The following is a 124816-nucleotide window of genomic DNA, read 5'->3' on the forward strand; positions in this document are numbered from 1 at the left end:
TTCTATTTTAAATCAGTGTAGCCAACATCGGTGCAAGATGTTGGCTGACATTTGTAGCCGAGTGTAAGAATAGCTTATTTTGGGTTGCCATAAACACATCCCAAGTTGACATAAACTAAACTAAGAGCCTTTACAAAGTGTTTATACCAGTTTCACTGGGCTGGTTGAAACCTCTGTGGGAGATTAACCAGTGGGACCTTTGTGTTTGGATAAACACCGAGCCTGAAATACACTAATTTAGCTCCGAATGGGAAAGAAAAACTCCGGTTTATCTTCAGAAGTAAACGGTGCACTGTATTCAGCTACACAGAAAGTCCTTGAAGAAGAGACTCCTCATCTGTATTTGATTGTTTCTTTTTTTTTTAATATTTAGCATTCATTTTTGTTGTTGTTTCTGCTTCCAGACAATTTCTTATCACTGGGGCATTCTGTGAACGCAGCCACACGTCAGGACAGGGGAGAAAAGATGTCCCAGCACTTGGCTGCTTGAGAACTTTGTGTTTAAAGCAAAATCCGTAGCTGAAAAATGTACCGAGGGTTTGTTTCAGGGATGGTGCTGAGGTTGGTTTGCTCGGATGCAGGAGGGGAGATCACTGTTTGGAGTGGTTCAGTTTGAAATGGTTGGATCTGTACAATATCTTCTGAATATTTTTCCCATCCCTTGCTTCTCTCAGTTAAGATCACCCCGTTCCTCCCTTTCATACACTTCCTCCTGGGCTTTGTAATCTCCGTTGCCCCAAGGAAATGCAGCTGTCATGATGGTTCACAGATCAAAATTCAGCCTTTAATGTAGCTAAGGCTTGATCCATTAACCACTTTGAAGATTATGACCAAAGCCTGTAACTGGCATCTGAAATATGAGACTTGAGCAGGGCTTGATGAGGCCCAGGAAGGCTGCACAGCAGCTCTGCTGTCCTGTGCAGGGAAATCAGGGAGACAAAAGCAGCCAGAGCTGCAGCAGGAGCGGGCAGCGGGGCCAGGGACAGCCTCAGACATCACCAGCAAGGTTAAAAATCAGTAAACTTAGAAGAAAGAAGGGAAATTTTTGGCTGCAATATTAAACAGACGTAGAAAGGAGCAAAGTCTGGAGACAAGAGCGACATGAGTGTGCTGAGATTGCCAAGTCAGGCAGCAGCACCGGTGTGATCAGGAGTTACTGAGAGCAGTGAAAACACAGGGAGGGGCTGTCCTGCAAGCAGAAGGATGCACGGTGAGATTCCCAGGATGCACAGGAGCCAGAGGAAGGCTCTGGTGATGTAAACAGCAATAATGCAATTTATACACCCTTGGTCCTGTCAGCTGAGAGGGAAGGCAGGGAAATAACCACGCTGGGCTGGGATGGAGCGCCTGTGCTCAGGCCTGGGAGCTTCTTTGGAGTAAAGAGGGAGCTCCAGTACTCAAAACTCCTGTTAAAAGTAAGCTGTACCTTCATGTTGACCAGCACAGCCCTGGAGAGCCAGAGGTGAACCTACTGTTCTCTTGAGCTGCAGAAAATGAGTGAGAAGGAGCCATCCACAGCATCAGTTAATGAGGATACATTTCACATCAGCCTAGAAAGAGTTGCTAAGATCAAGGATCCACCAGAAATAGTCAATAAGTTTCCACTGAATCAACATTTTCTGGTGGAACACTCCAAATATTCGGTGATTCTGTCCTGTCTGGAAAAGTTGCAGTATCCCAAATCGTTACATTGAAAGTACCAGCTATCATTTCTCTGTAACCAAATGCTCACAATTGGGGCCTTTTTGAGTTTATTATCATTCTAAATATGATCCTGCTGTGACTCATTGGAACAGAGCAAATGGCAGAAAATGTAAATTGACGAAACTTGGAGATTTAGGCATTAGAATGATTCCATTCAGTGTGTAATTCAGGCTCCCATTACAAAAATAACTTAAAATTTTGTTTTCAAATCCTCACCTCTACTTGTACAAGGCAAAGTCAAACCACTACAACTTGGTTGTGCTTTTCTGTTTCACACATCACCAGCTGAATGAACATATTTCCATCTGAATATTAAAGAAAACAGCCTGAAAAGGAAAATAATTAGTCAAAGTTTTGCATTTTCAGTTGGGTAATATATTCCTGAGCAACCAAATTTTTACCAGCTGACTCAGTGAAAATGGAGATGGTCTTGTTCATACAACTAATCCTAAATTATTCTTCAGCCTTCCCCAGCTGAGTCAGGCAGGGTTCAAAAAGCAGCGTATTTGAGGTGGCATGTCCTCGCTTCGCTCGTAACGAGCCATTTTTTGTGATAGGGAGAGCACAGAGCCTGAATTTCAACGAATTTCTTTCCAGCTCTATTCCCTAATCTGGGCAACCCTAGAGATGAACTCAGTGCCTCAGTTCTGATGAATGAACTCAGTCCCAGCAGGTTGTCAGTGCCAGAACAATTACATCACATCCAGGCCCTCTGTAACCTTCTGTGCAGGGGACAGCTCCCACATCACTTCCAAGAAAGGAAACTCCACTTTAGAATTGGATATTAACTGCTTGCTGCTGGTACTTTTGGTTTGAGCAGGTATTAATTTGGTTTCATTGTTTGGAGCTCCCTGCTAGGTCAGCTTTGGCTGGGAAGCAAAATGTGAAACGCAGCTCGATTTGGCATAGTGACTTTTGGGCTTTTTTTACTTCTTTAGTGGCTGAGGTTTAGGTGAGAGGTGTAAATGCTTGTGTTGTTTCCCCATTACAAAATCCCTTTGGTCATGGACTCGACAGCTCAAGGTGCACAAGTGCCTTTGGGCAGCATCTGCTCAGCACAGCCACCCGTGCTGGCTCAGTCCCACAGGCTCCAAAACCATCCCAAGATGTGGAGTCCCCGTTCCATGAGAGCTGTGCTCACTAATGAGCTGCAGCACCTCACATCCTCCCCAGCCCAGATGCAGACTGTGGTTTATGCATTGCAAGCACTTGGCTGCAGGAGCTCCCACATGTTCTTTATGTCCTTGCAGTTGGAATTTTTTAGTCTAGAGCCACGACATGCCAGCTCCAGCACTCCCTTTTCCACCAGTGAGCTCAGCACTGGGACTGGGATTGCTTTGCTTTTGTTTGCTTAATCGAGCCTTTGTGATGTAGGATTTAGATAAAGGAGAGAAGGAGCCACTGACAGAGTGACTGAAGGAGTGACTTCAGATCCTGAACCCCTGAACCTGTCTGTCCCACCGTGCCACAGCCATTATTGGCTTCACACACAGCCAGCAGAGGAATTTGCTGCTGCTTGTCTGCAGCTGCACAGAGCTTCTCAGATGCCCCCGTGCTCCTCTACCTCTGCAGGTATTTGTTTCTAGCTGCCTGCAGATATTTTGCGGGAGAATTCCCTGCAGGACAGCAGGGACATGATTGTTAACTCTTCCCAGACCAGTCTGTAATCTGGGAGCCAGCCAGAAATCTTGGATTAATACCAGAATGTCAATGTTTTGTTCAGGATCTCTGACAACCAAACCCTCTAGAGCATCAAAAGCAAGGTCCTTGGTATTCTGGATGCTCCCTGTGAGAGCACTTGGGAAGTGGGCACTTGCAGCATTTACTCTCCCTGGTGCCCCCTTTGAGCTCAAATTTGAAACTTTACCATTTCTAATCAACTTCCAGGCATGTTTTCCAAGTCTGCTTGGACTGGGGGAAAGCAGCTCTCGGTGACTCTTGCTCCACCAGGACTGGTTGAGGTTGCTTTGGGAGACGTCCCAGCTTTACTGGGGTCAGTGCTGTGGTGACACAAAGCCCTGGGGGTCGGATGTCACCGTTTCCCAAGGTTAGCTCTCCTGTTCTGCTTGTCTGCACAGACCAGAGCCTGCCCTTAAAAACCAAATATCTCTTCCCTCGAGGTGGTGCAGAAGCTCTCCCCTCTCGGTGTCTCTGCAGGGGTGTGAGGAGGGGGCATGGGAGAAAGAGGAATGACCCCAAACCCCACGGGCTGAGTGTGCAGAAATCAGTGGCTTTGTGAAGGTCACGTTGGCACTGGCTGTGAGCATTTCCCTCTGCAAGGTAAGCCTCAGCTGTTGCTGGTGTTTGCTCTTTGCATACACCATAAAGTATCCAGGATATGGAAGGTGGAGCACGCAGAGATGCAGGAGCACCTCTCACTGAAGGACTTTTCTGATTTAACACTGCACAAAGGTGAAAGCTTCACACTGGTGTGGTGGTTGCCCTCAATACTTCACCAAGGAATGACCCTGCATCTCTTCTGGACCCTGAATGCCCAGAACTCCCCCAGAGTGCTGTGGCTGGTCAGACAGCCTGGCTGGAGAGCAGGAAAATATGCAAAGCAGATCAGCACCTTGCCATGTCTGCAAGCCCTCTTTATATAAAAAGCCTTAGGGACAAGTGTCATTTGGAATGGTGTGGACCCAGAACGACCAGAGGCTTTTTATACCATAAATTGGTTTTCTACTCTGTTCTTCGAGCTTGGGGAAATCTCATTTTAATTCGTATTTCTTTCATTCTTTTCCGGATCTTCTCTTTTCTGTATCACAAACAGCAAGGAATGAGTGAAAAATGTTCCGTCTGTTGCACATTTGAACTCAAAAACTAAAAGAAGTTCCTATTCTCACCCCTTGTACTGCTCTTACAGTGCTGTACAACCTTCCTGACCCACAACTGGCTTCACTTCCCACCTTTGCCTTTGAGGAAAGCACTGAGCCAGAGACATGACCCCCCTACAGTCACACTAAAAACTCAAGACTCTGTGGCTTTGTGTGGAATTCTCTGGCTCTGAATCTGTGCAAGGAGCACCGTGCTGAGGTGTCAGGGGTGGCTCAGAGGTGATTGCACAGTTAGAATATCTGACTCCAAAAAATAAAGTTCTTATTGTGACTAAGTGGGTAAATTCTTAGATCTGAAACCTGACTGCTATTTTAATTCTGATTAGCGTTTCAGAGCCCTGAACAAAGCAAAGCTCCTCAGCTTTTGGAGGATTGAGTCCCATCAGGAGTCGGCTCCAGCGAAATCGAGCACTCGCTGCCAGCCGATAACAGGAGATGGAGCCCGGGCACTCCTCCTACCCTGCCACATAAAACCAGCTCCAAGGATCCAGTTTCGACCACAGAGCACCGGGTCCTTATCAGCACCAAGGAGTGCCTTTGTTCTGTGCTGGCTCCTGACCTGTGCCAGGAGGCCAAACACGCTGCAGAGCCGCCTTTCCTGTGTCTGAGGCACGAAGGGACAGCTGGGCGAGCCTGAAGTCCTTCTTCCAGCAGCACAAATGTCTCAAAATCCCAGTTATCTGTATCTTTCCTGCTGCCCCGTGCACTCGGGATGCCCTGCTTGCCACGCTGGTCAGTGTAACATCCAATTCTCTGTTATTTGATGAATAAGGGCATCGCAGAGAATTCATCCATGGGCATGTGCTGGTAGAGAGACCAAAGCCCAGACTTCTTGCCTACAAATCCTCATTTTAAACCTGGTGTAATTATTGACTGGGAGGACTCTGGGATCCTCTCTTGGTTTTGCCTCTCCTGAGCTGCTAAACTCCCCACAGGGCAGTTTATAAATCCAACAGCTCAATATTTCTTGCTGCACTCCTGAACTCCTGACACCCCAGCTCACCCCAAACTATCAGAATCATCAGAATTATTCAGGTCATCAGTTTTATGAGGTAAGGAAAAAAATGGAAAGAGTTCTTTTTTCTCCAAAATGATATTACTTCTGCATCGTTTTCAGGCTCAGCCCTGTCCCAGACGTACAAAAAAATTTCCAGTTTTCTGTTTAGCAGTATGGTGTGATTGCTCTCTTCTGAAAAAGAGAGAGGCTGGTGATACTCCTCAGTGATGTAATGGTCATAGGGGAGTTCACTCCCCTGCTCACATTTGGCTCCTGCTTTCCAGTGTCTCCTCTATAAAACAATTTATGTTACACAGAGGCTTCAAGGGCGTGGGAGCCTGCGTGAGAAAGGCAAACAAAATGTTAACTATTGCATCATCCTCCAATATCCAAGTGACCAGGTACAGCAATTGCTGTAAGAAATCCAGGATTTGGTTATTTTACATTTAATTTTGTTGAGTATTAAGCTACAAGAATGAGGGCATAGGGCATATTTTAATCAATAGGGTTTGCAGTTAAGTCGATCAGAAGGTAAGAGGTGTAAAAAGAGACCAGGTGGGGTGGCTTACTTTGATTCTGATATGAAATATTCTTTAAGCACTATAATAAATCATGCAAAATGAATTTATTTGCTTATTTTAGTAGAGACATCCTTAACTGCAGGCAATATTCTGGTTTGCTGCAGACATCCAGGCTGGTACCTGCACTTCTGAAAGCACTGGTCTTCCTCTGAGCTGCAGAAATCAGACCCCAAAACAGAAAGAAACCAAGTAAAGACTTTGGAACAACACTCAAAAAGCAAGTCCAAGTCAGTAACAGAGTAGTATTGGTAGGAACCTGAGCTCCTTGAAAATATTCTTTATATAAAGAATGCTTTATCATCAATTAACTAATTCAGGTAATTTCCCTGCACACACAAAAAATGGGTCAAAGATAGTACAAAGTGCATATTATTAATGAATGTTCAGTTTATGGATATGTCCAGACCACAATTCATAAAAAATGAGGGGTGCACTTCTTTCCCTGTTTTAGGAAGCACTTTGGAAAGTAGATATTTAAGCATTTTGGCCAATGGCACAAGTGACAGGCACACTCTGTCAGCTGAGATCTGGAACTGCATGTAAAAAATGTCATTGAAAACTATGGATTGAGCAAAGCAGCTCAGAGAACTGATCTGGACAACATTTGACAGAGAAGCAACTTTTCTCTCCCAGTGAAACAAGAGAGGAGATCACACACAGCCTCCCCAGTCTGAAGTGAAATCCTCATATTGAAGGAATTAATGTAAAATGGTTTGGCTCTGCTTATCCTGGCACACTCTGTGCTCAACAGAAAATGAGAGACAAGATCTTCCATAAAGTAACTTAAATAAAAGATGAGTCCACTTCTTTCCTGAGAGACCCCAAATGCAGATACTGCAAATCAGACTGTGTGGATACTCTCATCCCTGCTGAAAAACATAATTAAAATTGCTCTCTCCAGAATAACAGGACTGAATAAAAAACTTTGGATTTGAACTTGCATTGTCCACGCCTTCCACAATTACCTCAGTGCAGTTTGGTTTAACCCCTGCCTTCTGCCCAGTGCAGATTCCCAGATTAACGGTTTTTACTATGTCCAAAAAAAGAAACAATAAATCAACAGAGCAAAGAGCAAGGTGCCTGCAAGGACATGTCAGGGCAGGTAGGAAACAATCTCTTTGTAGAGACTGGCTGTAAATAAGCTGGTTTTTGGTGGCAGCTACACAGATGAGGGCTTGAATAAAATACCCTTGTGTTGGAGAACAGAGCAGAATTTCTGTTTACCCTGATGCACAGGACTCACTGTCTGCTGTACAAATATTTACATGGCAGGAGCTTAAGGCTTCTTGTGTGTCCTGCACTCAGGGGCTCCTTCATCCATATTTCTTGCTGAGAGAAATGCAAAAAGTGGATGAATGAATGATGACAGAAGTGGTAACTCTGTGTTCCATCACCAGCACCCCCTTTTCTCTCCATGGGTGCCTGAGGCTGCCCTGTGCACATCCTGGAACATCTGCCTGCTTTCCCTGCCCAGCACAAACACTTCTGCACCATCCGTCACCCAAAAAGCACTGCCCTGCACGTGCAGAGCTCTGTATGAACACAGGACACACTCAACATCCCTTTTAGCAAGGAAAATTATTAAATAGGTTGTTATATATCCCTCTCCCCTCCATCACTCCTTGGCTCTCAGCATTTAAAGGGATTGTATTGTGGCTGTCCATGGAAATTCTCATGGAATGTTCTGATGGAATATTCTTCCCAAGCAAGACAGCTTGGTGTCCCGTATTTTCTATTCTGCTGCTCAGATCTGCTTTGGGGCCAGTCCAGAGGAGGCCACTAAGTTGATCAGAGAGCTGGAGCAGCTCTGCTGTGAACAAATGCTGAGGGAGTTGGGATTGTCCAGCCTGGAGAAGAGAAGTTTTTGGGGTGACCTTACTGGGGTGTTCCAGGGCCTGAAGGGAGGATGGGGCAGGATTATTTACCAGGCCCAGGAGGGACAGGACAAAGGGGAATGGGTTTAAATGGAAAGGGAGTAGATTGAGATTGGATATTAGGAAAAAAGCTCTTGACTGTCAAGGTGCTGAGGCCGTGGCACAGGGTGTCAGAGAAGCTGTGGCTGCCCCTGGATCCCAGCAAGTGTCCAAGGGTGGTGTCCAGGTGTCCATTCTGGATGGGGCTGTGCTCACCTCAGGGGGCTCCTTGGGGCTGGATAGTCCAGAGCTGCTCCCACTTGCCCAGGGACCAGCCCAGTCTCATCATTCACTGGATTTCCTGCCTTGATCCCCTTCTCCAAGCCCTGCAGAGCAAGGCGAGAGATTTCTGAGACAGTTGTAACATTCCAGAGCTCCCTGCCAGCTGTGTCAGCTCACACTCCCTGGCACAGTCTGCGCATCCAGAACGTCAGAAACCAGAAAAATTAAAGAGCAGATCAGAAATTCCCTTAGCAAATCACCACTGCTCTTCCAGCAGCAGGAAGAGAAAGTGAGGCTTGGGATCACTTCAGGAAAAATCTGGATGAGAAGAAAAAATTCTGTGGAAAATATGCATCAACATGAAAGACTAGTAAGTTTTTCACTTCAGGTGTGCTTGATGTGATGAGGCACGGCAGCATCACAGTGGCCACAGCAGCTCCTGAACTCTGATTTGCAGCACTGACAGTAAATAACGTCACTTTTCTTCTGGTTCCTTTTAGGAGTTTGCTAATTTGGACAAAGAAAATGAAGGGTTCATCAGGAATGAGCAGGACCAAGGAGAACCAAGAGGAGATGAGATCCAAAGAGTATCTGAAAAGGGAGAGGAAGAGGACACAGGAGGGTGCATGAGGTGTGTTTTTCCAGTCTCTTCCCAGTCGGTGCCACAGCAGAGCAGTGGAGGCAGAACACCTCCTGCTTCTGTGAGGGGTGGCACTAGGGACAGCTGGCAGAACTGCTGCCAGTTAGGTGAGCAAATATGAAATAATGCCATCTTTGCCAAGGAAACATGCTCGGTTACTTCGTTTACCCAAGCAGTTTTAAACACGCCAGGAATTCAAAAACCCAAACCTGTAAACTTTATGCAGTGGAGAAAACTGACAGGTCACAGTTGCTCTGTTAAGATCTCTGATTTCAACTTGTTTTTCTCTGCATTTGTTACTTATGAAAGGACAGAGAAGCTGACTTGTAAAAAGTTAATTTTCAGGCAATGTCAGTGTCACACACATTCTGGACAGCCAGGAAATATACCCAGGCAGGCCAGCATTCCTGCCTCCCCACGTGGAGCTCGGTGCTGTCCCTTGTTCCACGGCAAGCCCAGTGCTTTCTGTTTTCCTTGATTTCCCCTCTTTCCTGGCAGCAAACACCGAGCCCTGGCAGAACTCAGCCGAGCAGCCAGGTGAGTGCCAGGGCAGGAGTGGAGCATTCCCAGCTTTTGGAGCTGTATTCGCTGGGGGCTGCAGCAGGAGCAGTGAGCTGTGCTCAGGATGGACAGGCTGAACACTCCTCTCCAAGCCAGGCTCTGCTGGACTCATCCTGTCACCTTTGGGGAGTAAAATGCCTCCATACACCCATGGTTTTCTTCCTCGGAGCAATCCCACTGTGTTGTAGACACGTTGCCATGGCTACAGATCCTAGAATAGTAGGGATGAACAATTTCTCAATCAGATCAATTGGCAATCCTTCACTTGGTTCTCTGATGCAGGGCCAGAACAGAAAACTAAAAAGGAAGTTCAGGTAAGGTGATTCAGCCAGATTTATCCCAGTTGTACAGTGTGGAAGGGAAAGGTAAAAACCTGACAGCAGAGTAGGAGATGTGGCCTTTATTTATCTGGAACAGACCTGGGGGCTGCAGTTCTGTGTGCATGGAAGGAGCCATCATAACCTGGGAAATGTGCCCTGGGAGGTGGCTGTCAGCAGTGACCCGCTGCCCTATTCTCATTTATCCACCCTTGCTGGCAGCAGCCCTTTCTAAAGGCAGCCCGCTCTGTGCATGCCTGGCCTGTTTCTAGGTTACTGAAGTGAAGTATCTTGGCTTTTTTTGTAAACTCCTGCTTTTGGAAGTCAGCTTGCACAGATCTGTTGCGGGCCAGACCTCTTTGCATCTTTGATTTTTATTTGCTTACCCCAAACCCTTCCCAGCTCTTCTCTCCGTTCTGATGAAGCCCCCCTGCCAGCTTTCCCAAGGCAGGAGATGAATTCAGGATTCAGACTCCCAGGTTTTGCCCAGTGCCAGGGTTTGTGCTGCTCCTGGCTGCAATTTCTGGCTCGCATGGACTCGGCATCCAGTTACATTTGCTGGCGTCAAGCAGGCTCTGCAGACCGCTGCAAAATGCTGCAGCTAAAAATAAAAGAATCAAAAAGCACAAACCCCGAAGAGAGCGGGATGTTAAAATTCCAGGAAAGCTGTAGGAAAAGCTGGAAGAGGCTCACGAGCAGCCCCAGGGCGGGGGGAAACACCAACATTTTGGGGCAGTTTAAATTAAGCCTCTGTGTTTGCCTTTTTTTAGCCCTGTCACCCATGTGACCCTGCAGGGTTCAGCCTGTGGGCCCAGGTATTTGTGCTCGCACACAGAAGGCACTGGAGACTTTTGGCAAGCAGAACCATCCCTGGTGTCCCAGCTCTCCCTGAGAACTCCTAGCCCCAGGCACACCGGGCTGGGCAGTCCCAGCCAGGTCTCCTTTGGATTTTCCTTGGATCCAGACCTGTCGGACGGTGCTGGCTGGGTGTGGGAACACGGTTCTGGTGAGTCCTGAGGGGTTGGATGGGGGGAATTTTCACAGCTTTCGCAGCACTTTTAATTGGCTAGAAGGTTAATAATGGATCTGTGAATCCAGGCTAAAGGGTCAGGATTAAATACTTACCCAACCTGCTTCCAAAGGTTAAATTAATTAGTCTGCAATCAGATAGAAAAGCCCCAGTGCTATTTCTAAGGGGAGGTTTATGAATTTTGTATGAAGGATTTGGTGGAAATTTCCACCTTTTCTGAGCAAAAATCATAATCTAATAATCTTTGAAATCGTTGTTTTCTATTTAAATATTAAATAGGTACAGAGATTAATGTTTACCAGGTACAAAGTTGAATTTTGAAGCGCGAGTGCCCTTTCCTGCAGCAGCACAGATCCATTTCAGGCTTCCAGACTGCTTGCCTTTGACCTGTCTGCAGAAACCCTTTCTAGATTTAAGCGAAGCCTCTTTGCAGGAGGCTTTATTTCTGCCTCTTTTTTGGACCCTTTGAAACTAAACCCGCCAGGAGTGTGCAAGTGAGGTTTAAAAGCAGCTGTGTGTTTGCATAACAATGAATTATAACCACACAATCCTGGGGCTCCGAGAGTCCATCTGCCCCGGGAGTTGCTTGCATGTGGGTCAGGAGTTTCCAAATGGTGGCTGAGATTAGCGTGCATAAAGGCCTGGGTTTTCCAAGTGTGCCACAGTTTAATCCTGCCTCTCGTTAGGGTTTTGTGAGCGCTGGGAGTCACAGAATCACAGAATGAATTAGGTTGGGAAAGACTTTTGAGATGATCTGGTTGTGCCTCGGCCTGGCTCAGCCAGGGCTGCAGCAGGGGCCTGTGGTGGCCAGGCCGGGCCCATTGTCTGACCCGGAGTCCCACAGGAGAGGTCTTTGGGGGCTCTGGCAATCCCTGGCCACCAGGTAACCTCAGCAAGGGGCAGCCTGTGGCTGCAAGTCATTTCAGCTCAGTAATTCCAGCTCAGTTAATTCAGCTCCGTGATTCCAGTTCTGTTTGTGAGGTTATCCCAGGCTGACCCAGAGACAGAGAGACAGGAGCGTCGTGTGGCGATTGCACAGAGACAGCCTTTATTGTCCAGCAGCTCCCTCCTGAACTGGGCAGGAGCTGGGGTTTTTATGGGTTTTTTATGGGTGAAACCAGGGTGGTGCCAGGGGGAAAACCAATGGGTTACAAAGGATCAGCACAGTCACCAAGCGTGGTGGGACAGCTCACCATGATGAGAATGGATGGTCTCATCTAAGGGGTATGTCTCCAGGAGAGGGTTGAGATAAGCTTATCACAGCTCCCTCAGGGCACATTCCTCTGAGGGAAAGCCTTGGCAGCTCACCTGCCTCCACAGAGGCTCTTGCAGGGCATGGAGCAATGGGGCCCAGCACCTCGCTCTCTTGTGCAATTTTGAGATTTGCTTTGGTTCTCCACCTTAAGAACAGCAGCTTCTTCTGAAGGAAGCTGGAGGTGATCTCCTGCTGACGTTAGATGGGTGTTTGAAACTGCACAGGTGTTTTTAATGGGATCACAGGATATCTGAGGCAGGAGGGACCCCCAGGAGCATCCAGCCCAACCCTTGGCCCTGCAGAGACACCCCAAATCCCACCCCGTGCATCCCTTGGGCATGGTGTTTAATGTGGGTCACGTTCTCAGGCAGCTCCCGAACCTGGCTGTTTTTATGTGCTTCGTGCAACTCCACTCCTTATTCAGGACTTTTCCTCTTGCTCCAAGCTCTGCTTCACAGAAACCAGCTCAGTTTTTGTTAAAAGACCTGCCTGATACAAGTCAGGTGTCTCCACATTCATTTTGTAGCAGCAGGTGCTGGGAGCAGCTTCAAGGGCAGTCAGAGCTACCAATATCCTCTGGTTATTGGATAGAAAAACCCCACTATTAACTGAAAGTCTTCAATGTTTACTGACCTTAAGATCAGCCCTGTACTGATGTATTTTAGGCTCACCTCACCTCTCCAGCAAAATTAGAATTAGCCCTTCAAAGGCCTGCATCAGACTCACTTTTACTGCTTCCTGAAGTCATTAATTAAGATAGCAGCTAATTTTGTATGGGATCCTTTATTTTTTTCTGTATTTTACAGAATGATTGCTGGAGCAAGTTGGATGTGTTGCATCTTGAGTGTTACTGGGGCTGGAAAGCAGCCAGAACAACCAAGGAGCAAAACTTCCAGGCAGTTTTCCATATCTGCAGTAAAACTCAAGTCTGCAGCAAAGTCATCTTGAGGATTTCAGACTGTGAACAACAAATGGTAAAGGGAATGACACAGTTTTGAGGAGAAAAAAAAAAAAAAGAAGTGAGGTATTTTATGATTTTGGACAGCTTCCTGCAGTTATATCACTGCATTGCTATTATTCCTCAGCAAAATTAGGGTCAACAGATTGCACTCGAGCAGCTCCACTCCCGTTCTCATTCTCTGGCAACCTGGGGAAGCCCAAGTGAGCTGAGAGAGGTGGATCAGAGGTGATTCCCCACCCTTTCCCATTCATTCCAGAGTGAAACAGCCAAGGACCAGAATGTGGTGGATATTTCCCAGTATTTTAGTTACTTTGTGCCTCATCTTTGGCACAGTTTGTTGAGCATTCCATGTGTTTTTTAAGAACAAGGAGACTGAGCTTACTGTGTTCTGAATGTCCGAGCACATTTCAAGGCGAAAAAAACAAACCCATTGCTCCACAAACAACAGGTTTCCCCACAGATTTATGTGGTCTCATCCCAAAGCACCTCAGCTGTGATAAATAAGGATATCTTAACTGTGGTTCTCATTTCAGAGGACAAACCCCTCATGTGTTGGGGCTAATTCGGCCTCAGGTGCATGGGCACCGGCCAGCCTGCTGTATAAACAGGAATATTTGGTGCCTGACTTCTTTCTTTCCTTCAGCTGAGGAATGAACATGGTTCCTTTTTCTGTCTTCAGTTGCTGACTTCCAAGAAACTTTAGAAAATTTATTCTTCTTGACTCATGTGTCAAATATGTATGAAATTTGGAGCAAGAGATAGACTGAGCCATTACATAAGCTTCCTCTCCTTAGGAAAGCAACCTAATCAAGCTTGTTCCATAAAAACTCCCCACCCAAATGACTGGAAATGGAGTTTTTTTACAAACACAGACCTGTGCCAAACAACAGCCATCAGAACTCCTTTGCCCAGTGTCCTTTTTCTTGGCAGAGATACCTGCTTGTGTTGGACAACAGAGCACATTTTGTCCTCTGTTTTGAAAGAGGAGTTTACAAGTGAAATCCAATGTCAAGTTAGATTCCCAATCCAAATCCTTAACAAACTACCATTAGTCAGGCTGGGGGAGAAAGAATAGAAAAAATGGAACTGCATTATGTTTTTTCAGCAAATGTGATATTGCTGTATTTTTCCCTCCAAGGCCACACTGCATTTCCCTTCACTGACAGGTATCCCATACTTCCTCAAAATCTGAAGCAAAAAGGTTGGGATGAGAATTTTGGGCATTGTAAGTTGGATTACTGTAGTTAATTAATGGAGTTAGTTAACGTAGGCTCCCTACTCTGCACACCGTGGTGAAGCCAGCCCTCCCTCAGCTCCTGCTGAGTCTGGGCTCTCTTGGAGTTGATGTGGTCACTGCCTCCTTCATTTCTGAAGCCCAAATGTGACATTTTTCCCCATTCACACATTCCTCTGGTTTGGATTGTGCTGTGTGCTGGATGCTCCGTGCTCCTTCCTCTGTCTGGGGGAACAGGAGAATATTGCTGTGCTTTTCTTCCTGAGCTCAGAGACACCACATCACTCCTGGGGAAGCCCAGTGGGGTGGTGGTGCCAGAGAAAGCCCCAAAGAGGAGCAGAGCTGCCAGCAAAGCCCAAGGATGGAACAGCATTCTCTCCAGGATTCCCTCTGCCCCTGCACTCACTGATCCTTCAGTAGTTCTCCCATAAAAGATGTGTTTGGTCTTATTTCATCGTTAATCAGAGCGCCCTGGAAGTTTAATTAAATCCTTGTTCATTTGGATACTCAGGATGCTATCAAATTTTGCAATCAATTGAATCCTAGCAGATTCAGTTTGACACTCAGGTTTAAGACTTTGATCCCAGTTTGATCCCACAAGGTGTCCAGGAATCCCTGCTTAAAGAACCTCGTGTCTGAGGGTCCTAAGCTTGTCCCCTCCTCTGAGTATTTCCAGCCAGGAATCAGCACTCTTTCTCCTTGCCTCAAATATTTTGTTACCCTGGTAGCAGGAAGTGTATCAGGGGGTCAGGAGAGAAACCTTTTTGCTTTGGAGGCTGCAGAGAAAGAGTCCAGAATTCTGTCACAAGGTTTTATTCTATTCTATTGTGCCCCCTTAGCAAGAGGAAAGTAGAATAGTTCCATAAAGAATGTGGACTTTTATACAGAATATGTCTCTGTGGTGCCCAAACACTCTGGTATGTGAAATGATTGTTTGCTTAATAAAAGGAAAACAAAAAATGCAAAGTTTTGGCAAGCCCTGGCTTTGCGTGCCCCAAACGCCAGGTAGGCACCTGCACAAATATTGTTTGCATACAAATAAATCTGTGTACACAGAGGTGGAGAAGGAAAAAAAAAATCTAAAAGCTGAACCACTCAATAGGAGCCAAGCCCCAGCTCCCCAACTCTTACAGTATGTAATTACTAAAATAATTACTGAAGGAACTGTATTAAAGGAAAAAGAGAATAAACATTTTTAATGAATGTTGGCAGGTTCACACTCTGGGACTTCACTGGCATTTTTAACTCATTGAGTGAATTTGAAGCATAGTATTTTTAGCTGCACCTGTAGGTTGTTTTTGCTTTTCTAAAATGTCTCCACACATCCCCCCCAGCCTCTCCACCCACTGTCTCCAGTGCTGATGGAAGCACCACACACACACAGACACCCCACAGACTGGCTTATTTTTTCTCACTTTCACTTCTTAGCACATGGGAATAATTTCACTGGTTTCACTTGAATTTATAATCTATTTGTCCTCCAATTCACCAATACCTAAACCTGCTGGCCAAAGCTTGAGTATTCTCCTAGAACTTCCACACAGAAAAATATTTCATCTTTTTTTGTTAGGAAATCTGTAGTGGATTTGAAATGAACTTTGTAGTTTTGAGGACTAGAAGGGAAGAGTTTTAGATATGGAAGCTTGACTGTTAAGGCAGAGAAAGCAGTGCTGCTGTCTGGATAAAGATTATCCCAGCCTTTGTTACAAATCCTGTCCTTCCTGTGCATTCCAAAAGCCAAACTCCAGGTGCTTGGGATTGATTATTTCCCTGATGTCACACATGGAACAAGGCAGAGGCCACAATGAAAGAAGGGGCTTGAAACCAGGATGGCAGCAGGGAGAAGAGTTTCTCAAAGTGAGGAAGAGGAGAGGAGTTGGTATTTTCATATTTCAGTCCAATCTCTTTTCTTGGTTGCCATAGACTCACTGTCACTCCATACTGATCCTGTGTTTAATCCTGCAGCCTCCTCCCCACTTTTCCATGGCATTGGCCTTGAGCATCTCCTTATGAACAGCAAATCTTTTCAAACTGAGGCAGTGGAGGATTCATGGGAATGCCTTTGCCGAAGTGCAAAGTGCCCAAAGCGAGAACAGCCCTGATTTTGTGAAAGGGAGAACAAAATAGTGTCAGGCTGAGGGTGCTGAATTGCTCAGCAGCAGCAGCAGCAACTGCAATCGCTCTCTGAGGCTCTTCTTGCCTTATTAAATCAAGTCAATACTTGCTCAATGATCAGAATCTCTCCCAGTTTCAGTCTTGTGCTGGAGCTCAGAGGAGGAGGCTTCACGGAGGCTTTGCTGTTCCTCTCCTCAGAGCTCATAAACAGTGCAAAAATGGAAGCAGGAGCGATCTCTCCTGCCCGGGGATATTATTGAAACGTGGCTACGTGGAAATTCATTCCTCCTTGGTGATGGCAACTCCCAATCTGGAGTCACCTGTAGCAGATGAGGAATTCCTTGGGTGTACCAGATACTTCATTTACCTTTGGGCAGATAGCAGGAGAAATTACAGGTTAGTGAGCCAGTTCAAAAGGGAAAAATCCCAGGGCAATTAGAGAGCCCTTCATAAGCAGGAGATGAATTCCTGCCAGGCTGCATTCTGGGATGCTGGGATCAGCTCCCAGTGCCAGCAGATGACATCCAGAAGAAGTGCCAGGCTTTGATTTTGAAATTGTACACATAAATATATACACACACATATATATATTTTATCTGAGGGAAGATTGTAATCGTTGTTTGATCAAAGGTGAAATTTTCAAGGTGCAGAAGGAACTCTGCTCTTCAGATTATATATCAGAGATGGGCATACATTTCTAAATCTTGTTTTGTTGTTTCAAAATGTGGACATGGTTTTACTTACAGTATATAATACATTGGTGAGTACAAAAATATATGGTTGCTGTCCTGAGAAAGCCATTTAATGCATGATGAATTTGGGTTGTGTTAAGTTGTGAAAAGCATTTAAATACCACATGGACTGGAGACAGCTCTAGTTTCTTGTGTGGAAACACAAGATAGGCAAGAGACCCTTGGGACAGTTTTGTGTCCCTTTTGAAGACATTCAGCTCACAGAATAAATAAATAAATAGTGCTTAGAACTAAGCAGACACTGAAGCCTATGCTGAGCAGCCAGAACGGGGGAGTTTACCCAGCCCCTGCAGTGAACTCACACACCGGGGGATGTGCAGTCTCACTGGCTATTTCAGCTCTTCCTCTGCCCAAATTAACTCCTTCCATCAAAGTTTCCACCCTGCTCTGATGGCTGGGTGATGCTATGGGAGTGTATGGGCACATGGAAGAGGGGATTCTTGCAGCTGTTTTATTCCTGAGAAAATGCTGCCAGATTGCATTACAGGAGTCGATGTTCCTATGTACTGAGAGTAAAGAAAAACAACAAAACATTTGATAATTGTTCCTTTCTCCTAATGCAACTGAAGGAACCAGTGTCTGAGAGGCTACTAAAAATGATGAAATTCATTATATACTACTTTATTATTAATTTATTATTCTTGGGTTTTCACAAGACTCAGTTCTCTCAGAGGAGTGCAAATCAGTCTAGAACCAGATCAGTGCAGTTTTTGCATGTGAGTGAATGAAGGAAAATAGTTTCTCTATTCTATTGAATATATAATCCATAGTGAATGAAGGAAAATCATATTCTCTCTTCTATGGGCTCTGAGATCCCATTTGGGCAGTTACAAGTGTCCTGCTCCTGAGTTATTTCCTCAAGGCTGCTCCCTTCTCCTGTACATCAGAAGCTGCAGCCAAGGGATGTAGGAGTGACTTGAGCATCTGCTGGGGGAAGTGGCTTTAATCTGAAGCGTTTCCCCTGGCTACCAAAGCCAGGCTGGTAACAGCCCCCAAGGTCAAAATCGAATTTAGAGTACCCTGCCTTGCTGGTTAGTGCCATGCCCACTTGCCAGGACCAAGCTGTAAGAACCAGCTCAGTGTGGAGCTGTGAAAAACAGCCCCAAACCCAACTGAATTCCCCCCTCAGCCTTCCTGCCAGCTTCCTGGGCTTAATCACCCTCCCATCTTGACAGCCAGTGTCTCCCACTGTTTTCCAGCACCTTTGTGAATCTGGTTTCTCTCACAGGTTTTGCATTTGGATTCCTTCACCCGTTGCCAAAATCCCGCAGTCCTTTCCTCAAATCCTCAAAATTCCAGAAGAATGCTTTGCTTACCTTTTCCTGATTCCTTCTTTGACCCAAGTCTACAAACACAGAGCTGAAAGAATGCAGGGACAGCCTCAGCTCTGCCAGGAGAATTCCACCAATTAATATTGGTTCAGGAGCTGATGAAAGTGAGGATGAGCAGATGCCACTTCAATTCAAAATAGATGCACTGACAAGGGCTTGGGGGAAATTTATTTTTTCACCAAATAATTACTCCAATTCTTGACTGCAGGCTAATGAAGAACTACTGGGACACAAAGGTTTAGACATTTAGCTCTTAATCAGAAACTTGTGCAATGTTGTTTATAGAATTGTCCAGATTCAGATGTGGCTGTTGTACCACTTTTGTTAAGACTAAATAGATGCCATGACACAGAATAAACACTGATATCTGGTCAGGATCACTGGAAATGAAGTGATTACTGACTAAAGTGTTTATTTATGGACAAAGATATCAGGGATGAGCCATGGAGTCAGCAGGACCATCATTCTTTGATACAGTTGAAGTGAATCCTTTGTGTGAAAATTCACACTAATACTTCTTATCCAGTGCTTGCCTCTCTTCCTATTTTCCACACCTTTATATCATCAACTATCAATTAGTATGAAAAATGTCCCTTAATGTGGTGCTCTGTGCTCCTTTGACTGCTCCAAATCCCACCTTTCTGCATCCTGCACCTCCAAATGCGAGTGGATGCACACTCAGCAGAGACATTCTGTCATCAAAAGGCAGTTTTTTATTCTCCTGGTTTCAATTACACACTAAATACTGAGATTATAAAAAGACATGATCTCATTGCTGAAGTGTCTCCAACCACCAGTGGACTGAAATTGTTTTTCTTATTCAACAAGTAAAATGCAGCATTTCACAGCTCTTTGGAACATGGTTGAGGAGCCCTTAATTCAAGATTAGTATCTTGTACAGCCCTATTTACAGTGCTGGATTTTAAAAAGTCTGGAGGGGAGATGAAAATATATTGGCCATGTTAGCAGAGGTGTGGTGGTGCCTCTTCTCTGCTCTAGGAAGAAGACACAGGATGCTCAAGTCAGGAGGGAAAATGATTGAAAAACTGGGAATTTCTGGTGCTTGTGTTGTCCACAGTCACTTTTGTGCAAATGGTGACCAGGAAACATCCAAGAAAAATGTATTTCCCAAATCTTAGGGCCAGTGCCTGTGCCCAGAGACTGAACTAAGCAGTAAATTCCATTAGCAGTAATTCCTGAACTGTTCCTGCATCACCAGCATCAAACCTCTCCAGATGCTGCCCTGGAGTTGCACATGGAGGGTGTTCCAAGACTCCCAGCAAGGCCTCCCGGTGCAGAGGCACCTCTGCTTTGATCCTGCTCCATCTAGAAGTCACTAAAACTCACTGGAGTCATCTCAAATATGTGGAGTTTTAGGGAACATGTATATATTATATACATTAAAGCTGCTTTCTAGGTTGACATTCATGATAACTGTTGCTTTAACTTGATCTCCCTGTACAAACCTGGCAGGACCATTTTGTGATCACATCTCCTCTTGCAGTGGAGCAGAAATTGTGAGCATTCAACTGCAAGAAGCCTCTTTATGTATCTGGTTTGAAGTGAGCACAAAGATAATACAAAACATTCAGATTCTCTTGTGTTCCTCCAATTTCAGTGCTCAGAGTCTCATAAATTATCACTTGATGGGCCTTTAAGATTCTGCTTCAGTGGGATTTATTGGGCAATATCAAAAGCAAGCAAACAAGTTGAGAATGAAATCCAGCTTCCAATCTAAGGGTAGTGTTCCATGCTGAATTGTCCACAGAAACTGTAATTGCTTTCTAGCAGGAAGCAAAAGATGTTAAATCTCTTTCAGAAGTAGAAATTAGTCAGGCACAGATCAAAATCTATTCATATGCAAAGACCACTCATCAATAAATTGCAGCTGCCTGAAAATAACTGCAAGCCAGTGGAGAATGCTTCTGTGTATTTGTCAAGTGAATTACTCACATAAAATTGCATCTGTTGGATGACACTGATGAAGCTCATGATTTTCAAATATCTCCTTGGCCTACAGAGTGATTACTCAAAAAGTATTTTTTCAGAAAAAGAACTCATCAAGGATCTTTTTGACAAAACGCTTTTTCATTGGAAAATGAGATTCACACCCGGTTTTGCATGGAAAGTTCAAAGTTTTGCATGGAAACCAGTTTATTTTGGTGCAGCTTTTGTCAGGGAAGGTCTCAGAGTTCTAATGCAAAGTTTCTGGTTTAGATGAGGCGTCCCTTCATTCCAAATTACCACGTAGTCTAGGCCAATTGCTCGGAACAAAGAAGTTCCAGGATTTTGCTCCTATTTTTGTGTATTTATACAAAGTAAACCAGTTCCATTGGGAGACACTTAAAGACAAAAGATAAAAAAAAAAATTAAAAAAATAAAAAAATAATAAAAAAAAGAAAAACCAGCCACCAGAGGTGTGGGAGGTGCCCTGAGTGGCTGTTCCAGACCCCTCACACAAAGCCCAGATCCAGGGACACGTGGAAAACTCAGAGCAGAACTGGAGCTTCCACCTCAGCCTTTCTAGCCCAGTGTCACCAAGTCCTGTGACATCCTTGGGTCATGTGAGGATAGGCATTGGTCTTTTGAGGATTTGAGAAGTTCCAGCTCCTCAGGACAGGACAGGACCCCTGTGAAATGCTGATTTCCTCCTTGCTGTGCACTGCAAGCAGCAGCAAGGCAGGGGCAGAACAGAATTACTCAGAGTGAAATCGGCAGTAAAAGCTCTTGAACTTGAACTTGAGTGGTGGTCATAATCTGAGATATCCCCTTATCTTCTGGGCTCAGAGGGGGAACAGCAAGCAGGACTGGACAGGATTATCTACTTTTATTTTAGTGTGATCTCCCAGCTCTGATTTGATGCTCTGGAAGCTCCAGGTGTACAATACAATAGATAGTGCCTGGTTTTATTCCTTGCTACTTCACACTTTATCCCAACTGGTTCCCACAATCACTAACAAAGTCATTTGGCCATTCTTGTAAATCTCTTATTGCTTTTAACTTAATCTCAGAGCCAGTAAAACATTTAAGATGCACTAATTTCAATTACTCCCTTGAGAGACTTGGCTAAGCAGTTTCTGGTAGAGCCACAATTTGAGCCCTTCACTGCTATAAATCCAAAGCCTTTGCAGTTGTTGCTCATTATCATCTAAAATTTGCCATGATATTGCTGTGTATATTTTTATTGTGCATCCTATCTTAAAACCACATGATTTCCTTATTAACACATAGCTCTATGAAGAGAATTAAGTGGCATAAAGCATCACACTTGAATATTCAGGTAGTCTAGAAAAGTAACCTGGAATTAATGGAGCTGGATAATGAGAGTAACTTCAACAAGCAGGAGCTGTGACAGGTTCCACAGCTAAACTCCTCACTGCTGTCATGATGTGGGAGAAATGCAGAACCAATTTATGGGCTGCTTTAAATTCAAGACCAGTTCTAAAAGATGGACCTGGCAAGTCGTGTTCAGCTCATCTCAGAGCCACTTTGTTGTTTGTTTTTTTCATAAAGGACATTCTAAAACTGTTTTCCCCCCCCCTTTCTGGCCATATTCCATGCTGGAAGGAGCAATACTTCTCTCATGTGGTTAGAAATACCCACTTGGCCAATGATCTCATGCAGCAGGGCTATGGAATGATGCACTTTGCTGCCATCAGTGATTAACACACTGCATCCAGCTACTAATTATCTTTAACCAGCTCAGCACTCTGGTCTTTTCCAGTGTATTCCAATGGAAATATCAGAAGTTGCTGTATATATTTTTTTTATCATCTTTAACCAGTCACAGCTCAGCACTCTGTTTTTTTCCAGTGTGTATTCTAATGGAAGCTTCAAAAGCTGTTATATTTTCTTTCTGGCTCACTTAGAAATGGTTTAGGATTATATTTTTAATAAAGGCTCTTAGAAATACTTCAGATTTTGAAAACCCTTGTCCTGGAGCATGTTACTGTGGGAGTGCAGGCTGGCCAGACTGAAATGCCATCACTGCCCTTGTTTCTGGGTACCTTTATTTCCAACAAATGATAAAAAAGCAAAACTCCTCTGTATTTGAGAAGCCATGAAGTGCCTTCCTGAGGTCAGAACCTCAGAGTGGGGTTGCTGGATACTCCATATCCATTCCCTCCAGGAACAGAAGGAATTGAGAGGCTTTGTGATGATGCATTTAATCAGAAATAAAGGTGTAACCATCACTTCCATGCAGTGATTTCACTGTTCTGCCATAGGACACTGGTGGAGCATCAGGAGGGCACAGCTGAACTCCCCTGACCTGGGCCACTGCCCTTTATGTTGCTTTGTGCTTTTTCTTAGAGTTTGGCTGAATATAATTTTTTCAGTTTAAAAAAAGCAAGGATTTATTCCATGTTCACATGACATCACTCCATGTGACTCCTTGGGGGGTTATTTTTGTAGCCTGTGGTAATATCACTGAGTTCCTAGAATCAGCCTGATAAATTTTAGCACTGAACATTTATTTAGTTGGGGAACTTCTGTATTTTTTTTTTTTTTTTTTTTTTTTTTTTTTTTTTTTTTGACTGCAGAGTTCCTTATTTTACTTCTCTTTTAAGCCTGGCTTTCTGCAAACTGTCTGCTGTTCTCTCCAGAATACCTGCATGGGAAAATGTTATTTCTCTTTCCTCTCCCATCCTCTCTCTCTCTCTTTTTTTTTTTTTTCTTCATTTTATTTATTTGTGAGAAATCTGGGATGACAACCCTGTGTGTTTTAAACTTGCTTTTTAAAAACATGTTGCACACTTTCATGGGGCTTTGTATTACCGAGCTCTATTTAAACAAAAACTCTGAGTTCAACATCTTTTTATATACTCTATGCACCTTTATTCCAGAATTAACACCCCAAATGTTTCTTTGGGATTTACCTGTCAAGGATTTTCAAGTTATTTGTAGAACTTTTGTAAACACAGCACACCTTTTTAACCCTTCAAATTAAACCCCGTGGGTTTTCTGTTTCCCTGTCAAAACAGTTTTAAGTATTTTTATGTCATACTTTTTTCTGCATTGGAGAAACAACTCTGTGTTTATCCTACTTGATTAAACAAAGGTCAAGCATGGCAAAACGTGTTCTCCAGGATTTTGGGAGGGAACAAGAGGATCACTAAAGCTGAGCCATAATTATTTTGAAAATCCTGGGCTGTCCTGGCTTAGCAGATCCAGATTCCAACAGCTGTGGAACAATTGGAGAATGGATCTGCATCTAAATCTTGTGTCCTAAATACTTCTCAAATTAGGAGATGCACAAGTAATGTATATTAATAATACATAATTTATTTTTCAACAAAGATTATTGATTTTACCAATCTCTGTCTGCATTTTGATGTAACAGCTAAAAGGACAAAATGCTTGCAGGTTGTTCAGACACTCAACATAATCTAGAGATTTTTATTTTAAAAAAAATAAACTAAAAGGATCTTTCCCTCCAAATCTAAACAGGATAAACAAAGAGCAATATCAGCTGCCAAGAAGCAATTTGTCACAGTGTAAGTTGTTTCTAAATGACAATTTAAAAGCTCTTGGCTCTGGCATTTCAAATACAAAATCACAGCAAGCTACACACAAATTGCCCAAAAGGCAATTAAGATAAATCATAAAAGAATTTCAAATGCCCAGAAATAGAAAATCAGCCTCCAATTCAGGAAAATCTTTCACTGATTGTGACAACACTGGAGATCATAGTGGGAGAAAATATACTTGTGTGTTTGCAAGCAGCAGCCTTCCTGATCACCTGTCACTGGATTTGTCATGGTTTGATAGAGAATATATCATATTCTCTCTAATATATCAGCAGATAGAACACATACCCAGCACAGTCCCTGTTTTCTGAGTTTCTCCATTTCTTACTCAAATCTTCTCAGTCCCTACAGGATCACTATATAGGCATGTGAGAGGTGCTTGTGTTATGAAAATAACTTTATTTTCCTCTCATCCTTTCCTCTCCCCAGCTGAAGAGTCCTAATGCCTTTAGTTGCTTATCATGTCTGAGCTGGTTTATATCTCTCCAAATCCCTGGTGCTCTTTTCTGTTCCTCTTAATTCTGTTGCACATAAATGGCAGTGCAGGAGCAGACCTGTGTTCAAAATGTGGCTACACCCTTGAATTCTACAATTTAAGTAAATACTCTCTTCTGTTTTGCTGTCATCTCTCTCCCATCCTAAACCCTAAACCCTAAATCCTAAACTGGCATTTTTAGGGAGATCTTCCCAGTAAATCTCACCTGTCTTTATCTGATTGACTAGAGCTAAACCAGAACCCCTGACTGATAACACACACACACACAGTTTAGGTTGTCTTTTCCCAGATTGTTGCTTTGCATCCACTTTCATAAGCTGTAATCAACAATTTCGTTGTCTAATATTGCACTTTTTCAATGTGTGTGTTTTAGTCTCAAGTACCTTGAAAATTTTATTTAGCAGCAAATTTTCCTGCCTTCCAATTTATTTCTGCTGTTATGTTTTATAACATTTTGAAGAAGTCACACGAGCTTTCTTCTTACCTGTGGCAGGTAAATTAATTATAATGTATATGGAATTTTGAACAATAGATTAAAAAATAATTAACGTCTTCAGCTCCGACTGCACATAATGATATTGCTGCTCATGTGAGTGTGATAAACAGCTGAGTAAGCAGGGCTGGCCTTTGAGATGGACTTTGCATATGCAAAAGCTGCTTTTTGTGGGAATCACTTTCCAGCTGCGCAGGCTGCAGGTTCCCAGCCAAGAACTCGGCTCCGTGGGCTGCTGCCAAATGGGGAGATTCCAGTCCCTGCACACCTCAGCCTGCCCTGGCCTTGCTCAAGCAGTGCTGGGATGGTGTTAGCCAGGAAAAAGAAATAAAAAATAAAATCTGCCTCAGCCTGAGTGCTGCTCCAGGGTGAGAGGGGCAGAGAGGGCTGCAAGGGGAAAAGGGACCGTTCCTCTGGCACCTTTTGGATTTTATATCCTTGTGGAGCCTTCTTTTACAAAATATCATCTTCTGTAGGTTCTTATTTTTTGGAAAGAGTGCACAGGTTTCTGCTGCAGCAGAGCAATCTCATTCACCCAGGATATAATTACAATTACAGGTACTGATAAACTGCACCTCAGCCCTAAAGCAGAGCACTGCTCCGACATTTTATTCACTGAGGAAAAGATGAGAATTTAACCAAATCTTGGTTTTCACACTGCTGCAGAGTGAAACCTGAACTTTTGCCAAAGCCACGAGCTGCCCTTCGGGCACTTGCTGTGAGCGCATCACCTGTGAGGGGCTCCCACTCCTACTGCCCGTGCCTGGAAATGAAGCCAAAAAATTAAAAGTTCTCGAAGGAAATCTGAAGGCTGACTCAGTTAATCTGTCTGATCGTGTGAGTCGAGTAAGAATTACTCACCAAACTTTTTTAGGTTAATCCTGTGACTTCCCTGCAGGGAGCCCCAGTCGTGGTGGGAAGCTCCTGGGTGGCAGCAGCTCTGGAGAGCAGGAGCTGGGGCACACTCTGATTCAGGCTGCCCGATAACAGAAGGATGTTTGTTTACACTGGGAAATATCAGGCAGGAAAATCGGAATAACAACTTCAGGGGAAGCTTATAAAATCCAGCAGCTGAGGCTGCTAGAAGGTAGATGTTGGTGGAACTCAAACAACTCTATGGCACAGCAGCAGCTGCTTCGGTGTGAAGTGAATTATGCTTCACACTGCCTTTCCTAATGACAGTCATTAATTTGAAAATGCTAATGAAGAGCAGGGGCTGTTATGCCTTGTAGTGAATAGTTGTGGTAAGAATGGTATTTATAGGCCTTATTGCTTTGAAAATTTTCTGCTGCATTAAGTTACTGTGAAAGGATAATTTCGTATTCTCACCTTCTGTGATAAAAGTTTTCTTGGAACTGCTGTTCCTTCAGTGAGGAACATGGTAATGAATGGAAAACTACCAATTTTCATAAAAAAATAACAGTTAATTTCAATAGCCTGCTTAAAAGATTATGTACAATGCTGTTCAACTTTGGCTACCTGGGTTTTTATAACCTTGTCTTTTCCAAAATAATATTTTCAATAATTCTTATTTTTTGAAAGCCTGCCCAGGTCTCTTCTGCAGCAGAACAATCCCATTTAGTCCAGATTAGTAAATCCCAGCTACTTCCAGACCAAAAACTGCAGAGTAAAGGTAATTGGGACATCATGGCTCCTTGCCAAATTCCAAGGCAGCCTTCCTTGGCAATTATCATCCCAACTGTTTCATGTGAGTTGTTCCACTTTCCTCTAAGAAAAGTGATTTTATAGAAAGGGAGTCTGAGCAATTCCTACCTCTTGCCTATTTTGTTATTTATTGTTCCATATCACTACACAGCAGTGGCATATTTTGTGTAAATTCTTTCCATTACTCACAAAGCCACACAAACAGCTTGGAGCTTCCCTCAGAGAATTCTTAACTTCCTGCAAAAACAAGCAACAAAAAGCTACCAGGAAAAGTAACCAAAGACTTTTAATCACTTGAGTCTATTTCCTATCCCTAAGAGAAACTAGGATTTTCCACCTGCTTAAGTTAAATACTCAAGTGAATTACATTATATCAAACTAAATAAATCTATGATATTTTATTGTGACAAATACAAGAATGGATTTCTTATCCTTACCCTAAGCCTTCCATGGATTTCTCCAGAAACAGCAATTCCTCTTGATTAGGTCTCTTTTATACAATCTCAATAATATACTTTACTCTGATAGCACTAAAAATCTGAATTTAGGCATTTGGTTGTAATGGAAATATCCTGAACTCTCCTGGTTAAACAGAGCAGAGACAAAAAATTACTTTATAATATATTTAATATATAACACATATACTGCATATTATATTTGAAATAGTATTAAATTTGTATATAAATGATGCAATTTTTATTTTGAATAGAACTATGGCTCTAACCATCAGTACTTCTTTGAGAATAAGTGCAGTTGACTGTTATCAAAAGATAAATGAAGAGGGAGAGTGTGGAAAAAAGAAGGCAAATAATTTTGCTTGCATTCTTGTCAGCCAAGAGCATGATCCTACTTGAAAACTTGATACATCAAAATCCATCTCTTAAGTAAATAATTTATTACTTTGTACTGAATGTTTCACCCAAAAATTTAGTTAAAGTAGATAATTTTGAAGTCTGAAAGCTACAAGAAGTCAGATAATTTACCCAGACAGTGCTGGGGCAAAGCATCTGAAGATTGCCTGCACCAACATAAGATATTTTTGGTTATGCTGCTCCTTATTAACAAAGATAAGGTTTTCACAAGAGGAGGAGAAAATCCACCTTGGTTTATTTTCAAAAGGCAGCCTTGAAAGAGGTGAATCTGTGAGGTGTGTCCTGGGGAGATGTTTCAGCACTGAACCCCCCCAGGTGGAAATAATGCCTCGGAGTTTCACCCTCCCTGCCTCAGGAGGGCTTTGGCTTTCCTGCAATTCCAGAACCAGCAGAGAGCCCCAGTGCCTGTGACCCTACAGCAACACTGCTCAGAATTCAGGTGATAACATGGAATCCATGTTAAAACTGAAATGGGGGGAAGTCATCAAACCCCAAGCTGGAATTATAAGCAAATACATTATTACATGCTAGCAACAAAACATTGCTATTCATTTCTATCCATTCCACTTTGTATGTGATAAGGGGGAAAAAAATAACCTTTTTTTTCATTTCCTCTCTACAATTTAGTGTGTGAACATAGAATCCAAATTACAACTACTTGTATGAAAAGCAAAGGTTTTAACTTGCTTTAGATTTTGCTTCTTTGGTATTTCTTTGGCCTCAGTATCAAATAATGGATGTCTCAGCAATGATGTTCCAGCAGTTACTTGAGCCCTTGTGTCACCGTTCCATTTCTGTGGAGGGCAGAAGAAAGCCTTGTGTAATTTGCTGCTAATGCAAAGCTTCTGTCTATATTAGAAATGGGTTTGAAGGTGAGGAATGTCTGACTAAATGAATGTGAATACCTGTGAGTATTAGATGTGTATCTCCAAAGTATTAAAAATACTCAGGTACAAGCAGACATGTCCACACTCATTTCTGTGCAGTTGCTGAGAGATGGAACAAATCTCCTAACGCAGCACGCTGGGCTTCTGCTCTGAGCTCCAGCAGGAGACTTGTATGTTTGCATTCCTTTGGCCTGATGTCTTTGCTAATTACTGCTCAAGTAATTTACTTGTTTTGCTCATAGCATTGTTTTGGGTTTTTATTATCTTGCAAAAAGAAATTAAAAAAGAAGTTTGTTCAACTATAAGACCAAAGTGAACATCATCGTTCATTTAATCAGAGCTGACTTTTCTATTGAAGCAGAAGTGGATCCTGATATATATGATCAGCCTGATTACCACTGGCCAGTCTGAGAAATGAATGTGCAACGGCAAAAAAGTCCTTAACAAATGAAACATCTGACAAAAACATCCCCCACCTTTATAATCAGACACCAGATAAGCCATATGCATATGGAAGTTTTAAAAAAATATCATAGCTCCACTGGTGTATCATGTTAGAGCTTCCCAGGGGGAATCTCCTGATGCCTTGTGCTGTGACAGAATAGTGCTGATCTCTGTAAAGGATTTGTCCATCAGCCCAGAGGGAAATTTCCTCCTGTGCAGTTCTGGAGTGCTCCGTGCTTGGGACAGGGCTGGTGAGAACTTCCCCTTGTACAGCCACCAGTCCTCCCCAGCTGCATGACCAAAATCCTGCCCTGCTGGCACATTTTCATGACTGCACTGCTGCTGAAGGTAGGTGCTTGCAACATGATTTTTAATTGTCCTGGCCCTCAAAGCACAAATTGCTCCGTAGGACATGGAGGACAAGAATCAAAGGCTGGCTACAGCAGGGGTGTATCGCCAGAAGTAACGCAGCCCTTTGATCACCTATCTTTGTTTATCCCAATGTTTGAGATGAACTTGAAAGACAGTGGATAAATAGGCTGGAACTGAGAGCCAGACAGCTTTTTTTTCTTATTTTGCATTGCTTTCTGTACCAGAATCCAGTTAATGAGAGTTGCATTTCTCCCAGTGTAGGAATACGGGCACATGGCTAAAATGGACTTTTGTCTTTGTGCTGCCTGCACGAACCTTTGAGTGATGCAGGTATTTATGAGCTTATAGCCACATGTTAATTAGTGTGTGTTATCTGGGAATAGCAGAGCTGCAGAGCAGTAGGATGGATTCACTGGCTGCTCTGGGTTTCCTTGTCTCTGGAATCTGCCTCTGATAGAAGGCAAGAGTGACGTGAGCAGGGCAGGAGAGAGGCTTTCTGTACAAACATATCACAGTGAGAGCAGGTTCCTCACCAGAACTACAAAAAAACCCACTTGGGCTTTTTGATGAAGAAACAGAACAAAAATGATTTGTGAAGAGATAAAGTTTGTGTATTTTTCAGCTAGAGTCTGATATCAGCCTCCTATCTTACCCTGTCACTACTCATTCCATACTCATGATTCCTCGCAGACAAATGAAACTTTGCTGTCATCCTCTGTTATTACAATGAACAGCTGTAATTTTTCTGCTTGGAGAGAAACTAAGTGCTGAGTGGAGTTCAGTGACCACGAGAAATTGTCAATTCACAGCTTAATGTCACAGTAAATCAGGTGAGAAATCCTTTATGTAGCTCTCTATCAGGTGTAATTGCTCTGGTTTTTATGATATGTTCAGGCTGGGTTCTAAAAATGTTTGTCAGGAAAGAGCTATTTATGCTTTGTTATTTTTAAACTGCAATGCCTAGCTCTGAAGAGATTTTGTTGTGGTTAGACTTTTTCAGAAAGTCAAAATAAACCAAATAAACCAGTTTGGTTAGGTTTCAAAAATAGAATACACGTGTAAATCAAAGTGCTGTATTTATTGTCTCTGCAGTCGGAATGACTGTTCAAATAGGCATAAATTTTAGCCTAGATTTTTTAGATTTAGATTTTTAGATTTAGATTTTAGATTTAAAAAAATTATTAAAATTTGTTAAATTTGAAAATTCTGTCCTCTTTCTGGAGCTCAAATAACGCTTAAGATGGAGTTTTTATTCCCTGTGCAGGTGGCACTCATCAGTTCAGCATCTCCACATTAAATTTATGAAACAATATTCTAAAATTATTTTCATGCTTTGATATTCTCAGTACCCAGTGCTATCCCAACTGACCTGGTGCATTTATCTTGTGCTTTTTGAATCATTTATCTTTGTGCTCTCCTATGTTCTGAAAGGAGATTTATCCACATTCTCAATCCTTTCCAAAACTATTTGGAAATTAACTGCTCTTCCTTCAACACATTTCCAGCTCTGGGGAAAAACCAGTTCCAGTCACCTGATAAAATACATCTGTACCTGTCAGACACAACAGAGAGCACTCTGAAGCCACGTGGCTTTAGGGATATTTTCTATTTGCTTTTTCTCAGTTGATCTGTACAATCAAATGGGCACCAAGGTGTGGAACAGCAAAGGACTCAGAGGATTGGCTGGGTGATGGGGGAGAATTGTCTGTGAGCAGGACCTGCACTTGACAGCTCAGGTTTCAAAGCTCTCAGCAGCATTCTTGCACGTCACAGCTTCTTGTCACACCAGGAGAAAGTTCAATCTTGGGCATAAGCGCTGCAAATGAGAATCTAAAATTCAGGAAAGCCACTGAGCTCAGCCTGTCTGGAGAAGAGTCTGAGAGAACTGGCTGGGGGAGTGCAGTGCCTTGAATTTTCCTAGAAGCAAATTGCATTGCACTGAAATTGGAGAGGCAGCAATGCTCTGCTGCACTGCACAGAACCAGGCCAGGGACACTGGAGAGCTGCAGTGCCATAAATGACAGCACTGCAAACTGCTGCCAAGTTCGCTGCAAATTCTAAGAATCTTTTGTGTAAGATTATCAATAAGGAAGGGATAATATAATTCTATTTTTTCAGCAGGATATTGTTGCTTACTGTTTATAGAGCGGTGCTTTCAGAATAATTTAATTACTGCAAGGCTTAATGAAAAGCTGTTTCGATTTATAGTCTGAAGTTTTCCCACACAAACTAGTATTGAAAATCTGCATAATTGATATTTTCATCCAACATATTTATTGTTCATTTTATAGAAAGACACCAAAGAACCATGTAACTATGGACACCTAATAGATTACAGTAGAGAGATTTTCATATGGAAGAGAGAGATTTGGCTCCCAAGGTTTGGCTGGACAGGGTGAGAAAGGCATGCACTGCAACCAGCCCAACAGCAACCACCTCTGGCTGGATATGGATAAAGTGAAAATTTGACAATTTGTTCAGGACAAAACAACAAAAATAATGGTTTTCATTCCAGCAAAACAAATTTACTGCACTGTTAACAGCTTCATATATAAGGTGTCCTGTTGTAAGGTAATTTATGCAATTTAAATCCTGAATGCATAAAAACCCAAACTAAAAATTGTGTTTCCACCCCTTTGAGAACCTCAGTGACACAGGGAAATAATAAAGCCTTTCAGCTGGATGATAAAATATAGTTTATGCACCATCATACAAATAAGAGATGCCTTACTTGGCTTCTTTTTTAGGTTACTAATGCTTGATTTGTTCAACGCCACTTTCTTCATGGTCTGTGTATGCTGGACTTCTTTGTATCTGACTTGACTTAAATTTTTTCCTAAGCAACGATGTCTTACTCAAAAAACCAAAACTTTTACAGGAGTAAGAGGATAATTTGTAGCATAATCAAACCTTGCAGAAGGACAATGCTTTGGCTGTGGCTGAATAAAATGGCAAAGTTTGTCTGCAGCAATCCTTGGCTCGAGGAGGGTAGGAGGAAGATTTGATACCCAAAATTCCATAATAAAGTGTATATATGCATTTCTTCTTTTTCCCAGCCAGCATTCCTCTCCTAATTCTTGCTGCTCATTCTTCTGAGGCTTAGAGGTATTAAGGATACAATTAAGGTTATGTGGTACCACTTCAAACATTCGATATTTTTGGAGAATCACCAAGTAAAGACTGGGAACACAGGAATATTGCACACAGCAAATGGAAACACCACAAATAAGGAAGGGTTCCACTTTTCCATGCTCCTTTCCAGCAGTCAGTGTGAAAACTCTTCTGAAAGATGGGGATCATCCCTCTCATTTTGGACTATGAGGAAGCTGAGGTGCACGAAGCTGAGATGGCTTTGCCTGTGTGACAAAGGCGCTGGAGGGAAGGGAATTAACCCCCAGGCAGATGGGCCTCACACCTCAGGATAGGATAACATAACGGGGCTGTCACATCCCAATGGTTTTCATTCTCCTTCTAATCGCTCCCCAGGCTGCTTTTTATACAGGTAGGAAACCCTCCAGATGGTGAAAATGTAAGATTTGATTATATACCTGGACAAATGAAAGTCTAATACCTGGACATTTACACTTTAAACATCTCACCACAAACAGAAACCAGATCAACCTGGGGAAGAATGCTGATAATTTTCAGTTTATTTTAGAAAGTCTGTTCAGTTTTCATTTCCCTTCTACTTCAGTGCTATAATGTTGCAGTTTCCCTGTTTGTTTTTCTGTCTCTTTCTTGCAATTTTTGTCTTTCTTTGCATGTGCTGCATTGTTCAGTTCTGAAATCTGGCTTGCTTTGCTCCAGATCTGTGTTTATTTGCTCCATGACTACACTCCTTCACCGTTGTAGTCTTCTTTTAAAAGAAGTTTAAAACTTTATGAAAGGTCTTTGTCAAAACCTTCTCTTCTTGAGGTGGTTTTCCCTCCTTTGCCTCTCTCTTTTCAAGCTCCTCATTGTGTTTATATATTATATTACAGTATTTTAAGATCCTTTTGCATATTTTGCTAAGATCTGTACTACTCTACCATATTACATAGACATGCTTAGTCTAAAGCTATGTGAATATTTATGGTACACACCACTTTGAGTGTATTTTTGTATTTTTTTTTTTTCCTGGGCCAAGTTTTGCAGTCAGATACATAGATACGACTCCTGTTCAAGCTGTATCTTGATAAATAAACTGTATCTGTGCATCATGGGACTTCTTCAGTTGAAATGTGACATTGAGAAGTTACTCTGTAAGAATTTGAAAATAATGATTTAAATTTTAAAATTTGTCCTCAGTGGATACCACCCTGGTCTGGATTTTTCTGGTAGGTCTGAGCCATGGAGATGGGGAAAATTAGAGAGTAAGGTCTTTTCTTTATAGCTGGAATCTCAGTGTGGTTTGTCTTGCAAAAGGGTGCTATAAAAGCTTAAAGATTTCTTTTAGCAATATCCTCTGAATTGAAGGCATTATTACACTGGAATCAGTGGTGACTTTCAGAATAGATGGGAATCACAGTATTTTAGAGACATGGGAACTTCTTTTTCAGCCTTCCAGAACTCCTGGTTGCCATCCCCATTTCAATTCCCTATTACTTGGCAGCACACCTCTTTCTGGAAGGCACCAGGACCCAAGGATTCTCTTTGCTTTTGGATTTTATTCTTATTTGGTGCTTAGGAGAGGCAAACTCAACAGTGCTACTTTTTCCTTGTCCTTGCTATGCCTCTCTGAGGTTAATGTGACGTTAGCTGAACTCAGGTTTTGGTTTATATCAGAAATTTCTTCCATAGAGAAATCCAAAATAAGGCTGGGAATTTTGCTGGAGGCTCTTTTTTAGAGTAACGCTTATTTAATTAACAATTAATGTAACTTGCATGACTGTGAATGCAAACGTGTAATGCTCTTTAAAAACAGCTCTAGAAGTGTTTTCCTTTGCAGTGGCTACCCTTAGAAGCTGTATTTTGGAGCGATAATTTATTTACTATTTTGACGCGCCGTTCTGTACCTTTTCAAAGCTGAAATAAGCGAGTTAACAATGAGCAGAGCCCTTTGGTATCCCTACTTTTCCATGGAGGCTGTGCTGAGCTACACAGGGATTGCTGCCTGACAGCTGGTCCCTGTCTCCTCCAGGAAAAGAGCTTGCACGCTGTTTTTTTTTTTTTTTATTTATTTCTCCCCAGATACCTTTCCCAGCAGCTCACACCCCACCCCTCAGCACGTACCGCCCCTTGGGAATCGCTGTCCGCTCCCTTCAGAGCCGGGCTTTGCTCTGCACAGGTAGGACAGGGCTCGCTCTGCCCAGGTAAGGCAGGGCTGCCTTGCACAGCTCAGGGCTCTGCTCCGTCAGCGCGGCCCGAACAGTGCCGCTGTCCACACAACGAGGCTGATTAATTAACTGATTAATTGTCAAACTACTGAGGGACTCAGCCGAGACAGGGCTGCTGCGGGGTGGAGGGAGGCGGCGGGCTCTGGGAGCTGAGGGCGGGGGGTGCCTGTGGGGCGGCAGCGCTGCGGTTCCTGAGGGGAGCCGGCCCTGCCGCCCCGGCGGCGCCCGCTCCAGCCCCCGGCGCGGCGGCAGCGCTGATGCCGCACTCCCAGGCCGGGTCGCGGGCAGGGCTGGAGGCGCAGCGGCGGCGGGATCCTCTCGGGATCCCCTCCTTCCTTCCCTCCCTCAGCCGAGCCCGCGGCGCCTCAGCCGCTCCCAAATGGCGGCGGGGCGGGGCGGGGCGGGACGGCCGATCCACAGCTCGGCGCTCCCGCGCCAGGCGGGGAGGCGGGAGCAGCCGGGCAGACGGGCGCAGGGACGGCGTCGAACGCCGAGCGGGCGATGGGCGGGGATAAATGTCTGCCTGGGCGCGGGGCCGCCATTTTCTCTGAGGCGCGGAACGAGCGGCGCCGGGCGGGACCGGGGCGCGGGAGACCCGCCGGGGGCCCGGAACACAGGTACGGGCGGCCGGGGAGCTCCAGAGGCGAACGGGACAACCCTTCCACGTATTTCCTCTGCAGCGCTTCGTTCCGCACTGGCGCCGCTCCGGGCTCGGCCCCGGGCGCGCTGACCCGGCCGCCGCCTCGGCCGCCCGGCGGACACTGGGGAAGGAGGAGGAGAAGCGGGCGGCTTCGGGCCCGCGGAGCTTCGCGGCCGGATTGCCCGGGACGGGCCGGGGGGGTGGGTGCTGAGAGGGTCGGGGCGGAGCGAGGGTGCCCGAGGGTCGGGGGAGCGGGGCTGGGTCGTGGCCGCAGCCTGTCAGCACCAGCGCGGAGCTGCGCGGGTGGGCCCGCAGCGCCCGGGGGGAGCATCCCGCAGCCCTGGAGCCGTGCCCTGTGCAGGGCAGAGCGGGCATCCCGCAGCCCTGGAGCCGTGCCCTGTGCAGGACAGAGCGGGCATCCCGCAGCCCTGGAGCCGTGCCCTGTGTAGGGAGAGTGAGAGCGGGCGTCCCGCACAGCTGGAGCTGTGCCCTGTGCAGGGATGATGAGCATCCCGCAGCCCTGGAGCCGTGCCGTGAGCAGGGATGATGAGCAGTGGGATGAGCATCCCGCACAGCTGGAGCTGTGCCCTGCCCACAGCTGGCCCGGTCTCCACGGGTCCCCGCTGTGATGCTGTAGGTTTGTCTCTCCTGCGCTTCCAGCGAGGCTGTCCGACCCTCCTGTTCCTGTGATCCCTAGTCGGCTGAACTGGGAGTAGAAAACGCCTTTAGGTCTGTCAGCACAACTGAATTCTTTCTGCTCGGGCTTTCTTCCATTTGAATTGCTTGCTTGCTTATTTTTTGTAACTTGAAATCCGTTAGACATTTGCAAGCAGGAGTAAGATTGTTTCGAGTCCTGATTATTTGTCAGCTGTTCAGCCTTTCCCTGTAGCAGCGGTGCTCCTGCAGAGCCCGGGCTCCAGCCCGTCCTGCTTCCTGACTCTTTTATCTCCAGGCTGACTGCACACACCAATAACCTGCTGTCCCACTGCTGTCTGTTGTTCATCTGGTCTGTGACAGGCCAAATGACTTGGGTAGAATTGTTTTCCTTCTTAGACTTGAGGTGGCATCCATAAATGCAGGGATTTTGGCTGGGCCAGTGAGACTGCAGAACTGGTTGCAGTGGAATTGCTGCAGCACAGTTTATGTTCCAGCTGCAGGTTGTAGGTGTGCAGAACCAGAAGGCTCTACAGTAGTGTAAAACTCAGTCTTTCCAAAACTGAAACCAGCTTAAAATATCTGAAGATGATTTGTATTTTAATGCTTCTGAAAAACTCAGCTCCAGCTATTGCCTGAAGGATCACTGCATTGTGCCAAGCTGGGATATCATTGGAATGGGCATGCTTATTCTTCAGGATGGTCTGCAGTGTCAGTGCAGAAGGAGAGATTGAGTTGATGAATGTGCGAGTTAATTCCAGGCAATTCACTTAAATCTCTTCTGGGGACACCCACTCAGAATGGAAGTGGCTTTAGTTTGGTTTGTCTAAATGAGAATTTTCTGCAGCAAACCCTAAGGCTGCAATTAATCATGAAAGGTGTAGGGATCTCTGTGTGTGCTCATGAAATGAATATGGTGACTGATTAATGTAGTAGGCAATGTAATCTTGGATTATTAAATCAGAAGTGAAGTAGCATCATTGGGTTGGGGCAGTGGTGCTTTCAGAGACCTGGAATATGTTTTTCATATGGTTTGTTGCAATTCTTAATATCTTCAGGACTGAACAATTTATTGTGCAACAGTGCTGATTAACCTGCTTTGAAGGAAAAGCTGGAAGAGGCAGCAAAAATACCTATTTTTTTTTTCCAGTGAAGATCTAAACCTTAATTTTTTTCAGTTTAAGTCCTTTTCCATTTTTTATTCTTAACCAACCGTGCATTCTATGTTCAAATTACATATGAAGTCACTGCTGTCTCAGGGCCTGAACTTACTACATCTTATTAAAATAACTCATTTTCTAAGCCACAAACATGACCCACGGAAATCATTGGTCAGCACTTCTTGGTGCGCTACATCAGCAGTAATTTCTTCTGGGACATCTACTGCTCTCCTCCCCCCCGATTATTTATGTGGCTCTTTGTGCTGTTGGAAATCCAGGAGTTGAGAAGAAAACCAAGTTTTCCTTGTTGGAAAACGTTAAATTCAGAGCTGTGGGTTTCCAAGCTCCTGTAGGAGATGGGAACCAGAAGCTGTTAGGTTGAATTATTTTATATAAAGGAGCCTTCAGTCAGGATTCAGTGCAGGAGTTGAATTGATGTTCTGGATGCAGGATGTTCAGATTGTTTTTATATTGCTAATTAAGTTAGTAAAGCAAATGAGCTTGGACAGTTCAGTGCAGGTCTGTATTTGGTTCTCTCTGCCCTCTGTCCTTTCGTGTGCTGCTGGAGTAATTCCCTTTGTCTTTGTAATTCCCACATCTCCTGCGCCCCTCTGCTCCTGCTTTCCTTCAACACCCCCAGATGGTTTCCTCCTCCCCTTTTTGTGCTGTCACGGTGCTTGTCCTGCCTCCCTGGGCTGCCAGCTGGGCAGGAGGGAGAGATTTCCCTGGATTTGGGCTCCTCACTGGGGATATGCTCCTGCTGTCATGCCCTGGCTGATGGAGAGCAAGGAATTCCCCCATACTTTGGCTTCCTATTTCTATCTCCTGTGGGAATGTCCTGTTCTTTGTGCCTCTCCCTCACTTTAAAAATGAGAAATACCCAAGAATTCCTAAGATCACCTACCACCAATTGCCCAGGGAATGAGGATAATGGGATTTGTGCAGCTGCATTTTCAAAACTTTCATGTCAGCTCAGGAAACAAATGAATGTTTGGCCACTGTGTGCAAATGAATGATTGAAAAGGATGATTGTGTTGTAAGAAATAAATTCCTGGACCATCTTCTAAATTAGAAACACTGAAATCTAGAGTGTATAATGAAAAATAGTGTTTAAGTGTTCTATTTATGATAAAATCATCAAATTGCATAAGTTAAAGTGATCTTTGTTTGGGAAAGCAACAAAAGTCATGAAAACAAGATGAAAACTTGTGATTTACCAAATTTCAGGCACTCTGATTGAAGCATGATCTCAGTAAGTTTCATATGAGTTTAATTTGTAAACAGATGTGTTTACATCTACATTATACCGATTTTGATTGATTTTGTGTAATTGCTTATGCAACACCCTTTGGCATTTTCTGGTATGAAATATATCCACTCTGTATTGAATAAAGTTGTGGAAACATTTGGTCAGCTCTACAAATTAATTGAAAGAGGAGTTGATGTAACAGTAGGGACTTGGCTAAAAATTCTAACTTTATTACAAATTAACAAGGTATTTTAGCAATGAGCATGCACTGGCTCATGGCTTTTGAGACGACATGAAGTAGATACAATTTATTCTGAATTGGTAATCCCATGTTTAATGACGTTCTTATTTTTTTCCGAAAAGAAAGTCTCTTTTGGCCCAAGTTCTGTGAATAATTCTCCGAGCTCTGCTGGCTCTTGCTGCGTGTGCTGTTTTTTTGTAAACAACGCTTTTGCTTTGAAAAGCAGCTGGCGCACGTTTATTCCTTTAGTGACTTGAATATTGTGTTTGTACTATAAATGTCATCTGTTTTACACAAAGTTGATTTTATTGCAGCAGTGTGTACTGACCTTTTACAGTTTAATAGAATATGGTCATCTTGTGTACTGAAATGCTGCAGCGCACACAGCAGATGAGGATAAACAAAGTGCTGGAGTCACTTGTAAATGAGAAAAGCTAGGAATTAGAACTGATCATTAAGAAAGAGCATGTTTACATAAGTATCCTATTGTCAGGCTTTTAAGTGATGCAGTCCGCGTGATTGAGCTGTGTAAAAGTCTGGATTTGTGTGGCACAGCAGGGTGGCCAGCGCAGGGTTTGTTTGCAGGTGCGGCGGCTCTGCCATTTCTCCCGTGCTGCTCCAGCCGCATCCTGGATGCAGCAGCGCAGTGAAATCAGAGCCGTTCCACTTCAGGCGAAAGAGCTGCAGAATTGCCTTGCAAATCATCTGTGCATGTGCCGTGTGTGAAAGCGCCTGTGCCGTGTCTGCTGGGCTGTGTGCACATCTGCAGGTGGCACCTGTGGCTCCAGCTCCTGCCACCGAGCCCCCGTTCGTGTCGCTCTCCCTGCAGATGCTGCCTCTGCATTACTGTATCCCCTCGCTGCTCCACCTTTGTTGGACTCTCGCTTTGTACCTGCCGTGGGTTTGCCCCTCGGAGCAGCTGACAAAGGGCGTTAATTGCCGGGGCATTCCGATGGACAGACGTAGTCTCGGGACAGCACTTGAGCCGTGCGTGTATTTTTAGTTCACAGGCAGAGGGAGGTTGCTTCTCTGACTCGCAGCTGGGTGTGGCGTGGGGTTAACCAGATTAATTAAACTGGCTCAGAGGTTCAGGCTTTGAGAAATGGCTCTGAGCCCCTGTTAGAGTCTTCTGTTACATGAATTTTTTCACCGTAGAACAAGGTGGAGTTGTGAAAGCGAGGATTTTTGGAACGCCGAGCTGAGAGGTTACCAAGAGGGAGATGCAGGATAGTGCAGAACAAGAAAGATGTCTCTAATGCTTTTGTAGGGGAAAATATTTCAGGTATATATTGAAAGATTTTAACATATGACCAATTTTCCTTTTTCTGTAATGTTTTTCAGTTTGCTTCCAGTGTATGTCTGTGTCAGCTCTGCCAGTAATTTGTGCTGGCTTTTGCATATTCCTCTTTCTCAGCCGTTTAAGAGTGTAAGCTTTCAGTATTTTATAGTGTTTTTTCAGTCTATTAGCACACTACAAAAGGCACTGCTCTCTTTACTCCCTTGCTGCTTGTGGCAGAGATGACTAAATTATCATTCTGTTTTCTTCATTCAGATTTTCTTTGTGTATAAGAAAAATGAGATTTTACTTAAGAATTTTTTTGGTGAAACTGAAGGTTTGTGGTGAGGCAGGTGAAAATGAGTGTACTCCCCCTTGTTTGCATGGAGTTGTTGCAGAAATGGAAGAACACAGACAGACAATCCTGCAGAGCAGATGTAGGAGGGACCATTAGACTGGAAGTGTTGCTGGGAAGAAAAAAATGCTGGTTAATCATACTTTAGTTTTTTTTTTTTTATTCCTAATTTATTGCTACCCAAAAAATGCTATTTATATTGTTTCCAAATCATTACCATAGAAAGTACACTATTAAAAGTTTCTTGTAAAAGAAAGTAAAGTGGATTTTAATTCCACTTAATGTGGAAGTAAGAGTGGCTGTAATTAGCTCTGCAATTTTCACTTGGAAAGGTGTATTTTGATACATGAGAACTTGAGGTTGTTTAAACTTCACTTTAGAAACTTTGTTCTAAAGTTTCTCTGCAAGTTGCTCATATTTGTGGCACAGGATGTGACTCCACCTTCACAGTCAAGAAGACCTTTTTTTCCAATTCCTGAAGTTCAGAATTTATCTAGTAATTGTTAATTCCAAGACTACTGTTGGGTATTTTGATGATTTCTGGTAGAAATTGAATTCCTTCAGATCTAATTAATTGCATAACTCCGTTAAAATATTTTTGCACTTATTGTGTATTTCTGTTGTAATTTGATGTGTTTGGGGTTTTTCTTTTTTGGTGAAACTTGTGTTACAAAATTCATGGATTAAAAGCTTGGCAAAAGTGTCTAAACTCTTCACTCTAGAATTTGCATAATGATGCTTAGTTTTTAAAATAAACACACCGTACTGGGGCTACCATGTGCAAATAACAAACATCTCTGATTTTTGCAGGACTTGCAGGTTTAAGGAGAGGTAAATATGTTGATGATCAATTAGCTTTTCTTAGATTGAGGCAGAAAAGTGTGAGAGCACCTGTGCCAGCTCAGTGACTCCCTGCTTTCCCAAGCTTTCTTTTCCCTCCCCATCTGCCTCCAATAACTTTGGGAGGCTGTGTCCAATCAATCCCTGTCTGGAGGATGAGCAGGCAGGAACCTGTTTGTGGTGTTGAGATGGGAGGGTGCAGGTTTCCCTGGTGCCTAATTAGAAAGCTAAGCACTTTTGGTCACCTGCAAGTCAAGCTGCTGGCTATGGAGCAGAGTCTCTTCTGGTGAAACAACATTTCTGCCTTTGTTTGAGTGCTGGGCTCACAGTTTGAATGCTCAGGCTGGGATGGTTGTTATCTTTATGTGGAAACGTGGAAAAAAAAAAGCCCATTTAGAGTTCAGTGCTGGGGAGGGGTTGTTGCAGGCTGGTTGGCCTGCAGAAATGGACAAAAGGAGGTCTTTAGAGGATGGGTCGTGTGGTTGGCAGAGAATGGAGTAAATTAAGGAGCTTCCAGTGTGCTGAAGCCAAAAGGAGCAATAAAGTGTACAAGCCTCTAATTTTATGCTGACATTTGACAAGAAATGTGCTGAATTCTGAAGTGACATCATCCCTCTGTGCTGAACGCTTTGGAGCAGGTAGAAAGCTTACACAGGCAATAACAGTGCTGCAGCAGAGGTCAGAGTGATGCAGGGGATTGATTTCAGCTCAGAAACAGGGCAGAGCTTACTCTTGGATTTCTCCAGCCTTTTAAGCTGCCTGTGTAACTCGCTCACTGGCAATCGTGAGGTTATAAAAAGAGAGCCAGCTGATGTTGCAATGTAAGCACTGCCCCTGTAGTGGAAAGACTGTCCTTTGGCATGTTCACTGCTGCTATTTTTACCTATTCCAGTAAGATCTGCCCTTGTGATGTTGAATTACAGGACAGTACCTGGAATCATTTTCTGTTACAAAGTGCTGTATGCACTGAAGAAAACTTTCAATAAAATTGGGCAGATTGACACTAGAAGTGTCTTACACTGAAAAATATTTTTTTTTGTCAGCACAAATAATACTGTAGCTGTGACTACAAGAGATTCTTTCACTTGTGTTTGCATGTTTTATGTCTGGCAGAGTTTGTCTTTTTTTAAATTCTGGGTTCCTTTGTATATTGATTATTGTGTCTTTCTCAGTTTCTCATGTGGAGACTTTAAATAGGCAATGTGAGTTTTAAAGATGGGGATTAATAGTGTAGCCCAGGAATAAGTGGAGTATGAGGTTTTTTCCTAATTTCTAAAAGGCTGGGCTGATGTTGGCTAAATTTTACTTTGTATTCTTGCAGACTGCTGGAAATTAATATTTTTTCTGGGAGTAAATTAGCAGCACTGCCAGTGACAAAATGCTGTATCTACCCAAATATTTGTAGTGGAAACTGGAGGAAACAGCAAGAGTGCCCTGACAGTGAGACAGGGGGGTTCAGTGGCACAAGTGGCACATCACGTAGAGATGTGTGACTGCTGAAATGGCTGACATTTGTGATTACTGTATCTCAGATACAAGGTGTAGTTTCTAAAACCATCAACATCTCTAGAAAACATCTCAGAAGTGATTGACAGCACTGAACCCCAAACCTCAAGCTTTTGTCCTGGCTCTTTGTGCTTTTAGGAGTAGATTTGGGGCAGAATCTTTCCAAAGCAATGGTTTGACACTTGAAGTGTGATGAATTTGTGTGAATTCAGTGTTCCTGTTACGGGCCCTTGCTGGCCTTGCTCCTTTTCCTACTCCTCAGAGCAGCTCAGGTGGAAATCCTGCAAGGAGGAAACTTCCTCCAGGACACAGGGATTTTATTCTCCCTCTGCTCTGCCATTGTCTTAGGTGAACAATTCTAGTCAGGTTCAATTGAATCTCACATCTGCAGTAACAGCTGGGCTTTTTGGCAACTCTTTTATTTCTTCAACTCTCATTGTTGACAGTTCTGTTAGCAGACATTCCTGCTGATTTTTTTTGTTGTCTCTTTATCTGTCAAGAAAAATAAGTAGTTTTTCCTTCCTTACACTATTGCTTTGGTGGCAGATAGAAATACTGCACCTGCTTCTCAAACTGAAACACTTGTTTTATGCTGTGCTGTCTCTTCTTGATTTATTCATGAGACTTCTTTTTTTTCTTGCTGATTCCACTGTAAAAATGCTTTGGGTTTTCATTCTGTAAATGAAATTTCCCCATCAGTTTTCTCTCCTTTTTTTCATGTAACATTATCCATCTCAGTGACTCATTGTCATCTCTTGTATTTGGTTAACTAAAGATCTCACCTTTTTCGCTGGTGTGAGAAAACCAGAATTCCTTCCTTCTCCCCAGTCTCTCAGCTTATCTTTTTCCATGATGGAAGGTATATTTACAGTATTTTATATGCCACATTCCTTAATGTTTGTTGGAGACAGGTGTGCTAGGTGTAAGCAGGGTAAATTCACAGTTCAGACTATCAGTACATTTTACTTTTAAGATGACTGAAAATGGCTAAAGGTGGAGGTCCCAAAGCATTCATCTGGTTTCTTGTTAATCTTTCAGAGTTTGATGTCTTGGTAAAATCATTGCAGATTCTTTTTAGTTGTTCATTTTAATTTTTTCCCCATCTGCTCTGTCCAGAAGAGACGATACCTCTAACCAAAAATGAGCTGGCAGTATAAGGTCTCGATTTTCTTTCTTGCATTTCTTATAAAGACATGAGGAAGCTGAGGCTTCTTGGTCTGGAGACCAGGAGAGGAGCTGGAGTTTTGTGGGGGATGATCCAATCAAGATTTCTTTAGCTTACCTAGGAATTCTTCCTCTTACAGTTGGTCCTGTTATTATGCAAGATACAGAGAGACTTCAGAGGTTTGGCTGCTTGTTGCTGTTTGTTTGTTTTGTCTCCAAGATTTGTCAACATTTGTGAGTCAGCAAGGCGTTTGCCTAAGTGAGGAACCGAGGTGTGCAAAGGGAGCATTCAAGTCCTGATTGATTTTTACTTCAGTGGGTTTTTAGCTGTAAAAGATTTTTCTGATGTTCTGGAATAAGAATGCTGTTGAGCAGGGTAACATTTGGTTGTCGTGCACTCTGTCTCCTTACACTGAAATGCTGCAGAAAATAATGAAAGGCTGGAAGACCCCGAAAACTCTGAAAGTATAAGGATGATAATTTATCATTGATGTATTTTTTTGTTACTTATTTGGTATGTAGTGCATGTATATGTTTGTCTGTTAAAATGTAAATATCTTCTGTTTTTTTGTCTTCCACAGATGATGTGCTTCATCCTTTTGTCATAGGACTTCATTTGCTGAAAGGAAAACTAAAGGTATAAATACAAATCACTTGTTATCTTTCCCTTCCTCCTTCTCCTGCCCCATTCTTTCTTTGGAGATGCCTGGACTTTTCCTTCAGGAAGGGAAACTCAGCTCAGCCCAGCTCTGTACTTGTATTCTTGCACTGCTGCTAAAATTCACTTTCTGTGTTTTGAAAAATGCCACCAAATCAATACAGAGCTACAGTTGTTACAGGATTTGCTTTATCAGAAATGTGTATTTAACTTAAGCTCTTACTTGAGTCAGTCTCCCTGGGTATTTACTTTGCGGGGGAAAAGCCCTTCCTCAGTTTAGAACTTCAGCTCTTGATATTTGCCTGTCTTCTCCTAATAGCATTTGCCTTTCCACACAACTGCAGGTCTGTTGGGAATAATCCAGACCTAATGTAAATTGTGTCTGTGACATTATCTTCAAACTCTATCTCTGAAACAAAAAGGCTGGTATGGCACATTGTTAAATAAATAAAAACCCACCCAAACCAGAACTGTAATTTCACGGGTGTATTTAATAAGATAATGTTAAAATGGAGCATAATTTCTTTGGAGGCTGTCAGGACAGTAAATGTTTGACATAGTCTTAAGTATTTTTTTGTTGTATACAGTCTTAAATTTTTAAGTACATTCTGTTTCTATTTGCCATTTTATTCAGTTTTTTTTTGCAAATACAAATGCATCCAAACCAAAAAAAAGAAGTTGTTACAGCTGTCCAGGCATTGTGTTGTGGAAGGATATATTCAGCTATTCCCAGGTGCATTTTGTTATAAAATACAAGGGAGGGTCCTGTTTTATCTGCTCCAGAAGATCGCTCAAGGCCGTTTCCAAGCGTGGCTCGGTGCTCGTGTCCCTGTGCCCTGCCCTCTGCCCGTCTGGATGATGTTTCCAAGCTCTTGGAATCACGTTATTGACCTCCACGTGGCACTGCAGGCCTGGCACAGAGCCCAGATTTCATCGAATCAATTTATTGGCTGAAAGCTGCCCTGAGTGATAGCAGGGAACACCTGGCTCCGAGACAGGCTGGGGCAGTGCATCCTGTTGGGATGTATAGATAATTCAGCATTGCCTGGTGCTTGGCAGTGCTGCTGAACGGCACCCTGCAGGCTCTCTGTACTGTGAGACATGAGCACAGCTCTCAGCAGCTTCTTCAATAATCCTCAGGCTGGTTCTTCTCTCAAAGCTTGAAATCTGGGCTGTTCTCGGTGCTGCTGTGCTCAGTGTTGCTGCATTTCCTACACATGTCCGAGGGAGGACAGAGCCAGGCATTCTTTGTGCTTAGGTTCTCAGTCACTTTTTTGTTTAATCCTTGAGAACTCGTGTGGGAAGGGCATTTGGTGGATTGCTGACATTTGAGTAACTTTTTTCATCTTTGCCTGTAAAGTGGATGAGATCCAGGCAACTGCAAACACACTTTGGGGCTTTCAGACTGGGAACAATTGGAGCACGAACAAGTGCAGAATGCAAATAGGAACATGGCTGGGAAGGTGAACTTGTTTGAGAGGTTGGGGGGGAAAAAAAGACTTTTCCAGAGTGTTTTGACCATGAAAGACAAAACACTTGTAGTCCCACTTCTGTCTGCAGTTCAAGGCCCATGTTGGAGAGATCTCTCTGTAAATCTTCCATTGGAGGATTCTCCTGAGAAGAATTTAATGTTATGGCACAGAAACAAGAAGTCTGAGTGACAGGACTGTCATATAATGTGATTCTGATACAGTCAGCTATAAAAAGCAGTGTTCAGTGCTTTGCTTTTCTAGTAATGAGTTTGAGTTTACTGAATTAAAACAGGAGCATGTCTTAAAAATCACTTCAGCTTTAATAGTCTTCATAATGTTAAGGGCACATTAGATAAAAAATTATGAAATATTGTACTAAAGAAAAGTGGAACTTTAATTCCATGGCAGAGTTGTGGTGCTTTGTAAGCAAAACTTGTACAAAACGTATGAGCCCTTTCCTTACTTGCCTTTTCCTTTCCTACTGTTTCAATAGCAATTCCATAAATTTGGTTGTAAATCTATATAAACTCTACAGCTGTAGGTAAATCCAATTTAAAAATACTCTGACTGATGAGAAGCAACCTGCTGCATTTTTCTTTTTACCTGGGATTGTTTTTTTGCTTTGGGAAAGGCAAAGCTTTGGATTCTGTATCCCTCTTTAGACACAGGGTGTTCAGTGTTCCTGTTTCTCTAATGTAAGAATTGTGGTTTTGTGGGGAAACTTTGAGCTCCACATTTGAATTTCATAGAAATACCAGGTGGAAGGAAATGGGTGAATGACATGGGAATGATCTGTTTGGAAAGAACAAACCAAACAGATCTTCTGGGAATTGGCTGGGGAAAGTAGCCTGGAGCTGTTACAGCCAACAGAGAGCAGGCACAGGGTGGCCAAAGGTGCAGATTGTTTTGGTGACAAATTCCTGCGAAGCAGAGCCCAAAGTACAGCCTGCTGCAGCCAGGGAGTCTGACTGGGTTTGTGCTTACCAGCCAGAGTTTGAATCTGGCAGCAGCTTTTAAATACAAAAATATATTAATCTTGCAAATGAGTAAATCTGAAAGCAGGTTGAGAGTTTGTATTGCTTATGTCCTTCTTAGTGTAGGGCCCACTTGTTGGAAAACCAGAGTTATTTGTTCCTGAAGGCTGAACTAGTGACTGAAACCAGAATACTTTTGATAAATGATGAAAAAGAGCAGAAAAGAAACTTCCAAGATCAGAACAACAGAGGCAGAAACTGTCTGTGTTTCAATTGTTTTTTGTTCTGTTTGGTTTTTTTTCTGGAACGCTGACATTGCCTTCTGTTAATTTTTAATTTTTGTCAGTTGTCATAGGGAGGAGTTTGTTTTTTGGCATTGATCTCTTAAAATGAAGGACACATGAAGGAAAAGCATCAACCTTGTAGATGTAAGAGGGATCTGCCTGAGTTGTTACACTGATCCCAACTCATGCCCTGCATTCTTATTTCCATTGATCACAGCTTTATTTATTACTACAGGAATAGGTCCGTATTTATCCTTTACTGCTCTGAAAAGCTACTTATAAAAAATACTGGTATAGATGACAACAGAGATTTGTCTGGTTTGAATTTCTGGTTTCCCCCTAGATAACTGGTCTAACCCAAGCAATATTAGATCAATTAATTGCTGCATGGGAGAAGAAAAGGCTGCAGTTAAATGGATCATTGATCTTTTTGTGTCAGAGATGAAAACTTTGCTTCTAAGCTTCAAGCTTCTATTTACTGACAAAAGGGTTTAGTTTGAAATGGATTCTGGACTTTGTTCTATGCTGTTCTTTGTAGGTGTATTCCAGGAAACACGAAATTCCATGAATTTGTGTGGATAAAATGGCAGCACGTGTGTGTTTGCAAGGGGAAATGTTTTGATGTGTTTTTAAAAGCTTTGGGTGTTTATTCCAAAAAAAAAAAAAAAAAAAAAAAAGAAAGGACAAACTACCTAAACTCTGGAGTGAGAGTTCAGCTTTGTAACATGTGAACTTTCAGCCTAACTGAGTTCCAGTTTTGGCATTCCTTAGGGTGGGAGACTGAAATTTTTAACAGTTCAGACCAGCAATTTGTCCTGCTCACGTGAAAAGTCAGAGTAATTTCCAATACCTTTTGAAATGGAATGAATGACATGAATGTATTGGTTGTATATGAGTGACTGATCTCCAGGAATTTATTCCTGTCAGATGTGCACATTCCAGAGCTGTTCCATGCTTTTGGTTTAATACTTGTTCCAATGATTCATTAGCAGAATCTGTAATGTGTGCAAAAAGCATTCATGAAAAGTGCAATCTTGGTCACAGTTTGCAGAAGTCCTGGGGGACTTGCAGCAGTGAATTTTTCTGCATTATTTTTCTGCTTAGGCTGAATATTTAATATGAAGTCAATCAGTATCAGTTTCCCAGCAGTCCTGGATCTGCAACGGGACTGATGTACTTTAATATCTTAAAATAGTCTTTGAATGCTGCTGTTGCAGTTTGTCAGTTGGAGAAAGGCTGTTTGAAGTCATTTTCATGAAAGTGATGAGCTGCAGGAAGATTTAAAGAAAATTTTTAGAAATATGCATGAAAACATCCAGCTGGCAGTGGATTATTTGAGCATGGCATAAACATAAATCCAGTATCTGGTAATGATTATGTTTCAGAAATATGCTTGTAATTAATTTAAAGAGAGAAAAACTAGTTTTTCTGGAAGAGACAAACCCAAGAAGACTATAGTTATGAAGGCATCATTGTAAAATCTTTCCTCCTTTATTTTAAATTAAATTTCTCTTTAGAACAATGTCTCAAATATCTTTACATGGCAGTAAATTGCTGTGGATGTTGGGGGAGCTGGAGTAAATGAGTGTAGTAAGTAAAAATGCCTTTCTTTGATTATTGCTTGGAGCAAAATACCCAGAGGGAATAAAATCACTGCCAGGGCCCAGGTTACAGGACACTGCAGGGTGGGCTGTGCTCTGCACATGAATTACCTGTTAAGGTGGACTCAAATTTGTGTCCAGAGATGTTCTCCCTGCTTTGTTCTACTGTTGTGCTGGTTCAGGGCTCACTGAAAGAGTCAGAAATGGGGTGTGGATGTGCAGTATTAGGTTGTGGCTTTGAATGTTACATTCTGTCAGCTCCAAGCTCGTCAGGTAGGTGCCCTATTAATTCTCTTCTCTCATACCTGTGCATGCAGTGAGCTGCTGGAGTTCCAAGGGGATGGTTTTGTATGTATTTATATAAATTTTAAACCAGTTTTCTTTGCACTGGAGGGCAGGAGAAAGGTGTAAGTCATTCAGAAATCAGTTCCTAAGCAGCAGCTTTCCTGACTGTCTGTTCTTCCATGATAATAATCTGGAATAAGGTTTGAGAATGAACGTGGCTGCCCATGCTCTGCCAGAATTTGAGCGTTCTCAACCAGACTGTTCATGGCCCTGGTGAAGAGGTGTTTTTGAGGCCCTGGAACCTCTGGCATCCTCAGAGGGCTGTCTGAATAGGTGCAAGAGGCAGCAGCAGGACAGTTTGGGTTTCTCCAGCAAGCTGCACCTTTCCAGCTGCAAACCCTTGTAGAGTGGATGCCAGAGAAGGTTTAGCAACTTTCCAGCAGGGATTCCCTGTCTCTCCCCAGGAGACTCTGAAGATCTGTTCAGCTTCCCTTTCTTTCCCCCTGCCCCTCCACCCTAAGGCCACTTGGCAGGTTTTTGTCAGCTCCAGGCCAGGTCTGACCTCTGTTCTCATGTTTTCCCTTCAGTGCTGGCTCCTCCCTGAGTGCCCCAGTAGCACCCAGAGCCCTCAGGTTAGGGAGGAAGGAGAGCTAAAGGATGGTGTGTGGTACATCCATTTTCTAGGAAAAGAACTCTCAACATCAGTGAGCAAACCCAGGCTGCCAGGGACTCAATCCTCAGCCAAAAGAGATGGCAAAACCCCACTGATGGCAAGAGGGAGCAGGGCATTGCTGGAGGGGAGGACTGCACCAGACATGCCCACTTCTGGGACTGTCCAGCACTTACTGAGGCAAAGATCCTGGGAGAGAAGGATGCAAATGCCTAATTAAAGATAGAACTGACATTTTGGATCTACAGAAGGCTGATAGCAGTCGCTGTCTGTGTTTTTCTGTGTGTGCAGCAACCTTAAAATGCATTGCTGAGCTCTTCCCTCCAGTGTGCAGCATCTGGGAGAGAGAATACCCCCAGAGCAGGGAAGTAACTTTTTGGCTATGAAGCTTATCTTTTGTCAAAATGCAAGTTTGAATTCTTTGTCATTTCCTGCTTTCTCTGGAATTTTTCAGGAAATGTTGGCAGTGTATCAAAATATTAAATATAAAGGCTGTAATGTTGGGGTTTTGTCAAGTTATATCAGTGGGGACAAGGAGGTTCTGAAGGTTGTTCTGTTATTCCTTAGCTCAGCTCAGGGGAAAAATCAAGTTGAGCTCCTCTTTTTTTTTCAGTCTCATCTGTTACCTGGAAAGGTGAAACAAAGGAGTTTCCCTTAAGGGGAATAAGTTAAGAGAAGCTCTCTGGGTTTCATCTTTCCCCTCTTATCTTAACAGTTTATCACAGTTTTTTATTGCTGCCATCTCAGTAGTAACTCTTTCAGCTACCATGTGCATTATATGGGTGTTGTAATGGAACATACCTTGTTTTTCACCTCTGCCTAGGAACTGTGAGACGTTGTAGGTGCTTATGTGTGGTGAACTTGGTTGGATTCCTCAGTTTTATCTCTCATTTTTCAGAATGTCTCAGTGTCTCCCTATTCCCTTTTTACATCAAATATAAAACTCTTGTCATTTATGTGCCACAGATTTAAAAAAAAAATAAAAATCCAAGTAGCTCAGTCCTGTTAGATGATTTGGCATGGAGTTTAAATCTTAGTGACATTTAAATATTTTGAACCTTGGGACAACTGGACCTGCCCAGCTGATGGATTGAGGGATGGCAGGGATTGGCAGGAGGTCAGGTGAGGATATGTTGTCACTATGTACCTTGTCAGTGAAGGAAATATTCAGGAACTGACTGAAAGTTCCTTTGGAGGCTGAGGGTTCTGCTTCTCTGGGCTTTGCATGTAAAGACTTCACATAAACCAAACATTTCTCTGGAACTTTGTTGTTATATTTCCTTTCTGGCTGCTGATCAGACCTGGGTTTAGGTCTGGACCAAAGTTATTTGCAAATCTGCTGTGGTTTTTCAGAGCTGTTTTGTGAAGGAAAACACTCTGAAATTCAGCTTATCCTTCTGGGCACCCCAGAATGAACACTTAACATTAGTGGAGATCTTTTTTTATCCAAGAATTCCATTGTTTTAGCTTTTCAACTGGAACACTGTTGGCTTTTCTCTGACATAAACATGAGGAAATGTATTGGAGGGTTCAGATAATTTGCAACAAAGGAGGTGCAGGACCACACGTGAAATGAGACTTGAGCAGCTGCTGAGAAGTGTTCAGTCATGGAGTGCTGAGTGTTCAGAAATGGGTTGTTTGATTTCAGTACACACTTTGGTTTGTCTAATTTTGAATAAGATGTTTGAATATAATTTGGAGTTCAAGCTTCATTGCAGTTGGGCTAGCTGGGGAAAATACCCAATGATACCTTTATCTTTGTCCCTGCATGTGCAGAAACGTGTGCTGGTTCGGAAGTGTGCAGGGGAGGGAGTTGTTGGTGTCCCTGCACTGGAAGATGTTTGTAAAATCATAAAATGATTTGGGTTGGGAGGGACCTTAAAGCCCATCCAGTGCCACCCCTGCCATGGCAGGGACACCTCTCACTGTCCCAGGTGCTGCAAGCCCTGTCCAGCCTGGCCTTGGGCACTGCCAGGGATCCAGGGGCAGCCCCAGCTGCTCTGGGCACCTGTGCCAGGGCCTCCCACCCTCACAGGAAGCAATCTCTTCCCAGTATCCCATCTGAACCCCCTCCCTGTCAGTTTGAAGCCATTCCCCCATGTCCTTTCACTTGTAAACAATCCCTCTCCATCTTTCTTCTTGGCTCCCTTCAAGTACTGGAGCATTTCAGTTGGGTCACCCTGGAACTTTCTCTTTCCCAGGCTGGACAATCCCAGTTCTCCCAGGTTTTATTTATGCTGAAATATAGCTGAGTGTAGTGTGTGTGAGGGTTGAGAAATTTTTTTTGCTGTTTCACACTATGGTAGTAGTAAAAAAACTCACAATAACTAAAGCCTCAAAATCAGTGATAAAAATATATTCTTTAATTAATTCTTTTTATTGTGATGCCTGTTGAGTCTTAACAGTATGGGCTAATGTTTGTGTGGCATTTCTGGTTTACAGGACTGTAGTGCTGGTCTCTTACAGAGCTCTTGACTCTTGTGACTGGGGAGGGTCAGGTTGGATATCAGAGAAAGGTTCTACCCCAGAGGGTTGCTGGCACTGCCCAGGCTCCCCAGGGAATGGGCACGGCCCCGAGGCTGTCAGAGCTCCAGGAGCTCCCAGGGATGCCCAGGGTGGGATTGTTGGGGGCTCTGAGCAGGGCCAGGGGTTGGACTGATGATCTGTGTGGGTCCCTTCCAGTCCAGGATATTCTCTGATTGTGTTCTGGCCACCTTTTCTGAAAGCCCTTCAGACACTCAATGTGTAGATGAACCTGATGAAGTGCTCCTGTGACCCTGAGGTGCGGTGGGAGGAGTCACACATCTGTTCCTTGTGCTCTGTTGGTGTGTGGGAAGTCAGATGCTTTCAGGAGTCAGCTGTGGGTGAGCTGCACCCTCACGTGTAGCTTGATCACATCACAAGGCAGTGCAGCTTCAGATGCTTCCAGAAGAGCCTGAGGTTTGTTGTGTCAGGAAGAGAAAGCACCACTTCAGAGCGAAGGACATGGCCATTTCCCTGACTCTCCCAATCTTCCTTAGGCCAGATCAATGGAGCACATCCAGGGAGCTTGGAAGACCATCAGCAATGGGTTTGGACTCAAGGATTCTGTCTTTGATGGCCCCAACTGTATCTCCCCGACCATTGTGCAGCAGTTTGGTTACCAGCGCCGCGCCTCCGACGATGGCAAAATCTCGGATACGTCCAAAACCAGCAACACCATCCGTGTTTTCCTGCCCAACAAGCAGCGCACCGTGGTGAGTCTGTGCTGCCTTCAGCTCAGAAATACTGTCCTGTTCCCACTGCTGACACTGGGATGTGGGTCTGGCATGAGAAATGCCTGGCTTCAAAAGGGTCTTACTGTGATTAAGCAATGGTCAGCAGTTGGTTGGTTTTAGAGGATATAGTTTATTGTAAACATACGCTTATCTGTATTTTGAGAAGCTGTATTGCTCTGCCTCAATGCTGTGAATTTTCTGATGCACAAGAGCATAAAAGTCATTGTTGGCTGAGCTAAACAATGGTGCCTGCATGACAATTCTGTCATTTTCCTCCTCCGTTTAACCCCCACAGTGAAGTGTGGGGGTTAAAGCCGAAGTGAAACTTCTTGACAGAACGCTTCTTTTCAGTTTCTTGGAGCTGAGAGTACCTAATAATAGTCTTACCCAAAGTTCCCTGAAATCTAAATTAAACCTTTTTCTGTACTTGAGGTAACTCAATTTGCCTGCATTTCTATTCTTTCGGTAGGCTGCCTACTTGTGTAAAATTGTATTTCTATGAAAACTCAGTCATTGTAAGAAACTGAGAAGTTATGAAATGGCTTCAGAATGTCCTTTGGAGGAGGGCACACAAGTGCACTTAGTGCAGTTTTCCTGGAATTTCTAAAGAAAATGAGAAAGTGGTCTTCCACTCTTGAAAAAGCTTAAAGAAATTGTGCAGTCACTGCCTAAATGTTTTGCTGCTTTTTTTCGCTTTGGTCACAGGTGAATGTGCGAAATGGGATGACCTTGCATGACTGTCTCATGAAGGCACTGAAAGTCAGAGGTCTGCAGCCAGAATGCTGTGCAGTTTTTCGACTTCTTGCTGAACCAAAAGGGTAAGAGTGCAGGTTTTTCCCAGAGAATGTAAAAATCTTGGGTTTGGAACATCAGCAGTAACGTTTTCTTCCCCTCTTGCTAATTTCTTTTAAAAGCAGTTTGGTTGTGAAGACTTCACGTTGCTTTCTTTGCCCTCTTCTAGGGTAACTCTGTCAGCTTCCTGTATATTGGCAATTTCATTTTTGTTTTAAAGCTAAATATTGAAAACACTTAAAATGGAGGGGTTCATTCAAGTGCTTGCAGCCCCCTAGTGAGGGTTTTGCCATGCTCTAGATGAAGTGATGCCTTCCATCATATTTGAGGTGCATTTCTGTGCCACCTTTGTAGCTGGTAAATTCAGTGTCAGGGATCCTTAGTTCACTTCCCTGAATGGTTCTGTGTGCTGTGTGCTCTTCATTCCTTTACAACTTCCCAATGTTTGGATTTCAATCTCAGATATTCCTTACTTTTGTTGTAGGACTGGGGATGCTGCTATTAAATACCAAATGATTGTTTTACAAGCTGAGGGAGTGAAGGTATCTCATGGAGTTAATGCACTTAACTTCAAACCTCCTAAGGCTGGGGCTTAAAGCTCCCTGCAGCCTCAGGCATTTGTGGGGCTGCATCTCTGAGCAACTGAGGCCATTCTGGGGTCACCAGTCAGTGCCCAAGCACCTGATAATGGTTTTTGTGTCACTGAGCCTGTCACTGATAATTTCTGTTATATTTATAAGGGTATTTCTGTGACTCCACTAAAGCTTCCAGATGCTTTATATCAAATATTTTATAAATAAATAATGTGTTAAAAATGAGTAGAAAAAGAGGTGACTTGCAATGTATTCCAAATTGCTTCTGATTTTTTGAGTGAAAGACACTGAGATCTATCTAGCTCACTGTCAGAGGTTTGCCATGCTTTTTTGGGTATTTATTTTCATTTTACTCAAGGAAACTCACAAACCATAATTGTTATGAGGCCAGACTTATCTCCAAAGTGATTTTGTTGTCCCCATTTTCTCTTTCAGAAAGAAAGTGCGTTTGGATTGGAACACAGATGCTGCCTCCTTGATTGGAGAGGAGCTGCGAGTGGACTTCCTTGACCACGTCCCACTCACCACTCACAATTTTGTAAGCTTCTCCTGCTCTGTATACTGGTGCTAATTTTATCAATTGAACCACAGATTTGGCCAAATAATGTTATGGGCATTGGACAGCTTTTGGCTTTCTGGACACAGGGATTTTCAGAAGTTGTGGTTAATTTTTTCACCCCTGTTCCACACAAATGATACTCCCTAAGTATTAATTTGCAGTGAAATGCCACAGTTGTATTTATGACACTGGTGCTCCCCAGGTGTCAGAGACTGTCAGAGCTCACATTGTGTATATTCTTCACAGGTCAGATGATTGCCATTTTTATTTTATATAAATACCTGTGTCTGTAACTGTTCTGGTAAGATACTCATGTCTAAAGTCCAGGAAAGGGAGAAAATTTACATTTTCAGTCACTGGCTCATCAGTCAAAAAAAAGCTGGATAAGTTCAGCAGCTTTATTGGACTGATGGTTCAGTATTTATTATTTGTGCTGGATATTCAGGGGTGCTGTTAATTCTGCAGGTCATGACATTGTTTCGTGAGCTAATGCTGCCTTGTAATTTGACACAGTGTTCTATGGGGGAATGAAAGGCTTTACTTTGTAATTCCTTCTCAAAAATGTATTTATTCCATACAAAACAAGTAAGTGGAAGGTAGTTTTGTGCTTTGTGGGTTTTTTAATTTGTAAAAATTTTTTAAATTACTTTTTTTTTGGAAAAAGATAATGCCCAATTCTAAAACCTTTACATTGTGTTATTGTCTTCTCCCTGGGAAGGAACTCTGTTCCCATATTTTAGCTTTTTTCTTGTTTTGTTCTAGAAATACACTAGGAATACAGTCCTAAAGGATTGTCATTTACATTCATTAGAAGGATTAGGATTTATTAACAAAATCTACATTACATTTAAAAAAACCTACAGAAAATATCATCCGTAGTTGGTCAGCAGAAAATGAATATTTTTCTCCAGATCTGGAAGAAGCTGAAATTTGGAGCCTTCCTTTCCAATAGGTTCTGGAGGAAGAAACCCTTTGGTTCATTTTCATACTTTTTTCATACTTCAGAAACTTTTAAAAAAACAAAGTAGGCTTCAGTTTAAAAAAGCAGAAATTCATTAGATTGTTCTGATTACTAAGGAATTTATTTCTCATGCAAAGGATATTGGTTAGTCATAAACACCAGGAGTTTTGGCTAATAAAAAAAATGAGGTGGGCCTTCCAGTCTGATCCTCTTTCAGCTCTTTAGTGCTGCTGAAAACAAACAAAAACCCCAGCTCTTGGCTCACACACCTCTGTCACCTTGCTGAGCAAAAACATTGCTTTTGCATTTGACAGAACACTTGCCCTTTTTTTGTTTTTACCCTTGTTTTATTTTTTTGTAAATAAAGCCTTCAGTGTTTCTAAACTTTCCAGGTTTCCAGCCAAACTGGAAATCCATACTAGAATATTTGAGTATGGTTTTAAGCTTGGTAGCAACCTGGGGGCTCTGATAGCATTTTAGCTTGGTTATTTATTTCTGTCGGGCTCTCAAGATCGCAATCTCAGTTAATGAAGGGATAACTAGCTCAGATGAATCACTTTCTGTGTTTCCCAGGCTCGGAAGACATTTCTGAAGCTTGCCTTCTGTGACATCTGCCAGAAGTTCCTGCTCAATGGCTTTCGGTGTCAGACGTGTGGCTACAAATTCCACGAGCACTGCAGCACCAAGGTGCCAACCATGTGTGTGGACTGGAGCAACATCAGGCAGCTCTTGTAAGGACTGCTCCTTTTTATTGGCAGCAGCAATTCTGGGTGACAGCTGGTTTTGTATCTGGTCACAGAGTATCCTTTTGGGTTGTTGGGAAGGCAGTCCCTGTGCTCAGTGTGCAGAATTGTGGATTGATCTCATGAAACAGCCAGCAATGAGAGTCTGTTCCCAGGGGAGAAGGCCATGCACATCAACTGCATTTTGTTCTTGCTCTGGATTTTAAAATTCTGGGACAAGCAAACAAATACTTTGAATGAACAGGCAGTTGCTCCAGTGCCCTGTTTGAACAGGGGGACAACAATTCCTCTCACACAACACATTAGGAATAAACCAGGCCGTGATTCAGTCAGATTTTAGCTGTTGGAAACACTGGTGTTCACCTGTTCTACACCTCAGCTTCTGACACTGGTGAGAAAACAGATGGAGGATAATACTTTCCTAATACCAGTCACAAAAAGTTGAAAATTATTATGTTAGAAGCCCTTTTATGCAAAAGTGTTACAGCCTGTAATTGTTTTTATGTGTCTTAGTGGTTGTATTTTTTTATAACTAGGTCATGTAGTTCTGCATTTTCTCATACTAAGGAGTGCAGGATGGCTTGTGCCACTTGGTGCTACCTGGCTTTAATAGAACTTAATTGTGTCAAATACCCTTTCAGGAAAATCTGAAGCCTGACACAAAAAGATTTTGTCTCTCAAGTTTTGAAAGAACACGTGGAACTTTTCTCTGGGAGTCTGAAGGCAGAGGTTTTAGTTGTACAGAGGAAAAACAAGATGTAAAGATAGGAATGTGTTCATGAAGTTAATTGTGCTGCAAAGAAACAGCCCTTTAAAATTTCAGCTTTCAAGAGCATTGTACAGGAGGTAGTGTAGCAGTTGAAATTGTAATTGTTTTTGTTGATATTTCAGATTGTTCCCAAATTCAAATATCAGTGACAGTGGTGTCCCTGCACTACCTCCCTTGACAATGAGACGGATGCGGGAGTCTGTCTCCCGGATACCTGTTAGGTAAGCTTGTATTTCCTGTCATTTCTCCTTTGGGAAATACACTTCTTTCAAAACAATCAACCCAAAGCAACTAAAGACCCCCAGCTCCTCCAAAGCAGAGCAGTCTGATAGAAGGTTGGGATGAATGTGCAAGGCAGCAACACCACTTTATCACAGATGATTCTTTCTTGTTCTTAGATCCACCAAAGCATTGATTTGAGATTTTATATCTTCAATTTTTAGCCTTAAAATTTTAAGGTAGAGTGTTAAAGGCTCTTTGGAGACCTTTGTTTTCCTGCCTGAGAAAATCCAAGGCTCCCTCTTGGCATTTTTGTGAATTAATTTTGTTTTATCTGATCAGGTAGCATGCACTGAGGGTTTGTGTCTCATGGTGGATGATTCACATCCATAAATAAAAGAATGCTCTGATATTATGATGACAGATAGGAGTTTAAAGAGAGAACAGTGGGAACTGAAAATATACTCCAATTAAAGAAAATTCTGATACCTAAAGAGAACATTCCTGTAGTTTTAAGTGCTGATATGAAACCTGTGTCCCTTTCCAAGGGGCCTGTCCCCTGACCCTAACGTGTGCCTGTATTCTTTCCCTTGAAATTCTAGAGGCTGAAGAGAGCAGGCCAGCTTTTGTTTTTTCTGCACCCATTTGAAAAATCTGGTCAGGAATGAGGCACAGAGCACGTAGCTGACTTGTAAATGGTTATATGTATTTATTTCTTTATTGTAATGGGAACTGCATCAAGAATTGATCTTTGCCATCTTACTCTTATTTCCAGTGTTGTTGAACGGTGACTTATTAACTTTATAGATGTTTTGAAGGGTTTTGTGAAGGCTGGTCTGTTTCAGTTAAGAAACATTTGTGTTTAGGGATCCTTATGGGCTGAGTGGCCTTAGCTGTGATTTATAACTCTTTGTTGAGCTGGATTTTAGTCTTGGCCTCCTTTTAACTGGTGTTGGGTTTCATGACTTCCTTGCTGGCTGTTCTGTGCAAACCATTGAACAGTCTTGCAAAGCTTTACAAATTCAGGGCTTAGCTCTTAAGCTGTGCATTTAACTGGCTTGAAATGAGCAGTTTGTTTAATTTCACAGTCCTGAATTCATCTCTCAGAGCCAGTATTTTGTCAGTGTATTAAATGTGATTTGATGGGGATTGAGGTGAACTGTGGCAAAACTTGTAGCAGCAAAAACAGACCTCAGCTAAACACACTAATTAAACATGTGAGCTGACAAGATCTTCAAGTTTTTCTAATTTATTTCTTAAATTAAACTGGGAATGATTCAGCTGACCAAATAGTTGAGTTGATGTGTAAATCCCAGCTTTTTCCCTGCTTGGAATTGTTTGTATATATTGCTTTTGGGCAGGTTACATTGAATAGTGTTTTTCACTTGCCGGAGGGAAAAGAAAATAACCACAACTCTCCCTTTTGTCTCTGTTTCTTTCTCAGCTCCCAGCACAGGTATTCTACACCTCATGCCTTCACTTTCAACCCATCCAACCCTTCCTCTGAGGGCTCTCTGTCCCAAAGACAGCGCTCCACATCCACCCCAAACGTGCACATGGTCAGCACCACGATGCCTGTGGACAGCCGGATCATCGAGGTAACGCTGGGGCAAAGAGCACAGAGCTCAGCTAAAACTGCCACTGCCCATTCATAGGCACTGGGTGCTTTTCCTTCCTGCCTTTCCTCTCATTTGCTCACTGTTTGCCTCAGTTGGCTGAGTGGTGAAGAGTTTGGGAGACATATTTGCTTAAGAAGTTATTAATTAATTCTTACAGTCTATCAACTTTGCTGGAGTAATTGGTAAATTCTAGGGGTGTATAAAGATGGGGTAGAGCTTAACAATTAAGCTCAGTTTTGTGAAGAAATGCATTTTAGACATGTCTAAAAATGTTCTTCTGAATTTAAAAGTTTTTAAAGATTTGGGGGTGGGGCTGGTGTTAATTTTAAATCAGACTAAAGGTGCCCTAAGTCTGGGTGTAGTTCTTGGACTTGGAATGCTTGGGTCAGAGCTTCCTGGTCATCTGTTTTGTGTTACACCTCTATGGAATTAATGACAGTTCTGGGCCTGTGGGCTGAAACCAGCTCTATCTGAGACAATTTCTGCTGTTCTTGCCTTCAAGCACCTTTTTCTTTTATTTTCTTACCCTAGACTGAGGGACAAATTCTCAGGCCTAAAGTGGCTGGGTTTCTTTAATTTTGTTTTACGGTAACCTTAACAAACTGGTGTGCAGGAAAGGCTGGCAGAAAAAAATGCTGAGCTGCAGGACTTGGGAAAGAGAGCAAGCACTGTTTGTTGCTTTTGCCTCTGGAATGGTTTAAAAACTCTGGAGGCCATTCAAAAGCCTTAGAGTGCTGAGTTCACCTGCATCTTCAGCTGGTGATTTATGGGCTTCTGTGAAACGTGAAGATGCTCTGAAGTGAGTTAGAGAATTCCTCTGGACCTTGGCAGCAGAACCAAAGTGCCCTGCAGCCCCAGGAAGCATTTTTGGTCAGAGGCTTTCAGCTGGGTTTATGGGGAAAGGTGTTTTCCCTTTCTCTTTGGGTTTCTTTGGCTCCCAGCCCTTTCTGCTGCTTCAGAGGCCTGGCTGGCCATCTTTGATGGCACAAACCACAATGAAGCACTCAAGAAAATCTGAATTACTGACCTTGGTAGAGTGATGAGTCTTTAAGGAGACATTGCTTTCTTTATTCTTTTTGCAGAGTGCTAAAGACAGAAATACTTTCTATTCTAGCTCTTCTCATTATCATAAAAATAGTTGATATGTCCTGAAGGCTTTTAAAAGGCCTCAAAGCAATGCAGAAAGAAAGTAGCAGAGACTTTCCAGTACACCAGGAGAAAAAACCATCATAAAAAAGTGGTTTAGCCAAGGATAGATCCTAGTGAACCTCTGGCTTTGAGCAGGAATACTTAAAAATTGTACTGCACTTAATTATCATTTATCAAGCAAATTAAGTTACTTTTTCTTTCATTTAGCCTAACATTTAATTTTTAAAAATATTTTTTTATACTTCCTCTGTTCTTTTCTTTTATCTCTTACTGTGTTGGCCTAGAATAACAGCCTGAATGCTTCTCCCAGCTCCTGGTGCAGACGCTTTTGTTTGAGGGGAAGAGTAGGTATTTCCTTGGTGCCTTTTGTTTTCTTGTGATTAACAGGATTGCTATAACTTGTAAGCCATGGCAGTGTCCACGTGAAGTGTTTAATCTGGAGCTGATTTGATGAGAATCTTTCCAGCATGTTTTTACTCAAATACTGAGGCTGTTAATTGGAAGAGGCAAATTGATAAAGAGCTTCATGTTGAGTTGATCTGGCTGAGTTCATCCTCCTCTGAATGTGAATAGGCTTGGATTAGAATGCATTGGGTCACACAGCCTTTAAAGCAAAATCTTCTCAAAACACATCCATTGTGTGGCTTTTTCTCTCTGGAAATGATTTCTATTGACTGTACCCATCCAAAGCCCTGAGATTAAGAACATGTTGTACTGTTTTTATTTCCCATCAAAGTAAAGTTGACAGACTACAGCACTGGGGTTGGTGTTATTTGTGTTGTAAGAACAGATCTAAAGAACAGGGGGTTTGGTTTCTTTGCTGTCGAATTCAGAAGCAAATAAGCAAATATTCACATCAGGATTGAAGCTCAAAAATACTTTTTCAAAGTAAGAACTCCATATAGATAAGTATGAGAAACAATTTAAATTCTTTTGTTATCCTTTGCCAGCTTCCTTGAAAGCAGTTACATTCTCTGGCTGATGTACAAAACCAATCACTTATTATTCAGGTTCTGAAAGGTTTTTATTATCCTTAAAATGAACAAAAGTGATAAATTGAAGAGTTCTTTATTGGTAGTTTGTGCAGATTTTAATCCACTCAGGTGTGGAGCAGTGGCAGTGGGTATTGAATAAGAATTCTGTACTTAGTCCAGCCCGGGTGAATGCAACTAATTAGCTAAAACAATGCATTTCATAACTGAATCTTTGCTAAGGATAATGATAATCTTAATTTGAAACTGTGGAGTGGAATGTGGGCTTGTTCTGTCCTCCTGTGAAATCATACATTTATTATTCTACTAATTAGTTAGAGAGTTTGAATTGACTTCTTTTAACTTTGACAGTGTTTAACCTCTCTGTAGTGCATGTTCTTGCTTTGTACTTACACAGTCCCTGGATATTTTCCCTTTCCTGTTTGTACTTTGGGATAATACAAGTGGCAGGTGAGAAAAGCTGTGCAGTGCTGTTTGTCAGAGCTTAGTTCTCTCTTGTGCATGGCTGTAGAGTTGTGTTGTGCCCGTGGCATGAGGTGACACTTGTGGCACTGTCCTGGTGACCTGTGGGAAAACACTGCTCAAATGCCAAATTCCCTGTGGGAATGTGCTTGGGAAAGGAGAGGGGTTTGTGCAGGGGCACTTGATGTAGCCTTTTTGGGGGGTTGAAGTAGTATGTAGAGTTACTTCACAATGGATATTGAGTTGGAATATATTGGGGGGGTTTTAAAAGTCCTACTTTGAACCCGAAAAGCTGTTTGGGAATTGTCCCCTGGAGACAGAGGCCATCCCAGGAGCTCTGTCCACACCTGGAACACGAGCATGAAGTGCAGGGGGAGTGAAGACAGTATTGCTGCTGGTGGTTCTTGTTTTGTGTCCTTTTTTTCTCTTTCCTTTTTGGTAGCAGTCCTTTCAATATGCTGTGAATCTCTTCCCTGTTCTGTAGAATTCACAAATTGCATGGGTGTCCTGCAGGATTGGTGTGATGGGAAAATCCCCAGTCCTGGAGCTGTTGGCCAGTAACTGTATTGCACTTGACCAAAACTGGCCCAGCAATTTCCACACCAGCCCTGCTTGTTCCTTTGTGTGCTCTCTTATATTTATTAACTTTGTTATCCATCTTCTCTGTTGCAGGATGCAATTCGAAGCCATAGTGAATCAGGTATGGTTTCAAAAATTTAACATTTTCTAAGATGATTTGATTTGGTTGCTTTCTTGTCCATAAACTGTTTTCTTGTCTTTTTATCTTAAAGCCTCACCCTCTGCTCTGTCTGGAAGCCCTAACAATATGAGCCCAACTGGCTGGTCTCAGCCTAAAACCCCAGTCCCAGCCCAAAGAGAGAGAGCCCCTGGATCTAACACACAAGAAAAAAACAAAATTGTAAGTATGGTGATATTTGTTTTAATTAAACAATTAATGATTAAACTGTGCTGGGTGGAGTGGTATGTTGGGATCAATTTCTGCACTGAAAGGTGTGCAGTTAATATTGGGTTGCTCTGCACTGTGTATACAGGAGCAATTTAATTGTAATTAATTTGGGAATGAGGCCATTATTGCCCTGGGTTATAAATACTCAGAACAAAGTGTTCTGGGTTGGAAATGAATTTCAGGCAGTGGTGTGACATTGTCAGTGCAGGTCCAATGATTACCTTTTAAATCTTTAGAGGTTGCATCCTTTTGATTCAGTTTTAATATATTTAATATCTGCCTTATTAGCACTATTTGAACTGTGATGTTTCCATAGAAAGTGGATATTGACAATGTCTTTGTTTTCATTGGAAAGTCAAATGTCTCAGGGAAAACCAGATTTTACAAAATGCAACTTTTCCCTCAAAGATTTGATTTAAACTTAGGGGTGGGGGGAAAGAAAGAAGAGTTAGAATAATAATTGATGATACCTTAAAATTTTTAAAGGCTTATAAGATTTCAATAAACTGTATTTTCACAATGAAAATACAGTTGCTTAGTGGGATTCACAGTTTTTTGCTCACTTAGACATTTGAGAATTTTGCTTTCATGTAAATGTTTGGCTTATTCCATTTAAATATGTAAGAGTTCCAGAATTCCAGCATTGTAATTTTGAAAAAAACCACTTTCTTAAATATTTCAGATGTTTTTAAATAATTGATCAGAAAATATATGTTCCTTTTAGGATCTCAAATTAGGGTTTAATTTTCTAGTGCAGACATTCATGAACTTCATAAACAGTTCAAGACATCCAAGAAAATGTATTGATTTGTTGTTTGGGTTTTTTGCTAAAATCCCTCACCACCCCTCCCAAACTGAGGAGAAAAACAAAACTCCAAACTGCAGGACAAACCCCTCAAGGTTTCAGGTCATCTTGAAAGTGTGTGCAGGGAGTTACTTCATTTTTTTTTCGTGTGTATAATGCAAGTGATTAAAAATTTAATCCCTGTGAATTGTTACAGAGGCCTCGTGGACAGAGAGACTCCAGTTACTACTGGGAAATAGAAGCCAGTGAAGTGATGCTCTCCACCAGGATAGGCTCAGGCTCTTTTGGGACAGTTTACAAGGGCAAGTGGCATGGTGAGTTTTGATCTGGGGGGACAGCAACCCCAGGGAAAATGGATTTAGGGCTGCTGGGTGCTCATCTGCCTCCAGAGGCACCAGACAGAAACAGGAGCTGCTTTGTAAGAGCAGCACTGGAATTGAAGCAAAGCACAGACACCAAAACCTGAATCTCAGCAGCTGCATCTCCATTTTCACTCCACTGATCTCTTCATTCCCATGTTCCACACCAGCTTGCTTTCTGAAAAGGGTTTATTTTCTGTTAGCAGGGAAATTCCACAGCCTGCTGTTAAATGATATTTACCTTCTCTTAAAACCTTTGTGGTTTAATTAGCATGCTTCAATTCAAGGTGGGAGGGAAAGGAAATCAGCATAAATTGAGGAGTTTTTTCAGTGAAAAAATCCTTAATGTGAGAGTTTGATCTGTAGGTAGTGGGAATATTTTGAAAACAGGCACCCTGCAGAGCTGCAGAATTTGTTTCTAAATTCACAGCTTGTGATTTTGAAAAGAGAAACACAGAAAAAGCCCTCCAGGCCCTAATTTAAATAGCAGTATTGTGAGAAAAAGAGCTGACAAAACAAATCTGGAAACGTACCTGCTGCTCTCTATTTTTAATGAGTAAACACTTGCATGTCTCAAAGCTCAAATACTGTCAGCAGCAAGGGAAGCACTGTTGTTACACTAAAGGTAATGAACAGTTTCTGATTTTCATAATGGAACTAAATTGGGACACAGAAATCAAGAGGAAAAATAAGTTCAGTAAGATTTCATAATAAAAAATAAATTAATATTAAGATTTAATTTTAATAGAACATTCACACCTCTTCAAGTATCAAGAATTCCATTAAATTCTGCATGAAGGAGAGGTGTGGGGTTTTTTAATGTGTTCAAATGAAGTTTATATATATAAACACTTGAATTTAAATTTGATAGTAAAACCACAAAGGTGTGTGTACATATATCCTCCAAAAAGCACCCTAGCCAAACATAGCCTTTAAAATTAGAAGGGAGGTGTGTGAATAATTAATTAATGACTTTTTCCATTAGACTGAAATTCAGCTAAATTATAATTGCTTGATACCACAGAAATTTGTCTGCAGGGAAATCTTGACCTTTGTACAGATTAGCAGAGGTGTGCTGTGCACAAATGAGGAATTTTATTTACCTTGTTTGTTAATGCCATTTTGAAGAGAAAAGGAAAAGTGCATTTTCAGTAACTTTTGTGGTAATTTTATTTCCAGGGGATGTAGCAGTGAAAATCCTAAAGGTTGTAGACCCAACCCCAGAACAGTTTCAGGCTTTCAGGAATGAAGTGGCTGTACTGAGGTGAGTTGGAGTTTCACTGCTAAATTCTGATGTTCCAGGTGCTGCAGTTGACTCCCAGCCCTCCTTGGAGCCTTCTGGCCCAATGTTCTGTGTGTTTTAGGCACAAAAAGCAGATTTCCAGAGAAGAATAGAAAAGACAGTCATAGTTCAGAGTATTTTTCTGGTCTCTTAACACCCACTTGTTCAGGCCACACTGGGCAGTAAAAGTGAGGATGAATAAATTCTGCCCTAATAGTCACCACCAGGCAAAATACTTGAACTGTTCCTCTTAAAATTGCAGCATAATAACTTTTTGCCCCCATAACACATACACTGACCAGTGAAACTGCTTTCTGCTCTCAAATCCTGAGGGTTTATAAGTGTCTAATGACGTGTCTGGAATGTTACTCCTGAAAAAGAACCAAGCAGAGACATAAAAACCATCTCCTCATCTGATAATTCCTTTAGGGTTTATAGTTATCCCTTGGTTTACTCTTTGGATTCAGTCTTCTACCTAAAGCTGTCACTTTTTCCCAGCTTTCAGGATGATTTCTGTCATTGCAATATCTTCTAATACCACTTGCAAGTGTTACTGTTGCTTATTGAGATGAAACCGTTTGAATTTTCAGACATCCTTTTCTTGAATGTTGAGTTTAAATAACTAAAAGGAAGTATTGTAACTAAAAATCAAAGCAAAACAGCTGAAAAAAAAAGAAAAATAACAGCAACTGTGGTGTATTTTAATTATTTGTAAGCCCAAATTTCAGTCACATGCTGATTAGGATTCCAAAGATGAAATCCATTCGGCCAGGAGTGCATTTTGAGAAGCCTTTGAAAGCGTTTCTGATGCGGGCACTGATTCCTCTTGGTGCTGCTCTGTTAGGAAGACCCGGCACGTGAACATCCTGCTCTTCATGGGCTACATGACCAAGGACAACCTGGCCATTGTCACGCAGTGGTGCGAGGGCAGCAGCCTCTACAAACATCTGCACGTGCAGGAGACCAAGTTCCAGATGTTCCAGCTCATCGACATCGCCCGCCAGACCGCGCAGGGCATGGAGTGAGTGGGGTCCCCTTCCCTCCCCATCCCTCAGTACAGAGTGCTGAGATAGCTCAGGTGGGCTCAGGGAGAGATTCTTCCCTCAGCATTGCTGGCCGTAGTTGTGCTTTGATTTAGTTCTTTTTCCCATGGATTTTTGCCTTAGGCTTGTGTCTTTTATCAGTTATATTTTCTGTATTTTATCTGCTTTTGCAGCTTGAGGTCTTGCTGTGGTGCAGCAGATGAAATCCTGTTCTAAATACAGAATGCAGGGGCTTTTCCTCCCCTGTGTTACTGGAACGCTGCAGTGTTTGACACACACTGATTGATGCTTTGTGAGATGAGATGAGATCAGGGGTGGCTGCTCTGTCCCACAGGACTCGCCCAGATGTTTTTGGAAGCAGTTCCAGCTGTCTGAGTTGCTCCAGGCCCCACCTCTCTGCTTTCAGCCCTTGTTTTGATGCTGAGAGCACAGAAGCAGCTGCTGCTGTCAGAGCTCATTCATTTTGTAGATGAGGGCCCAGGTTTCCAGTCAGAAAGCAGAAAACTGGGCACATTTCAGTGCAGGCAGTTGGGAACAGTCAGCTTCAGCACAGGCTGCAGATTTCATGGGTATGAGGACAGTCCCAGTTTTCCAGGGTTAATGGAACTTGTGCCACTCTTTCCTGACATTTCTTTACTGCACAGCTCCATTTCTTTGTTCCCAGAGCAGGCTCATGGAAAGCCAGAGGTGTGTGAAGGGATTGGGTGTGTAATAAACTGGGGGAATGAGAATGCTCTTTGTGAGCAGCCCTGCTAATGGCTCTTGTGCTTTTCCCTTCACAGCTATTTACATGCAAAGAACATCATCCACAGAGACATGAAATCCAATAGTATCCTTCCTGAAGCTCAATTCTCTGCAGGGAGGGAGTGATTTATGTTACTGTGGAGCTTTCTGTGGGGGTTGCAATAGGTATTTTAAATATATTTATATCTATAACTACTGATGGGCAATCCCTGTGATGAGCTAGGGACGACTTCCACAGAACATCTGTGCTTGTTTACCACACTTGGGATAAAGATGTGCAACAGTTGTGCTCCAGAAATCTCTTATTTTACTTAAATGAGGTTTATTCAATCCTCTGGTACCCAAATTCTGCTCTTCTCATTGATGGGAGGTGTGTGTGCCTGTTCATCTGTGTGCACACATGGATTTGTTTCTGTTTCTTGTGGTTTTTTTTAATATATTTAGAACTCCTCACATAACTGGCAGAAATGAAGCCAAAAATCTTACTTTAAACTCAAGAAATGGCAGCCTTTTACCATTATGTTTTGTGCAAAAGTATCTATTTAGTAACACATCTGGAGTGAAAATGTTGTGAGCTGATGCTTTTCACGTTTGAAATGCTTAATTTTGCAATTACCAGAACAGCCACGGAGCTACCAGCAGGAATTGGGGCTTCCTTCCATCAAATGTGAGCAGGATGTTTTGGCAAATGTCATCATAAAAAAAAATCTGCCAAGTTCAGTAGTTCCAGAATATCAGTGGATTCCATTTTCAGTTAAAATGAAAAAAACCCAACAAAACCCTAATTGTTTTACTGTATAGGAGACTAAAAATTTGATATTCCTAATAAAGACCATTTTTGTGAAATAAATTAGCTCTGCTCCTGACACAGAAATGAGGAGTCAATTATATTTATATTTCTGAATTATCTTTCTTAAAACATTCCTGAGTGAAATCATTCAATGATATCTTCTTAAGATAACCCCAGCAAAGAAATTGCTGGTAATCAATAACCAACAGACCCATGAAGGAGATAATTATAAATAGTCTGGATATATTTCCAGTTAAAATCATAGTTCAGCCTCAGGAGATCTGCCAGAGAACTTAATGGAAATAGATTTTATTTTGATGCTTAATGGAAATAGATTTTATTTTGATACTTACTTCTCCTTGTAATTGTTCTTTTCTTTCTTTTAATTGTTGAGTTTTGAGACCTCTGTGCTGTTTCCCTTTCTCAGCACCAGTTATTTAAGGAGCTGCAGCCATGGATGGTGAGGATCTGTTGATTCACCATAAAGATAAATCTACCAATAATGCTGGAACATCTGCTCTGGTTTAGTGTTAAATGTTCATTTAAGCATGGCTGCCATAAAATCCCTTTTCCTTTCAGCTCACAGCAGGTTTAAACAAAACAAGCAGCACTTGCTAGTCAGGTCAGAAAATACAGAACTGTTGACTCAATTTTTTGCAGTTTCTTTAACAAAACTACAGATATATTTCTTCATGAAGGCCTCACAGTGAAAATAGGAGACTTTGGTCTGGCAACTGTAAAATCCAGGTGGAGTGGATCCCAGCAAGTGGAGCAGCCCACGGGCTCGATCCTGTGGATGGTGAGCAAAACATTCCCTGCTTTTCAATATTCTCCTCATGCACCTGTCCCTTCAACACTGGAACATTCAGGTGTGTAAGTCCTGTGTAGATTTTTATTCCAACTGTAGGACAAGGTTGGAAGTGCTGGAGGAATTAATTGTGCAAAGTAGGCACCTGTGGATTCTCCACTGGGGATTGTGAGTTATTTTAAATAGGGCTGCCAGTGTGGAAATGTGTATTAAAAATATCAGGATGCTTGGCTTAAGACTGTTTTGTGCCCTGTAAAATACACACATCACCTGAAACAAAGTTCCAGAAGCAGAAATGTTCTTTCCTTTAAAACAATTGGAGAAAAAGCCAAATTTTTGAAAACTTTCCATAAAAGGTTTTAAAACTAATTTACCCAATGGTATGCAATGTATTTGTGTACATGAAACAGACCTTGAGGGGAAAAAAACCCAACCTGCATATTTGCTCATTGTAGGCTTTTTTAAAAATGTATTTATTTTAGTCATTTATAGCCCATCTTTGCTGAGCTGTCATTGAAGGGGAGGTTGTTTCTGTTTCCTGGGAAGTTCCTGTGCTCCCTTATTGTGGTTTTTATGCTGTTGTACTTCAGTGCTTTGCTCAATAATTGAGGGAATTCTTTAGGAGGGAAAAAAATTCTTAGCCAATGGGAAAGTTCTTTTGATGGTTCACACCTTGTTTTGTTCAATCATCTGACATTGCTTGTTTTAAGAAGCTTCATAATTTCACAAATATGTTAAAATGTTCCTTCATTTCTTCCCTGATCTTCAGTGTGTGCTGTTTTGTGTTTGGCTTTCGCATTTCCTGACCGTGTTTTGGTATCAATTCACAAGAGATCAGAGTTTTGTGTTTTTCCCCTTTAACCTTGATACCAGTTTAGGAACTGATGGTAAACTCAGGCTCAGCTCTGTGTAAGGTGCAACATGAGTCAGTAAACATTGCAAAATCAAATAATATTTTTTTCTAATGACAAAATGCTTGTTCATTTAAAGCACTGATTTTTTGTGTGCTCTGAACTGTATTGATATTTTTAATAAGATGTGGAATAGCCCTGCCTGAGCCTCTCCAGAGCTTTAGGTAAACTCATCAAAGATTTGGGGGTACCCTTTGCTCACTCATTTCTTGCTGAACTCGCTGTCTCTGCTTCCCAAATAGTTTCCCTCATCCTGTGCTTTTGTTTTTTGTTCATAATTTGTTTTTCCCCCCTGCCAGGCCCCCGAAGTGATCCGGATGCAGGACAGCAACCCCTTCAGCTTCCAGTCAGATGTCTACTCCTATGGAATAGTGTTATATGAGCTGATGACAGGAGAGCTGCCCTACTCCCACATCAACAACAGAGATCAGGTGAGGAACCCTCTGGGAACACTCCAGTTTATTTCTGGCCATGGCACATCCCCTTGGCCTCGAGAAATGCAGGATAAATACCAATGCAAACCAACTGAAGTGGTGTGGACAACCTGCTTTGTTTCAGCAGTAAATCTTCACCTCAGTATTGACAGTGCAGGTACTCAGAGGAGAAAAATTCCCTGTTTATAAACATTTGAAGTGCCTTGTTAATTTATTCCCAGGTTGCAGCTTTTGCTGCAGAATAAACCCTTGGTTTATACATTTGCAGTTATGGGAAATTCCCCTTTTGGTGTTAAATATGCTGCTGTTAACATCAGGAAGATTTGGTGCTTTTTACTAAGGGGAAAAAACCCAGTAACTCTTGTCCAGCCTTTGAATGTTGACTATTTATGTAGTCTTTACTGGACTGTACTGTTATCCAGGCTTGCAGGGCTCTGTTGGTGCCCTTTGGGACTGGGTTTCACCCCCTTGGGGGGCACTAAAGCTGCCCAGGAGTGAGGCCCCCTGTGTAACCTGCCTTTTGTGCTGCTGGCTGTTGTTTTGCAGATCATTTTCATGGTTGGCCGGGGCTATGCTTCCCCAGACCTCAGCAAGCTGTACAAGAACTGCCCCAAAGCCATGAAGAGACTGGTAGCAGATTGTTTGAAGAAAGTTAGGGAAGAACGACCTCTGTTCCCACAGGTGAGTGGGGTGTCCTGCACAGGAGCCTGAGGGTTTTATAAAGAGCCATTAGCACACACCAGAGTCTGCTCAGGTAGAAATTTTGGTTAATAGGAGGTGCAGCCTGTCTTTGTTCATAATGCAGCTCTTTTGGCAGTTTGTGTTTTGGTTGGACTTTGCAGTTTATGTGACATGAAACACAGCCTGCAGCGTTTGCTGGGCTAACCCCAGAGCAGGATTTCAACACCTGACCTAGCTAGAGACAAGCCAAACCCTTCAGACAATAAAACTGCAATCTATCTCTGGATATCCATTTTATTTTAGAGTAGGGTTCAGAAAAATAAGGGGCCACCCCTCCTTTCTTTCCCTGCAGCTCTGAACAAGCAAAATCCACTGGGGGATGTAAATTCATGTAGCAATTTCTGGTATTTTTACAAGGAATGCTCCACCTGCTCCTGTCACTATGGGGAAGGTACTTTCTTAGGCTTATTAATTATGAGTAATTAATTAAACATCAGAAATTTTGGAAAAGTAACTTACTGCTGTTGCAGGCAAGTGTTGTTTAGAAAGTTCTTTTTAAATGTCAGGCAGAAGATGCAGTTCCTTCCCCATTACTGTACTTGGAGGATGGTTTAGATCTTATTAATTGATCTTAATGATCTTAATAATTGATCTTAATGTCTGTGAACTGGTGAAAAACACCCTCCCACCCTCTGGAACTCCCTGAGGCCCTCGCAGCACTGACAGGGGCGGGCAGAGCTGGATTCCTCCACCTCTGTGTTTTCGGTGCCCCACAGAGCACTATAATAAAACTTAAAGCTGTAATTGAATTGGGGAAGAACTGAATGAGTGAATGTTTAAATGGAAGCAGAGGGAGCTGCTGGTCCCACAAGCCTCTCTAACCTGCTGTCTCGCCCCAGATCCTGTCATCCATCGAGCTGCTGCAGCACTCTCTACCCAAAATCAACCGCAGCGCCTCGGAGCCGTCCCTGCACCGCGCCGCCCACACCGAGGACATCAACTCGTGCACGCTGACCTCCACCAGGCTGCCCGTGTTCTGAGCTGCGTTCTGAGCTGCTCCTGCCCCCTGCTCCCCCGGCTGGAGCAGCAGGAGCAACACGAGCTGTGCTTCCCACGCCTCGGTGTCCGGGCTCCTCGGGCAGGATCCTCCGCGTCCCACTTGTACAGAGAAGCTGCTCTGGATTCGTGCAGTTCTCAGCCTGCAGGGACACAGCTCCTCATTGCCTTTGCTACCATCTCTTGTTCTGGGAGAGGTAACAGACTACAAATCAAGAGATCTATTACTATTTTTTTAATAGATGCACTTGAGCCTTATTTTCCCCTTCCCAGAAGCGATGGCTGTTTCTTTGGCAGTGGCTCTGGCTGGGTTTGCTCTGTGCTCAGCGAGGTGGCTCTGAGGACAGGTGATGTTCTGGTGCTCTGACTGCCCCATGCCAAGTGCCACCTCACCCTGGGGAGTTGTGCCTGGAGTGGGAAGAGGAAATAACTCTGGAAATCAGCTCCTGCCTAAGAGCTTCACCAAGCCAATGAAATAAGTTCAAATGCTAATTCAACACAAAATAGTTTTGCAATAGTTTTGCACATAGAAGAAAAACTCTTGCAAAAGGATGGAATCGGTTGTGAATTGTCCTGCTCAGAGAAGGCGGTGAGCCAGTCCTGCTTTGGTCATCTTGAGAAGCCTCCCAGCTGCCTTTGGTACTATGGACCTGTTCCTGCAGCCCAGGCAGGGGTGAGTGAGGAATGCTGGGCTGGGGGCTGGAAAAGGCTGAGGGATGTTCCCACCTCCTGCAGAGGCTGCATCCCATCGGAAGCTGTCGTCCAAGAGATGCACTAGCAAGAGGAAACTGAGCATATACAGTTTTTCTTGTTGATTTGGGTTTTAATTTTGTTTTTATTGCTCCTGAGAAAATGCATTTATTGTAAGCCAAGGTTCTTCTGATTATCTTATTTTAATAAAATAAATTAAATTTTAGGTTTAAGATTCAATGTCATCATTTTAATGTAGTCATCCACAGTTCTGAGTGGGACATCTGCATTTGGAAAACTCAAGAAATGACATTCTGAATCATTTTTAAAAAGGAACTGATAAATAATAGCAGTGCAAGTAAAAACACACTTGATGAAACAACCTCTACATTTCCAGTCACATGACAAGACAGTTTTTCTGTACTGTAATGACCTTTCAGCAGCAGCTGCTCTGGACACCCACCCTGATGTGCTCTCAGGCTCTTTCCCTGCACTTCTGCTCTTTTCTCTTGTTTATTGAGGTGCAAGTTTTTTGTGTTGGCTGAACTCCCATGGAGTCAGGAATAGGTGGCTGAATCTAAAAATGGATTTTTTCAAATAGCAGTTGGTGAAATGAGGGTTATTTGGTTATTAGGGCACAGCTGGAAGCCCAGTTTGGGATTTTGCCTTTCTGTGGGTGCAGGGAGTGGGGCAGGGGCTGGCTGTGCCACCCCAAAGCTTCTGGGCAGATCTGCTGCCTGTGCTGGGAACTGTGACAGTCCCTGTGTCCAGCTCTCCCTGGAATGCCCAAACAGCCACTGCAGCCTCTCCTGCAGCAGCAAAACCCCACAAAGCTCCTGTGAAAGGGAGGAGAGCCAGACACAGAAACCACCTCCGGTTTGTCCTCAGAATGTTCCATACCAGAACAAGGGTAGAATATTCATCCCTGGGCGATAACAATGCCCAAAAGCTTTGCTTCCTAAGTGGTGAATTGAGACTTGAAGGAGACTGCTCCATATAGTTCTGCATGGTTTTTAATAATAGTATTGGTATTTGGACTGCAACTCTCTTCTAAACATTATTTATCTCTAATTTTCACTTCATTATAATGAGCTTAAAACATGATAGAAAAAAAACCCAGAAGAGACAAGCTGCTTTAACTCTGATTTCCCAAAAGAAACCATTAACCCATAATTTTTAAACCAGATCATGTGTGTCTTGAAAAAATGAAGTATTTTTCATAAGTGGGTTTATTGTAACCAGCACTTGATGTCCAATTAAATAAAAGCTGCTGAGTGAAGAACTTAGAAACTCAGACATTTTAAGTCCCTGGGTAGCTTTAAAAAAGTATCTTTTTAATTTCAGACTACTCCTCCTCGTTTCTTGGGGCAAAGTACATGAGGAGTGTCTTGTTTAAGGTAAAGAACATCCTATTCATTGATTTTTTTTTTTTTTTGTGTATACCTGACAATATTTCCTTCTGGAAAAAAAGAAATGGATGGAAAAATAAAAAAGAAGGAATTGAGGAAGGGTGAGGGCTGGGGAAGTCTTCTGGGGTAGAAGGGGTGTTTGGGTGCCCTTGGAACATTCATTGTAGTGTGTGCCATCCCTCTTAGGGATAATTTACCTTCTCCTGAGTGCTGAGCAATTGCACTGATTGCATTTAGGACCTGTCCTGGGCCAGTTTCACCAAGGAACTGGGAATTGTTCTTTGTTACAGACACTGCCAAGGCCAGACTTGACTGTCCAGTGAGCACTGCTAAAAATTAACTTTAGGGGGGGAATAATGATGGGAAAGTTTAATTTCCGGGTCAGAACAGAGGGCACAGCTGGCAGGGGCAGAGGGGAGGAGCTCCTTACCCAGAAATGCCAACATCAGCTGGATGGAAAATCCTGGAGTCACTGCTTTGGTCCCAGTTAAAGATGTCTGAATCCCAGATTAAGGTTCCTACTGTTGCCGCCTAGCAGGGACCCAGATCCTGGTGTCACCACCCCAGGGATGGCAGCAGCTTCCTGTCCAGCTCTCTCTGAACACATTTTGCTTCCTAACTTTCCTCCCCTAGTGGATCAAGACAGGGACCATCACTGTCACCATCCACAGGTCAGCTTTCTGCTCTTGGCCTTTCTTACACATTAAGTATTAATTTTTATGCTTTTATACTGGTATAGATAATAACCAAACCAGTTACACACCTGCCTTCCATTGCAACCAAAGTGCTCTGCACTAAACCCCTCATCTCTGTGTTTACAAACACTGCTCAGTGTCTCACTCCAAGCCCAAGTGATTTACAAGGACCTGAGTCAGTTATGGCTCATGCTCAGGTGTGTCCATGCTGTTAGAGCAGCCACTTGAGTGCACACTGAATTCTTGCTTTAGCTGCAAAGTTAATACAGATGACTTGGCAGAATTAACTTCTGGTGCCAGATTTCACAATCCAACTGCCTTTGCCACAGCAACAGAAATCAGGTTTTTAACAAAGCCAGAATTCAGTAGCAATGTTCATTGATCCCCCAGCCCTCCTGGGCCTTCAGCATTGCTGGGGAAAAGGGGAGTGGAGGCACTGAGCTGCTGCAGAGCCACCCCTGGCTGTGGGGCAGGACTGGCTGAGCAATCTCTGGGATATGGGAACACCTCACTCCAGCTCCAAGCTCCAGTTTGTGCAGCCAGTTCAGGAATCAGTGCAGCTGCATTTACTTCCAGCAGGAGCCACTGCTGCCTCTGAGCACCTGACTGGTGTGAAACAGGGCTGGGAACTCGGCCCCACACACCCAGAGAATCCACCAAACTGAACTCCAGGTACTGCTTGAGGTACAGTGCACCAGCTCCTTTCTAAGGAGAAAACCCTACACTGACCATTATTCCCAGTGGGTTTTGTAGTTCTACATTTAGCTGATCTAGTGGAGGAAAAAAAACCCCAATGCACCCAAACTCTATTTAGCAACAGTTTTTACCAGCTTAAGCTTTCACTGGACCTGTATTTACACTACCACTCAGCTCACAAGACAGCATATGTTAGGCCAGAGAGGGAGAAAACCCTCCTGGGATTAAGGGATTTTTTTCCATGCAGCCAATTTATTTTTTGTTTTTTAAATATATTTAGTCTTTTTTTGTTGTTGTTGCTGTTTTTTTCCTTTTTTTTTTTTTGTTGCCATATAAAAACTATCTGAAAACTTTACCAGGACTGCACGAGTAACCACCAGGGCACGTTTTGTTCTACGTGTGCTGGAGAGAGTAAAAGCATGGCTAATAAATAGCAGCACTGCTGGGCTCAGAGGGGCTGTGTGTGCTCACTGGGCTGCAGTGGGATCCTCCTCAGCCCCAGAGAGGTGCATGAACAGCTCCCCCAGCTCCGTGACCTCGCTGTCGGCGCCGGGCGCGCTCCTGCTCTCCCTGTCCTCGATGAAGTCCCACAGGCGCACGGAGTTGAAGAACTGCAACAGAGAAAAAGCTGCCTGAGCACCCCCAGCCAGCACAATGCTGTCATTTCCTCACTGAAAACCCATCACAAGATGAGATCACAAAGCTGAGCTCAGGCTGACAGCCAGGCTCTCCTGTCCCAGAGCAGGCAGTGAACACCAGAACAGTGCCCAGCTGGGGCAGAGGCACCACCACTGTGGAGGTTTCACCCTTTTCACCTGCCCTTAGTGCCAAGCACAGGAGAGGAGCTTGGAGTACTGTGGGTGAAAGCTTTAAGAGCAGAATTCCTGCGAGCAAAGGTTTGGACTGGTTGAAAAAACAAAGCAATGATATTTTGCACCTTCTGTCTGCAAGAACAAACCCTTGCCCAAGGAACACCGAGAGGTGCTTTGTTCCCTTGTCCTGCAGGGCAGGAGCCATTCCCAGCAGCACAGGTGACCCTGAGATGAGGTCTGGGTGACAGCAGGGCCCTCCTTACCCGCACAGTGCCCTCGGAGCTGAGCTGCTTCCGCGGCTTCTCGGGCTCAGCTCGGGTCCCGTCGGGGTAAGCGTGGAGGTAAAGACACTTCCCTCCAAAAGGACACGTTCCCTTCCCCTGCTCAAAGTACTTGCAGGGCTTTTTCCTGAGTTAATTAGAAGAAAAAGGGTTACTGTCTTCAAGCTGGAAGGGAAGGAGAAACAGTTCAGTCCCCACAGCCTCACTGAGGTAACACTGCCAGAGCTCTGGCCTCCCCCAGCTGAGAGCAGCAGTGAAACTCTTTGTTTTCCTTCCCTCTCTGCTCTCCTCGGTCACCAACTCCAGGCAATTATGGCTGAGGCATCCACAGAAGCCACATGAAGCCAGTTCTGGCAAGTGAGCTGAAATAGCTTCAGCATTTCTGAGCACAGAGAGGCTGAATTTCTGATCTGCAATTACACAGCCACAGAGTGAAGCAGAAGTGTGACCAGAGATGAGGAGCTCGCTGCAGAGTGGTCTGTAATTACATTAAGGTTAAAAATAAAGGCTCAGCAACTGACTGAGTGTTGGAGCAGCTAAAGAACAACGTGAGGAATGTGGGTGGTTGCTGAACTTACCCCACTCCCTGCTTAAATGCTTCAATCAGCTCATTTTTCTTCTCCTGCTCTTCCACCCAGTACACGCTGGGGATGACAAACTCGGAGATCACCCGGCACTCGGGGCAGGACCTGGAGCAACAAGACAAACCAGAGATGCTCTGGTGCCTCCCCTGACAGAAACCCTCCCCAGATCTGCCCCAAGCAGTGAGGATCCTCCTGAAGGAGAGGGGATCTTTGTCACCTCGGGCAGCAGCTAACCCTAACCTCCTCCCACGTTAGAACAGCACCTTGCGTGCATTCCAGCTGGAATAACACAATTCAGGGCACCCAGGGCTTGTGTTTGTTTCTGGACCTGAGCAAAAGCAACAGGGATTTATTTCCTCAGTGTGCAGAAATAAACCGTGTTCTGTGAGTGCAGCCAAAACCACAAATTAAGGTGCCTCAGCCCTTTAAAATGCAAGGACCTGATGGTCACTTCAGTGACATTTGGAGTCAAAGTTGTGCAGGAAAGTCTGAAAATATTTCCCACCTTTTCTTCAGCATGTTTGTAACTTGAGAGATGCTCGAAGACAGAAACTGCCCTAAGTGGATGTTTTAAATTCCCTCATCTGAAGGGGAACATGTTTGGAACACATTTTTTGTAGAGCTAGAAGATAAAGGCATTTACTGAGACAGATGAAAGTGTGGTTAGTGGGACATTTACCTAGAGCAAGCTGCAGTTTAGGGGAAAAATCCTGTAGTTAAGCACATCCTCAGGAAAAAATGGAGCTTTTGGTCAATGCAAGGGGCAGAGCTTTGCAAGGTCTCAGCTGTTGCAGAGTCCACTCTGCCCACTGACCACACAATCAGAGAGGACTGAGCTGCCACTGGCCAAACTGCCCACGCAGGGCCATGGAATAAAGGGAACTGGTACCAAAGGACACTCAGTGCACCCTGCTGCTTGTGCAGGCAGCTCTCAGCCAAGTCCTGGGCCTGGCCAGCAGCTGGAGCAGCCTTTGCTGAGCTCTGTTAACACCTGCAGCTCCAGCCCCCTGTGTGAGCAGGCTCAGCCCCTCTCAGGCCGTGGCAGGAGCCAGAACTCACTTGATGATGGGGTTCTCGAACTGCTTGGCACATCTCCACTGGCGGATGCAGGACAGGCAGTACGTGTGGGTGCAGTTGGACAGGATCCCAAACCTCCTCTCTGAGGCTGAGGGCTTCTCATACACCACCTCCATGCAGATGCTGCACACCTTGTCCTGGCTGGCCTGGATGGCAAAGGCCCTCTCCATGTCGTGCTCAAACGTTGCCATGCACATCTGTCGGGGGAGAAAGCCACTGTGAGTGCCAGCCTGCCAAATCAAATCCCCTCTGGAAAGGATCTGCTGCAGGCAGAACATGGAACACTCACTAAGGACATCATTCCTCCCCATCACTGCAGAGTTTAACTTAAAACACATTAAAATCAATCATGGCATTTCAGCCTTCAGTGTTCTCTCAGCTGTCAGAAATAAAGATGCCAGGGTGCTTCACTCATCCCTTCCTGCATCTGTCAGACAACAGATACTGAATTCCTTGGTGCTTCAAACATCCCCAGAAAGCAATAGATGTGGCATCTATTAAATAGGTGCCACACTCAAGGTGCTCCTCTGATGATAATTAAGGCCACATTCATTCATCAGGTGCTAATTTTTACCCAGTTAAGGAATTAGTCTCTTACTTCAGGCTTTCCCCCAGCACTTCTCATCCCAGCAGTGACAATCCACAACCCATTCCCACTCCCAGAGCACTGGGAGGTGAGCTGGTGACCCAGTCAGAGACCTCCCAGAGACATTCTCCTGGGAGACTTTCAGGGTGCTGTGGGAGAAGGCAGCAGGCCAGTCTCTGATGAGGATGAAATTGGAAAAACCACAAGCTGCTCCCTGCAGCACCACTGCCAACTCAGCTCCGGGGGCTCGAGCTGGCCACTCTCCACGCTGCTCTCTAGACAAGCAATACAACAGAAGCTCTTTGGAAGAAGCTCTCCTGCAAAGCCCATCTTTAGAGCCCCAACCCTGCCCTGAGCAGCTCTCCCAGCTCCCCCTTTACCATCTCGTGGGCCTTCCTCTGCTCCTGGTCGAAGGGGTGCAGCACCTGGAGGCCGCAGATCTCGCAGAGCTCCCCGTGCAGGTACAGGCAGCGCTCCCCGAAGTGGCAGGTGCCGGCGGCGGCGTAGGGACACAGCTGCTCGGTGGCGCCGGCGCCCGGCTCCTCCAGCCCGCTGCAGATGGCCTCCAGGTACGAGTGGGGCTTGCCCTCCTCGCTGTCCCCGGGCTCCCCGCAGCACACAACAGCCCCGGGGCCGCTGGGGGCGCCAGCCCGCTGCTTCTCCTCGCTGGAGCCGCACAGATCTGGAGGGACAAGCACAGGGCACTGCACTCAACCCCCACCAGCTCCTGTCGCTCCAAATCTCAACTTTTCTTCCCAATGGGATCTCATCTCTAAGCCCTTTCTGCTCATGAATGGCAGGGATTTTCCCAAGCTGCCTACTGAGGAGTTCAACTGCAGCGTTTATTCAGGTGTTTTCTGGTCAAAAACAGACTAAAAAAAAAATCACAGAATCATTAAGGATGGAGAAGACCCTCAAGATACTCAAGTTTAACCAAACCCACTTTGTCGCCCAGCCCAGAGCACCGAGTGCCACACCCAGCTGTCCCTTGGACACCTCCAGGGATGATGGCTCCCTTCCAGTGCCTGACCACCCTGCCCATGCAAAAATTCTTCCTCATGTCCAGCCCGAACTGCCCAGGCTCGAGGGATCAAACAGCTCCTCTTGTCCTGTTGCTGACTGTCTGGGAGCAGAGCCTGACATTCCCCCCAGGACAGTTTTGTCCTGTCAGAGTGGACTAAACACTCCTCTCACCATCCCTCAGTGAGCAGAATGGAAGCAGTCACTTCCCAGAGCCACTGAAAAGCAGACAGGCAGAGTGTGTGCGGGAAGGAGGCTCCAGGAGGGAGTTCTGGCTGGCCTTGAAACTCCCATAATCACAGGCGACAACACCTCCCTCCCTCCCTCCCTGGTGCCGAGCAGCCTCCCACTCACCCCTGTCCCGGAGCACCAGCGTCCTCTTCTCCCTCCTGCTGCGGGGGGCGGCGGGGCCGTGCTCGGGGGGCGCCCGGGGGCTGCCCGGGGCCGCGGGGGGCGGCGGGGCCGCGGCTCCGCCCGCCGGAGGGAGCCTCACGTGGTCATACCTGCGGCAGGAAAACCGGGATCGAACCGGGCACCGAGACACCCAACCAGCGGCTCCGGGAGAGGAGAGGAGCCCAGACAGCCGGTGGGACTGCACAAACACCCCAGCAGCAGAGCAGGAGCAGCCAGGGGAGTACAGGGGCTGCTCCACGGACATACCCAGGGCCTACAGTATCTTCCCGGGAACAGAAATACTCCCCATCTCTTTGTGGACCTGGACACGTACACCCAGTGCCCAAATTCCAGCCAAACAGCTGGAGAAAAACCACACACGGCTTGCAGCCATCACTGATCCCTGGGAGTCGCTCAGCCCATCCCACACCACCAATTCCAGGGGAGCAGCTGATGGAATCACTGATGTCCAGCCCCTGATCCCGCTCTGGCACACGGATTGGGCAAGGCAGGGAACTCTGAGGCTCCTCAGCCAGCAGGAATTCCTCCAGGAAGGATCCCCATGGCAAATCCCTGACTGATCAGTATTCCCTAGAGGATTCCTCTGAGAGTTTTAACCTGGAGACTCCAGGGAAAGCTGTGGAATTGTTCAGCCTTCCCACCAACCCGCGGGGACACGAGGAGAGAGCTGAAAGTCCCCAAAACTGCACTGGGATGTGCCAGAGGGTGGCTGGGAGCTGCACCAGGAGCTTCCAGCCTCTCCGTGGCCTTTCCACGGGCACCTGCAGCTCTGACTGCAAGACCTGGACGGGAAAGATGTGAAACCCAAAGCTCAGTTCCCACAGAGCAAAACAATCCCTGAATCTGAGCCAGAGCACAACTCCACTACCAGAGGCGAAACCTGCTTTTGGCCCTGGCAAAACTCGCTTTTAATAAATTATTTCATTCCCCTGGTCCTCTCTGCTGGCTCTGTGACTGCCCTGGGGTGAAGCTGACAGGACAGGAGCCCTCGGGCAGCCCGGGGAGCGGGGGTTACCTGCAGCGGGCGCCGTAGGCACACTGCCCCTTCTGGTAGTACTTGCAGATGGTGGAGGATTTGCTGGTGGCCAAATCATGGGAGAACAGGCACTTGCTTCCCTCCCGACACACGCCCTGCAAGTAGTACCTGTGGAGAGGCGCAGGTCACAGCAGGAGGAACGGTTTGCCCGGGCTTGGTTTGGTTTGTGTTCACAGAATCACCGAGGCTGGACAAGCCCTCCCAGCCCAGCGAGCCCCAGGCTGCCCCCAGCCCAGGGCGCTCCACGGCCGCCTCCAGGGACGGGCACCCCCAACCTCCCCGGGCAGCCCTTCCATTATCCGAGCCCTTTCAGTGAACCAAACTTCCCCGAGGAGACTCGGAGGAGCCTTCTCATACTGCCCCCGCTTGTTTCCCGGGCAGCCCGCGGGGGAGAGCGAGGGGACACGGGTGGCTCGGGGGGCACCCACGACCTCCAGCCGAGCACGGACGGAGCGTGGCGGGCGTGAGAGCGGCACGAGGGGGCTGCGAGGGCACGGGGCAGGGGCCGGGGGTGTCTGAGGGCTGCGAGGGCTCCGGGCCCGGCCGGGCCGCGCTCACCTGCACGTCACCTGCTTCGTGCTCATCGTGCACCGCTCTGCCGGGCCCGCCCGGCTCCTCAATCCGCGCACCGATGTTCCGCGCCGCGGGAGGGGTGGGCGTGGCCGCGGCCCCGCCCCGAGGCCGCGTTTCCGGCCGGACGGTTTAGGCCGCCGCGCCGGGCCATGGCGCTGCTGCGCGTGCGCCACTGCCGCGCGCTGCTGTACTGCCGGCGCGTGCCGCCGCGCTGCCCCGCGTGCGGCGGGGACCTGCGGAGCGCGGGGCTGGCCGCAGCGCCCGCCCGACTGCGCTGCCCCTTCCGGCACGGCCACGGACAGCCCCGCGCCTTCCTCATCAGGCCCAGCCGCGGCACCTTCCTGCTGTAACCGCCAGGGGGCGCCGCGCGCGCGGGAACCGGCGGGAACCGGAACGGGAGGGGAAAGGGGAAAGGGAGGGACATGGGGAATGGGAGGGGAGAGGGAGGGACATGGGGAATGGGAGGGGAAAGGGAGGGACATGGGAATGGGAGGGGAAAGGGGAAAGGGAGGGACATGGGGAATGGGAGGGGAAAGGGAGGGACATGGGGAAGGAGAGGGCAGGTAAAGGAATGGAAATGGAAGACGAAGGTGGGAGGAAATGAAATGGTAAGACAAGAGAGAGGGAAGGACAGGGGAAGGAGAAAAGGAAAGGGAAGGGAGGTGAAATGGGAAGACAAGGCAGAGGGGAAAGGACGGGACAGGGCTCACAGCCGCTCTGGGAGCTCTGGGCTGTGCACGGACACTCCTCAGCCCCTCTGCTCCTCTTCCAGCGACTACGACGGGCACAGTGACCTCCACGTCGGGATCAGCAATTGCCAGGGTAAGCCGCGGGTCCCTGCCGAGCCGTGGCCGCTCTGCAGCCCGCAGGAACCCCCTCAGCCGCCCCACCTGCCACCCTGCTGCCCTGCGAATATCCTGGGGTGGGCTCTCTGGGAATGAGCTCACCTTGCAGCAGAGCTCCAGAGCAAATCCCTTCTCCTGACCAGAGTAAACAGGCATTGAATGGAATAAACAGGTGCCTTCCACCCCTGGAATGAAGGGCTAGGCTTGCTTTAAAGGAATTACAGTTTAATTGAGAGTAACATAGGTTTTGGTAATTCTAAAAACACCCCCTAATTAAAAAAACAGTTTTAAAAGCCACATTAAAAATCCTATTGGGTTCTACCTAGGGTGGGCCCACCCTTCAAAGCATCATTTCAGTTGTGTATTTAATACAAAGCCAGTCTCCTCTGGGGGTTAAAAACGAAGCCTGATGTGATGGTTATTAAAAGAGCCAAACCTTTTTCCAAACCACGCTGTGGAAATGAGACCAGATGTTTGCTAGACACTAGGACTGCATTTCCTGCTCGGCTGATGGGAAGTTGAGTCAGCACAAACCCCAAAGAGGGCTGTGTGTGTGTGTGTTCCCCAGCACCCCACTGCTGTGTTTGCAGGTGTGGTGTACAACTATGACCAGGAGGGTGTGCACAGGGATGGCAGGGGCTGGGAGCAGTGCATCAGCGTCGCCCTGGTGCAGCCGGACATGTGGGAGCTCCTGCAGCAGTGGGACAACCTCCTGGAGGAGTTCTCCTTGGAAGAGGCCTGGCTCCCTGACAGGTGTGTAGGGAACAGCTGGGGTGTGTTTGGGATGAGCTTTGGGGGTTTCAGAGCCTGGTGTCCTTCAGGACACACATTGCTGGCAGCCCGGCCTGGATCACCCTCAGCCTGGCCTGGCTGGCCAGAATGTTCTGAATTTTAAGCAAAACTCAGCTGCTGGAACACAAAAGCTCTAAATTGAGAGGTGCTTTTAGGGGATTTTACATTAAAAGCCCCAGTTTGATGAAACATGACGTGCATGCAGCTGAGTACAAAAGTGCAGGCACAATTCCATAATTATTTTTTGAGGTTTCAGCAGTTTGAGGTGTGTTTGCATAGAAAGGCTGAGCACAGTGATGGGATTCTTGGCCAGTTGTTGTTTTTTGATGTCAGTGGTGAGAAGTGGGAACCAGGCTGATTTCCAGCCCCTGTGGTGACAGAGCAGCTCTCCAGGGAAACACCGGTCCTGGGATTGTCCCTCAGTGAGAGCAGCTGTGACACAGAGCCTGCCTGGGTGTCACTGAGTGAGTGTAACCATAATAGAGAAGAAAGAAAAAAACATTGAATTAAAAGCATTTCTTAGCAATTCTCTATGTGCTGAGTATAAAATTTCAGGGATCAAACATTACCTCCCTAAAAGAGATGGAAAATTTGATTTAGAACAGAATTTTTAGAAGTTTACAGAGATGGTAAAGCCAACAGAATTTGTGTCACTTTTACAGTTCCCAGTAATACTAAAATTGCCTTGACATGAAAAAATCACTGGCACAAAGTCAGAGATGTGTGCATCCCTTCTCCAGGCTTTTCCCTGGTTTCCATCTGCCCCCTCCTGACACAGTGACCTTTCTCCACAACACCACCAGTGACCACTGAACTGAAAACAACTCTTTAATTAAACCCTCTGCTTATTTTGTCAATGGACAGGAACTGCACCAAGCTAATCCTGTAGCTCCTTTGGGTTCAGGCCAAACCTAATTCTGGTTTTCTTGATAGCTTTTCACTTACTGAAGGGTAGTAGGGAACAGCTCTGATAGAAGGATTTTAAATGGTGGTGGCACACAGTTAACTCTGGGGCTGCAGGAAAGAGCTGCTAGCAATAGCTGGAGGAGCAAAGGTTAACAAGGGAAAAGCCAAGTAAGTATAAAAAAAATAAGAATTCATTTTTGTCAGCTCTTGCAGCCCTCTCATTTTTATGCTCAGAGTTCAGGCTGGGAAAGTCCCACTTGTGGTAAATATACTGAACTGCTGGGATGGAGAAGTTCCTGGAGAGCGTTCCTTGAGGGAACACTCCCCCAGGAGTAGTGATGAGTCCTGCTGAGAAGGTGTTTCCTTGCTGCAGTAGAAACTGACAGGATTCTTGGTTTTTCATGAGCTGAATCTTTATTGCATAGCTCATATTTTTATACAGTTTTGGAAGTCATGGTGTTTAATTGGTCAGTAACTTTCTTGCTGTTTAATTTATTGGTTAGAAGGTGTTTGTGTGTGTACATGCTAAGACTCTCTCTTTTCATGGGTGTTTACATACTTTCTTTGGGGGTTCTCATGAGACAGGCTTTATTTTTATTGCTGTGAACAGTCAGATTGTTATTTAAACTGATTTTCATTTTCTTAAATTTTTTTTCATGGGAACTTAACGGTCCAGCTAGCTGCACTCAGCTGAAGCAGCAGGCCTAAGCCACGATTTTCTGAAGCCTTTCTTTTACAAGTTTTGCACCTATATAAAACATTTCCCCAGGTACGAGGAGCAGCAGCACAACTGTTTCACCTTCGCCCTGGCCTTCGTCAACCGTGTGCGGCAGGGCCGGGGCCGGGAGCCCCTGAGCAAAGCCCAGTTCACCGAGAGCTTCGTGCTCCCCCACACCAGGGAGGCCTCCAGGTACCTCACCCTGCACCAGCAGCTGGCTCACAGGGACTTCTACATCGTGCCCTTGGCTGAGCAGGAGCAGGACTGTGTGGCTGGAAACCAGAGCCTGCTGGAGTAGCAGTGGGAAAGGCAGGCTGCACAGCTCAGGGTTAGGGTTTAATGGCGTTAAATCAGCATTACCTTCGCCCTGCCCCTCAGGGAGGGGTCAGGATAATGAGCTTGTGCATTTCAGTGAAGTAACACAATGTACACACAACAGAATTCCTGTGGAAAAATGTTTTCTGATTTAACATTCCTTATGTGCTCTATTCTGCAAAGACCTCACACCAGAAATCAGAACGGCTGTGGAATTCAGGGCTTTACAAATGAACCGGGAACTTCAGCTGTAGCAAACCAAAGCGGCTTTTTCCTGTCACCTTTGTTTACTGATGTGTGAAAAAAAGGGAACATGTGCTTGTGTGCTGCTGAGATCCCAAATTCCTGTCTGACTGTGAATTTCCTTTCCTTTAATTACTAATAAATATACCAGCAAATAACTCCGGCCTCTTTGCCCATCAGATTTTTTCTGTTCTGAACTGCCTGGTGAAGGAAAGAAGCCAAGGTGGAATTCAGATACCTGAATGTGAAGCTGCAAATCCCAAGGGAAGAAACACATCTCACCCAGATGGGGAAAGGTGCCCAGGCTCCAGAATAAATTTAAATTCTGGGAAGAGTTCCCCAACTCTGAGCTGTGATTGTAAAAACAAGTTCCAGGGTCCCAACTGCAACAACCAAACCTCTCCCCAAATCCAAATCTCAGTTCACAAAGACTGAAGTCAAGGGTTGTGCTGCCATAATACCAGAAATACTGTTCCTAGTAACTGCAGTGTAGCCACTACTCAAATACGCACCTTTGTATATTTTATTTTATATTTTGAGTTGGGACACATTTAATTTTTTTCCTTTCATCAGTTCACTTACATTTTACAGTAAAACATTCTCTCCAGTAAACATGTTACACCTCATTTTATACAGCATTTATACACACCAAGTGAACATGTTGGCAGAAAATGTTCCGAGGGAACAGTTCATCACGAGATCAGGTAAAAAACAACAAGAAGTGGCTTTTAAAAAGTGAGATTTTCTTGTGCAGGCAGTTACAATTCTTCCTGCTCACTGCGCTCACGGGAGGAAACCCAACGAGTCACAATCAGCTCCTGAAATAAAACCCAGCAATTATGGAAAAAACCCCAAAGCTACAGAAAATCAGTGAGGCATGGGGACTAGGTGTGTAAAATTGATAAGTATTATGTGACCACTGAGATATTTTAGCAGATGACTGTTTGTTCCTGAAGTGAGCTGAACTCACACACACTTTTCTCCTTTGATTTCTGAAATTAGTTTAGCCCTGCCACCTCCACAGGTTTTTTTAGAAATCCTTATTTCCCCACTCAAATGCTTACATGCACACTACTGGCAACATTTTGCATTCAGATGAGGAGATTCAATGTTTGTAGGGATCCTGCAATGCACTTTATGCAATGCATGAAGGAATTTAATTGTATTGCAGCCAAATCAAGGCGAAGAGCCAGGCACAGTTCTCCCCAGGAGCTGCAGAACAGCAGGAACCTCTCACCTGGACCTTGATTCTCTTCATGCACTCTGGGGTTGCCATCTCCTCTGCAGTCATGTCAGAAGGCCTGATCAAATAGCACAGCATGAGCTCCTGTGGGCAGCCAGGAAACACAGGAATTTCAGTGTGTTATGGAAGCACCGTGAAGCTCACACAGAAAATCTCGGAAATTTCACTCTCATTGCTCAAAAGAAAATCCTGGGAGATGGAAATGGCTTTAAAAGCAGAAGTGGCAGTCAGGAGATAAGCATCCCTTGGCCTTTTTGCCATTCCTCACACAACTTTTAACATTCCTACGGGTGGCAGAACTTTAATTATTATTATTTAATATTAATTCTTCCAGGATTCACCTGGATATTGGCAAAGGAAACTTCTCTCCCTGCTGGCTGACCAACATATTTTTCAGCAGGATTCTTTTCCCAGCCTCACTCCAAGTCCCTGCCCTTTGGAGCAAACTTTATCATCCCAAAGCTGTTTTCATCCCAACACCTGTACCTTGGAAGCGTTGGCAGTTGTTCTGTTCAGCCCAGACAGGGACATCCAGCTGAGGGGTCTGCGAAGAGAACCTTCAAAATTATCATCCACCAACTCAGCAATGACAGAGTAACTGGAAAACACAGCAGGCAGGACAAGTCACAGAAAGGAAACTGCCATTTTCTGAAGACAACTCAAGAACTAGAGGCTAAAAACTGGCATTAAACAATCTGCCAGGTTGCAAGCTGTGAAACTGAGTCCTTTCTGTATAAGGAAATGAACAGAAATACTGAAGTTGTGGATGTGCCCAATGGTGCCTTCCCTTCCCACCCTTCTGGATGTTTGTAGCATTCTCTTTGTTGATGCTAAGCTGACATTTATAACCAATTTATTATCTAGGAATTCAACCTGACTAGCCAACAAACAAAGACAATTACCATCCCTTAAAATTCTCTTAAATTACATAAATAACCCAGACCATGTATTTTTTAAAGTTGGTATTACAAAATTCAATTATTTTCCTGAACACACCGTCATATGAGTAATAAATCCACTGCAACTTGTAATTTTTAATGCCTGTTACTTAAAACCAAAGAAATGGTGTCATTTAGCACCTCTGCTAAAAGGATTTTCACGTTTCTGGTGTGAACACAGCTGGCAATGTATTTTGAGTGATGAGTATGTGCTGAACCAGTGAAGATGCTAAATTGGTGTGAGTGAAATTTAATTAGAAGCAAAGGAATGAGCCAGAAACAGGAGTGTCAAACCTGGCATGGTAGAAGGGGGGCCCTTTTCGATACAGCACTGAAATGAAAGAGAAACACCTCAGTTACATCAGAGTTTCAATGAGTTTAATATACCAGTGCCCATCAATATTGTCTAATTGTAAATTTTAATTACACAAGACAAAACTTCAACTCTTCAGAATTCTGCTCTGAATTAGGTTGTCCCAGCAAGTGGAGAGAAGGAAGAGCCGCAGAGTGACTCAGGGCAGGTCAGAGGTAAGGCAGAAGAACCAGAGGAATTAGCAATTGCTAGAGGAAGGAGTTTAGGATGGAATTTTTTGGCAGGGATGATGAATTCAGCCAGAGCTACACACTGACCTAAAGGCCTTGCTGAGCACAACCCCCAAACTTCAGCAGCATTACAGCACCTGCTGGGTTGCACACATCCCAAAATACCTCCCTTTAATGCACATTCTCCTGCAGTAACAGGCTTTACTGCACTGCTTATGCTGACATGAGCTAAATGGAGTTCTTGAATTCCTTAGCAAGGATGCCACTAACTATTTCTGTAATATTAAACCCCCAATCAATAGTAAAAAAAGTCCATTCTCTATCTTCCTCAGAAACGCCCCCCCCCCCAGAAACAGTCTCGGCAGTAAGTTCAGCAGAAGTCTAGATTCTCTTAAATGGGATGAATAAAGTGCATAAACTTTAATGAGAACTGGGATCAAACATGTTATTCTAGAGACTGTCATATTAACTGTCATATTAACACTGCAGGAGATGTGTTTAGAAGGGGAGGGAGAAAGTTGGGAAGGGAATTTCAGTGCAATCTTGGAGGAATTACGAACCCCATGAAGCAAAACAGACCTTCCAAGCTGACTCTTCACCTACTGGATATGGGATGTTCCTTTCCACTCACATCCCAACTTCACTGCTAAACCCAGATGTCCTTTGCCAACTGCAAGCAGCAAAGGCTGCTCCAGTCCTCTGAGCTCCTCTCTGGGCCTGGAGTTCTGCCTTGCCTGGAGGAGGGCTGAGGAGAAAATGATCCCATTTTTGGGGAGGTACTCACAGAGATCCGTGCCGTACTTCAGCCCCACCTTGGGCACCCAGCCCTTGCCCCTGAAATAGTGGTAGGCCATGTAGGTGGTTTTGAAATCAGGCTTCACCTCACTGAACACTTCCCACAGCTTCATGATGCTCAGGGGCTCCTGCAAACACCACAGCAAAGTCACTGCACCGACACAAATCAGCCATGCTCTGCTGCACAGCATCACAGCCAAGCATCAAATGTCACACACACAGGCTGCTGCAGGGCATGAACTGCACACAGTGAAACACAGAATCCCTAAATTCAGAACACCAACCAGGTGCTCCACTTAGTGGGTCTTTTATGCAGCTCACAATCAGTCCCATAACATCCCTGTTAAAGGAAAGGTAGATAAATCTTAAACTAAAAGCACAGATCTGAATTATTATGGCATTACATGAATAATGGATTGAAAAAATTAATGTTTAAAACTCCAAAGAATTTTGCCATCTCAGGTGTAGTTATTCACCATATTATTTCTCCTGTATTTCCTGCCTAAGTTACAACAAAAATCCTTTTTCTGCAGACAGACAGTGCTTAATTTTATTTGTCTTGGTAAATTTAAAGCTTTCAGACCTGTATTTCCTAAACAGAAATACCGTTACTTGTAAGAAAATCATCCCAATTCCTCTGTTTGGTATTTCCTCCTCCAGAGCTAACAGCACAAATCACTGCCACACAGGTAAAGATTCAGACCAAACCATATCCAGAGAAAAAGCATCCCCAAAACTCACCCCGTCTCTTACCTCACCGTAATAAATACTTAAACATCCCAGAGCATACACCAAGAAAAAAGCCTGAAAAAACAAGCAGAGTCAGTTTAACTGATAGCTACATTCCTTCTGTAGTTTACACACAAAGCCTTGCAAGTACAAAGGCTTCAATAATTAATTTTCTACCAATGTCATCTCTGCTGAAGGCATGGTGTTAAAACTAACACAAATATTTTTAGAAGCAGCAGAACTGAAACAGGATTCATATAAATGTTGTTTTCCTGCTATTTCTATATTTAAGTCCGGTCACTGGTCTCTGTGTCAGAAAAGCTCTGTGTCACCTAAAGCAAATAGGATTGGACCCTATTTTTTAACCATCTCATTTAATTATCACAGTTTATTAAAGCTAAGTTTAATGACTAAGACAATCCAGGTACTTAGGAGACAGAGAGGGACCCTGTATTTTAGAAACATATTTTAAATGACAGTAATTAGCATAGATTAAGGTTTATTTTTTCAGATGAAAAGCAAAATAACTTGCACTGTGCTTGACACATACCTCTTCCAAGCTGAGTTGTAAGTACTCAAAAATCCTAAATGGGTTTTTTCTGCATACTAATACTTCCTTCTTGACAAGCTACAAGAAAAATTGACTAATATTAAAATGTTTGAACTAGAAAAAATACTGAGTTCTGAAAGTAGCTTTTTCTAAAGATTAGGATATTTTTTCTTACGTTCTCTTGTGCGTGAGTGGAGTCATCTTCAGGACAGGAGCTTCCTTCTTCCTCCTCTTGCACCAGCACATATTCTGGAGCACATTCCCTTGAGTCCATCCCCTCCCAAGCCCTCTGTTCAGGGCTCTGCTTCACCTCGCAGCCACGGAGCACAGAAGGGTCCCTGTGGCAGGACTCTCCAGCCATTTCCCTGGAATCCCCCAGTTCCTGGTCCCTGGAGCCACTCCCAGGATCCACAGCTGCATCTCCTCTCTCCTCGGAGCCTCCGTTCTGACCCTCAGGACTTCGGGCTCCAGCAGGTTTCCTGCCCAGTTCTGCATTTCCTGGGTTTGGGCCCCCTCTGGTGCAGCTGTCCCAAGCTGGTTCAGGCCCATCCCCTCTGGAGAAGGGCTTGGTGTAATTCTCCAGGATTTTGGTGACAGAGCTGTCGTCAAGGCCCTGCTCCTGCAGGACACTTTTAGCCCACTGCACACGGCGCTGGTACCTGGGGAACACAAGAAATGAAGAATTCCCTCCTTTAATTAACACTTTCAAACCCCAGAAGGTTCAGCACAGTGCACAAACACCCCCCCCAGCAGCTGCTGGGCACAAATGTGATCCACACAATGGGGCTCCCATTTTTTTGGGAGCTTCAGGAAAAACAGGATTCTGCTGCCTCCTCTGCTTTTGGCCTTTTACATTTCTCTGGCAGCAAACAGCATTGCTGAGCCCTGCACAAGCTGCAGGTTCAAGGAGCAGGAACTTCACCAGGCAGAAAGTTCCTCCTCCCATGGAAGCCTTTAGCTTGAATTCCCCACAAAACCACGCAGGAATTGCAGGATTTAAACATGGAACAACAGCCCTTACACTTCAGCTTTTACACAGCCAAGGACTGAGAGCAGGAGCTGCAAAACTCTGCTTTAACTGCCTTGAAAACAGCAATGGCACAGCAAAAACACCAGTGGAAAAATCTCCAGAAGAAATCAACTTTTTGAACCAAACCCCTCAGTTATATCCCTGAAATATGACAATAATCCCATCACTGAGCTATTTACAACTTTCAGCTACTATTTCTAGTATTCTTCAATTACGTTTTTAATGCCTTCTCAGTTTCTTCTCTTGGAAAATAACATCCAGTTGAAACATGACTCTTCACTCCATGAAAGTGCAAATATTGTACAGCACTTTTTATTTCCCTAAACAAAATCCTCAGGCAGCAATTTCAGCCCAGGTAACAATTAAATGCAAATTCCATGTGTCAACACAAATACAAGTCTCCCTGCAGGTTCCTGATAAAGCTGCTCTTTGTTATATAAAAGATGCTCCTTTGTTCTGTTATTTAATTATCATTTAATTTTCACTTGCAGGTCTCTACCGAGGCAGAGCATTTTGTGCACCAATAAAACCACACTTTTATTGATGCTCAGCATCTCCAAACAGTAGTAACTGTGGTAGCATTAGTAATAATATGGTTACTATTTCTCATACCTAAATTTGAAGGCTGCAGGAGCATCATTTTAAAATTTAAGTGAATTTTTTCAGTTATCCTAAGGTTAAAACCAACTGAGTAAGTCACCTGCACATGATTAATAGTTTATACACTACTTAAGCAGAAAAAAAATAAATATGTGGTCCAACACACTGTTCTGCTAGGTGTACAAACTACCAGTGTTAACTGATACTCAAAAAAAAGCAAAATGTCATGTTTTGTAAAAGTTCAAGAGCTGCTTCAGCTACACCATAAAAATCCCATATGGAAAGGGAAGAGATATTTAAAATAGCCTGCACCAGAAACCTTTCTCCTGCTCCTCACCTGAAGAACTTTTATTATGCTTGTAATTGTAATTAATTAATTACTTATTCTATGGATGCATTCAGCCTTGGCCTCTATTCAATCAACACCTACCACTTACATGAAAAACCACCCTGAGCAGCATCCCCCACCCTATTTCTACTTCTTCTAACGTGATTCATAAATGAAATAACGAGACGAGAAATAGAAGCAAGTCACCCTCATTATTTATACAACAATCTGAAATAACAGAACAGAAATATAAACCAGAACAATCTGTTTCCTAAAAACACGGAGAAAAAGGCAAATTAACTTACTTTTGAGATGTGATTATGGGCATGTTTGTGTTAACACCTGTGTAAAGAAAAATCATACACTGTTTCATCAATATAAAGACAGTTTTGTGTGATTTTGATCTCTGGGGCAAACTGCAGCCTAGGAATTGTCCCCATTTTCAGTCCTCAAAGCCATTTTGGTCTCACTTTTCAAGCAGGGACACAGCAGAATCAGAAAGGTACAAATATAACAGTCTGTAACACTTTTGTCTCTAGATGATCATGGAGGGACAGGACAAAATCCAGTGATGGCCACTGGGACTTCACTGTCACGGGAGAGGTGAGTAAAGAATGAGTTTTTGTATAAACAGTCAAGAGCAGACTGGGTGTGACTGGATACAAGCAGACTAAGACCTCACCAATCCTTCCCTCATGATTTCAGGGATACCAAAATCTGCATATTAAACCCCAGGAAAACTAGGGAAAGAAAAGTCCCAGGATGACCCTTTTACTTCAGTCTTCCCAAGCAACAACTCAGTGAAGGTTTGGGAGAATGCACTAAGAAATTATCCACATGGATTTCATGTTCTTGGATTTTTCCTAGGCACAACATGAGGAGAGATATCCTTCACCTGATCCAACCCAGCAGATTATTCTTCTGCACATAATTTCTAAAAATATCCCTTCAAGTGAGGAAAGGTGAGAAGAGCTACCAGAGCAGTTCTGAGGTACAAACAGCCTCCATTTACCTCTCCACTTGGCCATCACCAGAGGATCTGAAATGCTGAACACTGGGCGGCTCCTGGAAAGGATCCCTTTTCCAAAGTAGCCCTGCAAAGGACAGGAGAAACCCAGAATTATCTCATGGCATAAAAATTAACTTTTTTTCCCAGTTATAAAATGTGGAATAATTTTATAACTGATTGTGGTGAGATCAGCTGGAACAAACAGCTGAACTCCTCCAGCATTTCAGCTCTACCTTGTTTAGCTGCTGGTGGCTGGTTCAGCATTAAATACCTGATTTAACCTAGTGTTTAAATCCCATTTAGCCTGGAGAGTGCTGGGTCTTCTTCCTGAGTTCTAAATATTTGTCAGCCAACAAAACAACACCTGAAACCAACTCTGCATTAGAATGCTGCTGAAATTGTACTCAGACACAAAAAAACTTAACACAGCTTGTTTTCCACGGGAATAGATCACTCTGAAATGAAAAGAATTATACAAGCATTTACAAACATTAATATTTCAACCCCCTGAGCTTTAAAAACAAGAAAATGCTTTGAAAAGTTGCATGAAATGTTGAAAGGAGACATAAACATGAAGGCTTTGCAGCTGTTTCTTAGCTCACAACGTCACTTCATTCTATTATTTGCTTGCACAAGAAATACTTTTCAAATTTGATACAGAATATATTCTTCTGTACTGATTTCAGGAGAGACGGGAAATACGGAGAATCATTGGAGGCTGAAGGGGCAGGAAAGTGTAAAGGCAGCAGATTTGAAGCAGTGTTATGTTTTACCTGCATTTAAAACACTAGAAATATTGTGCAAACAGGGTGCAGCACCTTGTTGTAGAGCTGTTCAATATCCTCGGGGTTCCTCACAATCACATTGTTGTTAATGATCTCAGCCTGGCATAGTCTGAAATCCTTCCCCCCTACGTCCACAGGAAAGGGAGCCTCGTATGACTCAAAAACTCTCCTTTTCCTTCTTGGGGGGTGGAAAACTGCTTCTGCCATTTCTTAATTTATCCTCCTAAAAAGAGGAAAGAAAAGATTTAACACTTGGGAATTAAGGCTCAACCATTTTTCTGTGTTTCAGCAAGACCCCTTCTACAGTAACATATTATCCATGGATCCTGCAAGGTAACACAGGTTTAATTCTGTAACTCTTACACCAAACAAACACAGGCAGGGATGTGCTGGATCTGGCTCTGAGGTATCCAGGGATGCTCCTCAGCCGAGAGTTTATGAAGGAAATTCCAGTAACAAATGAGTAAAATACATTCAGGAATAAAGCAGAGGAATGAGCACAGAAGCAGAAACCATCCAAGTGCCTAAATGTGAGCCGTTCTGAACAGCGTGAGCTCCAGGAGCGTTTAGACAGCGCTCTGAGAACAGGGAGGGATTGCTGGGGTGTGTGTGCAGGGCTGGGGGCTGTCTGGATGATCCTGCGGGTCCCTTCCAGCTCGGTACCCTGCGACTCTGTCAGTCAGAAAACACATTCTGCACCAACAGCCGAGGCCTGGCAGGATTCTCTGCCTTAAACCGGGATCTGCTTTGGCGAGGGGCGGCGGGCCAGGATCCCCCTGAGAGCTGCACCGGGATCCCCTCAGGGCTGCAGCGGGATCCCCCTCAGGGCTGCACCGGGATCCCCCTGAGGCTGCACCGGGATCCCCCTCAGGGCTGCACCGGGATCCCCCTGAGGCTGCACCGGGATCCCCCTCAGGGCTGCACCGGGATCCCGCTGAGGCTGCACCGGGATCCCGCTGAGGGCTGCACCGGGAGCCCCCTGAGGGCTGCACCGGGATCCCGCTGAGGCTGCACCGGGATCCCCCTGAGGCTGCACCGGGATCCCCCTCAGGGCTGCACCGGGATCCCCCTGAGGCTGCACCGGGATCCCCCTGAGGGCTGCACCGGGATCCCGCTGAGGCTGCACCGGGATCCCCCTGAGGCTGCACCGGGATCCCCCTCAGGGCTGCACCGGGATCCCCCTGAGGCTGCACCGGGATCCCCCTGAGGGCTGCACCGGGATCCCCCTCAGGGCTGCACCGGGATCCCCCTGAGGCTGCACCGGGATCCCCCTCAGGGCTGCACCGGGATCCCGCTGAGGCTGCACCGGGATCCCGCTGAGGGCTGCACCGGGAGCCCCCTGAGGGCTGCACCGGGAGCCCCCTGAGGGCTGCACCGGGATCCCCCTCAGGGATACACCGGGATCCCCCTGAGGGCTGCAGCGGGATCCCCCTCAGGGATACACCGGGATCCCCCTGAGGCTGCACCGGGATCCCGCTGAGGGCTGCACCGGGATCCCCCCTGAGGCTGCGCCGGGATCCCCCCTGAGGCTGCGCCGGGATCCCCCTCAGGGCTGCACCGGGAGTCCCGCCAGGAGAGCCGCGTGCTGCTGCAAGACGCGCACCCGGCCCCGAGGGCGGTTCTGGGCTGTCCCGGTGGGATCGGGGGCAGTGTCCAGCCCCGGGGTGTCCCGGTGGGATCGGGGGCAGTGTCCAGTCCCGGGCTGTCCCGGTGGGTTCGGGGAGATCGAACCGGGCCGCTCCCGCCATCCGCGCACGCCACGCACCGTCACCGTCACCGCCGCGCCGCCACCGCGCCTGCGCACTGAGGCCGCGCGGGAACGGCCCCGCCCCGAGACCGCCTCAGCCCCGCTCGCGGCCCCGCCCACGGCCCCGCCCACAACAGGCCCCGCCCACACACAAACCACTCCCACTTCCGGCACCGCCCCATTCCCGGCCCCGCCCCATTCCCGGCCCCGCTCCATCCCCACCGTGCGGGCCCCGTCCCACCGGCAGCGGCTCGCTCGGGTGTCCCGGTCCCGGCTGCTGGCCCCGAGCGAGGGATGCTCCTGGCTCCGCTCCGGGGCATCCACTGGGATGCGGTGATGTCCTTACTGGGATGCAGTGATGTCCCGGCCGGGATTCAGGGATGTCCCCACTGGGATTCAGGGATGTCCCCACTGGGATTCAGGAATGTCCCCACTGGGATGCAGTGATGTCCCCACTGGGATGCGGTGATGTCCCGGCCGGGATGCAGTGATGTCCCCACTGGGATTCAGGGATGTCCCTCCCAGGGACAAATCGCCCGGCGCTGGCGGCTTTGGCGTGACCAAGTGGGAGAAGCTTTTGGAGTGAGCGGTCCCGAGCAGGGGCAGGAGACACACGGGTGGAGATGATTTATCAGCGGTGTGGGGGACACAGGGACCACGTTCCACTCGCTTGGCTCGGGAACAAACGCCGTGGCTCATCAGCCGAGGCTGATGCTGCAGCTCAGAGCCAGCTGGGCAGGACGTGCTTGTGCAGCTATAAAATAAAAGCACCTGAATAAAATACAAAGCATTTTCACTATTCATATTTCACTATTCAGGACCCGGCATCCCTTTTTCCACAGCTTGAGCCTGGCTCATCAAACCCACAGTCACACCTTCACCACGACACACCTGCTCCTGTTTTGAGGTTACCCTGGGAGGTGCCACTGTCACACAAGGAGGATCAAAACCATTTGGCTCCAGGAGCAGAGAATTCTGATTCCCAACAGAGATCAGTGAATTCCCTGTTGAAAAGTTGTAATAATACATCCTCCTTAGGAGGTGCTTTATCTCTCATTCCTTTTTTTTTTTATGGTGAGCCAAAGGGCAGGAGATTGTGGTTACAAGGCCAGACAGGAATTATTGCACAAACCATGAGAATACTCAGCTTGTGTTCTTATTGCCTGCAGAGGTTCGCTTGATACACCAGCTCAGGTCTTTTAATTTGTTTTGATGTTGATTTGCATAAGAAGTGTTGAGGCCAAACCTCAGAGGGGCCTGATGTAATCCTGTCACCAAAGTACAACTGGCAACTCCAGGTTCATTTTCAGAGCTCTGCCGTTTCAATACCCAAATTAAAATATTCCAGGCAACAAAATGAAAGTGACATCAAAGATGTCACTCTGATTCAAAACTCCTTCAGAACTGGTCAAATCAAGTCTTGCTTGAATGAAAGTGGGTTTATCTCCGCTGGCTGTATCTGCATTTTCTCTTTGTGCAGACACATTTACTATGGGACGCTCACTGCAGGGAGAAGCAGACAAAACACGAGGAGCTACAGGCCACTCACATTTCATTATCAGTGTGCAGCCTTGGAGGGAACCCACAGCCTCAATGAACTCAGCTCACTCTCCCATTTCTTCAGCAAATATCTGCTCCCGTTCCTGATAAGCCCAGATTGTGCTGCAGCCAGAACTCGCTGTCTGAAGGACAAGTTTTAGATGAGTCACATTTCTGTTATCTATCAATAATTGTACAGACACTGTCACAAATGTCTGCAGGCTCCCTGTTTGTGCTGAGGCAGCAGATGAGCAGCTCTGGACTGCAGCCCTCGGGGTCACGGTGGATCCCAGCGAGTCAGGAATGCCACACTGCTGGCAGGAGCCCAGGGCAGAGGGACAAGGCTGAAACAGTCTAGAAATGGCAAAATGCACAAAACAGACCTGCACTGTCCAGCAGGACCACTGGAATATGGGAAGAGCAAAATATATTGCAAAATTATATTGTAGCCGTGAGTGAGGATAACGCTGAGGATTGTACCGTGTCCGTCACTGGGACTTCTCAGAGCAGGTTAAACAAACATCCTTCAGGAACACTACAAATAAAGCTAATCCTGCCTGAGACACAGGGCTGCACTGAAAGCACTGGAGATCCCTTTCCTGGGAGTTTTCAGGATTTGTTTTCTCTTCCTGGAGCGTTGCTGCTGTGCCTGCAGTGCGGCAGAGTGCGAGCTCCTGCAGAGTCATCCCTCAGCTCTCCCCCTCTGCCCTCCAGTCCCTGGGCTCGGGAATGGCAGGATGGGAACAGAGAATTCCGTGTTGTCTCTGCCTGATTCATGGATCTAACTCAGAGTATTCAATTGCTTGCTATTTCTTGATACTCTGCTGATTTATTGCATTATTAAATTAAGGTCTGAGCCAATGTCAGCTTCCTGACTCTTCCCTAAATCCCCATGGCTGTAACCCTTCAACCCTGGCACAGTTGCCTTTGCTGCCTGGTTTTCAGCTGTGCTGCCTGACTCTCAATGTCCCATTGTTTGCACTGCCAGCCCCAGCAATTCCAAGCTCTATGGATATAAATATGGATATATTATGGCATCCATGTCAGACCCAGTGCATCCACAGGAATCCCTCTGAGCTCCCGGTGCCTTTCCAGGGAGAAGATGCTCCTGCTCCGTGCTGTCATGGGATTTCTCAGGCCCTGGTGGAGGAGTAGAGCTGAAAACCAGTTCCAGTGGCAAGACATGATCTCCCTGCCAGGCTCACTCAGCTCCTGTGGCCACACAAGAGGCAATTTCCTTCAAAACCTGCACAAGGTTTGCAGTGCTGTGCTCTCAGCCTGCCTGTGGTTTGTGTCCTTCCACAAGCACTGTTCCACTCCAAAGCCCAGCTGGAAACATTTGGAAGAAATTTATAAAATAGGAGTTCATTTTATATTAAATGAACTAATATTTAACAGCTCATATTAACTAGTTACTGTGCTATGAAGTTTCTATCCCTGGGAAAATGGAGTTGCCATGTGCAGGAAGGTACAGGGGAGTTTTGTTATCCAAAGTGGTTTTTTGAGTGTTTGGGGATTTTAGGGGCAGTTGGGAGTTAATTCTCAGTCCTACCTCAGCCAAAACATACAGGCCAGGTACTCCTTAAATACATATTTTACATGCTTCGGCTTATTAAAAGAAACAGAAATGTCAGCCTGTAAAACTGTTTACCCGTGTGGAAAGCTACTCATAAAATCATAAAAGAATGATCTGTTCTTGCAGTGTCTTCAGGTAATTTTGGAATCCGTGCCAAAAAAGAAAAGGGTTTTGCATGGAATCCCATGAAATTCAAGCTATGATTTGTCATTGTAATAATTTCTGTCTGGCTTTGACAGAACGTTCCTGTAAAATTCCTGTAAAATCCCATCTGAGTTGTAACCCACAAACCCCCCATGATTATGGTCTCCTTTCTGAATAAAGCCCTTTTCTTTCTCACAAGGTGATGTGGACAGCAGTGGGAGGATGGGCTGTAGTTATTTACATTAGCCAGTTCCAGTTTCCCCAGAATGACAAAAATTCCCATGGAAATTCTGGTTGCATTAACTTTGACAGAGATATAGGACTGTTTTTGGAAACTTTAAAAAAAAAAACAACAAACCAAAACCAAAACAACTAGGGAATACTTTTCATTTTTATTAACATGCAGCATCTTAATTCTGTTTATTAAAGAAATAAATCAAGGTTAGTTTCTGCTTAGTTTCAGATGGTTTTCACAGGAGACAAAAAAAGACAAGTCAAATATTGGCCAAGCATCAACCCAGTGAGGAATCCCATAATAGCAGCAATCCCAAGGTGGATGGCAGTGAAGGGAACAGCATGAGAAAAGAGGATTTTAGAGGTGAGTATGTCATGAGTATATTTACTTCAGACACAGACAGTGACGGTGTGTTCTTGGAGATTAAACACACTTGGATGTGGAATTCTTGTAGGATCCATCCCATCCCATCAGGGCTCTCTGAGGGCGTCACAGGCACTCCTTGCCCTCAATTTCTGTTCTAGATGCTTTTGAAAATGCTGTGAACATTAATTTTCTCTGCATCCAGCCTCCCCAGAGCCACTGCTTTCCTTCTCCCCCTGGAAACAAATGCAAAAGCTCTGAGCTGGCCATTCCAGGGGGAATTAAGGGCACTTAAACCCCCTGATTTCCACCCAGCCCTGGAGCTCCAGTCCCAGGTTTATTTACCTTTTGCTGAAGAACCATTTGTTTCTGCGTGGGTCATTAGTTTTTCTGCTCCATCAGTCCCCTGGGTGAGCTGTTCAGTGAGGCAAAGCTTCTGCTTGGCCAAATCCTGACTCCATCACCTTCACCTCGTGTGGCTCAGCACTGGGCTGGGCACAGAACTCCAGGTTCCAGCAAGATGAGCAGTAAAAGTTCATTTTTTTTGGTGTGTATTTCAGTTGGAAAGAGCACAGTAAGAGCTGCATGTCTCCACTAGGTGTCCATGTTTCAGCAATTTTCATTTAGGGCTCCACTCAACCCTGTGCAAAATGCAGAGCAATTGTTCTGCTCCACTGCAAGATGTAAATGGGAGATAGATTTTCATATCAGTCAAGTATGCACCTGGGCCTGCCTCTAAAAAGGCACAAAACACTCAAAAAACACCTTTAAATTGCACATCTTAGACACTCAAACCAGTCCTATAAGGGCTGGCAGACCTTTCAGGTATTGATTATTGCCTCTCTTGATTTTTCTAATGTTTTTAGAATTATTAAGTGCTTTGTATTAACTTGCAGGAACAAATAGAAAAAGCTTCCCAGATTTTCAGTGTTTTTTTAAAAAATCTTTTTTGTTTGACTTCCAGTTTTTCTCTGCATGGCCCTTTTTTGCATTCAGGGCGGTGCAGAACCCTAAAGCAGCAGCTCAGATTTTTAGAAACACCCGCCTAATTGTTAAATAACTGCTTTGCTCATTACATTTCTCTTCAAATATTGATGCCTAATATTTACCTTCTTTTCCTGGGTATCTAATGGATGCTGGAAGGCAGAGTTTTATGAGCCCATGGACTTTTTCATGTTCCCAGTTTTAAACAGACTGTAGGTAGCAGCCTTTGGATCCATTTATTCACGAACTTCTCACTGCTTGTTTTTCTGATTTGCAACCCCATTCATTAATAAGAGGTCAGAGAGCAGTAATTTCATTCAGATGTGAGGGAATTCCAGGGAGCTGAAAACAAGGCCTTATTTAAGATTACCAAATTCTGTTCTAGGAAAAACCCAGCAGATTTATTTTTAATTTTAATTTTAATTTTAATTTTAATTTTAATTTTAATTTTAATTTTAATTTTAATTTTAATTTTAATTTTTATTTATTTTTAATTTCTAATTCTAATTTTTATTTTTGTTTTTTAATTTTTATTTTGTTTTAATTTTAATTTTAATTTTAATTTTAATTTTAATTTTTATTTATTTTTATTTTTATTTATTTTTAATTTTTAATTCTAATTTTTATTTTTGTTTTTTAATTTTTATTTTTATTTTGTTTTTATTTTGTTTTTGTTTTTATTTTTATTTTTATTTTTATTTTTATTTTTATTTTTATTTTTATTTTTATTTTTATTTTTATTTTTATTTTTATTTTTATTTTTATTTTTATTTTTATTTTTATTTTTATTTTTATTTTTTATTCTTTTATTACTTTTATTTTTATTTTATGATTTTATTTTTATTTTTATTTTCTGTTTTTCTTCTGGTTTCCCAGGCATTTTCAGTTTGTTAAATGTAAGGGATAGAATATTTTAGAATTTTAGGGAATACTATGTGGCAGACCATTTTAAGGCAGTTTCCACATTCAAACAAGGCTCCAGTGATTTATAATTCCCATAGCTGGGAGTGTAACAGCTAAAACTGAGTTTGGCTCCAAAACTTTTACCTCATTTACAATGCTAAGGAAGCAGAATAAGTTATTTTATCATATAACAAAATGAAAATCTGGTGCCACTCCATTCCATGCCTGATCCAGGAATGTGCTTTAAGATTTCTGCACAGGACCAATCCTATGGAACTCAGATTTTACCTGAAACGTGTCTCAGAGCTCATCCCAAATGCTGTCTAGGTTCATGGGTCACAGCTGACAGAAGGACAAAATAACAAACAAATCAAGAAAAAACCCCAAATCATCACATTCTAAGAACTGAAAGAAGCAAACCAGATCGTTGCCAAAGGTATATATGTTTTTAAATACAAAAAAAATCACCCCAAAGCAACCAGACCCAGAACATCCTCTTATGGAATATATCCCAATCTGGAATATTTACTTTCCGTTTGTTTAATAACAGGAAAAGGCTTGTTGCTCTTTTGTTGAGTTTCACGTGTCAGCATCTTAATATTTTCTGGTATTCTTGAAACTTCTACCAGGAAGAAAACAGTGCCATGGCCTATACTAGGAAATGTTCTGTTTATTTGAAATGCCTTTATGAGCACACAAAGGCAAACAATTACTGTCATAAACCGAGGGAGCAGCTCCTGGTGCCTTGGTTGTCTCATTTGCACTTCTTTGTGCAGTTCCTTGGCTCATTTGTCCCTGCCCTTCCTGTGCTCTGCTCCTCACCTCTCTCTGCAAATTCTGAATTCCAGTGCAGATTAAATCCCTCTTTCCATTTCCCCACCACCTGTTGGGCTCTGCTGCTTTTGGTGTGGGAATGTTGGGCTTGAGGGTTTATGGATCCTCACTTGATGATCTCTGTGGGCCCTTCCCAGCTCAGAATATTCTGACAATATTCTGGATATTGTCACAAGGCTGGAACTGAAGGGCTGATTTTTAATTACACGATCCTGGGGCTGGACTCTGGAACAAATAATGACAAAGAGCTTTCAAAGCTCTTTAAAGCTTCTTGCAGAGGTGTTTGGACTTCTTTTGCCCTGCCTGTTTTATTGTGGCAAATGCAGTAACTATGGCAAATTTGGGCCTAATGTGTCAAAAAGACAGTTTTATTTCTGGAGGACAGACCTATAAACTGAATAAAGCAGGCCAGTTCTCCTCACACAGCTCTGCTGAGCTGTGGGTTTGTTTAAACAATGACTAAGCCACAAGCAGCCACTGTCTGGATTCCCCAGGAGAAGAACTGTGGGCACAGGAGTGTCTCAAACACAGGCTCCAGATTAAAAAAAAAAAGTTAAAAAAAGTAAATAACTCATAAAAGGAAGTGCAAACAGCAGGGAAATCTTGTTTCCACCTGTCAAGCTGTGTAAAGGACAGGCAGGCTGGAAAGAATGGGCAGTGTTATGGGGCTCTTTGCGGGTTTTGGGGGCATCTCACATCCCTGGATGTGAGCTGGGGAGGATGTGTGATCTCCACCTGATGTTTCTGCATCTTCCCTGAGCCCCACAGCAAACCTCTGGCACAGACACCAAACTTCCAGAGGTGAACTCAGAGAGCCAGGGCTTTGTTCTTGCCTTACCCTGTGGTGGGGCAGGGGCTGTTTTCAAATGCAGCAAAGTAAAATCTTGCTCCTGCTCGAGTCCCCAGTGCTGCTGCAATGCAAACCTTGTGGCAGCGCCTGTAAATTTTTTAAAGTTACTCAGTGGAAGGTCTCACAGGTCCCGAATTAGCAGGAGTTTTGTAAAGTTCCTATTACTAATCTATGGAATTTATACCAAAGGTGTTGAAATCACTTACGCTTCTGCTGACTCACTTCCCCCAGGGAGGGCTGCTGACCTCAGAAATGCCCTCACAGAGTGCAGGGCACGGAGCTGCCGTCTGTGCCAGGCAGAACATCCTGAACTCTCAACTCTGCTTCAACCTAAAATTCTTTCTTAACGTGTCCTGCTGCCCTGCAAGCCCCGCTCTGCTTGAAATGCCACTTTCCTTTATAATCTGCTCTGACTCAGATGCTGACTTGGAGTGGTATTTACAAAATATCTCTATCTCCCTGGATTTATCTTGCCAGGAAAAGTTAAATGGTTACAGATTAAAAAGATTTTATAAGCACGATATGCCACAGTATACATTAGTAAAAGTTGTTCTAAAACTATTTCTGTCTTTTGTTGGGAAAAGAAATAATTATTGAAGCTTGAAGGGGAAGACTGCTTAGTAAAAGGAAGGAGAATTAGCTATAGCGATGTTTTAAAGGAACTCTGGTTTGCTGATTAAGTGCTTTCTTTTTTCCAGAAATGCAACTAATGTTTCCTTCTTTTTTAATTCTTAAATCAGGCCCAAGTGCCAGCAAATGTTTTTCTTTACTGTGTCTGGAGATTTATTTTTAGTCCCAAGAAGGGTATAGACAGCAGGCTGGAAATCGAGACATTTGCAGGCCAAATAAACTTCCCCACACTTGAACTCCGGGTGTCAGCTCATTCATCTCCCTGTGGCTCAGCTCATTTTCTGTCAGAAAAGGCTCTGCAGTCCCATCTGCCAGGGCTCTGAAGCTCCTCACACCCCAGCCTGTTCTCATCTTTCTGAAAGCATCTCCCGGTTCTGCAGCTTCAGGGTTTTACCGGGGCTGAGCTCCGCAGCGTGAGACTCAGAGTGAGCAGGAATTTCATTTTCTTGCCTGGTACAGGTCTGACAGCAGAGCTGCCTGGCACGGGGAATATCCCTTTATTCCCTGTGGAAGCTGTGGGGCGGTGGGCACAGCCCCCTCCCTGCCCTTCCAGAGGTGAATTATCAGCGGGTGTGTGACACAGCAAGCCTGTTCCCGCCAGTTTAACCCCACCAGATGACAACCTGGGAACCAGGTGGAAAATGCAGAATATTTCAGGGGCTTGCTGGGCTGTTGGTGCAGTTTTTCTGAGCAGGCTGTTGCCTTCTTTTAAATGGAGAGATCCAAGAGACCCAGCTTTGAAATGACTGGTTTTCCTCTCCTAGGGAGGTGTTTGTGCCCACCGGTGTTTGGCAAACTCCAGCTGCTGCTGAGCTTTTCCCTCCTGCTCCCATCTTGTTGAGTCAACACTCTGATGGTGCAAGCAGTGCAGGGGTGGTCAGCCTGGAGTGTTTGTCACACCATTAAGGGACAGAACATTCTCTCTCTGCCACCTGGCTCTCAGCAGGGCTGGAACAGGGAGTGGGCTCATGCTGAAGCTCCCTGAGACCCACTCTGTTTGGTTCAGATGAAGTGCAGCTCCCCTCAGAAAATGAGACAGCTCTCGGTGCTGCTGCTTCAGGAGAGCTCTGGCCTCTGTTCAGCTCAGCTCAGCAGCTGAAAAAAAAGGATTTTTATTCGTTTTTTCTTGTACTGTAGAGCTAACACAACTGCAAGAGAGGGAACTGCTGGTTCCAGCTCATGCCCTGAGCCTGCAGACAGAATTGTTTGCTGAGTTCCAGCCAGTGACACCCGCACAAAGCCATCGTGGCACGTGGGTCACTGAGGGCTCGCTGACGTGGGCCACAGCACCGATGGATTTGAGGGCCCAATCTGATCTCTGGGACCTTTTAATTTTGGGCACATGCGAGGAGCAGGGGAAACTGACCCCGTGCTCCAGAACCTGAGCTAAACCTGCCAGGCTTCACCAACCAAGAAGTTTCTGCAGTGTCTGTGGTGGGTGTAATTTCTTATACACATAAACACGTGGTGATTGTCCTCCAGGACCCATCAGTGATGTGTCAGTCAGCACAGAACCCATACAAAGTCAATATCCCGGGATTCAGGAAATTGAATTCAGAAATCTTGGGACGTGAGAGTGCCGGATCCCGTCTCCACGAGCAGCAGGGTTACCCAGTGACAGCCTGACGGCAGAAATGGGAATTGAGGGAAAGTCTTGCAAACTCTGACCACAGCTCATTGCAAGACTGGAGCAGGATTGCATCAATTCCTGCAATGGGTGTCCGAGCCCCCCGAGAGAGCAGCGGCTGATTAAAAAATGACTCGCGGTCGCATTCCGATACTTGGAATAAATAAACCAGCAACTGGCTCTTGTGCAAGCTCTATACACTTTCCTCACAGACTTTCACAAAAATGCCACATTTCTGACACCTTTCCAGCAGGCTTTTAGAGGCACCAGGGTCTAGGCAGATTGAGAGTCTAAATTCTGGATTCTTTTTCCCATCCTGACAGGCACTGGACAAGGAACACCTCAGTTACTCACTCCTCTATTTTCAAAAAAAGGAATTAAGTCACTCCCATAGCAGCAACTCCGATATTAAAGGAGAATAGCAGTGTTATTTTAGACCTATTACTTTTCATAATTCCTTTTAAGAATCATTAAAATTAATTTCCAAATCCAAAAATTCATTTCGAAGTGATTATGTATTCACAGCAATGGTAGCATCCATCTAAATGCAAATTTACTCCTTCATCCTATTAAGTATCTATAATGCACATTTAAAATCCCCACAAACCTCCCTGCTCCATAAGGAATATTCTGCTCTCAGAGGTAAGCAGCAGGAATCTGAACAGGCTCTCTAAAGCACTCTTAATCAAAGTCTTCTCATGGAAATCCAGATTTTTATGGGTGGCAAATTGAAGTATCCAAATGTGCCAAAAAAAAAAAAAAGAAAAAGAAAAAGAAAAAGTTAGGAATTGCTAAACTGCACCGGGCTCCAGGTAGTTCTAATCTGCAGTGTGAGTTTTTTTCCTCCTGCTTCAAAGGAAGATGTGAAAAATGAATGTCAAATGTCACAGTTCTGCAGAATCTCCTCTCTGCTAGAATGGGAACCATGGCTGTGGGAGAAATGAGTGACATTTGACAAACAGACCTGGTCTGCCTGGGTTTGAGCTCGTGCTCACCAAGCAGCCAGGTTAATTACATTTACAATTTACATAATTTACAATTAATAGCCAGGTTACATTACATTTCAGAGGGAAGAATCCCTCCCCTTGATGCCATGGATGCAGCAGGAGAACTTCTCCCCTTCCAGCAGTGCCCCACAAACCGAGACGGGTTTTGGAATTGTGGCCTGACCTCCCTGCAGTGGCAGCCCTGCTGCTCCTTGGCACGTGTGATCTGTTCAGAGGGTACAGAACAGCCACACACAGCCCTGAAAGGCTGGCTGGCACCCAGCTGAGCTCTGCCTCTCGTTTTTTAGAATTAGGGGAGATCTGGAGACCCTCACTGGGATTTAGACTGCTGCAGCTTAATCTCACCACTGGTTCTTCCACATATCAGAAACTCAAGGCAAACTCCACTGTTTAGTCTCTGTCACATTGCTGCAATGTTAAATCATGCCAGTGCACAGAAATAACTGAAATATATGGATTTTGCTACTTTAGATATAATGACAACATCTATTTGCACCACAGGATGTCCAAATCCAGGCTGCTGAATTAGAGTTCAGGGGTGGGCTGTGCATGACATTCTGTGAGGCAGCATTTTTTCCCAGTTAGATTCTAATTATCAGTGAAGAAAGCAGGCAGTAGATACCAAGTTATCCCACAAGAAAAACAGGAGTCTGCTGGATCTCATCCTTGCACAGCCAAAACAAAAAGGAGGTGCCAGAGCACGAGCTCCCCTCTGAGATATGCAGTGCTGGTCTGTGCAGTGCCATGGGACAGACAGGGACAGTAAAATGTCCTGCTGGCATTTTCAGGACGTGGAACTGTGTGTGGCTGGGATTTCCTACCTGTTTGCAGCATTTCCAGTAGCAGCCAGCTCATACTGGAGTAAATCCAGTCCTCAGGGAAGCAGGGAGCTGCATCAGCTGCTCTGAAAAACCAAAGCAGAGGCTGCAAAGGAAAATGTTCCTGTTTAAAACGCAGGAACAATGTCAACAGCACTAATTCCAGGAGGGGATTTTGCAGTCGAGGCTCCAGAATGTTCATTTTATGGAACTAGTGCTGTGATCTTTGCAGCCATAAAAGAGGTGAAAGGGATAAAAAGGATTTTTAGCCCATGCAGAGCAGTAAAATTGCTGGGTCTCTTTAGGTCTGTACTGATCATTAATATTAATATGTCCTCAACATAAATTTTCTGATGATGCTGAAGTGAATTCCTCCCTTCTGCTAAAATTGAGAAAATCACAGAGGACTCTGAAAGCAAACCTGATCTGAATCATCTCCTGCTCTGCCTTTATGAAATGTTTTTAAGCTTCTTTCAAGGTTCAAAGATGTGCCACTGTGTATTTCTTCCATCTGAATTGCTGAACATAAATAGAGGGATAAATCTCAGAAGAGCTCCTTGCCATAAAGAAACAATTCAGTGTTTGTCAAGCTACCCAGAAGTTTTCCCCTCCTTCCCTGCCACAATTCCTTGGTCCCTTTACCCTTCCTGGCTCAGAAACATCGATTTAGCTCTTCACATGGCTGCCAGGAGAGAGGGAATATTCTGAGGGAAGAGAAATGATTGGAGAAAAAAACAGGGAGAGAAACATCAGGAATTCCGTGCAGGACAAACCCCTCACTCCTCTTTAGGGCCTTCTCTAATTGTGAGAAGCTCTTGCAATGAGAGAGAAAGAGGCACCTCAGGAAGATTAAGGGACTTTAATTAAAGGACTTTCAAATTTACCCTAAAAACCAAAGTAGGTTTGAGAATGTACATTTTAAGATCCCAAGAAGCAGAACTTCATGGAAAAAAAAAATACTCTCTGATTTATGGTCTTCCAGTGTTCCTTGACTTTTTGACCAAAGTTTTTTGTCTTAATTTTGTTCCATAATTTCCAGCTGCATTTGCAAACCCAGTCCCTCGTGTCCTTCCCCATGGGGATGTTCTCTGAGCTCTCCACATTGGAAAATTTGGTCACTGAGCTTCACTCACAGGCTGGGAGTGCTGGTGGAGCTCACCTGAGAGGAAAAGGCTCCAGGGAAACCTCAGAGCTCCTTCCAGGGCCTGAAGGGGCTCCAGGAGAGCTGGAGAGGGACTGGGGACAAGGGATGGGGGGACAGGACACAGGGAATTGCTTCCACTGCCAGAGGACAGGGTTAGGTGGGATATTGGGCAGGAATTCCTCTTGGGGAGGGGCTGGGCTGGAATTCCCAGTGCCAGTCTGGGATTTCTGTGATTCCCAAGACCTGGGAGGGCCATCAAGGGCAAGCATAGCACGAGCAGGTCTTCCCAGCTTGGAGCTGCACCAAACCCCTGCTGTTAACAAAATTCATGAGGTTTTGTCTGGTCCTGAGGTGAAACTTTCACTGTCTTTTTCAAACAGCCCTATTGCAAGGCCCTGTTGCATCAACATCAGGTTTCAAAACAGAGTAAAAACCAGCTTGGCTTCAGATTATTTATTTATTTGGGACTAATGTCTAAAGGAGCAGCAGCATTCCTGACAGCCAGAGGATTCCAAGCATCTGCCCTTAGCTTTCCAGTGACCCTGGGGAAGCAACCCATAATCCACATATTTTAATTGCCACAGGGCTTTGTGGGCCGTGCAGGGGTGGGAGCGCGGGCAAGAATATTTCTGGGTCCGTAATTAATCCTATTTGTTGTACAAGTGTGATTTATGGGACAGCCTGGGTGCTGTGGGAATAAAGGAGCCCTTCCACGGAGATGTGGAGGGCTGTGATTTGAAGGAGGGAGAATCCAGAGCAATTCCTCTGTTTAATAAAGCAGGAGGATTGGAAAGGCTCTCATGAAGTGCAGGAGAGTCCTGCCAAGAATTATCCCTCGGTTTTCTGTGGCCGGAGGATTATTCCAAGAGTGTCCCCAGAGTTTTGTTTTGGCTACAAAAGTTCAGGATTCACCAAGAATTTCAATTCAAGACTGAAGCAGAAGTCTAAGCTTGCTAAACTGAGGGCTTCCAGGTCTTCCAGTGGATGGAGCAGAAGCAGCTCTGCTTTCACCTCTGCTCCTTCCCACAAGGAAGGATTTGTCCCCTTTTCCCAAAGAAGCACCAGGAGGAAGGGAGGAATCGTTCTGCCACCACTTATTTTCCACTTTAGCATAAGCAGATGAAGTATAACCTGGCTATTATTTCATGCACAGCCTCTTTTGGAGCTTAATCATCTTTTAAAACAGTATTAGCTAATTTAGCATTTTTCCTTTGTGAAAAGGGAAATGTCATGGTCCCAGAGGGAAATCCTTTATTATGAGGGACCCTGTGCTCCCCTACATCAGAGCACTGATTGCAGGAAAATGCCTCAGAGGCCATGTGGATGGCACAAGGAGTTTAAAATGAGTTGTCACTTTGTTGAATTAGGAAAACCAGCAAATATTTCATGGAGTTAATTCAGCTTCTTCCACGATGGTTCTTCATTAACAAGGACTCTGTATCCAATTCCAGAACAAATCAGGCCACTAAGATTAGCACACCAGGAGCTTCATTTTGTCATAAATGTGGTGTGACCAGCACAAGTGGCCACCTGACAGTCCTGTCACTGCTTCTCCATCGCTTCCTTTTTGCCACACTGTCCCTGTGCCGAGTCACCCTTGTGGTGACAAGGCCCTGCACGCTCTTGGTCAACAGGTTTCACTTCCAGAAGTGCCTGTAAAAGATTAATTTTGATGTCCAGGCTCAGTGCTTGGCGTGGGGCAGTTGCAGAAAGCAATTCCCCTCCTCTGCTGAGTCAGGGGCACAGCGATTTCCGTGCCTGTGTTGGTTGGAAGAGTAAGACAGCTCCAATTCTCTGTGTTTAAACTGCTGGGTAAAGTGGAAAAAGGAGACATTTGTCACTTGTGCCCTCAGCCAGCATCCTGCCATCCCCACTGATTGCCTCAGAGCTCTGGCTCTGCTCCAGGCACTAATTTGGATGCAAAGCTGTCCTTAACAGAGTTGCATACAAATAGCTGTCATTTGCTAAGACAAGAAATGATTCCATTCCTTCTTCTGTGAAAGCTTAAAAATTGCTCTAGAAATTAGCAGGCCAATCTATAATTACCTCTAATCAGCAGCAGCTCAGCTCTGGTGTTATCTGCAGCTTCTGGCACACAAAACTTCCAAATTCAGTGCAAATGTCTGGGGCTGCCACTGGAGCCTGAGCTGGGAAATGCAAGAGGGGCTGTGCTCAGTGCAGAAAGATTTCAGAAATTGTACTGAGTTAAACTAGAATAATTCCAGATCTTGGAAAATAGGCTGGTGCTGGCCTGGCTTCAGGAGGCAGCTGTTATTTCTGCTTCATACAAATGCTACAAAAACCACCCCCAACCAACCAACCAACCAACCAACCAACCAACCAACCAACCAACCAAAAATTACATGGAAAAAAATCATACAAATGTTCCTTTGAAAACAAAACCCATCATATTGGACACAAACCAAGGAATCTTCCACAGCAGCAAAACTATTGATTATTGCCCAGGGGATGAAGGATGGGCTGGATGCATGGCACAGCCAAATTTACAGAAAACAGCCTGGTTGTGACCCCGTTCTTCCAGCAAAGCACCAGAAATTTACTGAGCAGTGTTGTCAGTAGGCTTAGCAGGACCAGGAGGGAATGGTTACAAATTCTGGATTAACCTGGGCCCTAAAAGTGCCTTTCCAGGCTGGTGTCTGCAGGGCAATCTGAAGCAGCCTTGCTGCTGAACCCCTCTGTTCTGCAGGTAAACAGACTTCATCCTCCAGAGATTTGATCCATCTCATCTGTATTGAAAGAGGAGTAAACAAATGGGTTAGATATAACCTGAGCATGATTCCATAAATCCAGCCATTCTTCTCAAATCCCTGGAGGAATATGGCAGAAGCAGCTGAAATAGTCTGTTGACCCCACTGATTGCATTTCTTAGAGCTACTCCTTGGGAAAACACAATAAAAATTCTTCCTGTGGAGTCTCCCCAGCTCCTGGGTGGCTGTGAGGTAGAGCCAGGGTATTAAATCTGGAGGTTTGGATATCTGGAATGCCTCTGTCAAAGAAACTCCAGGAGAGCTCTGTTGTACCTGCTGGGGTGGCACATGTGGAACCACATCCAGGACCAGGCTGGAAATGTTCCCCATAACTCCTCTGTCACTCTGGAAAACCTGCTGGTCACACCATGGTCCCAAAGATAAATCCTTTATTGTCAGGGACCCTGTGCTCCCCTACATCAGAGCACTGATGGCAGGAAAATGCCTCAGAGGCCATGTGGATGGCACAAGAAGTTTAAAATGAGTTGTCACTTTGTTGAATTAGGAAAACCAGCAAATATTTCATGGAGTAAATGCTCCTGTTCTCATCTTCAGGAGCAGAGCAGTGGCATCCAGCCAGGAATTCAGTGGTGCTCACTTTTCAGTGTCTGCAAAGGCTTTTCCTGTCCAGAGGCAGCCATAAAGTGACACTGAGTCATCAGCCACCAAAAATTCACAGGCTTCCTTCAAGAGGAGGAAGCAGGAGGAGAAATGCAGGGATCAGAGCAGCTTAGCCCACTTGAGATGTTTAGATGTCACCCAGCTGCCTGCTGGAGCAACAGGGTGAAAATGCAGAGTCAGAAGTCGGGAGAGGAGCTGCAGAGGGCTGGTGGAAACACCAGGGAGTCCCAGCTCTTTTCTGATCAGCATTTCTCAAGCTGTTTATCCAGATACTGCTGAGATTCCAGCAGGATGGCAGTAATTCTTCCCAGGGTGACTCTGTTTACAGAGCTGTCCTGCAGCACCTCAGGAGGAGCGATTTCCCTCTGGTTACCTCTGCTGCCAGGACAGCTTTTCTCCACTGTGAGAAGCCAGGCAAGGCCACTGCCCCATCAATCCTCCCTGAGTGATGGCTGGGGGAGGATGAGCACGAATCTCTGCACACAGAGGGGTTCTCTGGAGCTGCTGCCCCGGACAGAGTGTGTCCCACTCCGGTTTTGTGCACAGCAGCCTCTCTCAGAACATGACTCACAACCATCATCTGAGGATGTTCAGGCAGAACAAATAGCATGTGACCCGAGGCCAATCACAGCTGGGAATTTGGATTAAAAATAAAAGAGGAATGAGAACATTTGTCACAGAATACTCTGTCCTTCAAGGAGAAGGAAATTTTCTAGCGGGGAATAAAACCAGCATTTATTTTTATTAAAAGTGCTTCTGTTTCACTCCATTTTTTCTGACCCTAAGAGCAATTCTCCCCCATGGGCTTGGCTTAGTGGAACAGCACACTGTATGTTCTTTCTCAGGCTGGGAAGAGGGAATGTCGTGCCTGTGAGAAGCTGCCTGCACCTTGCACTTCTGAGCAGAGTGAAAAAGGGATTGGATGGAGATCCTTTAGACAGGTGGGACAGAGATCCTGCTGCCAAACAGGGCCAGAACAAGGAGGAAAGCTTTCACTTTTGTTGTCTGGAATAAAAATTAGGGGAGTGTCCAGGCAGGGTTTGGTAAGGGGATTATCTCCCTGGGGCTCATTGTCAGCCAGGCAGGAACAAGGGGCTCCTGTGTGGATACAGGGTCCAGGCAGGGCTCTGCTCTGAGTGCTCACCTTGTTTGCCACAGAAATAAAATCAGGGGGTGTGTGCCTTGTAGGCAACAGGAGTGTGACAACCTATTGGAAACAACCACCAGACTGAACGTTTTATTTTTTATTTTTTTTTTGAGTTTTAGGGTTTTGTTTGATTTTTTTTTTGTTGATTTGCTTTTTTTTTTGGTTTTTTTTTTTTTGTTTTGTTTTGTTTTGTTTTGTTTTGTTTTGATAGAGTCCATTTTCTGCACTGCCTCTCTCAGGGCAGGAGCGTGAGCAAGCAGGGAGCTGCTGGAGGAAGAGCCTGTGCTGGGGTTAATCAGTCAGCCAGTGCCAGGGCTGGGCTGTGGTTACACATTCACCCAGCCTGGCTTCCCCAGGCACAGCAATGCCAGCGCAGCCTGCGAGTCACAAAGTTCCCTGGCTGATAATTTCGTCATTCCTTTATCAGCTGGCAGGATTGGAGAGCTGCTATCAATCTGCCAGTGGCACTCTGCTCACAGATTGTCACTCCACTATTTTGTCTATATGCCTGATCCTACACAATCCAGCCAAGGAATTTTGCTCACTCAGCTCCAGCACTTCAGCTCTGTAAACACAAGCTCCCAGAGAAGAAATCCAAGAGCATGTTGTGGCAGGGAAAAATATGCTTTAAATACATTCAGTGAGAATGACTTAAACACTTCATCCATCAAGTGACAAACAAAAAGCGAGATGTTATTTATAATCCCTTTTTGTGCTGGCTGTAGCAAGAGGTTAGTGGATGGAAGGAAGCTAAAATCGTATTTTATTTTCCCACCTGCTTGCCTCTGCTGTGGCCAGTGGTGAGTGAGGCTCAGTGCATTCCAGAGCAGAGCCCAGGCAGTGTGGGAGCAGGACTGAAACCTCTTTCTATTTTCTGGGAGCAACTGCAAAACCTGAGGGGGAGGCCTGGAGGCTCCCTTCAGCTATAGGTTATTGCACACATTTTTCAGGCAGCTGATAACAGGGAAAAGAACTGTGCTGAAAAATAGATAAACTCTGATTTCCTTGGTTTACTTCAGGAACAGATTTCCAGGAGCACTGACTCAGAAGAGTGATTTCCTTCTTATAGTTCTATTTTCTTTCTGTTGAGGTCCATTCTTAAATCAAAGGAAATCTGTGGTGATTATTAGGCTGAAGCCTAATACACCAGTGTGCATTTTTATTTTCTGTTACTTGAAGAGAGAAATTATGTGAGAAACTCAGTAAACTGCAGGATTTGAAGCAAGGCTGAATTTAACATGGTGCCCACTGTTACTCCAGGTACAACGAAGAACCAGGTTGTTCTCAGGAAGAACCAAGTTGTTCTCAGGAAGAACCAAGTTGTTCTCAGGAAGAACCAAGTTGTTCTCAGCTCTGAAGGACAGGAGTGCAAGGAAGCATTAGAGGACACTTGGGATATCAGGGATAGATTTAAGAGAAGCAGGGTGGGGGGCTGGTGAAGGACCTGAATGCCACATTTAGAGAAGAGAATTAGAAGAAAAGTGTTAGAAGGGGATCAGAGATCTAACCCATTCTCCTGTTCCAAGGCAGGAGCTGAGAGTCTTGAGCTGTTCCTGGTAGGCTGAAAGGGAAACACAGAAGCTGGGGTAGAGAATCTGAACGAGTGGCTGCTGGAGAAGAGTGTTCTGTGGACTTTCCTCTTTTTTAGGAGGTTAATTTGAGGGCAGAGGCACAAAGCTTTGGACAAAGGCAGGTGTAGCCTGTCCTGCTGCACCATCTCCCGCTTTTTACAAGCAGATCTGTGACTGCACCTTCCCACACACTTACACAGAAATTCAGTCTATTTGCTGGCTCAGAGGTGGGCTTTCCTTGGCAGCTCTGGGGCTGAAAATGTTGGTACCAGGGAGATTGAAAAAACCCCCAAGGCATTTCAGCTAAATTAAGGGCACACCTGGATTAAACCCCTTGGCTTGCGGCTCCTGCTACCAAGGGGCAGTGGGGAGGACATTTATCCAGTTCCTGGCTCTTTCAGGGCTTTAACCTTTGCTGGTGAGACCAATACGGACATAAATATGTAGAATAAACATTTCTCTCTTTGAAAGTGAGAAAACTCCAGCTCATTTCCAGGGGCCAGCAGAGCAGCACTGGCTGCAGGGGCAGCAGCAGCTGACTTCTGTTGCTCTTGTTCCACCTGTTCATGGCTTTCTGTATTTCCTGCTAAAGGAGAAATTTCTCACCTGTGAATATTCTGCCACAATTGAATGAAAATTCTGCCTTGTAGACCATTCCCCCTCTGCTCTTGGATGCACCCAGGGAGGATTTCCAGCTCAGCCACCCATGATTTGCAAACGCTGCTGTTCCTTCCAGCCCTGATTGCATGGTATCCCCATGGCAGATGCAATTGCCTAAGAGAAACAAACATTAAGAAAGCATTTAATGTATTGTTGCTGGTCCTCTGATAATAAGTGCAAGAGCTGGAAACAAAGAGGGGAACTGTCACCTGGAACAGGCAGTCCCAAGCACCCAACATTTTGGGAGAGGGCCCAGTAACGTGCACAGTGCAATCAGAAATGGGCCCCAAGGGAAGGCTGGGCCAGGCTTTTGGGAAGACACATTTGAATTGTTTTTCTTGGGGATTATGATAAATATTGCCATCAGATCACACCTGCATCACAAACTCACTCTGATCCTCTCCTATGGGATGGGTCCATACTGAGAGCTCGAAATTCAGACTTGCAGCTCTTGCAGTTACTTTGTTTTCTGAAAATTCTGGGAGCCCTTTTGCCATCTTCTTGTGAATAAAGAGCGAGGGGGTGGCAAAGATCCCCCTCCAAGGATCTCCTGCTGGGTGGGACTGAGCAGATCTCAGCACTTCCAGCAAGGCTTTGTCCAGCTCACAGGAAAAGTGACAAATGTCTGCAGTGGCACAAAGTCCTCGCAGCAGTCAGCCACCCTGGAGACTTGGAAACAGCCTTGGCAACCCCATCCCAGTATGGGGAGAAGCAAGGACAACCACATCAAGTGGAGTTTTTGTATAACAGAGTAAAATTCTAGATGTTTTTTCAGCCAGACCCAAAATTTCTTCTGCCTCAGGTTTGTTTTTTTGTCCAATACAAGGTTATTTTATGAGTCTCGTGGATGTGAAGGTGAGAAGGAAAAGAAAGATAAGAATGAATTAATGAGATAAGAATGAATTAATGACATGAGCTTTGCAGGTTTCCATGCATAAATTATGTTATTTAGTTACAGTAGCAAATCTCTTTAAAATGTCATACATTAAATGAGAGAAAGAAGCTTCTGTACACGACTGGAAAGAAGATTTGGGGTGGCACACGATTGTGGAGACTGGGATTTGTCTCGTTTTTATTCAGCCATCTAAAACTTCCATCCAGAGCCTGCAGAAGGAGCAGCACCTCCAGAGAACAAGGCAAACCCCAGCCTGAAACATCAATCCCTGCAGGAGATTAATGCCAGGCTGAGCTCCCCCCATCCTAGAATGAGTTTAACTGGATGCTTGGCTTTTGGACAGACTCAAATTAAGGATTAGGAAATCAAGCCATGACATAAATGCATGTTTTTGCTTTGTAAATAGTCAGAGTTAGAGGAGAGGATCTAGAGGGAACCTAGAAATTCGTTTGGAACCAGATGATGGCAGGAAAAAAAAATAAATCTGAATCTTTTTGGTGTAACTTAAACATCTTTTTTTTTTTTCTTACATAAATGAAGCCCTGCTAATTAGCCAGGACACCTTTCCAGTGTCTTGTGCCATCCTTTTTCTGCAGTGTTTCGATCGTTGGTGTCCATTAACTCCTGAAATATCAGAGGGAATGTTAAGGAAAAAAAAAAAAATTACTTCTCTAAAAGGAAAAGAATGTTATGAAAACAAACTGTGGCTTTTTAGGACTTTTTGCAATTTCCTGAGGCTTTTTCTTGAACTGGAGAACATCAAGTCCTCCCAGTCCAGCAATTCGTGGGAACAGTGCAGAGAGGCTGGGTCAGTCCATGAGAGGAAGATTTGGACCATCACTGCCTTCCAAAATGCCTCTGGAAGGAGCTGCTGCCTCCAAAGCACAGCCTGGATTTTGGGAAGGCCCTGGCAGCCAGGGATTGGAAATGCCACCAGGAAAAGCCGTCCTGGGTGTGGTTTATTGCAGGGCTGGGAGGGTGGCTCCCCTCACCAGGGCAAGAAATCCGTGTCCTACGTGAGAGATGAGGGGCTTTGCTTTGGGAGAATCCCCAGTTCTCCTTCTCAGGCACCTGTGGGCTGCCAGAGCCTCAAACTCCCAGCACAAACCAGAGCTGGGGAGTGCTGCTGAGGGCCAGTTGGCAGCCAAGCAGAAGTTCTGGCCACCAAGCAGAAGTTCTGGCCACCAAGCAGAAGTTCTGGCCACTAAACCACCACCCCTCTTTGGCCACAGCAGCTCTGGGATCTGCTCTCTGCACATCCTCCTGTCCCACTGCCTTTAATCCCTGGCATAAAGAAATAAATAAAAAATGGCACGGGGGAGTTTTGCCTTCTACAGGTAAAACTTCACATTTTTGGTTGCTGAGCCTTGCTGTGGATTCCAGGGATTTATCCCAACAGCTCAGGATTAAAAACTTGGCTCCACAGCGCTCGAGTCTCTGATGGGATTTAGAATTTCAAGGTGCACTGTGTATTTTGTTGCCCCAGACATTAAGCAAAGGGCACCCAGAAAACCCCTTGTGCACCCCAGCTGGGTTGGTCTCTCAGTTTGGCAGCAAACTATTCCAAAAAAACTATTCCAAAATAATTTTAATTCCGTTTTTGCACCTGCAATAGTTTCAGCTTTCAACCAACTTTCAATTTTGTGTAAGAATGTTACATTGCACAGAACATGGTCTGCTTCCCCTACACACTCACAAGGTCAATTATTCTGTCAAGAAAGGAAATTAAATTAAATTAACATGGCAGGATTTAATCCTTGACCAAAAAAATACTTGTTATGTTGCTATTGGCTGGATGTCCTAAGATGGACAATTAAACAAATCAGTGATTAATTAGCTATTTGAGGCTGGAATAACCTGTAATTGTCTTGGTCCTTTCTTCAGAAAGGAAAAAAAGGAGAAGAAATTTTTTCCTTCCTGGGTCCTCTGAGGCCTCACTTTTCCGTGATCCATGAGCTCTTAAAGATAATCATTTAATGGTTCAGATTGTTTTAGCTATTTCCTTAAATACTCCAGGGTAAATTTCCTTGCAGCTCGCTCACTTGAATGTATCTAACCCAGCTGAACATATTTAACCTCTTCTCTTCCTCCTCTCTGTGCTCCAGCTCATTGCTAATTTTAATAATTCTGAGCATCTGCTGGGAGTTAACCTTTTGCTGTGAAGACTTAAGCAAAAGAAACTATTGAACAATTAATCTTTATTCTTCTGTTATTCCCTTGTATTCCTTGGCACTACTGGGATTTTTATCTCTTTCTTTGTTTTAAAGCACAGAATCTTTTCTCATCTCCTTTAACACCTCTTGCTGTCACTTTCTGCTTTGATATTGGAGCACCACTGGATATTTCAAACAGAAGGGAAATGTTGGATTTGAGATCCAGGGTGGGAAAAGCTGCCCAACAACAAGGCTGCAGTGATGTGCTCCAGCACAGAAATTGGGAGCATGGTGTTGTTTACAGGATATATCACCAGACAGATTCATTTTAATTTACTGATTATTAACAGCCACACTGGCCTGAGGTGATTGAGGGTACCTGGACTTAGGCACCCTGGATAACACTCAGGACCTGAGAAACACTCAAAACCACCAGGAGGGGAAAAAAAAAACCAGGTGAAACCCCAAAGAGTTGCTCACCTCCGAGTGAACACACAGCTGGGAAAACAGAATTTTAAAGGAAAAATCCCAGTTTAGCTATCTTGTTTGTAAATGAAATTATTTCTGGTGGTGATTTATAATGGATTTTTCCTTGGAAAAAAGGAAATGTTCAGGTGTCCTGGAGAAGATCCCGTAAGGGGGGAATTGAGGATGAGGTTTGGTGCGCAACTTTTGGATGACCTGGGGCTGAGCCCTCCTCCAGCAGTAAAATAAACAAAGTTGGCACTGATTGTTGTAAAGCACTTGGAGGAAGTTGCTGGGAGATCCTGAGCTCCCTTCTCCTCTGGGTGGGTGATTCCTGCTGCTGCCAAGCCGGGAATGGCCAGGTGCAGCAGCGACTTTCCTTGGGTGCAGCTGGCAGGCTCAGATGTTATCTTTGCAAACCACCTTTGAAAGACGTATGAAAAACGCCCAATAAAACACTCTGCCTTCTTAATCCATTGAGCAATTCCTCATTTCAAATTGTGGCATTAAAACGCAGCTGGGGCAATTTCTAAGAAAATCAGGAGATAGAATCATATGACAACATCCTGGTGCCCTGCAGTGCTGAGGTGCAGAATGAGCTCCTGAGCTCGAGGAGCCCCGTGTCTTTAGAGCTTGGTTTAGAACAAAAAGTTCTTTACCCTGCACCTCTCCAAGTGAAATTTTGCTCCTCTGGCTGTCAGGCAGGATGTACCCACTGCCTGTGATTTAATACTCACCGGGCATGCCAGGAATAGATCAGCCTGCTCTTGGCAGCAGGAATTGTATTTGTGTAACAACAAGCTTTAAAACCCTGTTAAGAAACATTGTCTGATCTGTAGCCTGGGACTCGTTCGTTTTGTTGTCGTCATTTTACTGAAAATAATAATAAAAAAAGAAATAAATTTCTCCAAAAATCTGGAGGGCACTTTGGAATGCCTTTAAAAAAAGTTTTAAAAAAAACCAAACAAACAAAAAAACAAGCAACAAACACCATGACAGATTGGGTAACAGCTCCATCTCCTCCTTCTGGAAGGCTGATTTCAAATGTAAAGGAGAATGTTTGTTGTGTCTCCTGGACACGCTGCTGTCCCTGCACTGCCTCTCTGGGTGAATTGCACAAGCATTTCAACACCAGGGCCCAACTTCAGCCTCTGAAATCTGGATTTGAGCGTGCAGAGCCCAGCTGCCTTTTGCTCAGCGCTTCTGGATCCCAAACCTTGGGGATGCCAAGCTCGGAGAGGCCGATGAGGGGAAGCTGCAGTGAGGGACAGGGGTTTCAGTCCCTGCTCTGCCCTCCAGATGGGCACTGGGACTGTTCCTTGTGCAAAGAGGAATGATGCTTTTCCATCAGAGAAGCTGCCTGCAGTGAGCACCATTCCTGCTGGAGTGGGGGAGGTTAAATTCCAGTATTGTGGCTCGAAATAAGGGCCTGACTGAGCTTCACAAGGGCTTTTCTTGATGCAGCCATGGAAGTTTTGAACTGTCTCGCTCTTGCCCCGGTGCAGACCAAAGCCTCGTTCTGTGGTTTGTGCTGGGATGTGGTTTGTGTTGGGATGTGGTTTGTGCCCGTGGGTTCTCACCTCCCTCTCACCCAGAGCTGCTGGGAGAAGGTTTTGCTCCTCCTGGAGCTCCCAGATGCTCCTTCCCGAGGTGCCACTGACCTCAGGGTGGCTGGAGAGGGCAGGAGCAGCCGGGGCTGCACAGCTCCTGCCCTGGCACAGTGGGCTGGGGGAAGGAAATGCTGCTCTGGTTTGTATCCTCAGCCCCTTGGCTGCAAACCAAAGTGCCAGAGCTGTGAGCAGGACAGGCACTCCCAGCCAGCAAGGGACAGCAGGATGCAGGGGACAGGAACTGGGGACAATGGAAGAACCTGGGGTGCAGCAGGAGCTGCCCTGCCCTGGCTCTGCTCCTTGTGCTTTAGGGAGTGACTGGAACCAGGCAAAGCAGGCAACGACAACATCTCCTCTCTCCCTCTTGTTTTCATAATGCCCACAACTGAGTAATAACCTTCCTGCAAGTGGAACTTTGAGGATTCTGGCTGTACAGAAAGAAATTCCTCAGCCACTGGAATCCAGTCAGGCTTGAGCCCAGCCCAGGGTGGCAGTGCTGGCAGTGCAGGATTCACACCGTGCTCCTGGCAACCCCTTCCCACTATTGTTAATGCCTGGTTTATTCTTCAAATCACTTTGCCTCAGTGTTCTTCAGACATCCCTTCTGCATGTCTGGGGCAGGTATCCCCAGTGTTCCATTTAGGATCAAATCCCAAATTTAGGATCAAATCCTGCTCACTTTGGGCACCCAAAGCCCTCCTGCCTGGGAACCAGGGAACTCCCTTGCACATCATTCCATGGAGGCCAGTCCTACGGGTCCTGGCTCAAGGACTTCTCCTGGAAACCTTGTCTGATTGAGAGGGAACAGAGCCCAGAGCACGAACCCTTGAGTGGTGGCACTTGTAACACAAATGGGGTTTTTCTCTAAACATCAGCAGCTCCCCCATTCTTGGCTTGATCCCGGATTTGAGGCTCTTCCCTTGCACTGGGCAGTTTCCAGTGAAACTCTGGGTTTATTTTGTGCCAGCCTGCTGCTGGTTAAGCACAGCTTTATTGTGTACCAAGGGAAGTGCAGAGCAAACAGGGAGGAGACATGATATATAAAATTCCTAACTGGGTGCTTTTACAGCCCACTGGTTCCTCCCTCACAACACATCCCTGCCCATGGCAGGGGAATTGGAATTAGATGTTCCTAAAGGTCTCTTCCAACCCAACCCTTTCTGTGATAATATTTGGGTTAGGTTGTATAATTTCCACTAGTGATGATTTCCTGTGGTACCACTCATGTGGTACCATGAACACCTCACAACCTCCTACAAGGAGCAAATGAAAAGCGATGCCTTTGGGGAACCAAAAATAGCTGAGATCAGAAAATACCCTCTTTGTGACACAGAATTTTTCCTGCTGGGTGTCAGAATTCCCCCTTCAGCACCCAGACTCTCCAAGTAACTCCTACAAGACACCTTTGCAACCCTGTTGTGTTTTCAAAATCCATTTCTTAGCATGACTTCAACCCCTGTAACTTCATTTTGGTGTGATGCCATTGCCTCCAAGGCCATTTCAGAGTCTGAATTTCACTTGGAAGCAGACTCTGCACCTTCGAATTGCAATGTGAAATGCAGAGTCCTTACTGTAGAGTCCATCCAGAAAAGAAGGTGAAGAACTCCCAGTTAAATTCCTACCACCTTCATTTATTTTCATTTTTTTTCCCTGGAAAATAAAAAAGCTATTAATTTACTATGAATTTAATGGGGTTTTTTTTAATATTTAGAACACACCTGTCTCTGATAGTCATTTTTCATTGTCTTTTTCCACAGAACTGCAAGTGCAAGCTTAATAGGAGGACTCAGGGAATTTTATTCCATAAATTGACCTTGCAAAGGCAAAGCACTGTGGAGGTTCCATCTTCCTTGAATCTTTCTTTATTACCCCTGTTTATATTTTATTGTAAGAATGCATGAACTAAAATTATCAAATATTTTGCCCAAGCTGTTCAGGCAGAGTCCAGATGCAGAGGAATCACTGTGCCTTTCCTGCCAGTCTAGAATGCATCACATGAATTCTCATTAAAATGTGAAAAATGAAGAGAAAAGAAGTATATAAGAAGAAATATTCAGCTGGGGAAATATTGATCTAAAGAGTTCCTGGATCTTTTGGTTAAAGTTCAGCTAAGACACAGCCAGTTCAACATAATCTGGATTCCAGCACACAGCAGCAAACCCATCCCTTTGGATTGTGCACATCTTAATTTACTTCTGACTGCACAGCTCTGATCATTCCTTTCCTTTCCTTTCCTTTATTCTGGTTTGAGGGTGAACTGGGAGGGAATTCTGCGAGTCTGCATTCTTTCCAAAAGGACCCCAGTTGGAATTGTGAACGTGAGCAGCTTTGAATTTGTGTCTCTGCTCAAAAGTTCAGGGCTCTGCTCCTGGGTCAGTGCTCGTGGTTTGGGTTCTGTGTCATGGGCAGGAAGAGAAGGGAACCCAGCAACTAAAGCTCACCAAGAACAGCTGATTCCGAGGAATCTCCCCGATACAATCCTGTTATCAAAGGAGACCCAAATCCATTTTTTTAAGTTCTGGGACCCAGAGTTTGCCCTTGCTACAGGAGCCACCTCCTTCACTCTGCTGAGATTTTTCATTTATTCCATCAGGAAGAAGACAGATCTCCCTTGCCCCAGCAAGCAGATGTTCACCAAGAAGGCTTTGCTAACTGATCAATTGCAAAATCCCTCACTGCAATCCTTTAGAAAATCAGATGCCCTCTGTCCTTCCTCCCACTCCAGCTTAGTTGCCAAAACTTACATACAAAATTATTACTGTAATGTTTTATAGTCACTGGGAAAAAAAATATCCACTTGGTCTTACAGAATGATGTGAAATTAATCTGTGGCCTCAAAAGAAAAAAAAAAAAAAAGAAAAAGTCTATTAAAAGTAGCTCTTTTTCCTCCCTCCTCCCTCTCCCAGGCCCCTTTTACTCCCCTCCCCCAACAATAAAGGATGTTTTGGAACAGCCTTTTCAGGAAACATTTCCACAGCAAAATGCAGCATCATTTATAATATTTAAAGCTACATTTTTGTTGAGATGGCTTGGCAGGCTTTGCTTGCAAATCTGGCAGGATATGGCCAGCTGAGAGTTAGCACTAACAAACCGAGGATATGCTGACACAACAGAATGCTTTAATCATCATTGCAGCAAGCGGGACAAGATCTCCTCCTGCACTGCCAGCTCTTCCCAGTGTGAGAACCAATGGTGCTGCGTCCTCCTCCTTCCCTCCCCTGCCTCTGGAGAGTTCACTTCTCCCTCTCTGTCTCCACTGAGCTGAAAAAACCTCGTTGGGTAACAGCGTATAACATAATGAGCAATGGATATTCCTCTTGGCCAACGCTGTTATGAAAATGCTCCCCATTTCCAGAGCAATAAGGAAGCTTAATAATTAAAACAGAAAGCCCTTAACCAGTTTGTGTCTCAATAGAAGGGCTATTCTCACTAGCAGCTAAAGCTCTTTTTTGGCTTTACCCTTTCCTAAAGCAGGGCTGAGAGGCACGTTCAGTTAGCAAAATCCTAATTAGAAACTCGTCCCATTTGAGAGCTGGGAGCTGATCTCAGCCATTCGCAAAAATCTATCGAATTAATTTCTCATCTGAAAGAAGTCCTGAAGCATTTAACCCCAGAAATCTGAGAGTTACTGCCTTGGCTAATGCTTGCCCAGAGAATTCCTGCTACAGGATCTAGCCAAGCTCCAGACCTGCAATACCTCAATATTGGCCACGTTAAGCAATAAAGAGATGTCGTGAAAGAGGCTGTGAATTGAACAAGCCTTTCCTATTTTGGGAACATATAAATTTATGGATGCTGTTTGCTGGCTTTGGTGTGCTAAAACTTCTTGCAAACACCAAGTCCATGGGGCATTTGGCTCTTACAAAAAAAAACAAAGGTGAAATCCTGCAAGACCCTGTACACACACACACGTATCTAACCCTGTTACATTGCATCCAAAGCTGTGGAATCATTTCCTCCTTTCTTCCTTTGCTGGGTCAGTCCTTGCCTCCTGACTGTTTACTTCAAGCCAGTGAAGATGTGCTGCCTAATTTCCTCTCCATTCCCTGTGTGTCCAAATGAAAATCCAGAAGTTCAGAAACTGTTTTTCTTACAAGCATCATTTCCAGGGCTGGGTAGTGCTCAGAAGAATGGAAGTGTAGAAGAATTTCTTGTATCCGTGGAATTGGATGAACCCCTGCCCAGCTGATTTTTGACCACTGGTTTTTCAGACAAGGCACTTGGAATGGGATTTATGATGAGGCCCATATTTTTTCCCAGTGCTTGAATGTGAACCTGAACTGTTTGACAGGTGTGTGGCTGAGCTGCTGATCCAGGAGGTGTTTGCTGGGGTTGTTACCCTTCAGTTTTGTTTTCCACCCCCTATAAATCTCTAGCTGCAGCTTTGTGTTGCTTGTGTCTACAAAGTTGATGTCCCATCCATTTAAGAGATATTACCTCTTATTTCAAAGGCAAAAAGTCCCATTAAAACGTACTCAGCCACAAGACAGAGTTTACAGCTACAAACCAAATACTAAATCCTGATCCCTCAGGGCTTATCTGTGCCCACGGTGACTGGAAGCCGTGGTGTGTTAGCTGAGGGAAGGGGCTCAGTCACACAAGGGGGGGACAGCAGCTCTTGGGAAGCCCATTTCCCATTTCCCAGAGTTTTGGAGTGCTGAGTGCTGGCTGTGCTGAGAGAAGGGTCTGTTAGGGAGTGCTGAAGGGTGGGGAATCACCTGCACTGGGGGGACAAAG

The 124816-nt window shown here is 44.5% G+C and overlaps 4 protein-coding genes and 3 long non-coding RNA genes across 29 annotated transcripts; 3 read left to right on the forward strand and 4 right to left on the reverse strand.

Moving 5' to 3' along the window:
• The first annotated feature begins 10367 nt into the window (after window positions 1–10367).
• Window positions 10368–72469, forward strand: RAF1 (Raf-1 proto-oncogene, serine/threonine kinase). Of its 20 annotated transcripts, none has more exons than XM_086845953.1 (19): window positions 10571–10778; window positions 44189–44244; window positions 52572–52787; window positions 53514–53626; window positions 54629–54731; window positions 56287–56444; window positions 57348–57446; window positions 58889–59042; window positions 60497–60556; window positions 62339–62366; window positions 62458–62585; window positions 63635–63752; window positions 64977–65061; window positions 65924–66100; window positions 66905–66951; window positions 68337–68455; window positions 69675–69806; window positions 70356–70490; window positions 71390–72469. In XM_086845953.1, exons 3-19 carry the CDS (start codon window positions 52581–52583, stop codon window positions 71528–71530), a joined length of 2004 nt encoding a protein of 667 aa, XP_086702079.1. In that variant the 5' UTR covers window positions 10571–10778; window positions 44189–44244; window positions 52572–52580; the 3' UTR covers window positions 71531–72469. The 20 variants fall into 20 exon arrangements, with proteins under 20 accessions (XP_086702095.1, XP_086702084.1, XP_086702079.1 ...); XM_023935614.2 differs by lacking the exon at window positions 10571–10778 and adding an exon at window positions 34401–34473; XM_086845972.1 differs by lacking the exon at window positions 10571–10778 and adding an exon at window positions 34975–35139.
• Window positions 31459–34525, reverse strand: LOC147651046 (uncharacterized). The gene is made up of 2 exons (XR_015275019.1): window positions 34419–34525; window positions 31459–33446 (listed from the first exon to the last, which is right to left on the reverse strand). It is a non-coding gene; the product is annotated as an uncharacterized LOC147651046 (long non-coding RNA).
• On the reverse strand, window positions 72349–81523 carry MKRN2 (makorin ring finger protein 2). Its single transcript, XM_086845977.1, has 8 exons — window positions 81405–81523; window positions 80826–80954; window positions 79751–79899; window positions 78757–79058; window positions 77773–77987; window positions 76708–76818; window positions 76112–76256; window positions 72349–75647 (listed from the first exon to the last, which is right to left on the reverse strand). Exons 1-8 carry the CDS (start codon window positions 81428–81430, stop codon window positions 75504–75506), a joined length of 1221 nt encoding a protein of 406 aa, XP_086702103.1. The 5' UTR covers window positions 81431–81523; the 3' UTR covers window positions 72349–75503.
• On the forward strand, window positions 81519–85396 carry MKRN2OS (MKRN2 opposite strand). The gene is made up of 4 exons (XM_086845978.1): window positions 81519–81765; window positions 82192–82241; window positions 82855–83017; window positions 84732–85396. The coding sequence occupies exons 1-4, from the start codon at window positions 81569–81571 to the stop codon at window positions 84976–84978; spliced, it is 657 nt and encodes a 218-aa protein (XP_086702104.1). The 5' UTR covers window positions 81519–81568; the 3' UTR covers window positions 84979–85396.
• A 347-nt stretch (window positions 85397–85743) lies between these two features.
• TSEN2 (tRNA splicing endonuclease subunit 2) lies at window positions 85744–95665 on the reverse strand. Of its 4 annotated transcripts, none has more exons than XM_086845973.1 (12): window positions 95554–95665; window positions 93822–94011; window positions 93007–93088; window positions 92300–92336; window positions 90212–90695; window positions 90037–90114; window positions 89511–89561; window positions 88747–88885; window positions 87714–87750; window positions 86968–87079; window positions 86476–86565; window positions 85744–86056 (listed from the first exon to the last, which is right to left on the reverse strand). In XM_086845973.1, the coding sequence occupies exons 2-12, from the start codon at window positions 93993–93995 to the stop codon at window positions 85997–85999; spliced, it is 1344 nt and encodes a 447-aa protein (XP_086702099.1). In that variant the 5' UTR covers window positions 93996–94011; window positions 95554–95665; the 3' UTR covers window positions 85744–85996. The 4 variants fall into 4 exon arrangements, with proteins under 4 accessions (XP_086702099.1, XP_086702102.1, XP_086702100.1 ...); XM_086845976.1 differs by having other exon boundaries at window positions 93777–94011; window positions 95554–95599; XM_086845974.1 differs by having other exon boundaries at window positions 95392–95582.
• LOC111935239 (uncharacterized) lies at window positions 92533–93464 on the forward strand. The gene is made up of 2 exons (XR_015275018.1): window positions 92533–92597; window positions 92862–93464. It is a non-coding gene; the product is annotated as an uncharacterized LOC111935239 (long non-coding RNA).
• A 3502-nt stretch (window positions 95666–99167) lies between the features above and the next one.
• On the reverse strand, window positions 99168–99914 carry LOC147651047 (uncharacterized). The gene is made up of 2 exons (XR_015275020.1): window positions 99738–99914; window positions 99168–99628 (listed from the first exon to the last, which is right to left on the reverse strand). It is a non-coding gene; the product is annotated as an uncharacterized LOC147651047 (long non-coding RNA).
• Between the last annotated feature and the right edge of the window lie 24902 nt (window positions 99915–124816).

The sequence above is a fragment of the Cyanistes caeruleus genome, chromosome 11, assembly GCF_971803275.1.
Source record: "Cyanistes caeruleus chromosome 11, bCyaCae1.hap1.1, whole genome shotgun sequence".
NCBI classification, from domain to species: Eukaryota; Metazoa; Chordata; class Aves; order Passeriformes; family Paridae; genus Cyanistes; species Cyanistes caeruleus.

Bases quoted from the DNA above. Each gene is read 5' to 3' on its own strand.
- RAF1 (XM_086845953.1), top strand. From the start codon at position 52,581: ATGGAGCACATCCAGGGAGCTTGGAAGACCATCAGCAATGGGTTTGGA. The intron at 53,627-54,628 runs GTAAGAGTGCAG...TTTCTCTTTCAG, and splicing joins CTTCTTGCTGAACCAAAAGG to AAAGAAAGTGCGTTTGGATT. The intron at 57,447-58,888 runs GTAAGCTTGTAT...TTTCTTTCTCAG, and splicing joins GTCTCCCGGATACCTGTTAG to CTCCCAGCACAGGTATTCTA.
- MKRN2 (XM_086845977.1), bottom strand. From the start codon at position 81,430: ATGAGCACGAAGCAGGTGACGTGCAG. The intron at 76,819-77,772 runs GTGAGTTCTGGC...TTGTTGCTCCAG, and splicing joins TTCGAGAACCCCATCATCAA to GTCCTGCCCCGAGTGCCGGG. The intron at 75,648-76,111 runs GTAAGGAGGGCC...TCTCTGTTGCAG, and splicing joins GCTCCGAGGGCACTGTGCGG to TTCTTCAACTCCGTGCGCCT.
- MKRN2OS (XM_086845978.1), top strand. From the start codon at position 81,569: ATGGCGCTGCTGCGCGTGCGCCACTGCCGCGCGCTGCTGTACTGCCGG. The intron at 81,766-82,191 runs GTAACCGCCAGG...CTCCTCTTCCAG, and splicing joins AGCCGCGGCACCTTCCTGCT to CGACTACGACGGGCACAGTG. The intron at 83,018-84,731 runs GTGTGTAGGGAA...ACATTTCCCCAG, and splicing joins GAGGCCTGGCTCCCTGACAG to GTACGAGGAGCAGCAGCACA.
- TSEN2 (XM_086845973.1), bottom strand. From the start codon at position 93,995: ATGGCAGAAGCAGTTTTCCACCCCCCAAGAAGGAAAAGGAGAGTTTTT. The intron at 92,337-93,006 runs GTAAATGGAGGC...TTCTTTACACAG, and splicing joins GGTGATGGCCAAGTGGAGAG to GTGTTAACACAAACATGCCC. The intron at 86,566-86,967 runs GTACAGGTGTTG...GGCTGCCCACAG, and splicing joins CAACTGCCAACGCTTCCAAG to GAGCTCATGCTGTGCTATTT.